General features: G+C 51.8%; 3 protein-coding genes across 6 annotated transcripts in view; 1 reads left to right on the top strand and 2 right to left on the bottom strand.

The window, feature by feature from the left end:
* SBNO2 (strawberry notch homolog 2) overlaps positions 1-1,380 on the bottom strand; it is a 119,725-nt gene extending 118,345 nt beyond the window's left edge. For both annotated transcript variants that reach the window (XM_034755084.1, XM_034755085.1), the window contains exon 1: positions 1,234-1,380. The gene's annotated coding sequence lies outside the window, so the exon portion shown is untranslated. The remainder of the gene's footprint in view (positions 1-1,233) is intronic.
* A 16,722-nt stretch (positions 1,381-18,102) lies between these two features.
* Positions 18,103-90,701, top strand: STK11 (serine/threonine kinase 11). Its single transcript, XM_034755152.1, has 10 exons — positions 18,103-19,906; positions 41,128-41,211; positions 47,429-47,518; positions 49,491-49,623; positions 50,421-50,557; positions 51,060-51,187; positions 63,583-63,640; positions 74,332-74,525; positions 86,363-86,597; positions 90,269-90,701. The coding sequence occupies exons 1-9, from the start codon at positions 19,617-19,619 to the stop codon at positions 86,569-86,571; spliced, it is 1,323 nt and encodes a 440-aa protein (XP_034611043.1). The 5' UTR covers positions 18,103-19,616; the 3' UTR covers positions 86,572-86,597; positions 90,269-90,701.
* A 2,569-nt stretch (positions 90,702-93,270) lies between these two features.
* On the bottom strand, positions 93,271-118,782 carry CBARP (CACN subunit beta associated regulatory protein). 3 transcript variants are annotated; one of them, XR_004643771.1, is made up of 11 exons: positions 109,524-109,663; positions 109,004-109,076; positions 104,428-104,573; positions 102,506-102,567; positions 101,649-101,814; positions 100,572-100,746; positions 100,116-100,268; positions 98,786-98,993; positions 97,948-98,131; positions 94,863-96,396; positions 93,271-94,815 (listed from the first exon to the last, which is right to left on the bottom strand). XR_004643771.1 is itself a non-coding variant. In XM_034755562.1 (10 exons), exons 2-10 carry the CDS (start codon positions 109,049-109,051, stop codon positions 95,268-95,270), a joined length of 2,271 nt encoding a protein of 756 aa, XP_034611453.1. In that variant the 5' UTR covers positions 109,052-109,076; positions 118,677-118,782; the 3' UTR covers positions 93,271-95,267. The 3 variants fall into 3 exon arrangements, 2 of the variants coding, with proteins under 2 accessions (XP_034611453.1, XP_034611452.1); XM_034755562.1 differs by lacking the exon at positions 109,524-109,663 and adding an exon at positions 118,677-118,782 and having other exon boundaries at positions 93,271-96,396; XM_034755561.1 differs by having other exon boundaries at positions 93,271-96,396.
* Positions 118,783-127,279: the final 8,497 nt, after the last annotated feature.

Raw genomic sequence — 127,279 nt, 5'->3', positions numbered from 1 at the left:
CCCCCTTCCCTAGTGCCCCCTGCCCTGCATCCTGCTGCCACCCCCACCCCCCTTCCCTAGTGCCCCCCGCCTCGCCTCGCCTCCTACTGCCCCTGCCACCCCCCACCCCTCCACTCCTACTGCCACTGCCAACCCCCTACTACCTCCCTTCTGCCACCCCCACTGCCCTTCCCCGCATCCTGCTGCCACCCCCTACTACCTCCCTCCCTCCTGCCACCACTACCCACCCCCCTTCCCTCATGCCCCCCCGCCTTGCCTCCTACTGCCCCTGCTGCCCCCCATCCCTAGTGCCCCGCCTCCTGCTGCCACCGCCTGCCCCTAGTGCCCCCGCCCCATCTCTGCTACCTACCACCCCCTACTACCTCCCTCCTGCCACCCCACTGTCCTTCCCTACTGTCACCCTGCTACCAACCCCCACCTCCACTCTCTGCCCTCACCCCTGCTACCTATCACCCCTGCACTGCTTACTGACACCCCCTTTTTAAATTAAACTAATGGAGATAGCCTATCTCCTAGAGCTGGAAGGGACCTTGAAAGGTCATTGAGTCCAGCCCCTGCCTTCACTAGCAGGACCAAGTACTGATTTTGTGCTAGATCCCTAAGTGGCCCCCTCAAGAATTGAACTCACAACCCTGGGTTTAGCAGGCCAGTGCTCAAACCACTGAGCTATCCCTCCCCCTGCCACCACCCAACTCCCTGCTCCTACTGCCATCCCCTGCACCCTGTCCTCTGCTGCCTACTGCCACCCCCTGCTACTTACCACCCCTAGTGCCACCCCCTGCTCCCCACGGCTACCCCCTGGACTGTGCTGCCTGCTGGAGTGCCACAAGTGTCACCTGTGGTATTTGGGGCTGACATTGCAGAGAGCTACCAGGGCTGTAGGAATAGTGGGGGACGGTCTCCTGCTCTTTTTTTCCCTGACGATGTGGTGTGGGTAAGAACAAAGGAGACGAGACAGGACTGCTGGGTTCTATTCCTAGCTCTGACACCTCAAGCAATTTGCTTGCCAGTCGCAGAGCCCGGGTCTGTGGAGACGTTCGAGTTCGGGCTCTGAAGTGAGGGAGCCGGGAGGATTTCAGGGCCCAAGCTCCAGCCATCCAAACAGCTGCACTACAATTTTCGGTGCCATCGCATGAGCCCGAGTCTGTTGGCTGGGCTGTGAGACTCGCTGCGGGGATGCACCCACTGTGCCTCGGTTTTCCAACTCGCAAAATGGGGCTGGCAATAACCTACCTCACGAGGTAGCTTAGCACTGTTCGAACTGGACTGGATTTCCAGGGACGTCACAGCGGCAGAGCTACGGGTGCTTCTGTCCCACACCGACCCAGTGTTCTCATTCTGTGGATTGACAACAGATCTGCTGAGTCACTGAATTGAAGTGAAAGAAACTCTTCATTCTGGACACGAACCCAGCTATCTTTCCAATGGTCTTCTTCTTTTGGTTTCCTTCCTGTCCCTTGTGTTGGATCTTTGCCACTTTTAATTCCCTGGACACCTAGACAAAAATAAACCCCGATGGGCTCATGCAAAAAGTGCATTCCACAGGGGTCTATTTTTATGTTGGCATTAACTGTTCTAATCCAAGCACAACAATGCAGATATCCCACTTTTGCTCCATCTCTTCAGCTTGAAACTACCGACAGCCCAGAACTACTGCCATCCGCTTGGCCTTTACCATATCAACGTCCAGTGTGATAAGCTAGTGAGAAGAAGGGCTGCGAGTATGAATAAAACAGACAGTGTAAAACAAGGAGCCTCTATGTTTGTTGTGGGGTCAGGTGTTGGTTTACTTGCTGTTGTGGTGAATGAAAAGACTTTCATGCCTGGCAGCGCCAATGTGTGCTGGTTGTTGCGTTCATGCTACTTCTCTCTCATGTGGAAAGCCCTCCTTTCCCCTCTGCTCGCAGCCTGTTCTTGCCCAGTGTTCACTGGCCACAGCCAGTAAAAAGCCCACCTGGCTCCGCCCCAAGGCCCCCTCCTGCTGCTTGCGGCTAGTTGCCCCAGCCCTGTCAGGCTGCCTCCTCTTCTGGGAAGCCTGCTGGGTGGAGCTGGGGCAAGGGCGGCTATCCTATGGCCTGGACTTGGGGTTGCTGGGGCTGCCCAGCGCTGGGGGGCCCCGGAGCGGGAGCTGCACTGCCTGCCGCTCCAGGGCTGGAGGCGCTTGGGTGGCCTGGAGGTTGGGGGGGCAGGCTGGGGTGGGGAGGACTCAGGTAGGATTGGGCCAGGCCAGGGACTAGCCTCCCCCTGCCCATGCTTCACCCACCGTCCATAGTGTTGGAGCAGCAGTGATCTGTATGCTCTGTATAACCTGTGTGCGCAAAAGGTCTGTTACACTCTCCCCCCCCGCCCCCGTTTGAATACCTGTGAAGTGGCTTTCCCCCACCCCTCCCTCCTGGAATGCTTGCGGGATGAGGGGGCTGCTTAAACAGCTGGAAGATCAGAAGAGCTCCTAGATAGACAAGATGTCTGGGACTCTAATTAGACAGCGCTCACACGCACCCAATGCATGGACACTGGCTGAGGTGGAATGTGACCAACCAGACGCAGCCAAGTCATCTCTCGTCGCAGGCCATGAGGAGCAGGTCCTTAAAAGGGGAAGGGGCCACATGCTCAGGAGTGCACTCACAAGCTTGTCCCTCCCGTGAAGGCCCTTCGCCCGGACTGCCTGGCCAGTGATTCGCCGCATTGCAGTCCGTCATACCTCAGGAAGACTTACCTTCATCACCCCATCCATCGCTGCGCTGTGGGACACTTACCTTAAAGGATCCTGACATCTCCAGTGCTGTGCCTGTCCTGGGAGCGTGTGTATGTGAGTGTGAATGTGACACACACACCCCTTTTTGAGCTTAGCTATCAATATAATAAACGGGCTGCTTTCTGCCAAACTCTGGTGGGTCATTAGTCCTCCCTAAGCTTACTAGCTGACCCAATTTTGGGTAACACATGACACAGAGAGAGCCTAAGTAGATGGGTTCATCCATTTGCAGTGTTTCCCCGTGAAACTCACCAGTGACTGTATCTTGCAGGTCCCCCCTCTATGTCCAATAGAGGATTTGAGTCTGTTACAGAGCCACCTACAGGGCTTGGCTCTTTAGTTCAAGTGGTAGCAGCTCACGCTTTTAGTTCTGGAGGGCCTCAGTAACAGCCATCACACCTCCTAACAGGGATAGCTGATCACAAATAGGAGCCACTGAACTCCACAATTGTGAAACCCCAACTTCAGCAGCTAAAATGGGGCCCAGCTTCCTAGAACCTGGGGTCACAGACATACGGGTCCCCTCCCCGAAGTCATAACAATGATTGAAGGGATTCTATATAAAGTTTTAGGGTTTTCTGGATCATCAGCTCACATGTTAAGCAGCTGGGTCACCAGGAATTCCTCCAAATAGGTTCAAGGACTCTAAAAAAGATACTGGAAGCCCTATATATATGCCATCGTGTGCCAGCAATGCCCCTCTGCCATGTACATTGGCCAAACCGGACAGTCTCTACGCAAAAGAATTAATGGACACAAATCTGACATTGGGAATCATAATACTCAAAAACCAGTGGGACAACACTTTAACCTGTCTGGCCATTCAATGACAGACCTGCGGGTAGCTATATTACAACAGAAAAACTTCAAAAACAGACTCCAACGAGAGACTGCTGAGCTGGAATTGATATGCAAACTAGACACAATCAACTCAGGATTGAATAAGGACTGGGAATGGCTGAGCCATTACAAACATTGAATCTATCTCCCCTTGTAAGTATTCTCACACTTCTTATCAAACTGTCTGTACTGGGCTAGCTTGATTATCACTTCAAAAAAAAATTTTCTCTTACTTAATTGGCCTCTCAGAGTTGGTAAGACAACTCCCACCTGTTCATGCTCTCTGTATGTGTGTGTATATATCTCCTCAATATATGTTCCACTCTATATGCATCCAAAGAAGTGGGCTGTAGTCCACGAAAGCTTATGCTCTAATAAATTTGTTAGTCTCTAAGGTGCCACAAGTCCTCCTGTTCTTTTTGCGGAAGCCCTACTGAAATTCTCAAACCCACACACATGGGCGATGCTGAAACAGGAGGGGTACTGCGCAGGATCAGTTTAAGTGGGAACCCCAACAGGAATAACATCCCCATTGTAAAGTTCTGTTTAGCCACCACCAAACACCATCTAAGAGCCACTCTATCGCTATCAAAAGAAATTAACTTCAAAGGAGGTAAAGAGAACAAAAGGATTTTTGATCATAACAGCCTTTGAGGAAGCCAGCCTGCCTCCCACTCATCGTCCTGAGTGTGCATTTAATTAAACATGCTCAGCTGTCTATCTGTGCAATTTCCTTGACATCTGTTTCCATTCCATATCTTCAGGGGTTATGCGCCCAGATTTTATTGATTTTATCCAGAGTTAAGAACAACAAAACGTAACAGAACCTCCCAACTTCCTTGTCTCTCCCCCACTAGGTCAGCCTCTACCTCCTCCATACAGCCCTTGTTTTAACTCCAAGCCCGTTCTTCCACCAGCCCCGGAAAGCGTGTGGGAGCCTGGGCTTGGAGCCTATCAGCTCTGCTCCCTCACCAGCCACTGCTGAGTGACACAAAGCCCCCTCTCCTATTCCAGAAGCAGAGCATGCCACCTGCAGAGCATTCTCCATCCCTGCCGGCCCAGAGGGAGAGACAGGGCCAGAGGGATCAATTCACCTGCAGCAGGCACAGCCAGATCAGAAACTGTGCAATCTGCCCACACACACAATCCCTTGGCAATATACCCCCACCCCATCTTGATATGATCACGCCCAAGAATACCCAGCTTTTCAGTGCTAATTAAAGTGTACAGCAGATAATAGCTGGCTAGAGTCTTGCGTAATGTAGCCAGTTGTTGCAGAATTCTCTGCCCCGACACTATCCCATTGCAGCTCTCCACACTGGGGAAGTTATTCTGGCTACACTCTGCTTGTGACAAGACACACATGAGTCTAGATCCCCAGAGGGAAAAGGCTTTGAAACTGACCAGTTCACATTTTAATTGGACGTTGAAAAACAGTAAGTGAAACACTCAGAAACTGAGCATGGTGTTGCAAAATGGTCCTGGCACCCCCAATCCACCTCTCCACGTTCTCCTGCTGGGATCAGTTCAGGAATTGGACTTTACACTCCTCCCTTTAAACTATCAGCGTCAAGAGAAGATTTGTTTACTTATCTCTCTTTCTAATAACACCTAGGAGGATTTGCTTATTTTTCACCAACAGTTGCCATGAGCAAAGTGCAAGAAGTAATCCAGATGGTGACTTTCCCTTTCTGTTTCTATGTGTATTTATGAAAGGCTCAAGACGTTGGTATCTTCAGGGCACTTTCACTTTCTGCGTCTCAGACCCAGGCACAGAGTTTGTTGGGCTAGGGATTCTAACGCTGCTGGCGAATGTTTATAGCCAATAACTTGGTTCATTTGTGTGTGATTTCATCAAAATAATGTCAAGGCAGCTTCTGGCTTTGTAAAATCTTTTCTTTCCAGGACCAAACATGGGGGCTTTGACTGTTAGACCATATCCCTTGAATGTGAGATTCTTTTCTGGTCCTTATGCCACACCCGGTGCTCGTGCTGGGATATTTGAGCACCTTGGAAATGTGTTACAGTACATGCTTCCTTGCTAGACGGCAGATCTCTCCCCACTGGTAGCTAGGACAGGCAGTGAATACATTGCCTGCTTCTGCTTTAAGAATGCCAGCTGTGTCCCTTGAGAATGATTGCTGGAGTCTGTTTGTTCCAAGATGTATTTTTAAGAGTTTAAAAAGTCCCAGAGCTCTTTTGTTTAATGTAATATAGAGATGAATAAATACACATACTGGAAGCACAAATATTAGCGTCTACTCTGCAATTAAACGGTCTCCTCCCATAATTGACAATCTCTAGGCAGCTGGTGTGCTGTGACCGCTACTTATGACATTCAACATAATCACCTCCCTGTTACCTTGGGTTCCCCCGCCCCCCGGCTGTTTGCTGTATGGGTCTGATGTCTCATCTTATACTTGATTGTGAGGCCCTTTGGGCAGAGGCCATCCTTTGTTCTGTGTGTATGTGCAGCACCTAGCGCTGATCCCCGGGGCCTGATCCCCGGTTTGGCCTCTAGGTGTTACTGCTGGGCGAATAATAATGAATAAGAAACTGCAGTGGTTAAAGAGTTAGACTCTGAAAGATAAAATCCGTGCCGTCTCCCCCATGAGGAGTGGAAGAATCCGGGACCCCACCTCCCACAGCCCTCCCCCCAGCACAGGAGATCTGATGTACTTCATGCATCTTCACATTTGCAGCCATCCATCACAAGAAGAAAACTCAAGCCCAGGCCACCTCACCGGCCTCTCCTCTGTTGCTGGGAGGGTCAGAGATGTGCTCCGGATCCCAGCAGCTGTGAGGAACTGCACATTCCACTGAATAGTCATTTCATCTTCATCGCAAGGCGGTTCGCTAGAAGTTCATCTTCTCCCTTGTGGGGAGGGCGTATGTTACAGCTTCCTCTCCTGACTCCCACCCCTTTCTCACTGTACCCACCTTTTCAGGAATTCAGCCCCCCCCCAGCTGGTTTGCTCCCCCAGCACTCAACACCTAGCCAAGTTCATAGGCACTGACTTCCTTTCTCTCCAGCCCTAGCCCCTTTGTGCTTCCTTGCTCACCTATGTCTCTGCAACCATCTATTTCTCCTCCTGAGATGAAGGATGGAGGGAGTCTTCAGGCAAGGATGAAATTAAAACCTCTCCCCCAATTGTCCCTGTTAATCACAATGGGCAGATTAGGAGGTGCTCCTTTCAGGAATGTTAATGAGCACCATTGGCAGCAAGTACATCATTCCCCAAGGGCTGGACATATAAATCAGCGAGTGAGTTGGGACAGAAAGGCACTGGAGTCCAGGAGGTGTTTCTAAGATCTTCAGCCTCGCCTTTTTGGAGATCAAGATGAGACCAATGAGGAGGGCAGATTATTGTTCACCAGTCTACTGTGGGATTTTTACCCTTTCCTTTCTCTGTAGCATCTGTCAGAGACAGGATATTGGATTAGCTGGACCTGGGGTCTGATTCTGCCTGACAATTCCTACGTGCTAGAAATTCACTGCTCAGTGGCTTTTTGGTTTTGCCTTCAAGAGAGCTGCTGTATTTTCTGTTCTATTCTGTGCCTAGGTCTGCTCCCACTGGGGTATCTGGAGTGGGGAGCCGCCAGGGAGAACCTCCTTTCTCTTTGCCTTGACAGAAGGGACCCTGTCCCTCAGGCAAAGATCAGTTCTCAAAATGGGCTATTTCATGAACACCCAAAATCTCTGGACTGTGAAATGGCCTGTCAGGAATCTGTGATCCTAGGAAATCTGGGGAAAACTCCTGAGGAAGACGATCATCTTTTCTGCATGACTTCACAGCTCTTTGTCAGATCTATACAGAGAGGCTCAGAGAAACAAACCAACCAGAGGGTGTCATTAGGAGCACTGGGGTGAAATGGTGGCATTGTGGATTTTTTTACGATTATTGGGAAACGCTTCCTTACGGGAAGAGCCCGTGGGTGGTGGTGAAAGCTTCCACATGGGCGTGATGGAAGGAGCCCCGTTGCTTGCGACATCTGAAACTGGACTGGGGCCAAGCACGGGAATGTGCTGTAAGGGACCATCATGTGCTGGCCAAGAAGAAATGGGCTAGGTGGGACCACAGAATATCTTTCAGCTCTAACTCCTCTGCTTCTCTCATGCAGAGGGGAGAGAAACCTGTGAAATAGACAAAGGCCTCTGGCATGGGGGTAGGTTTAACATGTGACTGGCTTCAGCAGCACCTTCAAGGGTCATGCCCGCTATCAGGGAGGTAAGGATGCTTGTCCTGTGTAGTCCCGATCCTGCAGTCCTTACTCCAGCGAGTCGTTCGCTTGTAAGGTCAGGCCCTGAGACCCGCTGTGTCAGGGTGAGGCCTGACCTCTGTCACACAAAGCCAGTTCCTGTTTTTTCCACAGCCTGGAAATCCCCTGACTTTCCATCTGGGTGAGGAGCAGTAGACCCAGCTGGCTTTGCTCCTCCCCTACCCTCCTCCTGGCTGTGGGAATGAGGCATCTGCAGAGAGATACCAAGGGGTGGCCCCAATCCAGACCTGCAGTTAAGCTGGGTTCTTGTTTCAGGAAGGTGGGTGGGGAGAATCCTGCTCAGAAGGACCCACAGAGACCTGGCTGCCTTCTCAGATTGCACTGGACGGTGTGTGAGAGACTTCAGTTGCTCTTTGATCCCTGGGCTGGGGGAGGGAGATCTCCCGCTGCGCAGTGTGAGATGCGGGAAGGTAACGCCAAACCAGCCCAGCAGGTTCCTCTCCAAACATGTATCGTAAAATCTGTTTAAAGCTTTCAGCAAAGGGTTTCAAAAGCTAGTGGGAGAACTCCATCTGTGGCCATCCCCCAGCAAAGGCGCTTTCAAGGAGATCTGTCACTGTCCATTCCACAGATGGTGGAAGAGAGACCATCACTTCTTAGACCATGAGAGACTGCGGGGTCCTACCCTGGGCTAACCATTCCCTACTGGCTTGGAAATGTTGGCTTTGCTGCTGTTCTGTGATGTGCATTGCCAATAAAACAAATGGAGGGGGAATGAACAGCGCAGGGCATGGGGACAGTTCACTGCCCAAGTCATCGGTGACTGAACATTGTTCCCATTGGATGGCTGTTTGGTGCCTTGTGTGACATGAGTTTGCGGGGTTTTGTTCCAGTTCCCAGGTGTCCAACTCAGTCATTGGTCCTCTTGTTGGTGATTTAGTTGGGGATTGGTCCTGCTTTGAGCAGGGGGTTGGACTAGATGACCTCCTGAGGTCCCTTCCAACCCTGATATTCTATGAGCCAAAACCCGTTGAAGTCAGTGGATCCAGCCCTACGGCACCGGGGTGAGGGATGGTGTATGGGAGACTCTAATGCTGTCCTGACATTGCTCTTTGGATAACTGGAGGCCTCCACTCTCTATGGCTTTAAGGCAGCTCCGTTCACTTCTGGGATTTCCGGCAGTTAGTGCTGGATATTTTCCTGTAAGTGTGTAGCATGCACCCTCTTGGGAAAATCCCCTAGCAAGAATACCAGCAATCGGGACAGCTGCATGACAGGCTACGCTGGGAGCCTGATACCCCACTATCTGATGGGGAGAGGGACAGGCGGGATGGTCTGGCATGGCTTCATTGGGGGTGGGAGGAAGGCTTGTTTCCTGCCAGCTGGCAGAGGGGAGAAGACAGACAGGGAGTAGAATGCAGCTGATGCAACCCAGATAGGGAAGCTCTATGGAACTGGAGCCAGAGCCATCGGGGAGCTACCCCAGTCCCGCCTCCCTGCTCGGGTTTCTTTGCCATGGATTGTTTTCAATTCCTGCTTCTGGGAACCCACCCCTCTCTCTGGGGAAGGGAATCACGGCACTCACCCAAACTGGGGTGATCGCTTTCCAACGCTTTAGAACTGGTGCCAAATAAGGAGACAATCACACATGGCTTTGTATGGTCACGAGGATATCCTGTAGGCAGCAGCCGGGGAGCTCTGGGCAAATGGGAGCTGTGGGCTGTTCAGCGGGTGACTCTGTTCATAACGATGGCCCTCTGCATTCCCTGCCAGCTAAGGATCTCCAAATCTATCCAGACAGTCATTAATCCTCACGTCCTCCCTGTCTCAGGCATCCTTACCCCAGCATTCACAGATCAGGAAACTGAGGCACAGAGAAGGGAAAGATCTTGGCCTTAATCATGTGGCAAGTCAGCAACAGGCCTGGGGGTAGAACCCAGGAGTCCTGGTGCTCTTCTTCTAACCACTAGACCAGGGATCGGCAACCTCTGGCACGCAGCCATCAGGGAAATCCACTGACCGGCCAGGACGGTTTGTGTCTGCAGGTTCGGCCGATCACAGCTCCCACTGGCCGTGGTTTGCCGTTCCAGGCCAATGGGGGCTGTGGGAAGCGGCGGCCAGCACATCCCTCAGACTGTGCCACTTCCCGCAGCCCCCATTGGCCTGGAACGGCGAACCGCAGCCACTGAGAGCTGCGATTGGCTGAACCTGCGGATGCTGCAGGTAAACAAACTGTCCTGGCCCGTCAGCGGATTTCCCCCACGAGCTGCGTGCCAAAGGTTGCCAATCCCTGCACTAGACACACTGCCTCCTTTCCCAAGGGTACTGCTTTCGGTAAGACTTGGGCCTGGTCTACACTACAAAATGAGGTCAACCCAGTTATATCACTGTGGGGTGTGAAAAATCCACTCTCCTGAGCATGGAGTTAAGCCAACCTAAGTCCCGTAGACACCACTAGCGCGATGGAAGAATTTTTCCGTCCACCTAGCTACTACCTCTTGGGGAGGTGGATTACCTATGCTGATGGGACGGGTTCTCTCACTGGCGTAGGTAGCGTCTACACTGCAGCTGTGCCACTGTAGCTTTCCATTGTAGACAAGCCCTGAACTAGTGGTTCCATTAAAAACCTCAAGACGGGTTTAGCTCTGGCCCCTTTCCTTCCTGAATTAACAGGAATACCTCTGTGAAGCCGGGACTCTGCCTGGGTCCATCTCCCATCACTGCAGGCCTCCTTTTGCAGCTGATTCTTTATTGCAACACGATCTTGTGCTGGAGGTGATGCTCATTGACGACATTTGCCCATAGAGATTTTGGCTGCTGTGTGTCCGCACGGGGGCTGGGATGTACAATGTCTAGCTGCAGCCCCAGGGACACTGCTGCAACCAGCCATCCCCTCAGCTGATAAGGAAAAAAAACCTGGCCTGCTGAGAGGTCATGGCACAGAAGTGTGCGGTAGGATTGCCTATTACTGTAATCTGGACTGAAATTCATCCATATCGTTCGTAAGGCCATATGGCCTCATTCCTGCTCTAGGAATATTTTTGGGGCAGTTCTATGGCTTGTGTTAGGTCAGACTTAAATGATCACAATGGTCTATTCCGGCCTTAGAATCTATGGTCAGATCTGGGTGACTGCACCCCTTAAATGGCAGTAGGGTGACCAGGGCCAGCTCCAAGTTTTTTTTGCCGCCCCAAGCAACCCCCCCCCCCCAACCCCCCCCCCCCCCCCCCCCCCCGGCGCACTCCACTTCCCCTCCTACCCCTCCATTCCAGGCTTGCCTGGGAGGGAGCGGGGAGAAGCGGAGTAGCGGTGCGCTCAGGGGAGGAGGCGGTGGTGAGCTGGGGGGGGGGGGGGGGTGGTTCCTCTGCCCCGCCCAGGGTTACTTCCTGCGGCCCTCCCCGCGCCCCCCTCCGCCGCAGCTCACCTTCGCTCTGCCTGCTCCCCTGAGCGCGCCGCCGCCGCTCCGCTTCTCCCCCATCCCTCCCAGGCTTGCCGCAAAACAGCTGATTCACGGGGCAAGCCTGGGAGGGAGGGGGGAGAAGCGGAGCAGTGGCAGCGCGCTCAGGGGAGCAGGCGGAGCGGAGGTGAGCTGCGGCGGTGGGAGACGGTTCCTCTGTTCCCCCCTCCTCCTCCCAGGTTACTTTCTGCGGCTCTCCCCGCGCCTCCCACGGCTGCAGCTCACCTCTGCTCAGGGCCGGCTCCCGGCTTTTTGCACCCCAAGCAAAACAAAAAAAACCCCAAAAGGAGCCGGAGTGCCGCCCCTTGGAAAGTGCCACCCCAAGCACATGCTTGGAGCACTGGTGCCTAGAGCCGACCCTGAGGGTGACTCTGCCTCTCATGTTGACTTTTAACCTATACCCAGAGATGACATGACCGTTACCACCAGATTTTTGGGTGGTCAATTTCAGACATACATATACTTAGGGCCTGGCATTCAGAAGCAGTGAGCCCCCATGACTCCACTTGAAAGCAATGGGAGCTCTTGCTGCTTGGCCCTTTCTGAAAATTAGCCTAGGGAATCTCAGGCTGGGCACCCAAAAAGTCAGGCCCTCAAATCAGTAGCCATTTCTGAAAATGTTGGCCATGTGGACCCACCAGCATGGTGCCCTGTTCATGTGCCTGCACTGCCACCTAGTGGAAGAATGTTAACACTACTGGGAGCAGGGCTACAGGCTGTCAGCAGATAAGGGGAATGAAGGGTTGCTGATCACCTGTCCTTCCTCAGTCCCAAGGGGAAATTCTTGACACAACATGTGCTGAAGGAGATGAAATTGCTGCAGGAGATTGCAGAGACCACTGAGTAAATATGCCGGGGATCGGGTGGGCACAGCAGCTGCAGAGCAAACTATTTAAATTAATAACAGGGTTACTGAAATACCCCTCCTCAACGAAATCCCTGATCAAGCTGGGGGAGATAGAGGGGAAACGAACTTCCAGTCTCCTCACAGCGATACCTGCCAGGAAGGTAAGGACTGCCACCTTAAGGCATTTCATTGTCTATAACACACTCTACGGGCTAGATCCTGGGCTAGGAAATCATCGTGGCTCCACTGACGGCACTGGTGCTACATCGATGGACACCAGCCGAGGATCCAGCCCTCTATCATCCGGAACTACAAAACAGCGGCCAAACCTCAGCAACACACAGTCACATGACTTGTCACATGACTTGTGACTCACACTCCAGTCTCTGCCACAGCCTTGGTCCCTGGAGATTCTGAAATCCTCAGTTTCTTATCAACTTCAGGGGGAGTTGCGGGCACTCGGCACCTCACAGCTCTGGGCCCACAGAGTACTTGTACTGGGTTGTAAAGTGTTTTCCCACTCCTATAGTGCTTTAAGGATAATAGTAACTACAGGTGGTAATACCCTGGTCTGCTAGCCAGCCTCTGGCAGTAGCCAGGGTTGGATGCTTCAGCAGGGAGTCAAAACCTAGCCTAAGAAGGCTGGCCCTGGGGCTGAGGGACTGGCCTAGTACTCAGGAGAGCTGGGTTCAGGTCTCAGTGGTTTGTGCATTGGCCTGCTAAACCCAGGGTTGTGAGTTAAATCCTTGAGGGGGCCATTTAGGGAACTGGGGTAAAAATCTGTCTGGGGATTGGCCCTGCTTTGAGCAGGGGGTTGGATTAGATGACCTCCTGAGGTCTCTTCCAACCCTGATAGTCTATGATTCTGGCTCTGCCACAGACTCTCTGTGTGACCTTGGGCAAGTCACAGAATCTCTCTGGGCCAGATCCACAGAGGTATTTAGGCTCAGAGAAAGTTGGGAGCCTAAATACCTTTTGTGGGTCTGGGCCTCAATTCCCCAGATGTAAAATGGAGATTATAATCCTCCCTTTCTCCGACCCTTTGTCTATTGAGATTACAAACTCTCTGGGGGAGGGACTGTCTCTCACTGTGAGTCTATACAGTGCCTAGCACAATGGGGCCCCGATCTCAGATGGGTCATCTGGTACGATCATAATACAAACAGTTATCATTACAAAGGTATTATTAGCCCTATTTCACATGTAGGGAAACTGAGGTGCAAAGAGGGGAAGTGACATGCTGAAGGACACACAGTGAGTCAACAAAGACAGCCCAGGTCTCCTGACTCCCAGCCATGATCTTGATCCACCCCACAGTTGTGAGACAAGGGGGAGGAATTTCTTCCTGACCCTTGCTAACAACCACATTACACCACGAAGCATGAGGATTTAGGAACACTTTGTATCCTCACACATGTCATGGCAGATGCTGTTCTTGATCATCGAAGCAGCCGATTCTTTTTGAAATCTTGGTAAGCGACTTTCCTTAATGCACTGCAACAGATTCCTCTTTCCTCAGATCTCCAGATTAGTAAGTAATTAGCATGTAACTGCATAGGGATCCTTATCACTGTTTTTGAGATCATTCATGCAGCTGTTTGAACTCATCACTTGCGTCCTCCCTGATATAATATAGGTAGTAGTGTCACTCCCCCCGGGGGGAGCCTTTTGAACGCTATAATGTCTGCCCAACTAACCCCTAAGTCTCACTACACTCAGGACATGCTATGAAATGCTTCAGGCAACCAAATCATTAGATTGGCTTAAAAATCGTGAGGTTTTTTTTTTAATTACATTTTATTTACTTCTGTTTTTATAACGTTTTCAAGCTTTTCTCTGCAAGCACAAAGGCTAGAAACCTACAATGAAAGCTGAGATTCTCATGTAGCCACATGACTCCCAGAGCTGGGACTTTAAAAATAATATCAAATAATCTGAGGCTCATGATAAAATAATGAAAGTTGGCAAGGCTGTATCACCCTATGTATCTATCTAGCTACCGATATCCATCCACCCATCCCTATTCATATCCTTCTAGCTATCTAATCTGAGCGCATAGAGTAAATACAAGCCAATCTTGCTTATATGATCAAAAGCAAACCCAATGTGAAATCTACATGGGGATTTTAGAACTGGCTCTTAAAAGCCTAAAATAGTTTTTCACTTCGTCAAATGAAACTATTGTGCTTGTCAAAGTAGGGAAGACTTCAACATTTTTTTCTTGCGTTTTGTAAACCACTGACCAGAAGCAAATGATAGCATCTGGAAAGAATGTGGAATAAGCAACACATCCTTAAAAGAACCACATAAGCTACATTCATCCCTGGTGTAACTCCACTAAAGAGTTACACTATGGAAGAATTTGTCCCTGATGATATTTATTCTATACCCCTCTTTGAACGAATGTTCTTCCTGGGTGCAAATCCCCCCATTAAAATATAAGCAGAAGGGGCCAGATTTGTAAAGATTGATTTCTCTGGGAGTCAGGCACGCAGATGCTTTTGTAAACCCCACTAAGTGCCCAACTGCATAAATATCTTTAAAAATCTGGCCCTGTATCACGTAGGTGTTTATGAAAATTTTACCCCTATTCTAACGCGGTTAGCTGTCAGCAATACGGTAGTAAGCAAGCTACACAAGAACATAAGAACAACCATACTGGATCAGACCAAAAGTCCATCTAGCCCTGTCTTCTGACAGTGGCCAAAACCAGGTGCCCCAGAGGGAATGAACAGAACAAGTAATCATCAAGTGATCCATCCCCTGTCGCCCATTGCCAGCTTCTGGCAAACAAAGGCTAGGGACCATCCAATTCCCATACAAACACTCTCTCTTCCTGAGCTTGACTTCACCAGCACCCAAATTCATGGGATACAGTCCACTTAGGCTCCAGTTGAAGGGAAGTGGGCCAGGCGATACCCCAGCTCTGAGAAGTACCAACTGGTGCTGAACAAGGAAACTGCCACATCAGGACACGCTAACAGTCCTTCTAGCTGGGACTCGTGTGGTGTGGCTGATGCCAACTGCTCCTGAGCAGAGACATGCGACGTCTGCCAGGAGAGGGTATTTTTGTGTGCGTCATACTGTCAATGACCACAGGCAAAGAAAAGAGAGGGGCAGGGGTGCCTTGGGGTGGGCAGAGTTAGGATGGTTTTGGCTGTTGGAGCGGGGAGGAGGGAGGTGAGCTCCCTCTTCACCAGGGAGGGGGTCAAAGAGCAGTCAGAAGAGCGGAGGTCCCTAGGTTGTCCATGGAGGGGTTCTGGTCTACAGCGCCAGTCTATTATTTTAATTACATGTGCCTCTATAAATCAGGCACATGATAAAGGACAAAAATCCCAGCAGCACCGTGCATTTTATTGGCTGAATCCTAAGGGTCTGATTCCCCTGTCATGCCAATGTAATTCTACTGACTTCACTGGAGTTACTCCTAACCTACAGCAGCGTGAGAGCAGAATCAGGCCTTCAGTCCTTACTTAAACAAAGCTCTCCCTGAGTCGAAGGCCACAAGGCCTGAGAGTACCAACACTGACTGTGCTACTGAAAGACTTGCTGGCTGGCTGGTCGGCCATCCTATTTACATACTGTACCTTGATGTCATCACATTGGTCCCAAAGACATTTTAGGATGTTTATAGGACAACATATTAAAAAGAAAGTGCGTTCCATTGTGCACCTATGTTCATATGCATAATTACTGCAACAGCATATGGGGTGTTTCAGATGGTGAGATCTGCAGAGGAGAAGGCTCTCACGCCAACAGTGGCCAGATTGTTTGGAGGAACAGATGAGTTCAATCTTAGCCAGCCAGCAGGAAAAGGGGAGGAAATATAGAGAGACAACCTTCGTAAGGTTGGCTGGAGCAACTCCGTGGAGGGTTTTAAAAACAAGTAAGGCACTAAGTGCTGCAGTGATCCCAGTAGAGTTGGCTTGAGTTTGGGGATGATGGAATTATTGTTTTTGGTGCATCTAAGAAGGTAAGATGTAGCATCCTGCATAGCCTGGGAAGCTAGGACTCAGGGAGACCATAGAGGATGGAGTCACAGGAGAGTAGTCGGGATAAGAAGAGAACCATGTTCATCTATAGCATGGAGGCAATGCACATCCCAGCAGGAAGGGCTATATCTTCAGTATTGCAATCCCAAGTGTTAAAAAATCATCAGCTAGGCCTGAAAAATAGAGATCTTGTAAATTAACAATTGTGGGGTTCTTGTTATTTTTCTTCTGGTGTCGTAGCCTTTAGAGGTCATGTTGTCAGGCTTTTTCTGGCTACAAACTTACTTTAAAAAAATGAAAGCTGAGATTCTCATGTAATCATAGGACTCCTGGAGCAGGGGCTTTGAGAAAAGCACCCAAATGCCAAGAGTTGGTAACTCTGTATCTTGTTCTGTGCAGATGCTACATTTCACGCTGGGACCTGTTGTCCCCGCTGTATCAAAGTTGAGGTTGGCTACTGACACGTTATTTAACGGGGATTAAGGTGTGGGTTCCAGACTCCTGCCAAATCACCTAAATGGATGTACATATCCAAGTGCCTTACGCAGTCCACAGGAATGCCCTTAGACAGGCTATCTAGTCTACATAGGTTCTCATACCACCTTCATCACCATAGTACCTGAGCACTTTTTAGTCATGCATTAAGCGGTACGACTAATATCTGACGTGCGAGTTGTTCTTGCTTTCTTCTCAGTGAGACAACTGTGTGTGCAATCCAGGGTTTTGTTTTGGTAGGGTTTTGATTTTTTTTAACATACGCACTGCTCTGGGTTTATGTTCAAGAAGGCAGGTTGGAAAAGTGCACTTTGCCCTTGGAACAGAAGGTGGTGATGTTTGGGATGATTATTAATTCCTGGTGGAATTTGTTCTACAATTTAGTCTTGGATTGGGCCCTGAGAAAGCTCTGTCTCCTGCACAGACATGCTTTACCCTTATTGTGGAAAGTTCGATTGTGCCACAGGAGCGGAGGTGTTACCACGGTTTTCACTCCAGAGCTTTAGGCCCTTTTAACAACCCTGTGCCCAGACCATGGAGTGCCTTGAAGCTCACTTGATATTCTATAAGAAACCAGCATAGAAAGCAGAGAACAAGTCTGATGTGCTTGCAGTACCCCATGTTGGTCAGATGTGCTGCAGTGTTTTGCATTAACCAGCAGTTCCTAAGGGCTGATAGCTTCATGCCAAGTGTTGTATTGCTATAGTCCAGAGCCAGACAGAGGTAGACGGGATACCAAAGGCCTGGTCATCATCCACCAGGCTGGGACAGACCCTCCGAGCCGACTAAAGATGGTAGAAAGTGTTATGTGCAGATGCTGCTACGCGACAGGACAGCGGAGAATCCAGCAGCGCGCCTCGCCCAGGTGCTGAGTTTCCCAACCGAGGGTGTGCCTCTTCAGAGGCCGCCAATGCTTCCAAGGGCTTCCCTCTGCCCGCCAGCGTCACCTCGGCCCTGCTCAGGTTCCGTCCCCGCACGCAGAGCCGACCAGGCGAGCTGGCTGGAGGTGGGGCAGGCCTGTGCGCGGCAGGATGGGGAGAGCCAGCAGCCCAGGGTCAGGGCTCTAGCAAAGCCCAGCCCAGAGGCCTACAGGGCAGCCCACCTAGTTAGGGCCACCTGTCTCTCTAGATAATACCCCAATCCTTCTCCCCTTTGCCCTCTGCCCTTTGCCCTCTGACCCTTGCCCTCTGCGCTCTGTTATTTCACCTCCCCCCGCCCCACAGGTCCACCGCGCGAGCCCCACCCTACGCGTATGACTGAAGGCCGCTCCCAGCCTATTAAAACCCTCCGCTGCAGCCGGAGGCGGAGTGGGGAGCGAACGCTAAATGAAACGATCCAATCGGAAGCAAGGAAACCCGGTCGACCCGCACTGGCCAATCAGAGGAGGAGAGGGCGGAGGCGGGGCTGAGGCCGTAGCCAAAGGGCGGGCACGTCGGTCGCTAGGGAGGCGTGAGGCCCCGGAGTGGGGAGGGGAGGCCGCGGGACGGGAGCTAGAGGGGGGGGAGGGAGGTAAACAAAATGGCGGCGGCGTGTTAGCTGCGGCGGCTGGAGGAGGCGGGGGCGAGGCGGCCCGGAGCGCTCGGAAGTGAGGCGGGAGTGGGGAGAGCGGGGCCCCTCCGCAGGGACAGGGCGGCTGCGGGGTGCCCCCTGAGGGGGGTCCCCTTGGGCCGTGTAGGGGGATCGCCCCCCCCCCCCGGCAGAGCTCCGGCTTGGGTAGGGGGAGCGGGGCCCCCGTTCAGGGGAGGCCGCTGAGGGAGAGAACAAGTGACCGCAGCTTCTCTCCGACCTCTCGGTGAGGGTAGGGCCAGCTCCCCCTTTAACTGATCTCCTGCCGGGGCGGGGGAGTCCTGCAGGGGGGGACGGTGCGCTCCCCCCCGACTGATCCCCTGTTAAAGGGGGGGGGCTGGGTGCGTTTGGGAGGGATAAGGGCCACCTTCCTCTTGGGGTTGGCTGGGGGAGGTCAGCTCCCTTGGACTCTGTTGGGTGGGGTATACTGGGGGAGTTCATTTTTTGCCCCTTTTGGGGGGCGTTTGCTGTGTGGTGACAGTGTGGGGGGGGGGAAGAAATTAGCTGGATCAGTTCTTCCTGATTAACACCTGTGGGGCGGCTTGGGGGGTTGTAAATGGGAAGAAAAGCCTCCGCAGCATTAGCATTTCCTGAGTGACCCCTCTCTAAGGGTGTGTTTTGGGGTCTTGTAAGGGGGAAAGAGCCCGCTCCTCCAATCACGCTTTAAGGAGGGGAGGACAGGCTGGGTGAAGTTTTAGTAGGATTTGTGTTGTCTGCCTACCTGACACCTGGACCAGTGGTGGTGACACATCATGTGTCAGGCACAATCCAAGTGGTTGAAGGATGCCCCTGGGAGATATTGATAGGCGCACAAGGCCTCAAACTTTCATAGGGGGGGGAAGAGAAGAAATTAGAATAGGTGTTGAAATCACCTTCCAAGAAACTTCGTTCCAGCTACCCAACGGCTGAGAAAATTATCCGAGCTCATACCTGGGAGGTGAGGGTGGCAGGGGAGAGTAAATGACCCTGCAATTCGCAGTTTGGAATTGGGAACCATTATCTGTTAGTAATGGAAAGTCATGAAAAAGACTTGACCATGTTTTTGTTTATCTGTGGTTCTGAAGCCCTAGAGGATGACCTAGCACTTACGAACCAATTTGCAACCCAGTAGAAGGTCAAGCGAGAGCAAGCTGACCTGAAAGAACCCAAGTGGTGGGATCAGGTCAATAGTAAAACAAATCCCAAACTGAGAAAGTACCTGGTGAGACTTTTTTGTTTTTATTAACGAGACATTGAGTTGTTGGAACCAGGCACTGGAATTTGTAGGACCCTCCTTGGCTGGAAGCCGCTCATAGTGGGGTTTTTTTTTTTTTAAATTAACGTTCGTACAATCTTCTGGAAAACTTTTATTTCAAGAAGGAGTAAAAGGGAGCGTTGGAAATTAAAGAACTGGATTAAAACCTTGAGCACTTAAGGAAAACAGGTTAAGGAACTTAATCCAGGATGGATGTGCAGGAGCCGCAGGAGTTGAGTATGTTTGCAGAGAGTGAACTGATGTCTGTGGGGATGGACACGTTCATCCATCGCATTGACTCCACGGAAGTAATCTACCAGCCACGGCGCAAAAGGGCCAAGCTCATTGGCAAATACCTAATGGGGGACTTACTTGGAGAAGGGTCTTATGGCAAAGTCAAGGAGATGTTGGACTCTGAAACCCTCTGTAGGAGAGCTGTCAAAATCCTGAAGAAGAAGAAACTCCGCAGGATCCCCAATGGGGAGGCAAATGTTAAAAAGTGAGTATGAGATTCCTATAGGTAATAATCAAAAGGTTAACTTTGGTCAGTATTTTCCAGCTGGCATTCTGTATTTTGTACAACACTGTGTATAGTCTTGCGTTTTGAAAGACATTTTCGAACTATATACATGCAAGAGTTGCTTCCCCTTGAAATGCAACCAACTCTGGGATAAAGAGTGCTCTCAAATACCACACAACAGTGGGGAACAGGGAAAGAAAACTTCATCTCAGAGGCATGGTGAAGCAAATGTTTCTACTTGTGTAAAACTTGGCATGTTACGGGTTCCCTAATGTCACAGAGCAGAAAGAACCTCAGTTTCTAAAGTCTTGTACAAAAGAGGCACATGGCTAATTGCATTGTGCTCACTTGGTCTAACCAAGGTTGTATAATTAAAACAAACTCTGCAAAGTCATGTACATATGCAGTATTATCAGTGTGTGTTGCACTTAATAGCCCGTGCCCTAGGGACTGTGCATTCTAGGTACCTGTTATATAGGTGGCAGCTTGGTCCAGTGCATTTGCACCTAGTGTGCATCAGGGGACATGGGGGTCTAGTCCTGGATCTGGTATTGATAAGTATGACTTTGGGAAGTCACTTATCTCTGTCTCAGTCAGTTTCTCCATCTGTAAAATGGGGATGATACTTGCCCACCATTTTTTTTTTTAAATGTCACTCAAGATTTATGGTTAAAGCACTTTAAGCAAGAGCGAAGTTATGTGTTGATAGATGTTTGTGCACAAACAGCTCAGTCCAGCAAAGTAGTTAAAGTACGTTGTAGGGATAAACCCGTTCTGTTTCATTAGCAAGCATTGTTCATTTTTCTTACCATTTCTTGATGTTACACTTAAAGTGCAATGACCCTTCAGAGACCACTGCATTTTCTGCAACAAACTGCTCAGTATAGCCATGCAAGATATGATTGTTTATCTGGAGTGACCAGGACTCTTCTGCTGCCAAAAAGAATTAATTCATTGCAACAGCTTATCTTGAAGCAGGAGGAACACTTGCAAGATGTTTTAGAAGTCTCTTGTGATGTTTCTGGTGTTACGTCTGCATGCTGTGTGTCGAGCCCTGACCTAGTGAACTCTTCATGTTTTGGTTTGGAGGGGTGTGTGTTTTGTGTTGTGTTTTTTAAGATTAGCTGGATGATACTTCATGGTGTATTAGGCCTTCTGTCAATTAGCTCTCCAGGTTTACCTTCTAACCTTGAGAGTACAGAGTGAACCGGCTCAGCTACAGCATAATAATGAAATCAAACAGGGGACTTTGCTGTGTTGGCTCCAGTTCATTATAAAAGTAAACTGCTGGTTAATGTGTAATAAAATGTTTCCTGCAGTGTGTTTCTTCTCTCCCCCCCCCCCCTTTGTCCCCTTCTCTCCCCCCCCACCAAGTTCTCCAGTTACATCAAGAACATCTCCAAAAAACCAGACAGGCTGCCTTCTCCTTAATTAAAACTTATTTTAAAAGCTCCTCCCTCCAAGTTCATAAAAATTCCTTGAATTAACCTATCAGCTTAATGGGGTGTGGGGGGGAGGGGGGACTGTGGAAGAGGTTTTGTTCTGAAAGGAACTTCGATGTAGAAATCTCCTGTGTTCTGTTTATTGTTTTTAGCTTCTCTGTGGATGTTTTTGTTCAGTTTCATCTAGCTGGTTTAGTTACCAGAGCAGTCTAGCCAGAAGATATTTTAATTTCTGAGACCAGCATGTGCTGTCCATTCAGTTGCAGCTGGCTATTACTAGCCATAGTTCCAAAGCACTCTATCGGAGTCAGGCTTTCACTTCAGTCTTCTAGCCAGGGTCTCTTTTAGCTCTATAACTGTACTAAAATGGCCTGTTTTTATCACCTTTTCTTCCCTCCCCCACTCGTTTATTTCATCGGCTTGTTGCATCTTGTCTTTTAGATCAAACTTTGAGTCGGTGGCATGGCTTTCCATGGGGCCCTGCCCTAGTGGAAGCTTCTAGGCACTACTGCAATATAAGTGATAAGTCTCCACCTATTTAACCGTTGTGCTCAAGGCTTGTTGTGGCAGCCTATTGAGATATGGGGTGGTCTGGCTGGGCAGCATGGGTGGGGACCAAATCCCAGTAGTGACCTAACCCCGGATAGCACTGCATCTGAACACTGTTCTAATGTGGCTTGGTTCCAGTCGTGCTGTCCAACCAAACGCCATTAAAACTTCAATCTGCTGCAGTCAGATTTGAGCAGCCTTACTTAAATGTGATTTAAACTCATTACCCCAGTGAGCTGTTCACATGCTATAGAAAATGGACTACTACCCGTTCTGAACTAAAACTAACTTCTGACATGACCTGACAAGATTCCACTTCCTTACTCCAAGATTATCAGAATGAATGAGTCTGCTGTCTATAGTCTGAGCTGTAACTTTAAATATATTGGGGCCTACTAATCCTGCACGGTTTACTTCAGTGGGAACACAATTGGCACAGTGTTGTTGGCACACTTGCAGTTGTTTGCTCTGCAGACCCTTTGTGATTCGGCCCATAGTCAGGCTTCCCCCTTATTGCTCTGAGTTGAGGAGTAATTGTCCCTTTGGATATGTGCCAACAATGCTTAAAAAGGACTGAGTCGCTCTGAGCAGTTAGCCTAGGATACAGAGCCTCTAACCTCCTGATTAACAGTTTGCATGTGGTTCAGTTTGGTATGTCCTGAAACTTGCTGCTGCCTGATTGCTGCTCAGTGGCCGATTTGACCTAAGTTTGGTCTTGGCCTAATTCCCATTAGGCAGGCGTCCACATTACAAAAGTCACGTCTGTGACTAGCATTAGCTGATCTCCTTGGCCTCACCAGAGAGGCCCAAGATTGAATGGGCTACAGGGACTGAGCTCCCTTCTCCCTAGAGATATGGCGCCCTCCAGATGAGGTTGAGGCACATAACTGGGGGGGTGGAGGAGGGAGGCTTGGTGTACTTTCTCTTGTATTTTACCGGTTGTGGGGAAAAATGTTGATCTAACACCATTCACCAGCACAACAGTCATTAAAAAGTTAATACTTAAAATTCCTTACAACTTTTTTTGTAATCAACCGATCCCAGTGGAGATCACTGCCTCTCTCTGCATAGTGGATCAGATTCCCAAAATGTCAAAGGATATCAGAAATAGTCCTTCAACATCTGTTGTCAAAGGTGGCTGTAGTGTGTGACCCCATAAGATCAAGGAGATTGTGATTTGTTAATCCTGGGGAGGTCTAAAATTAACTTGCCTTGAGATTTCTCGTGTGTTCGTCATAATGAGAGACATGCGGTGTTCATAGAGCGCAGGGATTGTATTTCCAACCTCACCCCTACATCACTGGTTTCTATTTTGGGGAGGAGGGGTCAAAGGGTTGTGAGTGGCTCGCAGATTTTATTGCGAATGTACATGGTGAGGTTCCTGATTTGTCTCTTTAACCATAGGGCAGTCTGCTGCTGGGCAAAAGTTTGATCTGGCTGTGACTTTAGTTATCTAACCTTAAAGCAGCCCGGTTTTTAGCTAATGCCATTCGAGAGCAAAATCTCTCTTTCTCTGCCATCAGGACCAGACCACCACACACTACTCTCTCCCTTTCCATTCCCCCAGTGGTGCATGCAGACAGAGGGCTCCTCCAAGCAAGATAGGGGTTGACATGGATGCATTACATTTAGCAGATAAGATGGCCCTTTGCAACTGGACTTTCAAATTCAAGCATAGCTGAGTTTGGATGACAAAGTAACAGCTGAGTGACACAAGCAGTAAGCTGGAGATTTGGAACTGTAGAAACCTTGCAGACATTCTTGTGTTTACTGGAGGTGAAGTGTCAATGAGCGTAGTGCTCCCAGTTGACTCTCTGCTGGGTGTTTATCCCCAGCACAGAATCGCTGCATGATGGCACAGTTATTGGTCTTTGCTCCAGCTAGAACAAGGGCTCTAAATGTCTGATGTTGCGAGTGAGGGTGAAAGTGCCTTGGCATGGTGTCTGGGGACCTGGGGATCCTTTACAGAACACTCCTGCAGTACGGTTGACTTGTCAGCGCTAAGAGACCCTCACTTGCTTGAGTCTTAAGGGCCCATCTGTCCTACGTATTCTGTCTGGGCACCAAGTGGCAATATAGGCACCATCCTCACAGTGAAGAGTAAGCCAACCATGCTCCAGCCCTGATTTCTTGCTACCCATAGCTCTGTCCTCTAATATGATTGGAGCCATGATACTCCTAATCAAACCATGTTAGTATAGTTGGGCACAATTATATTGTAACCTGGTGCCCTAGCATGGCTGCAGTTGCGGTGAAGTTAGAGCCATTTCTGAAATCCCATCATAAAACAATGATGCAGGGGGACCTGGTTACAACATGCGAGTCCCTGACTGTTAACACACAGTTTAATCCTGTCTACACCCTGTTCTGTTTTTTTTTCTTGGTTCCTGGCTAACGTCCAAGGCTGTAGCATGGTTAATACATGTTCCTGATTCATTTACGTGGCAAGAATAACTCTTTTAATTTTGTCTCCTACCACAGGAGCTTCATGGGCCCAGAAGTTGTGACCTCAGATGTTGATTTGAGTCTTTTGAGCGATTTGCCCTCCCCCTGCTCTTGTTCATCATTCTGCTCATGGCAAATGATCTTTTAAGGTTCCTATAGATCCTGGTGGGGATCTTGAGGGTCTAAACTCCTCGGTGTGTAATGATTGTCTCTCTGGGTAATAGTGGGCATCCCATTTTGTGTGGGGAAAGGTTTGGTGTGGCCTCTTCTGCCAGACAGTGTTGTGGTTAGCTGCTACCCCAGCTAATACAAAAGGTGAGCTTAGGAGGGATGCTAAAATAGGTGAAAGAAAACCAGATGCTTACTTGTCTCCAGCAGCACAAGTTTAATAAAACTAAATGTTAATAGTCTCTCACTTAATTAAGTGCTTGGGACTTTCTGTTGATATCCCAGGCGTCCTGTACGGTACTTACCATTCTCAGCAATCACATTCTGGTTTGAATACCTTGCTCGTTACAAACCCCTCGGGGTTTGAAATGGGTAGGTCAGCAAGCAATGTGACCACTTGCTGCTTTGATTGACAAATCAAGAGCCTGTCAACCCTGTCTTGTGGGCAGCGGCCTATAATGGGGCTGGGCACCTGTTAGCGTCCTGCAGTAGGTCATGCATTTTGCGCTTAGTGGCTGTCTAAAGCTGGCTTGTAATGCACCGTCAAATTGCAAGTTTCGTTCTTTAGGTAAGTCAGAAAAGGCTTTGGTGCCTGGCCTGCATGTGTTACTCTGTCAACCTGTGTGAAGCCAGATGCCTGGATTCAGCTGTGAAGTAGTGGGAACCTTTGGCTAGTGTGTCTATAGAAGAACTCATGGGGGTGGTTGCTCCATGAGCATGTGTCTGTAACATCAGACACTTGACACTGACAGAGGGTGTGGGGTGTGTCAGTGCCTGCAGCTAGTAAGGAAAAAAAATCCCACTGTCTTAACCTTTCTCTAGGATTCCTCCCAGAGATGCGCACGCAAGTTAGAGCTGGGAGAAATCTGTGGAGCTCTGAAGAGCTGATCTGTTTGTGCAGGCTTATGTGCTAGTGCGTTTCTGGTGCTTTAAACTTCTGGGAAGATGAGAGCTGTCGGGATCAGATCGCTGTGTTTAGCAGTGGCTGTCAGAACACTTCGTACCTGTACTTCAGTGTTATCCCCTCAGAGGCCTCCAAATACAGCTCAGTACAGAGGCACAGAAACAGCCTTGGGTATTTCTTGATATCCCAGTTGAGGGTGGAGATGGTGGCAATGGTGCTATACTAACAACATGGCCTGGGCTGCTGGGGGAGAGGGAGCATGCGAGGGACTAAAGCTTGGGAAGAGGATATTGACTGTGCAATACAAAACAGTATCCCCCTGTGCTAAATCTGTTCATATTAATAGAGCCTGGCCTATCCCCTCTCTCTCATGAGAACCTGTGTGATAAGGGCTTCCCTCTCCAAAAGGGGGCTAATCAGTCAAACCTATTCAACCAGAGCAAAGTTTTTTAGGTCAGTGGCCTTGTTCCTGAGCTGCCTCTTCTATTCTTGCCTCCTCCCAAAATGAATCCGCAGTTGTACTGCAGTGTGGCCTGGGGCCTAGAAGGCCGATTGCAGCTTCAAACTGGTCATCGAGCAGGCGCTGATGTGCACTTCCTGAAGGATGAGGGCTTCTGTTTCTGCAGGGCTCTGAGCCCCCGCTGTGACAGGCAGTAATATTCCTGCAGTTGTCCCAAAGCTTGGGCTCCTTGTATACTGAACTATCATGCCTTTAGATGGGTCCTATCCAAATGTTAGAAGCATAAAAAATGGGCAGAAAAACAATAAAGCAAAGGGTGGTGAGCTGCAGTGATGAATTGGGGGGTTGGAAAAAAAGTCTCAAGGCTTCCTGCATTAACCACATCTGCAGCAGCCAAAAAGGGGGGCTAATGCCAACCTCTGCAAGGCTTAGCTTTTCTCAGTGTGAGGCTTTCACTGGGGACAGGTAAAAGCAGTTTGCCGCAGAAGCACTTTGTTAAGGTTGGAGGGGAAATCCTTCATGGTGTAACTGATTGTGTATGATGGTAACTGGTTTTTTTTAAAAAAAACCAGCTTTTGTGAAGTGACTGATCCTGCTCTGCTGATGGTGTGCAGCCTGGTTAGTCACATTGAATCTTATCTGGAAGCTCCTGTAACAGGAGGGGAAATGTGTTCTTTTTTGTATTTATGATGTAAACACTTGCCAAATGGCTGTCTAGAAAGCAAACGTCCCATGTCTCATGAACTATCTCCACAATTGTCATTAATTGTCCCCTCCACTCCTCTTGTTAGTGATTTTTTTTTTTTTTGGGAGAAGCCAAGGATTAATGAGTCTGAACTCTCCTCTCATTCACAGGCTCACCTTGAGATCAGGTTGAGGCATGCAGCTGGCAGTGTGAGAAAGTTTGCACTGCCCCCGTCAAGCTGTATTTCTTCCTCGGATAAATGGAGAATTCGAGTTTCTGAGGCTGACATGTTTTTCTATCACTCCACTCACATGCAAAGCTATTCTAAATCTAGTGGAAATGTGTTCTTTGGACCTGTCTAGATTACAAAAGTTGTATTGCATTCAAAAACATTTCTTTCTGATCGAGAGAGAATGCGATGCTGAACATGATTTGTTCTGGTCTAAGCTGACCACTAGCTGGATTGTCCACAATCGTATTCAAACACGATAAAATTTTAGAATGTAGATAGACCCTCAGTCTACCAAGCTCTGCAGTGTGCAGCTCTGCTGTGACCCTTCAGTATTGCTTGACTAAGATCAAGTGAAGTATCTGAATACATACCTTATCAGGATTTGACCTGCATTTTCAGGAATATGGATTTAGAGATCAGAAGTCCCTTGCATCTCTAACATGTATGATCCTCCACTCATCTTCTGCATAAGATTGTTCATGATTGCTAAAAGTCCATTTCTTACTCAGCTGACAAGAAAAACTTAATAGTAGCCAGAAAAAATATAAAGGTCGATCTGTAAAGGAAAATGGAGAATAGATTAGAAATTTAGTTTTGGTTCTTTACTTGTATTCATCTTTAATTTAAGAAATTATTCCTATATGTTTACATCTAGACACTCCTGGTTTAGTGCGGTCTGTCTTTTTTCCTGATTCTGAGGATGGTTTTGCAACTTTATGGAGCAATTCACTCTTTAGTCCTCTAGGACATGGCAATGCTCAGTAATGCTTATGGGGGCTGACCCAAGCTCCATTGACTTCAATGGACTTTGGCTCGGGGGGCTAGTCTAAACTGTGGCTGCAAGGATGTTTCATATATTTGATTACCGTGTTTTAGCAGGTGTATGTTCATTCCAAGGATAATACTGAAATAAAACTTCAAAGAGGAGGTCAAAAGAACCTTGAATCGTAACAATTATCAGCTTACGTCAGAATCTTTTCCTGTACTCGGAAAACTCAATATTGATAGTACATATATTTGGGAGGGGAAAAATGAAGCTTTGCACATTTGTAAATGTTCCACTCCCATGTTTGCTGGCTGAAAGCTATAGCACTAGACTAGTGCATGAAAATTGAAAATTGACTTTTGTTTTTAATCATATTAACACTGACCAGTCTATTATTGTCTCAACTGAGTGAAATGTTAAAATATATAATAGATTTTTAAAACCACAGCAAGATCTTTTTTTACAAATTGATTTTAGTTAACTTTTGGGTTAGTTGCCAATAAACTTTAGTTCGTTTTGCCAAGAGGAAAAAGAAAAGTTAACTTGTACTTCAAAGCAGAATCTTCTGGGACCTCATTGGCTCACAAAAGCCATGTGGATAAATACCATCTGTAGCTGTGCACTCGTGAAAAAAACAAATGTATGATTCATCATTCTCCATCAATACTGGCAACCCCTTACAACAAAATCCTAACAAGCTTAAACCTAACGGAAAAACCTTGTGGACCAGATAGCGGAAAGGCGTAATTTGCCTCTCTCCTGCTTTCTGTTATATCTGAAGGCAATTCTTGCCTGTAGCTCCAGCTTGATAAGCTAGTGTTAAACTGAGCAGTAGTGGCCTCCCACCTCTCTAGGGGCAAGCGAAAGAAGATAGTTGTCCGCTAGCAGCAGTCAGTCTCTATGTGGGCTCATTATCGCTTATTATGAATGATGTAGTATTGCAGTGTGCTCTGTGTTGGGGTGCCCCTGAAGATCACCTAGAAATTGACCAAGTCCAGCAGATAGTGCTAAGTGGTGGAGTACATCACACTGATATGCCACACTCTCTGTGTGCTTCCCCATCCAACAGGTCCATTTCAGGGTCCTGCCCCTTACCTTTAAAACCCTATATTGGGTAGGACCTAGTTATCTGGAAAACAGCACCTGTCCCTGTGTTCAGGGATGCCCAACAGAACTCATTAAGGGCAAGGCATCCTCAGTGGAAGGTCCTCATCTGTGGAATTTCATTACTTGGAGGTTAAGTTAAATTATACCCTAGAAGGTAGCAGGATTTGAATTCAAGACTTTCTGCAAACTTCTTCCTAAGAAGGTGGAATGGCCCTGGTTGCATTGGTAAACATTCCACCTAGATTGGTGTCTGCCTAGGACCTTGTCTATGCTGGGAAAATGTCATGTTTTTAAAGTGTTAAGTGTGATTTTTGCTCTTGGTGTGGTCAGGGATATTAGGGTTTAAAAACACATTAGCTGCTTGTGATTAACTGTAGAGTGGACCTTAACATCTCATGCTGTTCACTAGCATGGGGTCAGGAAGGAATTTGCCCTTCCCACCACCTTCTTGCCCCTTCCCCTCCCACTATGTACACTAGACAATTAGCTAGCTGCATTACAGGGTTTTTCCCTTTTTCTGAAGTATCAAATACTTGCTACAGCTGGAAGCAAGATACTGGACAGATGGGTCAGTGTTCTTATCCATTTGGGCAAGTCTAATAAGTCTGGGGATAGCATAAACCTTCCCTTTAGAAGAGACAGTGTCTTTTCCCTTCCCTGGTTATATTTTGGCATGAACCCATATTCTTGCAGTCTGCCTTGTCATGGTGACAGTAAGCAGAGGTTACCCCCACATGAACTTGCTAGGTATAAGGATATTGCATGTGTAACTTCTTCAAAAACAAAGCAAATTCACAGCTTGAGGGACCTATTTCAAATCTACGGGTTTCAGGAAATCTGACACTAAAGAGGAAATTCCGTGACATAAACCACTGTTCCCAGGCAGTAGTGATAAATAGGATGCGTACAGAAGGGACTTCTGTATTACGATTTGAACATAGCCCAGCCCCATTGATTGGTGTCTGGGGATGGAGGAAAAGGGGTGTGTAAATTCTTCTTAAGATGGTCTGGTTATATCCTCATGCCTTTTTTTTTTTTTTTTTTTTTTTTTTTTTTTTAAATATGCCACTGGTTCAATCCAAAAGCAAAAATTCACCCTCTCTCTTCTTCATAAGCCTGGGACAGATTGGCCTAGTTAGTATCCATAGAGGAGGGGAATCCCTCCCCACATGCACATACTTCAGATAACATTGGTGGTGGTCTCTGGCCTCAACTTAAAACTTATGTGATGCATTTAAATTGCATGTTAAAATATTTTTTTAATGGTAGCAAGTGAGGGAGACATGGAGCCAGAGCAACTGAAAGGGAAGCTTGGAAACTTTAAAACTAATGTAAAAGCACAAGGAGATCCTAGAGTAGGGAACTCTGCTGCCCTGGCTGAGGGGCAGGACAGAATGAGCTCGGCCCATCCTGTCGGTGGGAGTTCCAGGTACAGAGATCTTGCAGTTCCCTAAAGTTCTTTCCCATTGCCATTAACCGTTTCTCTGAAGTGTGCAAGCATTGCTAGGATGGATCAAATGCCTTACCGACATTTCTCCCATGTGAAGTTTGGAAACAGAAGTGTATTTGGAGGGGATCAGAGTCTGGCAATTGTCTCTTCTTACTACTTTGGATCACACCACTAGCTAAATTTAAGAATAACTATTCCTCTGGGAAGTGGCCTGTTTGATTGGTCTCCACTCCAGAGATGGCTGCATTTCAGTACCTTTTAAAGAAAATAGCTGCATAGACATTGCTGCTTGGGCTGGAACATAGGTTCTCAAGTCCCCCCCCTTCTCTCTCTCTCCCTCCCCACGTCCCTTCCTGAACCACAGTGTCTCCACAGTTATTTTTAGAGCACTAGCTTGAGCCCGTCCAATACAAGTCTGTGGACCCAAGCGAGAAGAGACTCTCCCAGATGCAGTATAGACATGCCCTTATTGTGCAGTTCATGGAGTGCTTCAGGCTGCAAGGCACTGTAGGAATGTACCATATTTATTAATCTGATCAAGGCAGACTTATTTAATACTTGTAGCAGTACTTGAAAGTATGAGAGAGTGAATCGCATGGGTCAGGCATTTAAGAGCCTCTTCAATATTGATAGTTTTCTCTAACCTTCCCAGCAAGCAGTCTTTTAAATGTGGCTTCGCTCCCTCTTCTCCACTTGTTTATTCTAAGCTCTCAACCTGTCTCCCTTCATTATGAAGAACCTTGTTAGACCTACACTAATGCTGACTGCAGTTTCCATGCTAATTTAATCTACTTCAGCCTTTTGGTCATGACTATAATTAGAGCTGCTAAATCGCTTTGCAAATCTATCTACATGTAAACTAAACAGACTCTTCTGAGCTTCACCTGGTTATCTTGCGGTCATGGGTTAGTTGTTCGGATTGTGTTTTTTTAAAGTAGTGGTGGTAAAAGACAGAGGGCCCAGATGGAATTCCCAGAACTGCCCTGGAATTGCAGGGAAATGTCTCGGTTAATGACATGATTTTGAGAAGAAGCACTGCTTAAGCAGAGCTGACTGCACTTCTGATTCTTAGGGGTTTTTGGAAAGATCTGTTAGGGGCAGTTATTGGTGTACCTTCATAGAATCTGAGTCATTAATAGGTCTAAGTGGTTCGTTTGCACTGTAGATGGGTCGTTGCTATTACTAGCTGGCTAATTGCAAATAAGGAGTGAGTTCTTGGTGAGTTATGTATTTTAGTGCAGGTGTAGCATTCAGGCAGAAGATTATGGCTTTTGAGGTTGGTTGCTTGGGTACTTTACAATGCTGATCCTCAGAATCATAACACTTGAAATATAAGGACATTTTTAACAGTTCCAGGTGGCTGGTGATGGGGAGAAACAGACGACAGTTTGGTAGAGGCTACAGAAGGTATTTTGTATAGCTTTCCACAACAATCTCAAACTCTTTCCTGCCTTTGAATGACTTCTGTCAGAGGAGATCTGTGCTTTGCAAGCATTAACCAGACACCACCTCTCCGTGAGAAGGAGGAAAATGGGGGAACTGAGGAGAAACTGAAAGTTCACTAGGGCCTTGGCTGTTGCTTCTGATTTTTTGATTTTTTTTTTTATGTGGAAAATGCTCCCACACTACAGTGCTGGACAGCAGAATAAACCGTAAGATCGAAGCAAAAATGTGAAATCACTGTCGCAAGTAAGGGTGCATCATCACTGGGGACAGGGATGATGGTATGGGGGGTTATTTTTCCTCATGCTAGCGAATGCATGATAACTAACGTGAGGTAAAAACCTAGTGAAGCCAAGGCAGTTTGTAGTTTTTACAAGTCTTACCTTGTGTTTTTTAAATCAACCTAAGAACAGACCTTTTCTCCCATTGAAGACGTGCCCTATGATACTTGACCTTGGTTTGCTCTTGGCAGTGCACACAATTTAAAAAAGTAGGTTACTGGATATTCTGTTTTAGCAAAGCTAAATCTCAGAGCAACTGGAGTTGGGACGTGGCCTACAGCTCTGATCAACTCAAGCCTGGCCTAGACACTGCCCAGATAACAAAACCAGGGCTCTTTCTCATATCCAACCCCAAAAGTTGAAGTGTAAGGCTAGCTTGTTCCCACTTCTCAGCGAGTAGTACTGATGCACCTTTGTGTTCTTCATTGGAGTCTACCTAAGACTTATACAGGCAAATTCTGACACTGGAAAATGATTAGGAAACCAGTGCAACATTTTGATTTTTACAAATTACTCACTTTTCTAGTTTCAACAAAGCTACAGTACACAATGTTGTTCTGAAGATGCCTTTTCTCTGTAGCTGGCTTTGTAGCAAGCAGTAGTCTGTTTGTGTCCCAAAACCAGGACCCATTTACTGTAACCATGCACAGAAGTTTGGAAGGTGAGAGAGGATAAAATCTTAGGGTTTTTCTGCATGGGGAAATTGACTGATGTCACTGTAGCTGAATAACTATTGCACTGTAATTATTCCAGTATAATTCCCCCCTGTGAACACTATTTTGGAATAAAAGTGACTTATTTCAAAATATTCTGTTTGCAAGGTTCCTTGGTGTCTATTTTTTTTAAGACACAAACCACTCTTTAACCTGTGTTGCATGTTAGCCCGAGGTTAATGACTCGTAACTGAGGGGGTTGGTATAGTGGATGAAGTAACTACTGGCTACCAGTGCCCTCGCTTGTCCTTCTTGTGTTCTTGCTTAACACATCACTAGTAATCAACCCGAACGGAATGTGACTCCCAAGGTTTGCACTGCGATTACTTTATCGTGCTGAAGGACATCCAGGACAAGTCTCCTCCATTGTTGCACTGCTTGTCTGCATGGCAGCAGCATGGGCCCCAAGATATGATCCTCCACTGTGCAGTTGTGCTTTTGGGGGGAGGGCGGGTGAGCCACTGCTAGACTCCTTTCGGGTATTGTGCGGTTGGGGTTTAAATTTGAGCAAAGAAAGTCTGCCCCCCCAGCTGTTGAAACTGCCTTGGCAATATCTCTCTCTTCATGCCTCCTTGGTGCTTTGTCTGGATCAGTGCAGCCATCTGAAGCAGAGTTCAAGTCTTCAGTGCTATTACCTGTCTTATCTGCTGGAAGAAGAATAATTTTTTTCTTATTGGCTTTTGATCTCAGTGAGCAATCCCTAGGTGGCTGGAATGTAAAAAATGCAGCTGGCTCTGACGTTATGCATTGCTCTCTGCATGCTTGCATCAGTCGGGCATCTTGCAATGTTTACATATTTTCCTGAAAGAGAGAATCTGAGGTCTGCTAGGCACTGTGTGCTATAACCCTTTCAAGGTAAAAAACTGTCTTCCCTTTCTTAGCACCTTCCACTTGAGGATCTCCATGCACGTCATGCAACTCTGTTCTTGTGAACCCTTGAGGGAGTTTCAGGATTGTTCTGGGACATTAGCATTGAGATTTTTATCTCTGGATAGAAGTAGGGAGGGGAAAGGGGTACTTTTAGGTTTCCTTTCTAAGGGCTTGTCTACACTGGCACTTTACAGCGCTGCAACTTTCTTGCTCAGGGATGTGAAAAAACATCCCCCTGAGCGCAGCAAGTTTCAGCGCTGTAAAGCACCAGTGTAGACAGTGCACCAGCGCTGGGAGCCACGCCCCTCATGGACGTGGTTTAATGATGCCAGTATAGACTAGCCCTAAAGCCTGTCAGTTGCAGGTAGCATACATTGGATTACTAGATTTTTTTTTTATGGAATATTAGTAGCTACTAGTCTTGTCTTGACTTTAAGCATTAATACATTGACTGCTTAGTGACTGATAACCTGATTCTTTATCATCTTTATTATTATGTGGCTGTAGCTTTATATAAGTTAGGCAGTCTTTTGGCCATTGTACAGTATAAAGAAATAAAACTAGATGATAAACATGGCAAGTTAATGGATGCTGTAGAAAATAAAGGTTTGCAATTAACTTGCTAAGTCACTCAAAAGACTTGCTGTGGAGAACTTAATAGGGAGATCCGGAAGGCACTTCGCCCCCTGTTCCTGGAACTGTCCTGTCTGTCTTTTCAGATGCTGAGCCCAGGAAATGAGGCGCAAGATCAGAAACCTACTGTGAACTCTAGAAGGGAGGGAAGCTACATAAATCAGGAAGACTTGTACTAATCTGAACCTGGCTTAAATGCACCCTGACAAAACATTTTGATTAAACTTGTGTTAGGGGTCTGCGCTGCCAGCTTCCAAAGTTGTGGCAAATGTCATAAAAAGAATATAAGAATGAATAAATAAAAAATAGGTATATCTCCATATATTTATTTATCTCATAGAACTGGAAGGGACCCCGAAAGGTCATCGAGTCCAGCCCCCTGTCTTCACTAGCAGGACCAAGTACCAATTTTTGCCCCAGATTCCCTAAGTGGCCCCCTCAAGGATTGAACTCACAACCCTGAGTTTAGCAGGCCAATGCTCAAACCACTGAGCTATCCCACCCACTAAATAGCCGTACTGGGTCAGACCAAAGGTCCAACCAGCCCAGTATCCTGTCTGCCGACAGTGGCCAATGCCAGGTGCCCCAGAGGGAGTGAACCGAACAGGGAATGATCAAGTGATCTCTCTCCTGCCGTCCATCACCACCCCCTGACAAACAGAGGCTAGGGACACCATTCCTTACCCATCCAGGAATGCTGGAGAGTGGAGGGTGCGGGGACCCCCACTTGCTCTGGCCCACGGGCCCCACAAAACCCTAATCCATCCCTGGGTGTTGAGTGCTAGTTACCATTGAAAACAAGGCCACTTGTTTAGGCTCCCAGATTTTGATTTGGGTGCCTAACTTTGGACATGAGGGCCTGCAGATTTTTGGTTGGCATATCTCTAAGCAGCATGGAGTCCCTTCCCACCTGATGCACACTCCCAGACCACCAGGCCAGGGTACTTCAGTGCTATTAAGCACCTCCCGCAAATCCCTGTTTGTTCTTTGTTCTTGTTTATCCTCATCCAAATATTGATCTAGTCTTGCTTCACTTGGGACATTTGGCAGGGTCAAAGCACAGGGTGATTTAGCTATAGGCCATGTTAATGGACAGATTGGGAATACTAGTATTGGAGTGGGGTGAAAGAGCTTGACTCTTAAATGAGGGAAGGAGGTGGTTGAGTTATAATTTCTAAATCATTGCATGATGAAGACTTTTTAAATGTCTATTGACTCTACCCAATATCCCCTACAGCAAGTGAAATTAAATGTCCAGAGAACCCTTAACTTGCTGATTTCCAAACTTTTAATAGGACTAAGGGCGATCTCATTTTACCATTACCATGTATAGACTTGGAAAGGTTAATGCAGACTACTTAAAGAAAATCCCCTGGATTGTTAACTTCTGTCTGCAGCTTGAGGGCCATATTGTCTCCGTGACTTAGTTGGAGCTATCCAAGCAACTTGTCTAATGCATGGGAGGATAATGTCATCTTTGTCAGTTCCAATTTATTGCAGATTTGCTTTTCTTTTTAGAATTTGTGGCATATTGTGGGCCTTTGTGCAGGGTCATCAGAAATGTTCACTCTCACAGTGCAGCGGAATATCCAAAAATGGAAAAACTTATTTTCTTCTAGAGAAGACAAACATCATTTTGCAGAATTCTGTCATCCAATTTGGGTGGAAAAACACAAATCAACTGCCCATGCTGTAGATTATTTGGAGCTTGAATTGTTACATTTAACTCATTGGCTTCGTTGGATCACTCCAGAAGAGGCTCATTGACCTTAGCTATACAGGTAGTTTGGGTGGAACTTGTGGTACTTCTGTTCAGCTGGTAGTTCACCTCAACCGTAAGTGGCCAAACTAAAACTTGCCCATTTAAAATAAGAGGCCATGGAAACCTTTGATATGGCTATGGAGGTGTGGTCTGCAGTGCCATATCCCAGCATGCAATGCTGCGCTTGGCCAGAGTGGCGTTCCATTCTCTACTCCTCTCAGGATGCACCTCTTTCCAGGGTGACCGAGGCTGCAAACTGTCACACTACAGCTTGGATCTGGCTCTCTGCTTCCTAGCAAGTTGCCTGTGGAGCCCTTAGTCCAACTTTGGGTGTCCCCTTTGTAGTCCAGTGAAAACACCAGAAAGAAGTGGGCTGCTCTTCTTCTCAAAGTATTGGGTCTAGTTTAAATGGCATTTCTTGAATGGCACATCTGTGCTGAAAACAGGTTCAGTGTACAAATCCACATTGTGAACTGTAATAGCCCATGCACAGTGGAGACATGGGTGGCTGGCTCCCCCTGCCAGAGAAGATGCTCCATGAACCTGGGGAATGTGGAATAGAATAATAGCTTTAGTTCTACTTGTTAGCAAAACAAATGTTCTTTCCAGAAGGAGTCCAGGCTAACCTTGAGGCCCTTTAGATAGGCTTCACTGTTCACTTTTTTCCCCTACTTTCCATATGTCTGTTTCGCTTGTAACACCTTTTTTTCTGGGCCTGGGGCTGTTGTACCTTTTCAAAGCTCTGTTAAAGCCTCAGCTAATTTGCCAGCAGGTGTTGCTACTGAGTGATTGGAGGTTAAACCTTTTGCACGGGCAAGCTGCCTGCATAAAGCCCCCTCCCCCCTGCTGGTTTTAGGGAGCAAAAGACAGAACAGGGCTAGAAATGGGTGGAGGGGGGTCATTGAGGCCGTCTCAGGATTCCATCTCTAAGTAGTATCCACTTGATAAGAGGGCAGGGGGAGGCCCCCGAGGTTATTTTGCTGGTGCTACTGCTGTGGAGAGGGGGTGGATTACCTCCCACTTCTAAGAAATGTCTAGCCGTCCTCTGCAGATAGTTATGCAGTTCTGGAGCACCCAAAGCCTGTGGCTGTCGAGCATTTGCTATCTTAGCATATTGCTTGTAATAAGAACTCTGCACATACTATAACTCTACAGCATAAAAGAAAAGAAACCCAAGGACTTGCAGTTGTATTTGCCTTCCCGGTTATGTTGACGACTTTATTTATTTGTTTGTTTTAACTGTGTGCTTGACGTACAAAAGCCCAGCCACATGGATTATGTTCTAACGTGGGGGGAAATATTTGAATTGGAAGGGAGTGTCAGATTCTGCCTGAGGCTAAAAGTTCGACTTCCTGTCTAACCCTGTAGCTTGTGAAAACTGAATTTGAATGCACTCTTCTTGCTCTGTGTATTTTTTTTAGACTTCTAAAAAAAATTCCCACATATTGACACACAAAAAATCGTACATATCTTCTGTTGTGCTTCGCTTGCTGTGGCTACTGAAAATAGGCCAGTCAGATTCACTCTGTTTCTAGTTGGTTTCACTTTTCAGGCCCTCCTGTGTTAACACAATAGTTTCCTTGTGTGGGCTGCAAATGCTACCGGGGGGAGGAATATGTCTGAATGGAAACAAACCTACTTTTTAAAAAAAAGAACTTAGCCATTTTATGGTTTTGTAAAAAATCTTTGTCTTCAGAAACTAAAATTAGGGCTTGAGATACCAGTGTCCTATTAAAATGCAATATTTTTTGCAAACACTTTAAACCCATCTGAATGTTTGACATTAATTTGGAACAAATCGGAACTTCAGCCAAGGGCACTATGGAGCTGCCCAGATAGTTTTCTGTTGCATAAGAGGAATTTAGATTTTTATTCAGCACGATCCACCTGTACCTAATTCTTGAATCTGCAGTTTTAGTATATACAGGTGAAGGATGTGATTCCAGTCCAGTGGAGACCTCTGGAACAACCTGAACACTAAAGAACTCTTGCTGGCTGTTGCAATGCTGTTGGGATTCACCACTCCCCTGGCAGTCTGAGATGTCTGTCTTCCCTTTTATGGCTATGGATCCAATGCGCGGTGTGAGATGTAATGCACTTGGACAGTGACGATGTTGCTCAGTCTCAAGGCACCTTTGATAGCGAACTCTCCTGTGTTAAAGCAAGGGGGGAGATGGGGAATGAATTATGGTAGATTTCCTTCATAGGCGCAGCCTTGATTACTTGTGTATCTCCTTGAATAACCACTCCAGGAAGAGTGGTAGCATGTGTAAGCTTTCTCTTTGCATAATTAACCTTCCTTGGTTAATTCTCATATGGAATAGTAACCAAGAAAAGCTTGAGTTGAAGTAACAAGTCCTTGTCCCTTCCCCATCCCCACGTATTCAGTGCATGTGGATACCCATTGGCAGTGACTGAGAAGGGTGTTGTGGAGGTGCTGACACCTTGCTCTGAAGTATAGAATGTTTAATTGCAAACCGATTAACCTCATGTTGCACTCTTTACTGTTTAACTGTCTAATGGAGTATTCTTGTTTTGTCAGGACACCTTATGGGAGACTCGGTAGTCATCCTTGCATTTTGAAATTTTGTTTTATTTACTATTACAGTGATTTTAGCTGTTATCTATCTCTCTCTCAGATTAGAGGGGGAAATATCTTACTCCAGTTTGATCTTGTGTTAGATAGGAGGTCAGGCTAGATGATCTAATTGGTCCTTTCTGGTCTTAAATTTTATGAGACTGAATTTCTTTAGTTGATTTTTGGCATCTGCCTAAAATCATGCAGTCAGTTGATTAGTTGTGGAAGCCTTGTGTGAATGATGAACAAGGAAAGAGTAGTCCTAAAAGTGACTATAAAACAGCAATTGACCATAGGAATTAAGGTAAGGTGTAGTACTTAGCATTGGTTTTTTAACTCCTTTTGGAAAACACTAGATTTCAAGTTGATGCTCCCTTAAATGAGGAACATAAGAATTGTCCCCCTGAAACAGAATGATGGTCCATCTAGCCTATTATCCTGTTTGTTACAGTGCTTGATGTAGACTGCATCAAAAGGAGTAAGGCGCCTAATTATGCCTTGTTGCCCTATGCTGTGACACAGCACAGTTCTATTTCTTGCTTCTCTTGCTGCTGATAAATGCATTGATAGCCCTAGCAATTTTATCCTAGCTCATGTAACCACAGATGATGGTGTTCATACATTCAGAATCATGAAGGGCAGAGAAAAAGGGTTTCTTAGAACTGGGCATCCAAACAGTTTGGTAGATGTTATGTACAATTCATGGTCCATCTCTAGAGGCTCAGATGCAGAGGCCAGCCGTGAATTCTAGCCTTCTAGCGTCTCTAGCAAGAGTGCTTGATCTGGGAAAAACTCATGAATCTGCTTCCTGCATATTGTAAAATTCAGGGTAGTTTTGTGACTTCTGCCCTGAACTATTGACTGGAAAGGATGCAGAGTCCATCTGTAGTCACTTGCTGGAGAAAGACATATCCTGTAAAGGCAAGCAGTCTGCAGGGCATGGATGTCCCTGTGCACTGTCTTCCTTTGCTAGCAAGCAGTGTTCTATCTGGATGACATGCCAGTGGAACCCTCTGGTCAGCTTCCTATGTGGGGTGACATAGCATTAGATTGCTCTTCCTGTTATTGAGTTTGCAGTTGCTCAGCTGTTCCTTACTAGACAAATGGGGAGGGGACCCTCCCCCCCAGTGTTCCTCTATAAAACATTGAGTGAAATAAGCCTAGCCAAACTTGATGGATACCCTGGCTACCAGATGTACCCTGGAAAGAAAATTGCAATGAAAAACAAGCCTTTAGGTTGACAGATGCTGCAGTTCATCCCAACGCTGTGTGCCAGCACAACTGGATCTTGTGAACAATTCCACCGTTTCCTTACTCTCAATTAAACATCCTCTTGCTGTGTTGGGAGCCAAACACAACAGCATTGGACTAATGCATGTGATGCAAGAGAAACTGCCTAGAAACAATGCACGTACTTAGAGTTCTCTGTGTGTAAAACGCCGTCTGTAAATATTAAAGCACTCTATAAAGTATTATCTTTGTTTTTCAGAAGGGGGGCAGGAATAACTGAGGCCCAAACAGGTGGAGTGTCTTGCCCTCAGTCATGCCGATCTCCATCCTGGCGCATGATCCTGCCTAAGCGAGTTAACTTTTTTGCACTTTGCTGTCGCTTTACAGCGTGCAGGAGTTACCTAGACCAAATTCTGGACTTTGTGTGTGGAAATTGAACGTTAATACACAACAATAGATGGTGAAAGTAAATGAGATTAAAAAAAAAATCATCTGTTTTAATGAACTCTGGTGTTTAGTACCACAAGCTTATTTTAAACCTAGGATTTATCTTGATAGTGCCCCTCCTCAGCTCAGAATTCCCTCCCTAGAAGCACCTGATTTATCTATTGTAAGACCTAGTAGCAGGTGAAGTTGCGTGACTAGAGTTTTCTTTTACATCTGCAAAGAAAGCTAGATGTCTATCAGAATTGAATCAATCTTTGACTTGTAACTGAAAGTTTTGGACTATGTAGGTACTGGGCAGGGTCAGCTCTTCAACGTATTACTTGTGTTGTTTCCCCAGGCTTTGTTTTAATTCCTCTCCAACGTTTGTGGAGGAGGTGTGGGACTATGGGTGGTCAGGTGTATGTAATGTGGCTCTTTTTGCATGGGATGGGCGATGGGATGCAACATTTCTGGTGGTGGTGGGGAGTATCTATATTTTGAAAAACAGCCAAAGGTGGGGCTAGAACCTGGGTTCCCAGCTTCTAACGAGCGACTGTGCTATCTAAATGTAGACGAAAGCAGCATATATCTGCAACTGACTGTTTTTTCTATAGCATTTACAGCTAAACAGGATTCTGTTATTGGTGTTTTAATGCCACGCCAGGTCCAGCCACTACACTAGGCCTTGGAGCTTGCACTCCTGTGGAGTTTCTGGATTTTGGTTCACCAGGGCAGCTGCAATTGTTCCTTGGGAATAGTTCTGCCTTTGTGCACTGGTGAACTAGAATGCCCGTACCAGGAGTATTGAGTGGCCAGGCAGCCGTAACTGAAAAGGACGCCTGCCTTTGATTCTAGTCAACGAACACACACATTTTAAGGTTCTAACCCTGGGTTAACAAACCCAAAAAACAAGCTCAAAGCTCTCTGTCAAACAGAATTTATTGCTAATCTGGAGTGAAGCAGCTGGGATTAGCGTGGTCTAAAACTATTTTAGAAAAATATCATTTTCACTCAATAGTAGGGAAATACACTTACTTATTTTTCTTTCTTCCCCAGGGAAATTCAGCTCCTGCGACGATTACGACACAAAAATGTCATCCAGCTGGTAGACGTGTTATATAATGAAGAGAAGCAGAAAATATATCCTTTTGATTTTCACTCAGGTGTTGATATGAAGGTTTTAATGCTTGTTACTTAGAGTGTGACAGTTCTAAATCCTCATAGCTTTGATGTTCTGTGTCTCTAAAGGATTCTGCTTTAGTTGGTTAACACCCATTTGAGTATTTCCTGGGCTTGAAATTATTCTCTAGTGTTAACAAACATTCTGCATCTCGGTAGCACTTTCCATCCAACCACATTTCCTCAAGTTCTCCACATTTCCTGTTAAGTAGAAGTATTGTCTAAAGATGGGGTACAAAGACTGGAACTTGTTGACGGTCACAAAGTAAATCAGAGCTGGAAATAGAACCTAGTTCCCAACCTCCTGCCCTTACTACTAGCTAATAGTGCCTTCCTCTTTGAAAACAGATCCCTCACTGTGTGTGCAGCAAAATGGAGTAATTCCTTTTTGTAATGCTGTTCCCTCATGGCCTCAGGTGTGGTGTTCTTTCCTTTTTTAAAACCATCCAGTTCTCTAGATGCCTGCCAGCACTTCTACCTTCCTTGTGCAGGAGTGCGTACTACTGAATTCTGGAGTCCTTCTCTAGAGGCAGTTTGCTGCTGCTCGTTCTTAACAGGTCAGAACTAGCTCCCAGACTGATTAAAACCACCTTGTATTTTTTGCAGATCCCTTCAGCGTCCTTTGACACGGCTATGTCTGTGCACTGCACTTTTGTCGGTCAGGAGTGTGGGGAAAAAAAAACCCCACTGACCAACAAAAGTTTTACCGGCAAAAAGCACCAGTGTGAACATTGCTTTGTCAGTGGGAGGCGCTCTCCCGCCAACAAAGCTACCGCGCCTCGTTGGAGATGGTTTTATTTTGTCGGCAGGACAGCTCTCCCCGACAAAGAGCAGCTACACTGCGTACCTTACAGTGGCATGGCTGGAGCTGCACAGCTGTGCCGCTGTAAGGTGCGCAGTGTAGACATGGCTTTAAACAGACTAAACCTGATGATAGACACGAGAGATGGGAAGCGTACCACTCCCACGGAATTTGCAACCTGACTTTTCAAGACCAAACCATTCTGGTTTTGAAACCGAGCCTTGGGTTGTGATTTCTGAAGAGAAACACCAAGACATCAAAATAATATTTGACACTTCTATTGCCTGCTGCATTCTCAAAGCACTGCACAAACGTTAACTAATTAATTAAATACACTGTTCTTTTACTTTGAAAAGGAGACCAAAACCAAGTGAACAGCCAGACAGTTCCTAATGAGGCTGCTACACTCCAACAAAGTGCCTTTTGGCTTAAACCAATTTGACCTTATTGAGTTGAACCATTGTTGTCTTCCATGTTAAATGGTTGCTTTTATTTTCAACAATGGCTTCTGCATACGGAGTGCTCCCTTTACAGTACATCAGTGGCCAGCTAATTTAATCCTGCACTTAATTAGATCGAAGCCTTTGCAACCAAGTCATTAGTATTAAAAACTGCATCACAACTTTTGCCCTAATTTTTATCTCTTTGGTCAGTTACTATTGGATAATTCAATTACTGTCCATAGAAAGCTGCCATTTAATTTAATAAGAAGCTGAAATTCCGAATGAGAAGGGAAAAAGAGCCCAAGGGGGACCTCGTGTGTTTGTAAAAGGTGTTGACAACTCATAGCTGTCATTCAGAAATGCTTGTGTCAATAAGCAAAGGCAGAGAGAGTGATTTTTTTTTTTCCCCCTTTGCTTTCCTTCTTCTCTGTACCCTAATAATCTTTGAAGACTTCTCTCCACCAGCACTATGCTCTTGGGTAACACTGGAATTGACTGTTTAATTTTCAGTCCACTGGATTTGCTTTTCTCCCATTTCTAAATTCCTGTGAGGCTTCTGAGTTTATTCCCATGCCTGCTTACTCTCCATGTGTAGACCGCTACATTGAGAGACTAAGCAAGGGCAGCCATTGGGCCAAGTTTTACGTTGCAGAAAGGGTCTTTACACTGGAGAAGTTATGTCTCCACTGACAAAGGCATGTGTTTATCACGGGGTAATTAACATGGGTTAGCTATCCCACTGTGAAAACAGTGGAGAGAAAGCACTTTCATTTTACTGGGGCATAAGCTAAGCAAGGTCAGCCATGGCTGGGGTATAGTGCTAACCTCTCCTAGATACCTTGCAGTAAACAGTACATGTGCCTTATCTCTACTTAGGATTTTACTGTGAACTAACCAGATAAGTAGCTGAACTAATTTTAAAACCAGTTAGAAAATTTCCCCAGTGTAGACAGCCTCCAAAGGTCCACGTTATAGCAAGACCTACTAAGGCCCTGTCCACAAGGGAATTAGCATCGTGACAGGTATGCTAGAACTGCTTTACAAATGCTGTAGTGGCGTAGCTGCACGATACAGTGCAGATGTTTCCTACACTGGTGGGAGGGTTTTTTCTGTCGATGTAGTTAATCCATATCTCCAAGAGACAGTAGCTAGGTCAGTGGAAGAATTCTTTTATTGACTTAGCTGTGTCTACATCGGGGGGTTCGGTTGACCTAACTCATGTGGTCCGAGAGCAAAGTTTTTCACAGTCCTGAGCGACCTAGCTAGGCTGATCTAATTTTTAAGTGTAGAGCAGGTCATAGTCAGATTTTATCCATGGCTGTTGCCAGCAGGGTTCTAGCATGGCTCTCTGACTGCAGTCAGATGGGGGAATCTCTCAGGTCAAGGAAATTGTTGTTCTAGCACAAACTGTCTGAACATGGCGGTGGCGAAGCTCATGTAAACAAAGCCTCATCATGGATTTGCAGGTTTTGGGGAACTGGATTGAAGGGAGGGGAATGATTTAAGTTAGATGTGATGCCTACAAACATTATCCATCCGAATCATCCTTTTTAGTGTAGAATTTGAGCAACTCTTGGTGTCTCTTCCCTCCTTCCTCCCTCTCCCCCCCCCATTATAAAAGACCATCTTTGTCTCTTGAAGCGAAAGCTTTCGCTATTGAAAAGTGACTTTCCAGAAGAGCAGCAGAGACCTATTTTGAACCTGTGCTCCACCATGGCTTTGCCAGTGTCACCCACCTTTGAGGTCACTAAGGTGGTAGAAGTGAAATGTGCGCTTTAGCCATGCTTAAGCTTGGCAATGCACCGTTTAACAGGTTGCTTGGCTGGTCACAGGCTTCATCGATTTTTGGTACCGGGAAAGCTATGATGAATGGATTAAAAAAAGACTTTGGCATTTAACAGGCCATTGAGCAGATCTGCTGTTGATGGGAAGGCAGCACTGGAGATGAGTGGAGGGCCTCATTCAAGCAGAAAATAAACCCAATTTAATAAGCAAACTCCTGGCTGGCACCCTCTCCTGATGGCTTCTATTATCAATAAATGCAACTGTGCGTGGGAGGAGAGCCCTACTGAGTGGAAGAAATGAGAGCTTCAGCCTTTTCATGGTTGCCTGTAATAGATCTACTCAGTAAAACCTTCCAGCCTGAATTATGTCTGGGTTCTAATCTAGTTAGTCAGCCAGAGAAGGATCAGCTCCAGGTAAGGGGGAAGCAGGGAAAAGAAGGCACAGTCTGGCAGCTAGTTGAACTGGGAGTAGGTTGTCCTTTCTAAAAAGGAACCATAGCTGGAGTTCACTCTGGGAGACTCCCAGGAAGTGAGAGCTAGCTTTAGCATTGCTCGTTTGAAGGTGGGAAAGTTGCTGTCTTCCCACTTATTCCCTTCTTTGATGCAACCAGCCCGGTTGCTTCCTCAGTGGTTAGAACAAGAGAGTGAAACTTGAGAGATCTGGTTTCTCTTCCCACTTCTGCCACTGACTTGCCGTGCGGGGTCAATCACATATCTTCTTTACTTCAGTTTCGCTCTCTGGAAAAAAGCCCTGAATGAGAGATGTAGTATTGCTGATTTCATAGGCTTGCAAAGTGCTTTGAGATCCCAGGATGGAAAGTGCTACAGAAGTGCAACTTCTTCCTAAGGATCCCATTTAAAACAAGCAGTCTCTCCTGTGGCCGTCAGTAGCCCCAGAACAATTGTCGTGGCATCTGTGGCGATCAGCAACTTGTTTTTTGGCCTAGGCCAAAAAGCATCTGCCAGGAGTGATTAAAATGGGGAAACTAATGCTCTGCACTCCTAGAGCCCCTGTTCCCAGAGTTATGTTGCTTCCTTGTCTGCATCTCAAAGATGCTATGCCCTTGCATAGCCACCCGATGTCTCAGGCTACCTGTGGGTTTAATGCAAGCACCTATAGGGTTTTCTGTTTGCCTCTGAGAGTCCAGTGGGAGGAGAAAAGAAAAGGTGACTGTTGCTTTTGGCAGCCAAATTGCTTCAGTTGGTTATCCTCTAGGTAACTCACAAATGCAAAGCTCGTGCTGGAGAGAGGAACAAATGTCAAAGCGTCTGTGTGGCAAAAGCCACTTACAATGCCTGATGTTTTAGTATATAGAGGTTCCCAAAGCAGCTTTCTCCCACCCTGGAAATGCTACGACCTTTGTGGTAATAAGCTGCCGCTTTTAAACAGCACATGGCAGCACCCTGTGCATTTGGGGCAGGAAATGAAGAATACCACGCTTCGTTGCACAGCTGATTTTTATACACTGCTATTTCAAGAGGGACTATTGTCCAGGGCATTGGGAATAACCACTCCTAGACCTGTGAAAGGTGTCCTGGGATCTCTAACTTCTTCAGCATAGTGAAGCCCACAGTGTTTGCATTGGGACTTCAGCCTGCTGGCAGATTTTTAGACCTGTCATTCACTGCTTTAGGGATACACACCTTCAGGTGAAGACCTACCAGTTTTGTTCTGCCTCTGCAGCTGCAGACAGGGTGGACAGACCTCTTCACTGCAGAGCACCCTGGTGTGTGGTTCAAAACCGTTTCTAAACCAACACCTACAATGTGAAATTTCTAGTGTATTTTGGGTTTTAATTAGCTGGATCTTTGACACCCGTTGGCTGGCTTTTGGGGCTGAGCCACTTGAATCTTGGCTTTTTTCCTCATGAGCGCTGCAGTGGCACGTGTCCTGCTTGACCCTAGCACGGCTAGTAGGCTGGTAGAGAGAACGTGTGCGTCCTGCAGCTCGTGCTCGAGAGTGAGATCTGCCCAGCACAAGAATAGACAGCCAAGGCCCCCCTTTCCTGGGCCGGGGAAAGCTGAGCTAGCCAGATAGTGCCCTTCTCCCCGTACGGTGGGGAGCATGTCAAGCAGTGGTGTGTGGGCAATTCCTCTCTAAGGCCATCCCCAGGCTCATTTCATTTAGCACCCAAAAGCCCCCAAGCTTTTATGCCCCATTGAAAAGGGGCCAGGACCGTTGCTTCTCTCTGAGGACTTCCTACTAGCCGTTCCTGTCCATCAGGCCTAGGGTATTTGTGGGGTACTAGGTGGTGGAGACTGGTTCTCTCATGGCAGCCCCTCTCCCTCTTACTAGCTAACCACAGTTCTCATTGATTCCCTGGGATTTGCCATTCTGGGCAGAAATTGCTGAAGAGGAACCCTGGCCCATATTACCCTCATCTCCCCCAGCCCTGGCCTGTGAGTGCCCGGACCTGGAGATCAAAGGAGCAGTGGGACAAATGAAAGGAAAGATCATCCCACGGAAACCCAGACCTTGACTCTGGAAAAAATTCCTCAGCCCCATTTCTGATACCCCTGTCTCTGTTGGGTTTGCACAAAAGCCATAAGGTGAAAGCAAAGATGCTTGATTTCTTCCTAAAACAATACCACCCCACCCCAAATTCCGTGTCTCTTAATCTGAGTCCAGCTATCTTTCAGCATGGCAAAGGTGCTCTAGGAATCATGGGGCCCCATCAAAAGTGCTGGTATCAAAAGAGAGAGGCAAAAATCAGACATAGCCAACAATATTAGGGCTAGATGATGACACCTCCTCTTCCCTAGGATCAGAACTGGAGGGAGAGGATGAGGGAAATGGAGAGGCCATTTCTTTGGGAATGCCTCAAGACCTAACTAAGGAACGTTACTGCTGCATGGAGCCGCCTCCACTGTGAGCCTGCCCTTTAAACAGGCAAGCAGCAAAAGGAGGAAATACTTTCCCCAGCTTCAAAATTGGACCCTGGCATCCTTTTAAACGCTCTCCTAATAAAGGCAGAATGGGAGGACCCAACAAAACGTGGGCTTTGTGGTACAATGAACTGTGCACGTACCATGCAAGGGTACCGCCTGTACTGCTGCTCTCCAGTAGCACAGAATCGGAACTGTGGTTGTAACACAGTGCTTGCTTGGGTGAGCATTTAACCTCGGTGCTTCCTTAACTCTGCCTTCACGTATATGGTGATGGAATACTGTGTGTGTGGGATGCAGGAGATGCTTGACAGTGTCCCAGAAAAAAGGTTTCCAGTCTTTCAGGCTCACGGGTAAGTGCAGCTTCAGTTCTTAACCCACGTTGTGTCCATCAATCTCTCCCACCCTTGCTATGGCTCTTGAATTCAAGTGGATGTTCTTCTGCTCTGTCACTTAAGCTGCTGGCTGCACTTTAAAGCAAAACTTGTTATGAGCAAAGAGTACATCAGGTCAGGTACCATCCATGGAGAAAATTAAAAGCTGATGGGTGGGGGGGAGGTTCTGGGAAGCAAAAGCTCTTTTTCTATTGTGGGGTTTTGGTGCCTTAGCAGCCTGAGATGCCTCCTTAATCCCTTTTCTGAAGCTCTGCCTAGCGTGCGCCTTAGCAGCTACAAAGAGACGGTTGAGGCCGTGCTGGGTGCTGTCGAGCTGCACGTAGTGGAAGTCCCTGTTGCATTAGTAAAATGCCCCAATTTCCCTCGTCCTTGGCTGAATGGCTCCAAAGGTCTTTCCTTTTTGTTTACCATACTTGGCAGAGCAGCCTGAGAAGAAAGGATTTCACTTAGGTTCCAAATGCCCCACTCAGTCGTGCAGGGCAGGATATTAGGAGTCACACTGCTGCTGCTCTCCATTTTCTGTCGTACTCCCGTAACATGCCCCCCCAATAAAACAAAATCACCATGAAACAGCAGGAGGATACATTTTACCTGCTGCAAAATCTGGATCTAACTTATCAGCAAGTTTTATGTTTAGTTCTGTGCCAATTGATTAGCGATGGGACTTTTATTTCCCTTCTCCAAATTGGAATCTCATTTTCAGAGGAAAACTTGATCACACCAGAAAGTGTTCTGAAGGAATCGACCTCTGTCAGGCCACCAAAATGCAACAGAGACTTCCACTAGGTGCAGCTCGACAGCCGAGGACGCGAAGTAAGTGATTCTAAGTCGATCTAAGATCTGTCGACTTCAGCTACGCTATTCTCGTAGCTGAAGTTGCGTATCTTGGATCAACCACCCCCACCCCCCCAGTGTAGACCAGGTCTAAGACTCCCTTGAAGCTCACAGCTAAGGAAACTTTAATATTTAATGGGTATTTAGTGCTTGTCTGCAGCTTGCCAGGTGCTGCTGCACCGTTAGCTATGGGGCGAAGTAGGGGTTGAAAAGAGGCGCAATTCAGTTGCCCTAAACTCTCCTAAGGGCTCTCTCCTAACAGTCAATCGTATACTTCCCTTTCTTTCTCGTTCTGCTTCTGCCAAACCTTGTAGCTTCCAGTGAGTAATTCTGCCCCGTACCTTGACTTTAAACAAATTAGCGATGTGTTGAGAGAAGCCACCTCAGGTTTGTGCTTAGATGCAGAAGTGGACTGCCTTGGTGCAGCACTTACCGGTCAGAGTTCCTGCGGAGGTTGGATGTGCATTTTCCCCAGTGCACCCCAGCAGCAAAGGTGAATAGGCTTTGTCACTTCATATACTTTAAAAAGAGTTGACATCTGTGGATGTCAAATCAAAGGACACCTGCTTGTGTGCCCTGCTTTGGATAACCCACTGCATGAAAGTGCAAGGAATGCAATTCTGTGTCTCATTTTGAGACCCCATGAGGTGCAACCTGTAATGTTTACAGGGCGCTATTTGCTAAGAGTGATTGTAAGGAAGGTAGGAGTCCAGCACGGCTCGCACCATGTGGAACTGTGCCTATTTAAACACCTGTTGAGCTGCCTCAAAGCAAAAAAAATTCTTGGCAACTGTACTATGCTGCCAATCAAGTGAACTTGCAGCAATATACAGAATGGGAAGAGAGCTTTGCTCTAGAGCAGTGTGTGTGTGGGGGGGTGCCCTGATGCCTAAGTGCAGCAGGTAGTCACTTCTGTGCTAAACATACAATGGACCTAAATCTCTAGTTTTCCAGCAGAAAAGACTAATGTAGGCCCAGCCTATGTGGTCTTGGAGCACTGCTCTTCTTCCTCACTATGCATATTGGCAATAGCGCATATGGACCTTTAGTCACTGGAATCACTTACAGTATCTTTCTCCCCGCTGACTTTTTCTAGGTACTTTTGCCAGCTCATAGATGGCTTAGAATACTTGCACAGCCAAGGGATTGTCCACAAGGATATAAAACCGGGGAACCTCCTGCTAACAACCAATGGGACACTAAAAATATCCGATTTAGGAGTGGCAGAGGTATGTGAGAGTGCCTTGTGAACCCCATTCCCGTCTCCCTCTGTAGCGTACCAGCTGTAGACGTACACACTGGAGACTTGGAGGGACACAAGCGTGTGTGTGTGTCCAAAAAAGGTACATCAGAAGAACTTTATGGTTGCAAAAGTCAAGCACTCAAAAGTTAGGAAATTCCAGAATTGAGGTTGCCTGTGCCACTTTAGTTCAACCCCTTGTGCTATGCATTATTAGTTCACCTATAGTTACAATAGACTTTCATTACATGATTGCATACTACTTTTCCCACATTAGACCAGGTGAAAACTGGGATTTTCAGAGTTGGATAATTGGCCTGAGTTTAGATGACTTTTCACAGGGACAGCAAAAGGCACATCCAAGAATCTAGGTACTAGAGTTTCTCAACAAAAGAGTTGTAAGAACATTTTTAACATGGGCAAAACAATTTCATTCTCTGAAATGGTTGAACTGTTTTACCTGAAACTTAAAAAAATCAGACTGGGATAAACACACAGCATAGAAAACTTTGTTCCAAACGGTTAGTCGGGCAAGGTTATAAGCAACTGAAAATGGGCTCTTTAGACTAGGAAGTGTTAGCCTATCTTAACTATAGGTGACCCTACCAGCTCTGGTTCTAATATATACTACTATTTGTGGTATATTGTAGTCAGACCCACAAGATGGACAAAGACTCGCCTGGAGTCTCACAAGGGTAAAGGTTTTATCGTGGATATAATCCTTTATCTCTGAAGAGTTTGTGATAGTAGCGTGAGAGTCACTAAAATGTCTGTCTCTTGCCACAGGCATTGCATCCGTTTGCAGAGGACGATACGTGCAGAACGAGCCAAGGGTCGCCAGCATTCCAGCCGCCGGAAATTGCCAATGGCCTGGATACCTTTTCAGGCTTTAAAGTGGACATCTGGTCAGCAGGGGTCACGTTGTAAGTACCTGCACAGGAACCCTGGGTGACTTGCTTCGGGCACAATGTTGTTCTGGGACCTGCAGCTGGGGGTGCTGTGTGAGCATTTGGGGCTACCACTCCCTTTCGAATGGTGGGTAGATCCAGGAGCAAATGCCCAGAGTGCTGGAGAAATTGAGCAAGTCTCTCTGCTTGTAGTTCCATACCAGCCATTTCTCAATCCCTGTCTGTCCAGGTGTGTTTGGGGCTCCTGTTGTTGCAGTATCTGAGCACCTCCCAAGTATTTGCTTAAAAAAGTCTTTTCCTTTCCAGCTTGTAGGAAAAGTAGCTTGGTAAGTTTCTGGTTCCCGTATATGTGTGTGAAGCTACGGAAAGAAAGCTGTCTTAAGAGAGAAGTTAGGAATGCATTCGGGTCAGCATCTGTCATCCAGCTTCTCTTGTTTTCCTGATTTATCTGCTTGTTGAAGAACTAGAACTTTTGTTCCATATATTCATCCTCACGCTGTTCTTTCTGCATTTACAGATACAACATTACAACGGGTCTTTATCCCTTTGAGGGGGATAATATCTATAAGTTATTTGAAAACATCGGGAAAGGGGACTACACGATTCCAGATGATTGTGGTCCTCCGCTCTCAGACCTACTTAGAGGTGAGCATCTCTTTCAAATGACCTGAAGGAAAAGGGGTAAAACTGTGGATGCCACGAATACCCGGCAGACATAGTACCGATGGAGAAGTGCCCCACTCAAAGCATTCTGTGAATGTAGAGAAGTCTGTTTATCAGCCTTTGCCCCTTTCAGAGTTTAAGAGAAGGTTTTGAATGTTCTGCCGTGCTATAGACTAATCCAGTGAAATGAGCTGCAAGCATCTCCTTTATAGCAGCAAGTCCTATACTATGACTCCCATTTCATATGCTTTAGAGAGATTTTTAAAACCTTGAGAGCAAACCCACCAAAGGGTGGATTTAAAGCAGCATCAGCGCTTTAATGCTAGTCGCTCTGAAGCAAGCTTAGTCAGTTAAGATCCTTGCCCAAGCCTTATAAAGCAGGACATAAGCATAATGGTGCCCGTTGAGGACACAGCTTCTGCTCTCGCTTTCTTTTCAGCGTCTGCTCTGAACTTCCTCCCTTGGAGCCTGAGACAGGGTGTTAATGATACTGTCTTTTGTGGCTTGCCATATGAAATGCTTCACTTGGTATTAAGTGTACTAATTCTGAGGAGCTGCCTCCTGCTGTGCTCCTGACAGAGGGACACTCCTCTCGGGTCTGCTTGGTGCTCAACATACAGGCCTGAAGAGTGAGTCTGCTCTTCCTTCTGCAGCTCAGTTTTTTTTTTTGGAAGAACTTTGTGAGCAGTATAGTCATCCACTGAGCTTCCCGTGGTAGAGACCAGGGAGAGGTAGCACTGTTCAATGTATAGGAGACTTGATTGGGACGTAGGAGACCAGGGTTCCATTCCCAGCTCTGACACTGACCTGCTGGTTGACCTTGAGAAAGATATTTGCCTTCTGTGAGCTTCTGTTTCCCTTCCCACCCTTTGTCATCTGTTTAGACAGTAAGCTTTGTGGTCACAGATGGTCTCTTATTGTGTGTCCAGCGTCTTGCACAATGGGGCCCTGACCTCGTTTGGGGGTTCTGGCGCTAATGTAGAATAAAGTAACGGGGATCAACTTTAAACAGTAGTTGTGTGTGCAGGCTTCAGATCCACTGACTTGTGGGATATTCCTGCTCTTAAAGCACAGCTTCTATGTAAAATAAATTCTGAGATTAATACTTTGACCTTCTGTTGTGGCGAGTATCTCTGCTTTGTGCAAAGCTTTTTCATCTTCTCACTTCTGCCACTGACTAGCTGTGTGAAGGTGAGCAAGTCCCTTTGCCTCTCTGGGCCTGTTTCCCCTTCAGGAAACAGGAGTAATGGTGGGGAAGCTGAGGCAAAACAACATGTCCATACTCACTGCAAATCAGTGGAAGAACTAGGAGCAGAACTCGGGAGTCCTAGTCTCACTGCTCCAGCCATTTGATGCAAGAATGTTGTTCTTCGAGTAGTGCCCCTATGGGTGCCCCACTTCAGGTGCGTATGTGCCTCTTAAGCCCTTGATCGGAGATTTTCGGTAGCAGTGTCTGTTCGGCCTGCACATGAGCTCTGTGCAAACTAGTGCCACACACCAAGGCTATGTAGAGCTCTTCACTCTCCGCCTTCTTGAATTACCATGTGTTCTTCAAATCCAACAGGTATTAATTAGCTCTGTTAGGATTAATCTGGCTGTGATACTAGCATTTCATTCCCCACTAGAAGGGTTTTCAATATTTGCTCACTCTGTCCTCTAGACTTATTAAGGGTTTAGGGAACCTCCACTTCTGGGACCTCCATTTGAATCTATAGCTCCATTTATCTGTGAAGATGGCCTTTCAAATGCCTATCACGTTGGCTTGCAGGGTTGGGGAGATCAGAGCCTGGATGGCACCCCAATTTGCTGTATTTTTCAAGGACAGGGTCTCCTTACAGCCTCAGCTAAAATTCTTAGCTCAAGTGCTGTCGAATTTTCATCTTAACCAGCCCATTCATCTACCAATATTTATCTCCAAACTGCATCAATCTCAGCGTGAGACCGCCTTTCGTACATTAAATGTATCACGGTCATTGGCCTTTTCCCTAGATAGGACTGAGCAATTTTGGAAATTGACTAGACTGTTTGTCTCCATCGTAGAGAGATCCCCGTCGTCCACGATCTCTACTCGGAGACTTCTGAGTTGGAGCTCTGGGTGTATCATCGCTTGCTATGATGCAGCTGGTGCTCCGCTCCCCCAAAAGGATAATAGCGCTCTACCAGATCACAGGCAGCTGCCACAGCTCTAGTCAAGAACATTCCAGTGTCTGAGATATGCAAAGATACTATGTGGGTCTCTGCATATACTTTTTCTAGACACTATGCCTCAGTCCATGCCATCAGATCTGATGCAGCACTTGGTGCTGCTGTTACTGTCTTCAGTCTTAGACTCCGTTCCAAAGCTTCCCCCTCCCGGTGGGGGATATTGCTTGGGAGTCAGCTGAAGTGGAGCACCCATAGGGACTCATAGAAGAGGTCAGTAACTGTGGCTCTTTGAGATGTGTCCCCCTCTAGGTGTTCCACTACCTACCTCCCATCCCCCCTGCCTTGGACTGTTCTTTGTTGGACATTTGGATAGAGAAGGAACTGAGGGCAGTGTGCCCATGCAGGTCAATAGCCCCTTGACGTGTTCCACAAGGTTGTATCGAGCGCACCCGCAGGCCCAACAGACGCTGCTAAGAGAAAATCTCTGATCAGGAGCAAATGTGCACCTGAAATGGGGCACCCATCGGGGGGACATATTTTGAAGAACCACAGTTACTGCACAGGGCAAGTGTAATCTCTTCTTTTGAGGGTTGGGATGATCATTGATATTTTTGCTCCTGCATAAAATAGGATGCCAACATGGAGAGCAGTTGCATGTTAATATAGCAGCTGAATCAGTGGTGTCTGCTTAGGAGCAGCGTGGCCTGTGCCTAGTGCTACCACGATACAATGAGCAACGTCTCAGGACACCACTCACTCCATAGGATGGGCTTATTGTCGTCTCCTCTGTCTTACCGTACAAAAGACACTGATAGTAGTCAGTGACGGGAAAGATGCAGAATAACAGTGATCAAACTTCAGACACGACTCTGATCACACTTGAACATCTGCTCTCCTCTGCCGCAAGCCCCAGAAGTAGCCTAGAAGGAAAGCATGGGTGGGTTAGTGGTTGAGCACTGCAAGCCTGCCCATGCTACAAATACAGCACTGGGTTACAATACTGTTTCTCCTCTGGCCTGGTTCCAACACTGTTGCAATTTGTAGTTCAATGGACTCTTAGCTGCCTTCTGAAGCATTTCATAATTGTGGTCATCAATGCTACAAATTGTAACCTGTCATGGGGGCCCCACTGTGTTGTAACCAGTTTCCCAGACTTGGTTGTGTCTGTGGTGTGGATAGGTCGTCTGCTGCAAGCGACAACTACAAAACAAACTTGAATCTCTTACATGATGGAGCATTCACCTTTCACGGGGCCTGAAAGTTCTAGTTCCAAACTCCCAAATAATCTTGTTGACATTTTTAGCGACCTAAGCGTACGGTTCTCAGCTGCATTTCCGTAGTAGTGCAGTAGGTGGTGCTATCTGTATAGGTTGTAGCTTTTAATGCATTTTGAGGAGATGCTTTTCCCCGTTGTTTCGAACAGCCCCTATTTATCTTCCTTTCTAGGATGTTGCTGACCCCCCACCATCTAAGTAATCTGGAGACTATTTTAACTTCTCTGGCTCCATACTGATTGCAAAATGCAGGGAAATAAAACTTATTTCACAAAGCGTTAATCAGCTGTAATAGCTTCAGAAACAGTTATGTAAGGCATAGCTAGAGATTGCTCTCGGCGCAGCTGGCATCTTGGCTATGCTGCCGAGACTAATGTGGCGACTGTGTAAGGCTTGCAGCTAGTGACAGACGCATGTCTCGTGTCATGCTCACATGTGCTGGTGAGTGATGTCCAGATCTATACGTGGCATTTTGGTCAGCAAATGCTAACTCAGAAAAGCAGCCCCTCTCATAGGAGCATGAAAATTGACCAACTGGAGCAAACCCACTGGCCCATCTAGACTGGTGTCCGGTCTGATACCGGCTGGATCTCCAGTAACTGCTGGATGCTTCTGAGGTAGGCAATAAGCCTCTCTAGTGCCCTTGATATTGAACTCCAGTGTGGTGGGTGTGGCATTTTCTTCCAGAGTCTAGGTGCAGTCGCTTGTGCTCTGAAGCATGTGGCTTGAATAACTGCTAAACCTTTGTCCTAGCTGAGTTGCCTTTTCCTTGTAATGATCGGTTCTGTCATTGCTCTTGGAGATCTCCTGCCTTTCTTTATGCTACTTTTAAACAGCAAAGGAATCTTCATCCCTGAGGTCCCATGACCTCAAAAGATTTGGTTTAGGTTGGCAGCCTGTTTTCTTTGCTCCCTTTGTCCTAGCTGATGTCTCTCCTGCTGCCTTCTGTTTTCAGTTACTGGCAACTATACGCTACCTAATGGGCAACTGCTAAAGCAGATAAGCTTTCTGTGCAGGAGATGGCCCTGCCTGTCTGCACCAAGCATTCTTCCTCTGTCCCCTTGATGAAGTCCTGGGGAGCTCTTCAATTTTCTTCCACCTCTCCCACTCCACATGCTTACTCCCTGCAGCAATAGGCTCACTTCAGAGCTGGCTAGAGCCTCTCAACCTTGCTTTTGAGTTACTCTGAGCCCCTTCCCTTTCCATAGGGATCAATGTACCAAATAGATATGAGGTGATTTTCACTCTGTGGTGTCCTTTCCCACTTTTGCTGTGGGGATACCGTGGGCATCACAAACCGCAGTAGTAAGGCATGAAGTGTAACCCAGCTTGCGGGAATCCAAGCGTTCAGCATTGCCACGTCCCCTCGTGGGTAGCACTGGTGACAAAGGCAGAGGATTTTTGCCACGGGCCCTTATTTTTCTATGCAGTACATCCCCATTTCCTGCTATGCTCCTGCATCTTCTGCAGCTGGTGAAATTGAACTCAAGTGTGCTCTGTTTGCAGGCTTGCCAGTGCATGTCTGATAGCTTTTGGAATGAGCAGCAGATACCCATAGCTTGGCGCACTCCCCCTTCCATTGCCTCAAGAGGACTCTTCTAGCACATAGCAGAGCCACGAGCACTCATCCTGCTTTCATCGTAAAGAAGGCTACAGTATGTTGCAAAGTGTTTGTTTCCCCTCTGGCTGGAAGTGCTGCATTGAGCAGGGTGCCAGCTTGGTTGGGAAGCAGATTCAAGAAGATGCTTTTTAAAGCTTTGTTTTTCTGTTGACTACTTTTTTGCAGCTGCTCAAGCTGTTGGGTGGTTTTTCCCCTCACCCCTTGAGCTTGTCTTTACAGCCTTTACCTTTCCAGAGAGGAAGCAAGATTGCTGTAGGCCAGGAGTTTCAGGGACTGCTAGCCCCTTCACTGGCCTGTTTCAAACTCCTAGCAAGAGCAGTACTGTAGTATTTTAGTACAGGTTAGTTGGGATGCTGCTTTTCAAGAGGGGAATGAATCTGTCGTACTTGCACTGATGGAAATTAGAGCGCTAGTAGGCCCCCATTGTCTGTGGGGGTAGCTCGTCAAGGTGTAAGCCTCCCCAAGTGACCTTAAGCTCTGACATCACCATTGCATAACTTATGTGTCCCAATAAGATTCATTTCTGGGCAAGAAAAATGAGGTTTTAAAAATCTTCTGTGTGCCAAATCCTCTTTTGAAATATGCTTCTACAGCCAGGCTCCAAAGAAAGGTCGGCCCAGTGGTTAGGGAACTGGCCTGGCACTTGGAAGACGTGGGTTCAATTCCTAGGTCAGCCATTGACTGGCTGTGTGATCTTGGGGTGAGTTTCTTTGTGCCTCAATTCCCCCCCTGTAAAAAGGACATGATCTTAACAAGGGTGATGAGAGGTTGAGGTGCTTGAATACTATAGAAATGTGGGCTATAAGAGTCCACAGTTGACCTACTGGTGTCTAGAAACTAGTCCAGTGTCACTTTTTGTGTTAGATCCCTGCGTCTGTCATTTGAGAGAGACTGCTGGCCTCACAGCGTGCAGGAGGGGCGATTCTAGAGGTGTTCCCAGGAGATGGAGGGAGCAGAGCTCTTCTCTTCATGCTCCCTCACAAAAAGGGCCTTTAAGCATTAATGGGTTAATACTTTTGCATGTACTGCAGAGGGCACCCTTTCAACCAGAATTGCATGTGTATTAACCCTTGCAATACCTTTGAGAGAGATACTATTGTTCCCATTTTACAGACGGAGGAATTGATGAGGGCGATGACTCATCCAGGGTGTGGCACTGAGTCAGTGGCACTCCCGGCTAGAACCTAGGAGTCCTGAATTACAGCCGTTGCCTCCTTTGCCCATTAACATGGACCTGAAGAGGCTCCTGGCTGTCAGAAGTTACTCAACCATATCCTCCTGTGTCTTTGTGCTTGTCCAGGACTATATAAAGGTGCACTGGTGGTTGTCAGTGGCAAGGAGGCAGGACAGATTTAAGGTCTTATGTGCTCTGGTTGTCCTTGGCATTACTGGAAAGGGGATTCATGCTACCTGTATTTTGTGCTGGGCATAGGATCAGAAGTGACTTGGGTATGGGCACGCTTAACCCATCTGAAATGCTGTGGGAGCAGAGGTCTGAGAGCTGGGCGTCCATCCGAAGAATCTCACTGCTCCAGTGTTTCATCTCTCCCCCCAAATAAATGGAAATCTTTACCGTAAATGGTAGAGAATATCTGTGTGGTTATTGTGGGCAGACACTTTTAGATGATTTGACTGGTGAATAGTACATGATGTTTTGCCTTTATGGAGTCTCTCTCCGGTGCTGGGCTTTAGCCACACAACTGCTATATATGAGTACAGATTAATCCATGAGTTTTAATTTCCACTGATTTGATTTTCTTCTTCTAGCATTGCCCAAAATACAGTCCTTTCCCTTTAGTTAAAGGCTTTTGGGCTCAAGTTACCTTCATTGCTCCTTTAATTTCTGTACCCTGTCTGAGAACAATGTATTGCGCCACAGCTGCTTGTAACGAGTGCTATTATTCCCCCTTTTTATAACCTATTTTAGACACTTACTTCCTCTTTTGCCTGCCCACATCCTCTCCTGTACCTGTTCCATCTAGTAAATGCTGTAAATCTCTTGGCAATTTCCAAGCAGTCTTTGAGTTGATGCTTGTGCATTATTCAGATCTGAGCAGGCTGGAATTGAAGATGCTTCCTCCCAAAAGCCACAGCACCCCAGCAAAATAGTCTCAGACCCGTAGCTGCTCTGAAAAAGCACCGCAGCTTTGAGACAATCCCGCTGTCTCTGGGATCTTTGATGTGCTGTCCTGTGCAGTTTTGCATGGTTTGGCTTGCAGAAAATTCTGCTGAAATTGATGACAGACAGGTCTCCAGAAATGCCCTCCTGAAATGTGGTGGTCTCCTTTTTTTTAAAAAAGTCTCCACGATAGAGTCTTACCTGACCGTATCCCCTTCTGACTTAGGGTGACCAGACAGCAAATGTGAAAAATCGGGACGGGAGGTGGGGGGGTACAAGGAGCCTATATAAGAAAAAGACCCAAAAATCGGGACTGTCCCTATAAAATCGGGACATCTGGTCATCTGTTCTGACTGCATTAAAAAAAATAAGCCAGCCAGTATCAGATTTCAGTGTCTCTGGTCCTCATGTACAATCTGCCTTCATCCCAATCATCATCTCTTTTTTTTTTTTTTTAATAAAACAGCATGGGCAGTTCAGCTGTGAAGTGATCATCTAATAATCTTTCTTAGGTGTGGGGTTTTTTAACCGCTTTTCCAATTACTACTTTTGTAAGATGAATAGGGAGGGAGAAAGCTGCTGGGCTGTAACATATGCATGTCTGATTATAGAAGAAAGGGGAAATACCCACCCAAAGAAGCTCTGGTTTGGCAAAAGAGTCCCCTGATCAAGTCTGTATCCAATATTGAGCTGATAACAGGTTTGACGGTAGCTAAGAAGCTGGAATTGTCTTCACATCATGGGGGAGCTGTTCTCTAGGAACAACAGTGATGAGATGAAACAAGTGACCTGGTGACTTCCTGAGACGCTCCTTCTCAAGGCACAGAAAGCCTGTGAATCTCTGGCACTGCCCCACGACAGCTTTAAAATGATCATGGAAAGTGACACAACTTAAAGATGTCAGCCCCAGGATATGGATTTATGGCTTATTACAAAATCTATAACCCACCAACAACCACCCCAGCTGCTTTCCCTCCATGACTGGAGGGGTGTTAATGGGCCGCTTCACCTTGAATGGTCCCTTGAAATATCTGTTAACTACTTGTGCTAAACAATCTGCTCCACCTTGGGTTTAGGTGTGACGCTCTGAGGGTTAGTCTACACTAGTATCGCGATAGCGGTGCAGCTGTATCGATGTAGCTGCGCCGATATATCACTTGCTAGTGCAGACACTCTATGCCAACAGGACAGAGCTCTCCCATCAGAATAATTACTCCACCTCCCTGCTGACATAGCGCTGTCCACACCGGCGCTTCAGTCGGTGTAACTTGTGTTGCTCGGGGTGGCTTTTTCACACCCCCAAGCAACTTAAGTTATACCAAAATAAGTGCTAGTGTGTACAAGCCCTCAGTATGTTTCCCAGACTTGAAGAGGAGCTCTGTGGAGCTCGAAAGCTCGTCTCTTCACCCACAGCAGTCGGTCCGATAATAGATATTACCTCACCCTCCCTGTCTCTCTAATAATTTAACCATAGCTAATATCCCAATGGAGAAGGGAGGGGTAGGCATCATTAAGACTCTGGCTCTAATTAGGCAGCTATTAATTGTGTCTGAGCCTAGTCAGACCCTCTAGGCCTGGAGAGGGAGAGCATCACTACGCTAGTGCCCTAAGTGCATGAGCCAAACTCCTCCGTGGTTTAGTGCCATTACACAAGGGATGAACCTAACTCAGTGAGGCTAAAAAGCCCATTGGACTGGTTCTGAATGGATTTTTCATCTTTGCCAGTAAAACCTACTTCTTTGCACGTACCACCGAAAGAAGGAATTGGTTACATTTCCAGGGACTCTTCTGGAGAGGGGCAGAAATAATAGGCTAATGGAGCTTTGAAGGTATCGCCAAATTGAACAAGGTGAGCCCTTCTCCTCAAAATGCGCTTGGGATCGGGGCGTGGCTTCAGCCTGTTTCTGACGGAAAATACCAGCTCTTAGGCCGGGGGTTCTCAGGACAGATTATTTGGTGGCCTCAGAGTGTGGCCACCAACTCCTTGCTGGTGACCGCTCTCTCACTTTTTTTCTAAAATACTTAATTACCTTTAGGAAAAACAAATAAATATGCACAACTATACATCCAAATCACTGTAACTTATTTATTGCTAGCTAATAAGTCTGCTGTGAAAAGTGATATTAACAAACGTACAAGTATCACTTTTCACAGCAGACTTACTCAGCCCTAGCAAGTCTGGGGACCAGTTAAGCCCTGGACAGGGGATCGGGGGAGGCAGCAGGGGGTTTGTATAGGGAGGCAGTGGGGGGACAGAACCCAGAGCCTGGGGCTGGAGCCCAAAGCCCTGCAGCCAAAGCCTGCCGTCCATGCCACCCCTGGGCTGATGCCCAAAGCCTGAGCCGCACCACCCCTGGGAAGGTGGGGAACTCACCAGCTGTCTGCTCCTCCAGCATTGTTCCCCAGGTGTCTCCAGAGCGGGGCAGGGCCCAACTGGAAACCCCAGCAGCCAACACCAAGGCTGTGCATCTAGGATCACCAGGGAGTGGGATGGGCCACTGCCCGCCCCCGGAGCCGCCCCCACCCCCACACACACACACACATCACAGCCCAGGAGGCTGCCACTGCAAGAAAAGTCCCAGGTGGCCACATGTGACCACGGTGGCTGCATTTGAGAAACTCTGTCTTAGGCTGACACCTGCCCAGTAGAAACTGATCTGAGGTATCCATTCCAAGGGTGCATGCCCACATGCCGGGGGGCGATTAGCATAGCTTCCCCTCAGCCCTGCTCTACTGAATGTAGGGGAGCCTACTACTGATCAGTGTATTGTCTCAGCAGAGCAAATGAAAAATACTCATTCCGCTCCATCTAGAGCCTTGAACCCTGATGGCATTAGCTGTAATTCATGATTGTGTTGGGTGTTTTGTTTTTTTTTTGTTTGTTTTTTTGGTGAAGGAGGGGAAGTGGAGGAGGTGGCGCATAGGAGCACTTTTAATTATAGGGATCTCCCCCCATCTTTTTGGAATAAACTTTATGGCCGCATGGCTCTGGCACAATGGTCACCCAATGCTACCTTGCAATTTCTGAGGGGAAATCTAGGATCTCCCCCGCCCACCCACTAGCTTGTCCTCTCTGCATAAAGTGCCCTTCTTGCTCAGAGAACCCGTTAGGCCTAGCAAAAACTGTAATGGGATTGGCCACCGTGTATACCTTGTTTAAAAATCTCATTGGCTGTGAAGCAGTGGGTTAAGTTTTCATTGCATACTTTGCTAACCTTTCTCAGTGTTTCTAGAGGTAGGTGTTTTTGGGGGGTGGGGGCGGCTCCTGGGGCATTGATTCTTTTCAGACTCAGAACAGTGATACCTCTTTCTTCTTTAAAGGCAAAGTGCAAATGTGTGTATCTCATGGCTGGACATTCTGTGGTTTCAAGTGCCTCTTCTAGGTGACCTTTGGTCTGGTTGCTGGAAAAAATCTCTCTTCTTGGGTTAAGCCTCGCAAAAAAATGATTTCTACACACAGGACGCATCTTATTTCTTTAAAAAAGTTTGTGTGTGTGTGAGAAGGGGAATCAACTGACATGCAAGTGACGGCTGAAGGCAGTTGTTGTGTCCCTTACTTGATACAACAGAATATCCCTTGTCTGTTGTTGCCGACAACCAAACCGTTCTCCCTGTTATCTAACCTGGCAGTAAAATCTGTCATTCGGGGCCCTCTCATTCTATGCTACGTGTACATGCTGTTGCTCAGTCCTGTGTCTTGTCCTCCGTACCTCAAAAATCCATTCCTTTGTCCACCTGTACCACAGAAACACGTTTTCTAATCTAGGCCCTGGCAACCTCTTCTCTGGACTTCAGCAGCCTCTTCTCTGGCTTGCCCAACTCCCCTGTAGTCAGCCCAGCAGTCTACTGCCAGAAGTGCTTTCTCTGCTGTTATTTTGACTATGTCCCTCCACTCTGACTCTCCCTTGCCTTCTGCATCAAGTCTGTACCCTTTGTCCTGACCTTGGAGAGAAGACCAGAGCAGAACTTTCAGTCTCCTCTTACCTTTTCTGCTCTGCTTGTCTAACTCCCATCACTTCTTCCACTCTCATTTCAGAGCCTTCTCCCACCCTTTCCTTAATGCTTGAAGTCACTGCCCTCTGCAGTCCTTTCCTCCTTTCGAAATCCCTCCTCCCTGCCCTACTGCTGCAAGGTTCTCGGTGTTAACCCTCTGCTCTTTGAACTGTTACGATTCATTTGAAAACAGAACTGCTTGGAATTCCTCACTCCAAAAAAGCACAGTGCGGCAGCAGCTGCATCCCCCACCATATGGTGCCTGGAACCCTATTTATAGTTCCCTTGGCTTCTGTTCCTAGACTATCATGTCCCTGTATTGTAATCTATGTACAGCACCAAGCATGTTGTTGGTGTTCAGAGGATTAGTAACTTAGTGGTGGTTTCCATGGGGAATGCCTGTATCTTGCATGCAGCTAATGGAGGTGCGGGGCACTGGACTGGTTAATGCCTCATTGGCCAGTTTCCGGGGAGTGGTGTGAGAACTTTTTATTTCTCTTCCCCTTGAACTGTGACTCTTTTTAAAGAGTTTGAAGGGCAGAGGTTGCAATAAATGAGTCTCTGGGGATGGGGGGGCAACCTGTGTCTGAAGGGAATCTATCCCCCTCTCTGCTGGATGGTCTGGGTGCGAGAGAATATATTGGCCAGCTCCTTTTCCCATGCCCACATCTCCTATAAGTGATAGCAGACTACAGGAGGTCTGGCGAGCAGGGAAGAGCATTGTTGAAGAGTCCCCACTTAGAGGGGCTTCAGGGAGATCTGTGCCTAGAATGCAGCCTCTGGCTTGTTGCGTAGTTGTGTATGCACCACTCCAAAGCCGTTGGCTCCTCTTGGGTAAAGTTTGCCCAACGTTGTTGATCTGTGAAATTAGAGCCCCTAACCCTTCACTGGCTGGGGATGGGAGAGAGAACTTGACCTCCGTCTTCACACTGCAAAGGAGGAAAGGGTTAGCCCCACGTTGAAGGTGGGGCACAGCCTTGCTCAGATCCGCACAGCAGTGGAGTTGGGGGTTAAACACTGACTTTCCTGACCCTCTCTCCATCCCATGCTGCTGTCTCTCATTTAAAGAGGAAGGCCTCACTCAACTCCCGTGGCCAGGGGGACTGGAAACCATGGGTGCTGTTATGGGGGGAAAGGGAGGGGTGGGGCTTTGTGCTTCCTTCCTCTAAATTGGCTGAGAGCGCCTGTGAATCACACCTGGATTTTTTTTTTCCCTCCTTTTCAGGGATGCTTGAATATGACCCAGCCAAGAGATTTTCAATACAGCAGATAAGGCAGCACAAGTGAGTGTTCAGTTCTTCCTATTAGTCATTCTCTTTCTGCTTCTTATGCTAATGTACCTGTGCTATCGCTGTGAACTTATTTTTTCTTTTGACAGCGCACATGGAAGTCACTAGATATCCTTCCCCCAACTCTGCTGGAGCTCTGGCAACTTGCATGTAAATCTAGTTGGCGTTCTTTTTTTCTTTAAGCGTCTTGCTGGAGCATTTCAGTTGTTAACTGGTAAATAATGAAGGTGTTTAAAATGTGTTTCTAGCACGAATAATGAGTTTCACGGGCCAGATAGTAGCAGCGTGGGCAGGGGAGGTGGGCTCGGGGGGATCCTTGAAGCTGAGGATATTGAAGTAGGGATTTGGATTGTTTTCCCGTCTCTTTACGTCCAGGAGACGGAACAACTGGATTTCAGCGTAGTGGCAGAAGTGACCCTGAGTGGTGGTTGCTCAATATGGAATCCAGAGATTGAGGAAGGATTCCAGGACAGGGAATCTTTTGTCTGCCCTTTTTAACAAATTGTTCAAACGTGCTGCCTCTGAGCAGAGATTTCCTGGCTGGATAAAAGTACAAGAACAAAAAGTGCTCTAAGGATGCTTCAGCGAGGAGGCAGTGAGAGCTTGTCTCCTGTTTGACTAGGAAGTGCTCCTGAGGGCTACGATGCCGCTGCTCAGCAGAGCTCTTGCATATGAGCTTGCCCAAGAACACTTTTGGGAACCTTGTAAAGACCAGGATCTGATCCTGCAAGGCGCTAGGCGTGGTCTGCTCCTATTGACTGTGGCCAGAAGCATGTGTCCCCTAGTCTTTCCTATGGAAAAGCCAAAGCTGTAGCTCAGGTGCTGTCATTCGATCCCCTGGTGAATGTCATGAGGGAGTGCAGAGCAGGGGGCTTGCAGAAACCTTGGCTCAGAACCAGAGAGGGATTTGAACTTGTATTCTGTACAGCTACATCAACCTAATGCCTAGAAAGAGCAAAAGTCTGAAGAGCAGCTGCCTTTAAGAGACAGCTGCCTGGTCAGTTAAATTAACAGGCACACTGACCCTTTACTAGCAGGGTAGACCGTCCCCTTTTTGAGACATGCGCATGCTGGTTGTCTGACTGGGCCTGAGAGAGGAATGTGCACTTGCAGTGGAGGAGACTCGGGTTAGTCCTGGGCCATGGAGGGGACTGTTTTGGGGGTGACGGTTTGAACTCTGCATGAGCAGGAAGCATCTGACTTTATGGCACCATGACTCTCGGGTCAGTGCCTCCTGCAAGTCCATGCTAGTTTCTTTTTGCTGCACCCTAATATTGCCACCAGCCACTCGGTTCCCCTGTCCACCATTGACTCCTCCAGTGTTTCACCATTGACTCCTTTTGCTGTTCCCTTCTCAGGACCCCTCCCGTTCTACTCTCTTGCTAGTTCATCACTGCTGGTGCTAGGCTCCTGCAGTCAGACGAGCGCCTTGTCAGTGAGTGCTGCATTGAAGCATGTCTTGGCCTGTCTGTGAAATGGGCTAATAGAGGTTGAAGAGGATTAATGCACTGCTTGCCATTGTCCCTGCTACTTTGTACTGCAGGATTGTGGGGCCCTTCAAACGTGGGGCTGGGCCTCTGGCTCCCACGTGTTGCTAGCTGCCAGGTATTTGAGCTGCTTAGCCGACTCTCTGTACACTTGATTCCCTGGTGGCAAAGAGCTTTTGAGTCTGCCTCGCTAGGCTGTGAGCGAAGAGAGAGTTCCTCTAGAGACCCTGCAGATAGTCAGAGCAAGCAGGAGAGAGGAGAAAGTAGAGCAAGCTCTGGGCGCAAAGGGCCGTGGCAAACCTCACATGCTCGAAATGCAGTCATCTCATCTAACTGGGCACAACTGCTGCTCTTGAGGCTTTTAACCCTTCCAGGACAGAGAGGAAGGGTAAAGAGCCTCTCTTCCTGCAAATACAGTAGCTGGTATTTCCAAGGATTAGTCTTAGTTTTCTGTTGGCTTAGCCAGTACCTCTTAACAGGCTTCCCAACACCTCTCCCCTCCCCATTAGTAAATGCCTCCCTGCTCCTGTTGTGAATCCCAATAATTACAACAGGCACCGCAAACTGACACCCTTGGGCCCAGGGCGGGTCTGTCCATCGCCCTCTTGCGAATGCTGGCATGGCACAAAGCGTGTGCTTGGAGAAGAATTCACGCCTCCTGGCTTTGTTTTAACAAATTAAATGGAAGGACTTAGTCCCAACTTCTAAATAAGCTGCAATCAAGTTAAATGCAATTGACCATAGCCAGTGGCGAGTCTGTGGGCTTTCATCTATATATTGATTGGCAGACAGCTTTTCTTCAAGTGCATTCCTAAAATAATCTGTTTTAATCCCCAGGGGCAGGGCTGGCCCTCTGTCTTCTCAGACCTTTAGAATAACACTTTGCCCTCTCCAACACCTTCCGTCACAATCAGTAACGGCTTGATATTTACACCTCCTCTCTCCGGCCCCTGGCCCACCAAGTTGATATTTATCCCCATGTTACACGTGGGAAACTTCGGCATCGAGCAATTGAAGTGACTTCCCGAAAGCCCCACAGCTGAGCTGGGAATAGATCCCAACTCAAGCCTGAGCTAGCTGGCGTCTCTCCTTATCCCTGGTACGCTGTTTCTAGAAGTTTGATCCTTTGGTTGAGATGCTGAACTGATGTCACTGGTGATTGCCCATGCAGAAGGTAAAGGTCCTTGAGCATTCCAACATTCTGCAGGAATAGCCTCTGGCGTCCAGGCCAGTGTTTTCTCCAGCTTGGAATTGGGCGGGTGTGAGCTAGAACCAGGCTCCCATCCGTGCGTGAGAGTGGAGAAATGTTCCCTGAGTCATCCTTGTCCTCATTCTGTTCTGTGCTCTGTGGTGCGGGAAGCTGCATGCTGTTAAGGGAACTAGCAATCTGGTTGAAACAGTCTTGGGAATTGGGAGACCTGGGATCTGTTCCCAGTTCTTCAGCAGATATGCTGTTACTTTGGACAAGCCAATTCTCCTCTCTGGGACTGTTTCCCCAGCTACAAAATGGCAGTTACTTGCCCCCTGGGTGCGGGCGGAGATATGAGAACCAACGATGGATCGAATGAAGCGCTGTGGAAGTGCCTGGTATTATTCTCTTAACACGGCAGAGCCCATGGAGGTAGAAAGGGCCTGGTAACACTTGGTGCAGACTTATTGTCCACCCTCTCAGCCACTGCCATTCCTCCACACTTTCTTCCCAAGGCTATTGCTTCCCCCCTTAACATGGCAGCTTCCTCACACCACATGACCTGGAGAGGGTGAGTAGAGGCCTATGACATCTGTGAATGGGAACAGAGCCTGCCGTAGACTCTCTGGTTTCTGCCAGACGCCTTCCCCTCGTTCCCCCGAACTAAATTAATTCTCTTGCATTACATTTGTATTTACAGTGTTGGGGTTTGTTTCGTCTGTAGTTCAACAGGGACGTGCTAACCTTTCCCAGCCCTTTCCGCACTCCAGCAGCTCTCTCAAAACTAGCCGCTCTCCGTTGCAGTTTCATGAACTGGAATGAATTAAAATTCTCCTAGCCCACCAGCCAGGGCAAATTATTCAGTCTGAGCTGACAATAGTCGACCCACGAGTAATAACGACAGAGCCTTGGAGCCTGCTGCCTCCAGGGCAGTGCTGGTTGGGGAAAACCAGCCTGGTAGTGCATCTTTATGAATTTTTTTTAAAACAGCCTTTGTTGTGAGCTTCTCAGACAAGTGCTGGTGTAGAAACATGGCCCAGTGCAGACACGTTGCCCAGAGCCAGGGAGGCAGAGCCTCTGGTTCCCTGTGGATCGCTAACCCTCTGCCCTGCGCTGTTACTGAAGGGCTTAATGCTCATAAACTGCATTTGGTAACTTTAATTCAATGACCCTGCAGCAGCACTTACAAAGAAAATCGAAAGTGATGAAGTGGCTGCAGAATCCTATCTCTGCCCCTGGTTTCCAAGGCAACCATCTTGCCTTCTTCCCCAGAAGCGTCACGCTTAATTTGTTCAGCCATAGATATGATTGCAACGGTTCATAGCAAGCGAGAGGGAGCACTTGGCTCTTTACTGGTGGAAGTGGAAGCTGGCCTTTTACGCTAGTGCAGGGGCCTGTGACCTCGCAGAGGCTAGTGGGCCACCTCTTCTCTCACTCACCAAAAAGTCCTCAGCAGCAGATGCAAAGGGGGTCTGTGGAAAGGCGTTCCTTGCTGCTCAGATGCATGGACTAAAAGCCTAAGGAATCTGTTCTCATATTGTCACAGTACTGCCCTTCAAAGGCTCTGAGCATACTTGATAATGCATGTGCCTATATTGGAGGTATCCTATGGGGCTATCCAGCGCTCACTGGGCCATGGGCTTGAGGTCTAATAGGCCTTTCCCATCTGTGGTGGTGTGGGAGGATGCAAACCCCAAATTCTCCCCTGGATGCAAGGTACTGATGGGAAAGCACCTGCTCCTCTTCTCCTGCTCAGCCCTCTGGGTCTCGCTTATTTCTCAGTGTGTGGCGCAGAGGTGGGAATTTTTAATTCTTCTACCCACGCTCTGCAAATGAGTCTCTTAACGCGAGCGTGTTAAAGGCATTAACGCCTCCATCTGTGCTCTGAGCACCGTTCTTCCTCCTGCACGTCTCTTGTGTTGGAGTCTGAAGTACAACCTCTGTGTCCAGTATCAGCTAGGGAAACGGCTCCCCTCTTCTTTTCTACTTACTTCCAGGGTTCACTGAACTGAGGCTGGAGAAACCAGGGTTTGCCCCCTACATCTTCTGGCTGTTAAGTAGGAGTAGCTAGTGCCCCCCCATCAGAATACACATCTGATTAGCCTGCCATTCCTAGCAGAGAACTATTTTATGACTTCCTTCTCCAGCCAGCTCCTGCATAATATCTGTGGGATGAAATCAGAATGCTGCTAGTAGCTCTGTGCAATGGTGCTGACCTTCTCGTAACCCAGTTTGTGTTCATGGCCCATATGACTAGAGGGTAGGGAAATGCAAGTAACCTACCCTTTTGATAAGGGTTGAATAGCCTGCAGCTAGGCATCTGGTTGTCAGAGTCTCTTCCCTATCATAAATAAGCAAGTTTAAAATATTTGTGACCCAGAAGAAGGGTATTAGCCAGGAAGCACTTTCAGAGCTCCAGCCATGCCTAGCAAGTCTGGGTGCAAGCAAAGAGAAAATGTGACTTGAAAGGAGCAGGGAATCATGAGTCGGCTAAGAACGAGGCTTGGTTTAGAGCTCCGATTGCGAGCCAGGCATGCTCATTAAACACCAGTCTGCCTTCAGAGCCTTAGTTTTCATTCCAGCCTTGGTTCTCTGTCCTCAAGTTTTGCCCTCTTTAGCTCCCTGTAGATTACAGCAGCCCTGCTGAACGTCATTCCGCATAACCGGCTTCTTTGTCACTAATGCTCCTCCCCCAGCAGGTTTGTGCTTCATGTATTCCCCCCCCCCGCCCCCGCCCACAAAATGGCCAGAAAGGGTCTCTTCCCCTTCCTGCTGCTGCACTTGGTTGCAAATTGTTGGAGGTGGGGAAGAGAAGCAACAGGTGAATCTGCCTCTCCCAGAGACTCTGCTTTCTGTGAGTGGTGCTTTTGAGACCTACAAAAGCTTTTCTCCTCCCCACCCGCATAACCGGGAAGCAAGAAGGGAGGACGTGACTGTCACTGAAGCATCAGCCTCTTAGCACTGAGTGAATTCATGCTTTTGTGTCCTGGTGCAGTCCCCCGACAAAGCAGCAGTAAAATGGTGGTTGGGATTAGGCAGTGAGATAAAGCCTGTTTCTCTTCTCAAAAGCTTTCGAATCCAGTCTCACACTTCAGGGTGTCAGCTGATCAATGCAGGGTCAGGCAGGGATTTTTACCCCGCCTAGATTAACACAGAATGAGTGGTTGCCTCGCGACAAAGCCGTGGCCAATAACTTCTCAAGCCAGGCTCAAACTCGATGGAGCAGTAGCCTGACCCACAATAGAAAACCCTTTGCCCGCTACCAATATACTGAGATATGCGGAAAATGCAGAGTGACAGGCGGAACCTCGAGCCATGTCAGAGAATTGTCTCTGCCCAGTCTGAGGCTTGACAGGAAATACTGTCTGTTTCTTCATGTCAAATTACTTGAGGGGCTCTTTCCAACAGGTCTTTGGTTTCCTTTTGTTCTTCATTGAATCTCTCCTCTCACTTTACATTCCGATTAGCATAGATACATATGTAAATGTTTGAATTCATCTCCCAGAGGATGGAATCAGCATGACTACAGTACAGTGATTCAGGTTTCAGTTGTTAATAAAACCTATTTTTACTCTCCTGGAAAGTAGGACAGGAGGCAGGAAAGAGGCAGAGCTGAAATACAGCAAAACAAACATCACTAGCTGCTAGAAATTTCTAGCCCTTCTTTCAGAATTCCTTCGTTATTGGCAAACTTGAGCATCTTTCCACTTTCTCACTTCTGTCCCCTGTTCTCCATTCTCCTGAAGTGGCTAGTATTTATATCTTGGCTCCCTCCAGCCCCAATGCCCATGGCAAAAATCAATGGCTCTGCAGTAGCTCTGCTAGATGACCCTCACATATCAGCCCAGAGTGAAGTTGTATCTGTACAGTCGCTTCCTTGAGGAGAGCAGTCTCCCACGGAAAGACAGTCCAGCAACCAAGTCAGTACAGGGTTTTGTGTACCATGTACGTTTGAAGAGACCCCATACCCAGAGCTAGGCATAACTGCTGACTAAAACGCAATTGGGGTGGACCTGCCCACTTCTGCTTTGGTGGCCCAGTACCCCGAAAGTCTCGTTGTTCATTTTAGCAGTGTTACAACCATTTGGCCCACCAAACGTAATTGACAAACCAAAGTGGCGTTCGAATCCCTCCTTTTCCACCAAGCCTGCCACTCTTGTTCCACCTAAGGTAGAAGTACCTGTAGACCTGCATCAATACAAAATGGGAACACTTAATCTTCCAGTCATCCAGGGCAGTTTGTGTCTGTATTGTGTGGCCTCTTCCACTCAGATAGCCAGCTTTGAGGGCAGGAATCCTATACCTTGCATAGCCCCGAACAAGTCAACGCTCAACAAAAATAAGTCTGCCTGCAACACTTCAGGGAACAGGAAAGAGCCAGTGAATTTAAGTATCTTCTATTATTGGTGATGCGATTCTTCTTTGGGGGAGTGAGAGACTGATCTTAAACCTAAGAGTTCCACGCAGATAATGGGCAATATATTGAAGGAGTGTTTGCATTCCAGCTTCCCATATAACATTGGAAATCTGGAAACAATCTTCCTACTGTGCAAGAGGTCTGAAGGTTCACAAGAAGTGTGGATTTCCCAGGCCGTTGTGAGATCTTGGAGCCTTTACTTCCGATACATGAGCATCTCTTCCACATTCCTCTCTAGTTTAGTCAGTATCTAGAATTCCAGAATGATGAAACCTGGGCTTTTCCCATCTGCGATCACCCAAGAATTCTCCTTCAGCCTCTTTGGCGGCATTTGGTACTCCTATCTCATCTTTCCCACAATGCAGCGGCAGCATAGGCTGCTACTTAACTTTTCCAAGCAGCCAGTGCTGGTCTCCCATCCCCCTCAAGGTGCGGTTGGTTCAGAACTGCATGGAGCCCACACGTGAAGCGCTGCTGGGAGGTCATGGAGCTGGTACTTCCTGCAGCAGAGCGCTGCTCACTTCGTTGCCCATCCGTGAAACCCCACATCTGCCATTGCTCCTCTGAGAACCATCTTCAAACTCTTGGCATGAAAAGCTGCCAGTGCAAATTACTTAAAATGCTGAACCAGTGCACCAGACACTTCAAAGAGGCAATTTCCACGGTCTCCGGTATAACTGCTTGTCTGCCTTGTCCACCCGCGCCCCAAAAAACAGGACTAGGAAATGATTCTACCATTGGATAAGAAGCGGTGGTACATACATTTAAAATGACAGCAGTCTTAGGAGCGAAAAGATCAAACCCCTTTTTCATGGGGAGGGGGGAGAATCGTTCTAGACAGATCATATTGAATCCATTTCCCCTTCAGGCTGCTTCATAACTTTATTTTCAACCATGTTCACAAAGCTGGGTTTTGAACAAGGTTTGCTCCTCCCTTGAATACCGATTGGTCCGTCCCGGTAGAACGAGAGACGTGTGTGAAAATGTAATTAACTGCTTGTTTTCACTGGACAGGTTTGCTAAAACGTCACATTTTTTAGGTTTACTCTCTAACCAGCTTAAGTCTTTAACACAATCATGATTGCATTTGTGTTGTGGAGGAGATCTATGTTCCAACTTAATTCCAGGTCGGGGCGGTGGGGGGGATTTAAAACAAAACAGGATGGCATACGTTTCCAAGAGCCCATTCTGGAGCTCTCCCGTTCCCTTTGACCAGTTCAGATCTGTCCCAGGTTGGTAGTAGCCAAAATCTGTTTCTAATGTCTACATATGTGACCAAGTAGCTAAGAATTCATATTGCACCTGGTACTACTTGGGGCGGCTCCAGGCACCAGCGCACCAAGCGCGCACCTGGGGCGGCTCCAGGCACGGGGGGCAGCCTGCCGGTCGCTGTGAGGGCGGCAGGCAGACTGCCTTCAGCGGCATGCCTGCGGGAGGTCCGCCGGTCCCGCGGCAATTCAGCGGCAGGTATGCTGAAGCCGTGGGACCGGCGGACGTCCCGCAGGTAACGCGGATTCGGCGGCATGCCAGCGGACCTCCCGCAGGCGCACTGCCAAAAGCCGCCTGACTGCCGTGCTTGGGGCGGCAGAAAACATAGAGCCGCCCCTGGCAGCAGCCTCAGAAAAAGACCAGAGCACTGAATGGGAGATGAAGGCAGAACTCATGGACCCTCCACATCAGGACTGAGGCACGTTGGTGGAAAATGGGGTGTAGCGTGGAGGTGGGGGGGCTCGTGCTGCCCATTCTATACCCGTTCTGTGGGTAGAGAACATAGTCTCTGACTTAAAGCAGCACCTTTCATGAGCCCTAAAGAGACGCTAATAGGCTGGAGGAGAAATCGTATAGTTTCATTAGACCAGATCCGCTTACGATGACAAATTGATCAAAGCGTCCTTTCACAGCAAGTGAGGGGCACCTCCCTGCTATTCACAGGCAGCCCCTGATAAACAGCACAGTTGTCTTTACCAAGCTAGTGCTGGGAAGGATTGGCTTTCATGGATTAATTACCATTCAGCTGATGGCACAAAAGCAGGGGTTTAATATTTAATGCTGGGATAGCAGCCCATCAGGGGACCCAGCTGCTCTACACCCGACACTCCTTGGGTGAGAATGCTTTGAACTCCCCTATCACTTCCTGTGTGTGGGATCACCCTCCTGGGCAAAGCCCACAGAACTGCCTGTTGAAACGGGGAGGACGTGCTGCTCTGCATGCCAGATTTGAAGCCGCCCAGCAGCATGATTCACACAGGATGTGGGAAGAAGCAATTGGATGACCAAAGCCTGACCTTCTGAATGTTTAATCCATAGGCATTGATCCTTCAGGCTGGTGGGGTCATCAGGGTGCATGATTGGGGGAACAGGCACTTGTTACAGAGAGCTGAATGTGTGAAGGCTTGGGAAGGCATGTCAGAGAAACCTGCACGCTGAAGACTCCATGAATTGTTCTAGGCAAATGGTATTTGGAATGTAGTCGAGAACCCAAGTGCATTGGATTACTCTGTGCTGTAGATGAGGTGTACAGGGACTCCAATGGTACTTCTAGGAAACGTTTTTTTAACTCGGCTGCACAGCCCTGAGAGCTGTACAGGAGTACGTCTGTTATAGGGCAGTGAAAAATGGGAAAGGCCACCCATCTGGCTCCTGAGATATTGACGTAATGCAAGACCGTTAGACTCTTGATCTGATTAATAATGGCATTTGGCGCTGCGATTCTTCTCTGGGCAGATGGCAAGTTAGAACAGCACTATGGGTGATGGATGAAATGGTGGTAGAATTCCAACAAGACAGGGGTGAGGTGGAAGGATAAAATATGAAGGGACTTTGCCATGATCCCACTGACTATTGCCATGAAGGGGGAGATTGGGGTTAAGATCCATAGCCCTTAAACTCATAGGCTGCAAGTTCCCTTTTCTTCCTGTTATGCTGTTTTATGACTCTCTAAAGCTGGGAGAAAGTGCTTGATTCTTAGCACTAAAGACAAAAATCTGTCTGTCCACAGATCAGGTACAGCTCAGAGAGCAGCAGTGAGTGCTGGCTTCCCTCACACTGCTCAGTGCCACCCCTGCTGTTGAGAAGCCCCCTGTATATATGCAGTGGCGGTAATTCATTCTCTATGTTCATTCAGGCCAGGTTGGAATCGGTGAGCGAGAGGTGAAAGGCTTTGTATCCTATTTCTGGTCCCCTGAGCCATCCTATTGTGGGGATTTGTCATGGTCATGTGTATCTAGCGGTGTATAGCCATTGCTGCAATAACGCAAGAGATGGCTTTGTAGATCCATCAGAGGTTCTCCTTAGCTCAACGGCAGTCAGTGGCCTGGATGCCCTCAGGAGTGGCGCGCTCACCTCGTATTTTATTTCCTGCCGCAGAGCCGCGGAGACAAGAGGCCCCAGGATTCACCTTTTTTTGCCACTGGCCTCCCCAGACTATGCCCTATGGTGAAGCCTATGAGGGGAAAAAAACAGTGCAAGATGTTTTCAATTAATTAAAAAAACCCACATAGCTCTGATATGATTGGTAGGGGGCACCTCAGATTCTTGGGACTTCCTGTCGAAAGGGAGACCATTGAAACTCTGTGCCTTGGACTCTTTGCAGCTGGTTTCGTAAGAAACATACTCAGGCAGAGGCTCTGGTCCCCATACCTCCTAGCCCAGAGACCAAGGATAGGTGGAGGAGTATGACGGTGGTGCCTTATCTGGAAGATCTCCATGGCTACAACGAGGAAGAGGATGATGACTTGTATGACATTGAAGATGATATCATCTACACTCAGGACTTCACAGTACCAGGTAAGCAAGAGGAAGGTGATGGGATGGGGAAGGGGGAGATAACGTTTCAGGCCAATTTTAAAACCTTCTGGAGAGAAAACATGGTTTGAATGGCCAAACGCTTTCAGTAGCTGAGAAGCCTGTTGATTATTAAATGATGCACGATCTTTGAGCCAGCCATAGTGATCCGGATGCATCGGTCCTTGATTTCTTAAATAGGATACCCTTTCCAATTTCCTTCATTGCATCCAGTAATAGCCGCTACCCGCTGGATTTTATTGTTCAGCAGGCTTCATTCCACAGCCAATTTTACAAGACCATCTCAAAGTTATTCTGAAGCCCGGTATAATGACGCCGTATTCATAGCAGATGGCGTACTGGTGGGTGGGGGAGGGGACACTGAGAGAGTTATGCTTAACTTTCAGCTTTGTTGCAGCTTATTTTCCCCTGCCCCCGTCTCTGAAACTGTCTAGTTACGGAATTGCCTTACAGGAAAAAAATCTCAAATTCTAAAAATCGGTAAAGAGCTTGAGATCTTCAGAACCAGATAGTCAATTTAACCATGCAACTCCCGCTGATCAGTGGGAATTGTGTAGCTGAATACCCCAGTTGGCTTTGGAAATGTCAATGACTGGGTGCATATAAATCCTGGAACTTGGTTGGAGAGAGAGAAAGGAAGGCTATGTTGAGAGCCGGCAGGCCAAGGCACTGGGAGGGCACAGTACAAAGACTTGGCTTGATCACTTTCTTTCTTAACACCAGCAGCGATCAAATTAGTTGCTCAACCTCCTTGCTCCTATTTTACCTGCTTAATAAATTACAAACTATGTACGATAAATGTCTGTCAGTTGCCCCCTTGTCTTCATTCTGCTTCATCCAGGTATGGATGGTCTGATAGTGACTTTACAAGGAGAGGGTACAGGAGATGACTTCCTCTACAACAAGGTGATCCTACGTGTCTGAGGATAGGTCATCTCTGCTCTTGGGAAGACTTCCAGCTCCTGGGGTGTAGGATTGCCAGACTGAGCCAAATTCTCATGGACTTCAGTAGGGTCAGAGATGACCTGTGCCTGCCGATAGTGGGGAGACAGAGGGAGGGCAGCTGGCTTCAGCAGTCTTACTGAGTATGCTCAGTACAAGCCAAGCAGCAAACCGGGGGGCACATGACCCCACATGCGCCCCCTCCCACGTCTCCTCTGAGTAGGGTATGAATAAAGGTGAGATCAGTGTCCTCAAAGCAGAAGCTAGACCTTAGGACAAACTGTGCCTCGGCTCCTTGATCAGATTGTGGGTCCTTCCTGACTGCGTGTGATCCGGGAACTCATCCCTGGGAGCTCAGAGTGCCATGAAGGCAACCCTGGCAACTTTTAGCTTTGAGTGGCCTATGCATTTAAAGGCGTGGGGTAATAACCCAGCCCTAGGTTGACCTCTCTGGCAGCTACGTAACCAAGATTTTCCTTTGTTTGCTGCTGCCTTGGCAAGTGATCAAAGTGAGCTAAGCCGGCAGTGTCTTAGCTCCTTGTAAAATCCCCCCCAGAGGAGTGTCCATGCGAACGTCCAGTCAAGTGGACGTGTACTTGGGCAGGGTGGAGCCTGGCTTTCCAAGACTAAGGGAGTTTCATCAGAGTGAAATTTTTCAAGTGCTGGTTCCCCTGTGACAATCGGTCATTCCTAATAACTAGGCTTTCTAATAAGGACTTGTGTACCAGTACCAGCTGGGCAAACCGCAGAGCTCTCAACACCTTGAGAAGTTCTGATTAGTCTGAAGGCTGCATTCTCTCCCATTGTCCTCACGCTCCACCAGTACCATTGACCAATATTTGGGGTCTAGAAAGGTGACCATTCACTAAGCCAGGGCTTCCTTGGGTATCTTTATGGAGGCTCTTTCAGTTCCATGTAAAAACTTGGTAGGCTCCTGAAACTGCCTCCTCTCTAGAGCCTTTCTAACAGCAGGCGTGGTGGGGAGGAGAGAAGAGAATTTGCCAGAATATTTCCTGTACTGTCTGGGACCTGGAACAGGGATTCTGCTGACGCCTCCTCTGTTCCTTTGAGGGTCCTTATGAGGCTGCAGTCAGTGCTTTCAAACCTGGAAGTCTAAAGCTGGGTCCCTATAGCCATATTTAGATACCTACACGAGGGACCTGATTTTTGAGACACACCCAGCAGCTCCAACAGGAGCCTGACTTGAGGCAGCCAGGTTTGAAATTCTTGGCCAATATTTTCTTCCCCCTAACTCCTGCCTGTGTCTGATGGGGCCACATGCTCCTGTGGCAGCCCTTGGAGGACTAGAGCAGTGAATGGTGGGAATCGGAGCCCCCACTTTCCCCTCTTCCCACCCAGCTCTCTTCCTCCTCGGCAGAGAAGTTGAATCGTGTGAATTTAGTCCCTAAATTAGCGTTTCTTCTCCCTGATGGATCTGTTGTACTTCACACCAGCCGAGCGAAGGGCCCACCATGCCGAGCTCCTTGGGTCATCACTGCCCAGGGTCCAGTGTAGAGAATAAGCGTCTCTTTCTAACCACGGTCTGTTGCTTTCCTGTGCATTCCCCAGGTTCAGAGGAGGCAGCTGAGGCAGGGCTTAGAGAGGCCAGAGCAGAGCAGATGAGGGAACTTGCCGAGCCAGTTGGAGAGGAAGCTGAGCTGCCGGCGGACGGGAACGTTGAAGAGGAATTCGGAGTTTAGCCTAGTTTGCTACAGCTACCGGAGAGAACAGATAGTTGCGTTTATGCTTGAACTATAGTGTTGGCTTGGAATCTCCTAACTTCTCCGCGCCTCAGCAGGATCTTTCCTGCCACTAACAGGGCACCATTACTTTAAAAAAGCCACACATCTGTTCCAGGAGGGAGTCTGCTCCGTTTGTTAAACAAAGATTAGCCATAAGGTTCCAGAGTGCAGGTGACCTGAGAGAGAACCAGCATTGAAGGTCCCAATGGCACTTGTTGTGACTACTGCATACCCTAACCAGCCTTGCGCCCTCTTAGTTCTGTCGATAGGTTGCTACAGTGAAACGCTGTAGTTGGCTATTTTGAGTCTTATTTTTAATACAGAAGCTTTTTTTAAAACAAAGTTTATCGGGAGTCGAGTGCTGAAAGGTTTGTTTAATCCGGGTATCTGTTGCCACCGCGGGAGACCAAGCCCCTCGCTGACTGGCAGCTCCATCTTGTGCTGCTTTGATTGCTTTCTGTACAGCCCCCACGCCACCTGGGCCCCCTGGCTCACTAATTCTTACTGCCTAACCCTGAAGTATTTCTGGGTTCCCCTCCCTGTTGTCACCCCAGCTGAGATACTGAAGAATTTCTCGTTCCTTTACAGTTCAGTGCTGTGAAAGGTACAGCTCTGCGTACGTGTGTGGCTGTAGAGAGCAATCCCACGTTAACATGTTCACAGGGATGGCCCGTGCTCCGGTTCCGGTCACGCGCAAGTCTGCAGAACCTCCCTGAGCCAGGCTGGAGGGCTGAGTTCCTTTTCTGTACGGAGGCAAGAGAGGTCATGGCCCTGTGGTTCCTTCTGTGGCGCACAGCAGGGCACATAAGGTTGCCTCTGTTCAGTGCAAGTAAAGCCAAGCACTAGGCGTAGGCTCTGCACTGAGCGGTGATAAGCCTCAAGCCCCCAAGTCTAGAATATGTCTGAGGAGACGCGGTCTTAAGTGCAGCCCCCCCTGCTAATGTGCCTCTTAGGGCACAGCCGAGCTCCATCCTCTTTGGAACCCCTAGGTGTTTGCACAGGTAGCCCCAGCGTCCGCCTGGCCACTGCGGCTGCACTTTTAGCATGCTAGGTCGATCGGATCTAGGGTGCAGACATCAAGCTGGAGGTGTGCGTTCCATCTCTGGTAGACGTGTAGATGTACACTCAGTGGCTGCGCAGCAGGGACTCAGGTCTGCGGTCCCCGTGCTCCGCACTCTTTACCTTGCATGTGCAGCACCTAGCGCTGGGCAGGGCTGCGCCTCCATCAGCGCTATCCTGACAGCAGCGTTCCTCCGCTCATCTCAGCGGATGTTATGCCCTCGGCAGGCAGGTGCTTTGTAACAAGGGACGATTGTAGCTGGAGCAGCCATCTCTGCTATTATGTGCTTCTGATGCAAACAGCATTTAAACCCAAATAAGAGCTGTCACTCACCAAGCTGACATGCAAATTACTGAAAGATGTTTGGAGTTCTCTTGCATGCTTTGTACGTCTTCAGAGGGATAGAGTACTCTGGTTAATAGCAGCTGCACGGAGCAGCACTCACTGCAATTACCTGGGTGTGGTAACACATCTTCTGTTGTATTAAGACTTGGGTGTTGATGTTCCTAGAACCTCAGTTACCTAAAGAACAGTTGTACAGGGGTGATCAGATTGCTGGCGCAGGAAAGCGCCGTGTGAGCGTCTGCCTGAAACGCCCCATCCCTGACTGCTCAGCTGTTGGAGAGATGCCTCTGCTGAAATGAAGGGCACAGTTCCTTCCTGATTAATATGTTACAGACCCTTCTCAAGTCAAACAAATGAGCTATGGCTTGGCTCCTCCTGTGTGTGTGACCTACAAAGGTTGGAAGGCAAAGTACATACAGACCGCCGCCGTGTGCCTGCCAGAAACTGGTTTGATCCAAGTTTGGGTACATGACTAGAGAGACCTGCTTCCCACTGTATCCCGTGGCTTCTGATCAGTCCCTCCGAGGGATGGTCAGTCCACAGGGCTCCCTAATAGCCATCCCTATTTGAAGGGTCTTAAGGCAATTATAATGGTACCAGTGAACTGGGATACGGTGAAACTGCATGTACAGGGAAGCCACTTTAAAGGGTTGGATATTTGGGGTACGTTTTTAACAATGAATAATTAACCATTGGAACAGTTCACCAGGGTCTCCATCACTGAGAATTTTTAAATCAAGATTGGGTGTTTTTTTTTTTTTTTTTCTAAATGATCTGCCCTAGGACTTATTTGGGGAAGTTCTGTGGCCTTTGTCAGACACAGGAGGTCAGACTAGATGATCACATTGGTCCCTTCCGGCCGTGGCATCTGTGAACTTGTAACATGCAGATTGCAGTTCCGGTGAGTGAAACCTTCCCTAGGAATGGATGTTTGGGGAGCAGGAGGGAGAGGACAAGCTGGACTGTGTGTGTGTGTGTGTGTGTGTGTGTGTGCCCGAAATCAAGGGACAGCTTGCAAAGAGAACAGATTATCTTCCCTTCCCAGCCTCATGAACTCCGCTCTGCTTTGCCAGCCTTCACTTTTTAAGAGCGAAATTCCATTAAAATAGAAAACTTGCAAATGACTCTGATCAATTGAGCTGTGGTTCCATCGGGCAGCAGAGCGAGCGAACAAGTGACTCATAGGCGGGGGTGGGAGCTCTGTTGGGGGAGGAGGGAGGGAGCCTCATTAAACCTTACATTGATCAGAGGAAGAAGGGGCTTTAACAATGTGCTGTATTTTTGAAGGGTTCTTTAAAGATTTATGCTGCTCTGCAAAGAGCTTTAAACATGGTGTCCCTTGCTCAATATCTGTTAAACGTCTCCTCGGAGGAAATTGCTGGAGAGAGCATGTTATGGTGTCTGGCACATCACAAACCATCACTTCCAGAGGTGTCCGCCTTTTTCAACTCCAGGGGCGACATTAAGTGAGGTTAGGGATCCTGCTTGCTGGCTTTGTCTCAAAACTTCAGGTTAAAAGGGATGCGCCCTACGTCCTCCATCCGCCATTGTTAACCCTCTTCAGTCTGAACTGCAATCTGTGGTTCATGCAGAGACAAATGGCCGCTGTGTGTGTGTGTTTGTTTGTTTGTTTTCACGCCCTGACATCCAGGAAGGGGCTGGAAAATGAAGCCGAGACTAGAGTCTAAAAATAAGTGTCAAGTGTTTGCAAAAGTATATTTCTATCCTTTGTGTACATGCGCACAGCCGGTTCGAAAGTACTTTGCGAAAGAGGCGTTTTCATTTGAAACCGCTCTTGTGTCTGTGAGCTGGACCGAATGATTGGCAAGCCCGAAAGGTGGCAAGGACAAACACGCACGCTCTCCGTGGCTGTCGTCTCTCTTTTTGTACCGCCGCTTTGCTGATAATGGGAAGGCAGAATAATGCTTGTTCTAACAGCTGCAGCACAGTGGGTCACAGGCTTCCGTGTGGGCGGAAAGATGTTGAACTCCATCAAGTGTTAAATTTTTAGTTTCATTGAGAGCTGCTGACACTCAATTATTGAGGAAAGAGATAAAATTAGCTTTGGGGGATGTTCATGTGTGTCCCACCCCCCAAAATCCAGAGACTCTTTCTGGAATCCTTTGCGGGGCAGGGAGCCGTTGCACAAAAGACAGATGAACGAGTCAGATTTTTTTTCCAGTTGGAAGCGTTAATTGATTTGGCTCGAGTTCAGATGAACAGGGAAGGGGGGGAGCTTTAAATGCTCAGCTCTGCTTTGAGGTGCTGCAGCCACATCATTGGGGTTTGGGGAGAAGTGAGTTAAAATCCTGAATTCTCTCCGTGGGGAGGTGCGGCTGTGATACGCTGTCTGTCAGGGTGGGCCAAGCCTTCTGATTTTTTGGGGGTCCCACCGTGACACATTTGCCAGAGGGGGGTGGTGCCCAGCACTTTCTGTTGTGTGTCAGGCTGGGCCTCCCAGAATCACACGCTGCTTTTGGCACAAACCGTGACCTGGGACAGCTGGGTTTCACTGTCTTCCCTGTGTGCTCCTATGCAAAGCGCTTAAACCAATGTGATCCAAAATTGGCCTCTCGGGTTGGGTGCTCACCCTGAACCTCTGGGGGCTTGATTGTCACGGAGTGCTGAGCTGGTAGCTAGAGTCCCAGCGCTGGGCCCTAATGGCTGTCAAGTTGGGCACCCAAAAGTAGTGAATTATCCCTGAAAATGTCAACATGGGCCTGAAACCGGACTCCCACAGCCTGCCCAGAATCGGAATGCAAAACAAAACCAACTTCCTGGGATGTTCTCCAGCAGGTAAGGCGGGGCATTGGGACAATGGCCTTGGATGTGAAACTGGTGCAGGAAGGACCCCTTCAGACAGGCAGTGGGCAAATGCTTGTCCAGAAATCACCCCGAGGTTAGGAGATCTCCCCCCACAGCACCAATCTTCAGTCTTAAATGGGCTGCTGTAGAGAAGTGGGTCTCAATCTCTTCCAGAGCAGGACACCTGTGCCCCCCAAATCATATGTAGCCAAAATCTAGCCGGGAGCCTCCACCCCATTGGACGATATGAGGAAAAGGGAGTGTGTTGGCAACCTCCTGACTGGCCCTGCTCTAGGGTATTTGTCTTGCTAATGAACTGCAGCAGGAGGAAGAGCAAAAACCATTTTGCTCTGAATGGTGTTACCCACTCTGTGCTCCCTCCGCAGAGAAAACAAAAGGGCTAGTCCATGCTAGTGTGACTGGGGCCCTCCCTGCTTTACGTCCCTTCTAGAGCCACGGGCCGTGGTTTCCACATCACTCTCTCTGGCAACTGCTATTGTGGCTGTGATAGCAAGGAGCTAAACCTGCTTCTGACAGCCGTCGATTGGTAAGGCCATGATGCTGTTCTAGTCTGATCTCCGGCGAACGGAGCCCGGGGACCTTCATTCGGTCATTCCTGCCTCAGGCCCATATCCTGGGGTTGGGCTCAAAGCGTCTCTCTTAGAAAGAAACGTCCAATCTTGATTTAAGGCTTCAAGGGATGGCGAATCCGCCACGTTCCCAGGTCAGATGTTCCAGTGGGTAAGACCCCTCACTGTTAACACACACCTAATTCTAGCCTGGATTTGGCTAGCTTGTGCTTCCAGCTCTTGGATCATGGCATGCTTTTGTATGCTATCACATTCCCTCTTCTGTGTCAGAGCCTCTGCGTGGGTTCTGCCATCCCTTGCCGTGTGGGCACCTCCCCTCCATGCCGTGCCATGTGAAAGGCAAATGCTGGGGTTGGGGGAAGGCAGGCTGGATGCATTCCCTGCATGGCAGTGAGAGCGATACAGGGCAATGTGCAGGCCCGTGGCCGTTTCACTAGACGAATCTGCATGCACGTTCAAGGGAAAGAAAAGGTGTGTGTGTGTGTGTCGGAGCACAGCGTCCCCTCCCGCGCTTCATGGCTTATTGCTACCAATGAATGCTCTGAGATCATAGAATCATAGAAGACTAGGGCAGAAAGAGACCTCAGGAGGTCATCTAGTCCAACCCCCTGCTCAAAGCAGGACCAACCCCAACTAAATCATCCCAGCCAGGGCTTTGTCAAGCCTGATCTTAAAAACCCCTAAGGATGAAGATTTCACCACCTCCCTAGGGAACCCATTCCAGTGCTTCACCACCCTCCTAGTGAAATAGTGTTTCCTAATATCTAACCTAGACCTCCCTCACTGCAACTTGAGACCATTGCTCCTTGTTCTGTCATCTGCCACCATTGAAAACAGCCGAGCTCCATCCTCTTTGGAACCCCCCTTCAGGTAGTTGAAAGCTGCTATCAAATCCCCCCTCATTCTTCTCTTCTGCAGACTAAATAACCCCAGTTCCCTCAGCCTCTCCTTGTAAGTCATGTGCCACGGCCCCCTAATCATTTTCATTGCCCTCCACTGGACTCTCCAATTTATCCACATCCTTTCTATAGTGGGGGGCCCAAAACTGGACGCAATACTCCAGATGTGGCCTCACCAATGCCGAATAGAGGGGGGAAATCACTTCCCTCGATCTGCTGGCCATGCTCCTACTAATGCAGACTAATATGCCGTTAGCCTTTTTGGCGACAAGGGCACACTGCTGACTCGTATCCAGCATCTCGTCCACTGTAATCCCCAAGTCCTTTACTACAGAATTGCTGCTTCATCAGTCAGTCCCCAGCCTGTAGCAGTGGATGGGATTTTTCCGTCCTAAGTGCAGGACTCTGCACTTGTCCTTGTTGAACCTCATCAGATATCTTTTAGCCCAATCCTCCAATTGGTTTGGTCACTCTGGACCCTATCCCTACCTTCCAGCATATCTACCTCTCCTCCCCAGTTTAGTGTCATCCGTGAACTTGCTGAGGGTGCAATCCATCCCATCATCCAGATCTTAAATGAGGATATTGAACAAAACCACCCCCAGGACCGAACCCTGGAGCACTCTGCTTGATACCGGCTGCCAACTAGACATCAAGCCCTTGATCACTACCCGTTGAGCCCGACAATCTAGCCAGCTTTCTATCCACCTTATAGTCCATTCATCCAATCCATACTTCTTTAACTTGCTGGCAAGAATATCATAGGAGACCGTATCAAAAGCTTTGCTAAAATCAAGTTACATCACATCCATCGCTTTCCCCATATCCACAGAGCCAGTTATCTCATCACAGAAGGCAATCAGGTTGGTCAGGCATGACTTGCCCTTGGTGAATCCATGTTGACTGTTCCTGATCACTTTCCTCTCCTCCAAGTGCTTCAAAATGGATTCCTTGAGGACCTGCTCCATGATTTTTCCAGGGCCTGAGGTGAGGTTGACTGGTCTGTAGTTCCCCAGATTCTCCTTCTTCCCTTTTCTAAGGATGGGTGCTATATTTGCCTTTTTCCAGTTGCTATGAGTTTTCAAAGATAATGGCCAGCGGCTCTACAACCACATCAGCCAACTCCCTCAGCACCCTCGGATGCATTAGATCCGTCTCCATGGACTTGTGCATGTCCAGCTTTTCTAAATGACTTTTTTCCACCTGCCAGGAGGATTTGAAATGCCTAGCACTGGAATACATGTTAAAGCCTGTGCAGTAGTGGGGGGCAGGCAGGGGAGATCAGAGCGAAGTCAAGGGGGATGGGGGGGATTTGCAGACCTGTTGGGGAGAGAGGGAACCTGCTCACAGGCTTATGAGGTAATACGCTGCCCTGTGGGAAATTTGGGGTTGGCACAGGCTGGACACATGCCCGGGTGTGGCAGAATGCAGTGTGCTGCCCTTGGGCAACCCTTCTCTCTGGGGCTTGGACGCTTTGGTGGGTGTCCTATGCCTGGCGTAGTAAAATCCCTGAGCTGTCCAGCCTGCCCCAGTGCGTGGACATGCAGCCTCGAACAGAGCTATAGCCAGGTGAGGACAGGGCCACCCCTTCTGGGAGGGATGTGCGTTGCAGCGCCCCCTGTTGGAGAGTCTAAGCCATTCCAGATGAACCCTTTGAGATTCCTCTCTCCCCCCCCCCGCCCCCATGGAAACTACAACTCCTCCCTCCTCCCCCATCTGTCACTCCCCTCCTTACCGGGGGGCTCGGCAGAGGTGGGGTGATGGTTGGCGCAAGCATAGTGCTGACGTGACACGGCCTTGGCGGGGAAAGGATCTGCGCATCCTTTTAAAGAAAATTACACATAATCACCTCCCAGGCTTCGCTTCCACTCAACCCTCTGAGTCATAACTGAAGGGCCCTGGAGCGTGACGTTCCTGCGAGATGGAAATTACCTTGGATGGGGCTGGTGGCGAGGCAGGGAGGGGGGAGAGACGAGCTATCTGACAACTCCTCTCCTCCCGAGCTCTGCATCCAATGGGGGTAGCGTGAGCAGCGTGGCAGGTTAAGCCGGCGGGCATTGTACGCGTCTCAGCGCCCTGGGCCCCGCTGAGCTGGGTGGGTGTTTGCCGTTCTCGTTTAATGTCACCCCCCCAGTTCCCCACCAAACACCCGTTACCTGAGCCGGAATGGGGCCAGGCTGTGAAATTGATTCCACTGGAAACAGTTTCTCTGCAGCGCTGAGTCACTCCTCTGAGCTGCTGCTGGGTCGCTCGGCCCTGGGGGAGGTGATCCACGGTCGGGGTTCTGTAAGGCATCTGGGGTGCAGTTCACGGCCGTGCAGAGGGGCCAGCATAAGCCCCGCCTGCCCACCCTTGGGTCATAAGTGGCACAGAGTTCCTCTGCGTGGGGGAGAATTGCATCCTCACTGAAGTCGCTCCTGCTTCGAGTTCGTGCTGCCTCTCCTGTTACTGGCCTTAAACTGGTTCCCCCCTGCGACCCTCTCCTGATTTGGGTTGCTCAGCCCCTTTTCCAGATGGGGAGCCAGCAGCTTCCCTCCCCGTGTCCCAGATGTCATGTTAGTGGCGCTCACTTTAGATGACAGAACCTGCTGCGAGAGCTGTTAGTGCATCAACCTGTCTGTCCCCTGCAGCAAGGTAGGGCTGCCTGGTTGTGCCTCGTACGCTTCCGGGATGTGGGGTTCGGCTCCTCTCAGACCCACCAGGGGGGACACAGTGAAGGGAGCGTTCCTAGCTCCGAAATGCTGCTTCCAAAGGGAGCCGCTGCAGGATGTGTGAAAGCTGGTGAGGGCAGGGCATGGGGGTAACCCAGGTTCAGCGGCCACAGGAGATCACCATGAGCCGACCAGACTGCGGGGAACCCCTCCAGCTGGTAACAGCCTGAGCCTTGCTGTACATGCGCATTTCTCTCTTGGGCACCTTGGTTTAGCTTGTGCCGACCTGGAGTTACAAACGTTACTCAGGGGAAAGTTTGTCATGTTCCTGCCCCAAGGGGGCAGTGGGGACCTGGACAGGGCTCAAAGAAATCCCACGTGGATCACTTGATTACCTGTTCGTTCCCTTTGGGGCATTGGTCACTGTCAGAAGACAGGATGCTGGGCTAGGTGGACCTTTGGGCTGACCCAGTACGGCTGCTCTTAGGAGGGTTAGAGGCACCAGCTGAGCTCCAGGTGTGTGCAAAAAAAAAACACAATGTGAGTTTTGCAAACATCTGTGTCTTGGGAATCCCTTGCTCTAATGACCCCAGGCTTGGGCCACTACCCCTACCCTATGCCCCTGTGAGGAACAGCAGATGTCGAGAGAATCCCAGGAAGCGTGTGGATCTTAGCGCAACTCCCATCCTGAACTAGAGCAGAGCTGGCGTTCAGCTAAGCACGCCACCTCCCCGCCTCTGGCCCCTCTCCCACCTGCCTGACCCTGGTTCCTGCTTCCCTTCCAGGACAGGTGCCTGATGAGGAGGCCGCGCCAAACGGGCAGAACCGCGGCAAAGGGCTGCCCAAGCCGGTGTGCATGAACGGGACGGAGCCGGGACAGCTGAGCACCAAATCGAAAGCGGAGCGGCGGGCGAGCGCCTCGTCCAACCCTTCGCGCAAGGCCTGCTCTGCCAGCAGCAAGATCCGCAAGCTCTCCACCTGCAAGCAGCAGTGAGCCCGACGCGTGCGCGCTCTTCACAGGTACGCGGCCTGCGCCGCCCGTAGGCAATGGGGGGTGACTGGCAAACCCCCCTCGTCGGGGAGGGAGGAGCCGTCTGAGTACGGCCAAGCCTGCTGGGGGTTACGAGCAGTGCAGCTCCTGGGGGGAGGAGGGAGCTGGCTGATTTACTTCCTCCCCCAATGATGTGGGGGGGCCCTTCCATGCGGGTGTCTCCATCTGCCATGGCCAAGCTCCCGGGAAGAGCACCCCGGGCAGGGACACCCCAGCCCCGCCATTGCAGCTGTGTCCCGGCGGCCCAGGGCGCTGGGGGCTCTGCCCTTCGCAGGGCTGGTCGCAGCTGTTGGAAGCCAAAGGGAGGGGCAGCGTCCATTGCCCTTGGGGTGTGGGGGGCAGGGATGGTACCACTCCGCTCTCACTGTCGGCACCCGGGTCCCACAGTGATGGAACCGGGCCGAGAACCTGCCTCCGTTTGCACCAGCCTGCCTGTCCTGCTGGCTCCTGGGCTAGGAGCAGTGGGTCAGACTCAAGCAAAACACCCTCTCAGGTTCCCGTGACCTGAATCCCAACCACGCGCACACCCCCAGCTGCCACCCCCCCTTGCTTCCTGAGGAAGTGGCCAGTTCAGCTAGCTGTGATTAGCAGGCCCAGGGTGAATGGGACTCAACAAGGCAACTGCAGAGCGGCGCTGCCCGAGGTGCACAGGAAACCCTGGGGGACAGTGGAAGGCCCATCGTATTCACCCCTGGAGAACCTCCACTGTCCCCACACCCTGTGTAGCCCTGGCATATGGGCAGTGCCCTCAGGATGCCCGAAGAATGGGCTGAGTCTGCCTGTTGCCTCCAGGACATTCCCCTTCCAAGAAGGGGTTAAGTCAGTCCCCCTCCCTGTGGCTGGTGTAGCAAGGGGGCCCCACTGAGTCCTCCTGGCCTAGGGCTCCATTCCCCAGCTGCTCCTCTGCTCAGGCAAGGTGGGTGATGGATCCCCTGCTTTCTGCAGCCCCACCACCTGCTGCAGAAGGGGACAGGGGCAGAATGCCAAAGAGACACGTGGTCCCCAACTTCCCTTGGCTTTCCGTGGGTCTTGAGCACCGAGCTGCCCTCTGGAAACCGTGCCAAATGCACACGTCCCCGGCAGCGTCTGGCTGAGCCGAGAGGGGGTGTGGCTGTGGGGAGGGAGTGGGCGTTGCCCTGACCCTCAGCCCTCACCCCCATGGCCTTGCCTCTGTTCCGCAGGGCCGCTTCAGCAGAGCTGGTGCGTCAGAAGAAGCCTTGCCCTACGGCTGAGACGCCAGGCCAGAGCCGCTGGCATAAGCACAGAATTTGCCCCATGCCTCCCCCTGGGCTCAGGTTAAGGTCCCACCATGCTAAACCCCTATCCCCACCCCAAGGCCAGCTCCCATTACCACATGCTCACAAGTTCCCATGTCGCTGCCTCTCCTGAATAGGATTTGAGGCAGTTCGAAGGGGTCAGGGGCCGAGTGGAGCAGGACTTGCTTGAGCAAGGGGAGCTGGTGCTCCCCTGAAACGGCCGGGGCATGATGCCTCCGGGAAAGCGGCTTTAGCACCGGGGTTTGTATCTCTAATCCCAGGCGGTGGGCGCATGGGCCGGCGGCCGTGCCATCCCACTGCCCGTCTCAGCCGGCTGATGCTTCCTGGCTGTGGTCCTCGCAGAGCTGCGGAGCCCTGCCTGCCCTCCACCCACTCCGGCAGCTCCAATACACAAGCGTAGGCAGCGCTGATTCGCTCTCGTCACACGCGCTCCATGGGGCCGGGCTGCTGGTATCTGCCTCCTGACCAGCTTTGGGGGGTGAAAAAAGCCAGGAATAAAGGCCCGTTCCTCCCCCTGCAGCTGGCAGGCCCACGTACCAGGCCCATGTGGCGACTTTAATGTTTAATTCATGGCTGGGAGTGAGTCACCTGGCGGGGAACTAGCACTGTGGGGAGAAATCTCGCTGGCTTTCCTCTCCCTCCTGCCCAGCGTCCTAGTGCTGGAGCCTTTCCCTCCCTCCACCCCCGTGCTGGAGATTGACCCTCCAGCCTGGCTAGCTCCTTGCAGTCAGATCTCAAAGCATAATTCCCCAGGGTTAATCAAAGGGGCTCGGGCAGGTTACAATCAGATTGGCGGCCACTGTCCTTCCCCTTCGGTTAACACCTGGAAACATTTAAAAACGAAACAAACCAACTCATCTGTTCCTTGCCCTTAATGGAGCTTTTTGAACTCGTTTTCCTGCTACTCATGTTGGAGAAGGAGACTAGAGCAGTGAGTTGGATCAGTGTGATTGGGGAGGGGCCTAGTGCCCCCTCTGGGATGGGGGCTCCTGGCGTGCCAGGCATTGCCCCTTCCCTGCCTATAATCTCCATAGACAAGGCAGCTAATGAGAGGAAGGAAGGTTGGTTATCCCCATTGTGCAGCTAAGGCCAGGGAGGTGCCTGTGGTCACAGGGAGAGTTGGTGGCAGAATCGAACCGAGGGCTCATTAACCACGTGGTCAGGCTCCTACCCTGCCTTGCTCTGGTTCTCCTGCAGGCTGGCGCTGCCGGGGGCGGGTCGTGGCTGGCGCTGCCGGGGGCGGGTGGAAGAGTGTCTTCTGCTGGTGGTTTGAACAGGGACATTTCTCATCACTGGGGGGTTCATAGAGTCTTTTTTTTTTTTTTTTTTTTTTAACAAAATCTAATTGTGTCATAATTAGACCCGACCCTCCCCCATCTGATTTAACCCCCTAGCTGTGAGGCAGAAAACCCCGCTAGCCCTGTTTTACAGAACAGGCACAGAGCCCGTGCTCACGCCACGGAGTCAGGGTGCCTGGGTGCTAGTCCCAACTCTGCCACTGGCCTGCTGGGCGACCCTGGGCATGTCACTTCTCCTTTCTGTGCCTCAGTGTCCCCACCTTGACCACCTTGAAGTGCTGGGAGAGACTGACAGCTGAAAGGTGTGATGGACGCACAGGATATTTTATAGGGCTGGGGGAAGGGGCTCCTGCCCTGGCCTGGAGGGGGCTGCCCTAGCTGTGGTCCCCAGATCACCCACCCACCCACCCGTCCCTGGGGCTCTGTGTGGGGCTCACCCTCGGCACTGCGGGGGCGTCTTAGTGAGAGCCGGCCTCTGGAAGGAGTGTCTAGGGGTACCTCTGCACTGCACACCGAATCTGGCTGGGTTAAACCCAGCAGTATAGGCAGTGGGACGCTCAGATCCAGGCCTCTCACCGGCTTTCAGCCCAGACAGCTACACGGCGTGAGCCAGAGACCCCAGCGCCACCGTTTTTTCTTTGCTGTGTCCGCGTTCCTTTGAAGGCTCAGTGGTGCCTGTGTGTTAACAGCTGGGCTTTGCCTATGCCAAGACGTGCTGGACAAGTGGGGGCTGCAGGGGCTGGTGTAGGATGGGAGGCTGCTGCTGTTGGGAATTCCCACCCAAGACCCTTCCTCCCTCTCTCGCCTGGGTGATGGGAGAGCGTTAGGTTGAAGCCCGGGCCTCGGGGTGGCTGCTGACTTAGCCTGGCACTTTACCCCTGTGTGTGTAACCCACACCATGCTCCCCGCTGTAGTCAGCTGGAGCCCCCAGTCACCAGCAGTGCCATTCCCCCTGGGCTTGGAACCAGGCCAGAGCCGCTCTGGGGGAAAATCAGACATGGGCCACCCGCCTGCTGCCCATGTACCATCCAGCTCTAACATTGTCGTCTCTCCTCTCTTCCCCAGAGTCTGTCTTGGAGCCTGGGCCAGCCTACGCCCCGTCCTCCTCGCCCCAGCTCCGTCTCTCCTGGGAGCGGACTATGCTTGCAATCCAAAAAGAGAAACCCTGGAGGAAAACAGAACCGCCCGCCCCTCCCCCTCCCAAACCCTCTCTCAGCGGCGCCAGGCCCCCCGAAGCTGGCAGGAGCCCTCGACCGCCCCCCATCTCTCCCCCCAGCTACGCCCATGCTGGCCCCTCCTCTGCATCAACTCTTTGCCAATCAAGACACCACCTCTGTTTTAATTTGGGATCTGGAGGGTGAGGTGGGTGGGGGAGGGCCTGGGTGGAGGTCTCCCCCCTGCCCACCCTCGCTGAGTAGAAATGTGTAAAGCCATGGCTGTGCACTTTATGTTTTAGACTACTGTTCTAGAGATACATATATATATATTTTCCTCTTTGTTTTTTTTTTTGTTTTGTTTATATTTGCGGTATATTTAGAGATTCCTACACATCGTGATGTGTTTAAAATAAACCGGACGAGGAAAAAAACCAGGTAGTGAGACCATCCAAGAACTGCATGCTGCCCAGGGCTTGGGAGGGGGACTGACTGCGCTCGGCGGCGGCTTTTCTTTTAGTAGGAGTAGTTTGGTTTATTTTCTTTTTTTTAAAAAAAAATCTTGCGAGGTGGCTCTCCTGGTCGTCCAGCTGCGGGCAGCAGACCCAGCTGTCCTACCTGCATCGGCTGGGGTGGCCACTGCTCGCTGGTCTATCTCCGGGGGGGAGGAGTGGGGGTCTCCTGAATTCTCTTCCCAGTGCTGGGAAGGCTGGGGGCCTGAGGGGCTAGCACAGGGAGAGCTTGGGAGCTCTGGGGTTTCCTCGGGTAGGGAAGGCATTTCTCAGTGGCACAACCCCCCCACCCCCGTTCCTGCCTTCGGCATGAGGGGGTTGTACCGCTGTCTTCCCTCTCGGGCCTGGGCTCCCTCCCCCAGCCCATAGTGGTGCCATTCTGGGCTGGGCTCCTTCTCCCACTACAGCAGCCGCGCCCAGTTTGCTGCCACCAGAGCTGAGCAAAGGGGCCGAGGGGAGAGATGGATGGGATTTGAGTGGCATGGGCAGAGTCTCAGGAGGTGGAGCATTGACTTCTCCCTAAGCTCTGGCATTGCCCTTGTTTGGTCCCCAAATGCACATGGTGTGTCTAGCACCGCACCGCTCGGGCGCTCTCTGCTTCCTGCCAGGCCCGAGAGAGTCCAGGCCTGAGCCGGAGTAGAGACGAATCTCTCCTCTCTGGCTTCCTCCTTCATGGAAAAGCCTGCAGCACAAGGCTGGGGTGGCTGTGGCAGGGGAGCCCCCCCAGCTCAGCCCGAGCTCCTCAAGCAGAACACCCCTGGACACTTGGAGACAAAGGGCACATCCTGCGGCTGTTCTTGATGCCAAAGCTGCCCTGAGCCAGCCGTAGGGGGCAGGGGCCAGTGCTGCTGCTGAATCCTTGAGGGCCTAGGGCTGTCCCCATGTAAGGGATGGGGTAGCAGGGCAGCTGGTCCCTGCAATCAGCCTTTGCCGCAGAAGCTGGGCCTGGCCTTCCCTGTACTTGCTCTTCGCAGGAATGCTGCTCATCTATCCCGCGCCTTGCCAGCTGCCGGGTCTAACGCAGCCCTTCTCAAAGGGGGGGGGGTCACAACCCCGTTTTCAGGGGGTCGCCAGGGCTGGCTTTTAGACCTACTGGGGCTGACGCCCGAGCTCCACCCCCTGCGTGGCGTCAGCCCCAGGCTTTGGCATTCGTGCGCCCCCCTGCCTGGGGCAGCCTTTGGCCCTCTCACCGGGACTTGGGTGGGCTCAGGCTCCACTCGCCGTGCCTGGGGTCATGCAGTAATTTTTGTTGTAAGAAGGGGGTTGTGATGCAATGACCTTTTGAGAACCCCTGGTCTAGCGAACTGTAAATAGTCGTCATTCGCCCCCCTTCACGCCCCCCCCCAATTCTCTGTAGGTTCTGGCTGCCTGTGTCGTCCTCCATCCTCCTGGAGGAGGAGATCTCTCCATGCATTGGATGAATTTTGGCTTCCGGTGCCTTTTGCTGAGTCCTGGCCCTACCCTCCAGCTTCCCTCCGCGGCTGCACTCCTAGGGCCGGGGGGCCCTGCCCATCTGTCTCCTCCGGTGGTGCTCACCAGTTGCCAGCTTCTTGGAGAGGGCAGCCCCTTCCCCAGCCCCGGGGAGCTGGGCCCAACCCCTCCTAGGCCCACCGGGGAGTGCCCAGCGTTCACCGCCAGCCCTGGAAGGAGCTGTCAGCCCCTGAGCCTCACTGGGCTCCGTTCCAGCAGTCAGAACGGGCTCTGCTAGGATGGGTCGTCCGTAGAAAGGCAGGTTCAGCCCAGGCCGAGGCCTTGTGCTCCCGGGCCCCCATTGCAGGAGCGGAAGCTGCTACCTGCCTGCAGGAATTGCTTCCAATGCTGGTGTTTTCTGCTCTGGAAGGGGTCGCAGGGGAGAGGGGACGTGCACGTCCTAGTTTCTGCCGGCTGAAAGGGTCTGGGGTGCTCATCCACTCTGAACCCCAGAGCATAGGCCAGAGTCCTGCTTCTGGGCCAGGAATTTGGGGCTGGACTAAAATGGGTCTTTCGGAAGGCATCCTCCCCTTGGGTTTAGGGCTAGAGTTGCTGTGCCATCATTCACCCCAGGGCACTGGGGGATGCCCAGAGCAGAACAGCCCCCCGCCCCCCTTGGTAGTGGGGTAAATGACAACAAGAGCAAATGGATCCTCCAGGCTGGAAAGTTCCAGGGGCCCCAGTCCTGGGGACATTGCCCCAGGCAAGACTCACCCTCCTTGCTGTCAAAACTTGGCACTTTAGTCCTAGCTAGAATTCCTCTGCCCTGGGAGCCCGTCTGGTGCCCCTCGCGCTGCCCTGGAGGCCACGTCATTTACAATAAACTCTGGAAAAACCAATCCCACCCCTGGCCCAACGAGGGGCTGGCCCTGGCCACGTCTGGGGGGCTGAAGGAAGGCGCTTAGACAATAACAGAGCGCGGCAAACTCTCGACACTTGGTCTTTCTTTATAGGTTTAAAAAGGCTGAGTTGTGGTTTCATGTTAGTGCTTTGGACAGACTCTGCAGAGGAACGACCCGGCCTCTTTGATCGCATGCAAAGGTCGAAGCGCAGCCGGGAACGGGGGTGACGAGAGCACCAAGGTGGGGGGGATACACATGTGGCTGGCATCTCCCCGCCCCTGCGCTGACCGAGTCTTATGGATAATAAAGCTTTTTGCTTCTCATCCTTTGAAACATGAACAAAACCCAATAAAAAGCTGAACCCGCCCCCCCGTGGAGCAGCAAATCCATCCAGTTCTATAAAAATCAATAAATAATAAATAAAGCCCATCGCTTTGCTCCCTGGGGGAGATTGGGGGGAGCCAGTTGGGGGCAGGGAGCAGTTCAAGGAGGAGCGGGGGCCTTGGCTTTCCAGGTATAAGGTTGTTGGGGGGAGAAGGGGAGTTAGGAGATCTGACTCCCCCTTTGCCCCATCTTACCACCACTTCCTTCCCTCCTGCACCGAGGCATGCTCGATCCAGGCCCCTCTCCCATTTGGGCCCAGTAATTTAGGGAGGGAGAAAGGGGGAGCTGGTTAGTTTTGGGGGGAATGGGGAGCAAGCATTCCCCCCTCCCCCAGGAAGCAGACACATCTGGGATAGGCTCTAGTTCCTGCCCCCCCCCGCCCCCCATGGCACTGTGTGGGTATCCGGCCCGCCCTCAATTTGGCACCTGGAGAACGAGATATTTCTAGCAGCAGTTGCTGAAGGGCCTGTCCCATTGGAAGCCTCAGCTTCACTCCCCCTTTCCTCCCCTATGGACCATCACCTCCTGGGCCCCTCTCCAGCTCCATGTGCCCCCTTTCCTGTGGGTCCTAGCACCAGAGCGTCCAGCTTAGAGCCCACGAGCCCTGCCCTGGCTCGAGGTTACCCCAGGGTGGGAGGAGGGAGGTGACTGGCACAAGGGGGGCACCAGCTTTCCCAGCCCTCAAACTCCCCCCGCCCCCCATGCTTTGCTGCCCCGAGCGACTCCTCCCTCCAGGAACAATTTTGGAGCTGCCCTCCCCCTCCTTCAGTGTGGACAAAATCAAAAGGAGGGGGAGGCCGCCAGCCCAGGGGTGGCTCTGTTGCCAGCTCGGGGGGGGCTTGGCCCATCTCCCCTCCCCCTCCACTCCCAGCACCGCGGATCCCAGCCCCGGTCCCTTCTGTGCGAGGACGATTCCGGACAGAGACGTTATTGCTTGTAAAAAATCAGAGAGAGAGAGAGGAGGGTGGGGGGGCATGGGGTGTGCAGGGGAGGGGGCCGTGCCCCAGGATTGGGGGGGGTGTCGTATGTGCTACACAGCTCTACGGCGTGAGGTAAGAGTTTGGGGGGGTTATTAATACAGGTGCCTTGAAAAGAGTCGCCTGCTTTGGCAAACATTCCTCCCCTCCGTAACAACCCCTTCCGGCTGCCAGGCCTGCCCGGGGGTAGGGGCTGCTTCACCGGGGATCCCCCCCTGGACCCCACCCATGGGGCAGGTGTGTCTGGGTGGATCTGTGTCCCCTGGAACCCACCTACATTGCAGGTGTGTCTGGGTGGATCTGTGTCCCCTGGAACCCACCCACATTGCAGGTGTGTCTGGGTGGATCTGTGCCCCCCAGGACCCTGGGGTGGGTACGTCTGGGTGGATCTGTGCCCCCCTGGACCCCGCCCACGTGGCGGGTACCTCTGTACAGATCTGCGCCCCTCAAAGCCCTTGAATGCAGTGGGTACATCCAAGTGGACCCCCCATTCCAGACAAACAGGGCGGGCTGAGTCTGCCCCCCGCCCTGGACCGTTCCAAGGTGACGGGAACGTCCGGGCAGAGCCCGATCCCCTCGAACGGGGCACGTCTGTCCAGGCAGATCCGCACCCCCCTGCCACCCTTCGAACGCCCTGAACGTGGTGGCAGTGCCAGCTGTGGAAGGGGTTGAAGCCCTGAAGCCTGACTCAGTGGATGAGCGAGCTCGGTCTGCTCCCCTGCCCCCTAGACGGGGCTGTGGTCGGGAGAGGCCACGGCCACCAGACACTCCGGACTCTCTCTCGATTTTCTCAAGTGCCCGTACAGCCTGTCCTCGAACCCCCCCATGATCTTGTCCATCAGCTCAGACCCTAGGGGCTGGGGGCCGCAGCCCGGGCCCTGGCCATTGCCAGGGCAGTCTTCGTCATACGGATCGGAAGCCAGCTTGGGGTCCCCAGCCAGTTCGGACGGCTCCTCCTCTATCACCTGGATCTTGGCGTCGGCGTCAGCCACGGCGGAGCCGTCCCCGACCTCGCCCGCCTCCTCGGTGCTGACGATGCGAGGCAGAGTGCCGTGGTAGCGGCTGTCGGGTGGGTAGTTGAGGCTGTCTCCCCGGCGCAGCGGGGTCCGGTGGCGCTCCAGGGCGGGTGGGTAGCGCACGCCGGGGTCGCTGTACTGCTTGGAGCGCTGCCACTGTTTGCGCAAGTGAGTGCGGGAGCGGTGCTTGGCGCGCAGGGGCGAGTCATCAAACTGCGGGTCGTGACGGACGAAGGCGTTGAAGAGGGCGTCCGTCTTCTCGTCGATGCTGTAGTCCCGCCGGGGCAGCGCGTCCCGAGCTGGGAACATCTGCCCATAGGGGGACCAGGCCAGGGGGCTGTGGGGCAGTGGCCCCCCCACCGCCCCCTCTTCCTCCTCCTCTTCCTCGGGCTCATGCCCCTCAAAGCTCTCGAAGATGGTGCCCTTGCGCCCAGCGCTGGTGAAGCAGATGCGCTTCTCTGAGGCCGTCTGGTCCTTGGGGCGCCCGTCCTCACCCGCCCGGCTTGGCGCCTCGATGGAGGCGTAGCCGCTGTCCATCTGCAGCAGCTTGCGTGTGCCCGGCTCTGCTTCCGCACTCTCCTGCCTGGGCCGGCCCCACGGCCGCTCGTCCAGGCCCTCAGTTTCCTCCAGGGAAGAAGGGAAGCCGGGGATGCCGCCCCCGGCCGAGCAGACGCTGTCACCCCCGTCGCTGCGCACGGAGTCCCGGTCGTTGCTCTGCTCGGACGAGGCATACAGCTCCAGGGAGGCCCGCAGGCTCCAGATGTCGTGGTAGATGGTCTGCTGCTCCGTGCTGGGCGCCTCGGGGACGCTGCCCCCGCCCGCCTCTGCTGGCTCTAACCTGGGGGCAAAACCCACTAATGTTATAGCACGGGCAGGGCAGAGGGGCTGCCCTGGGAAGCAGCAGGCAGGCGTTGGATCAGCATTGGGCTGGCACCAGCCTGGCACGTTACAGGGACATTTTCATTTCTTACAATCCAACTGCATGTCCTTGCAACCAGAAATTCCCACGCCTTTTGTTCCCCACACACCCAGCCCCCATCTCCCCCACCCCGCCTTCCCCCCTCAGCATCCCCTCCCTCTCTGACCCTGCTGCCCCGTCCAGGCCTAGGCAGAGGATAAAGGTTGCCCTGGGTATCTCTCCAGCTGACCCTGGGGTTTAGGTATAGCAGGAGACAGCCCCAATCCCACGCCTGGGGCAGGACTGACTCTCCGCTACGCAGCTCCATGTGCCAACATTTACAGCCGGGCAAAGGGAATGACCATCTCTGCCCTGCGTGGCCCTGATGGCACTAAGAGCACCAGGGGGCAGTCACCCCGGAGGGAGGGTGGGTGTCCGGCGCCAGCGTCCCTTTCCTTGCCAAGCCCGTTCCCCTGCCCTGCACCCAGCATGACACCTCCCACGCAGCTGCTGCCCCAGAGCTGTTGAGGAAGAATTCCAGGTCTCCCTGGGTGGACTGGGGGCCTCACCCCAGACCTATGGGGGGGCCTGTCATGGGGCGACTCTGGCCCTTGAAGAAATAAGAGGCCAGTGCACCAGGTGGGCCTTGCAAAGGGAGAGACCCAGAGGCAGGCATGGGCAGATGGGAGGAGCACAGCAAAGGGGGAGGTGTCCAGCAGAGGGGCTGGCCTGCTGCAGGATCAGAGCCAGGGGGCTGGCAAGGAGTCATGAGATTGGTCACTCTGAGGGTGATGGGCTGCAGGGAGCTCTGGAACAAGGGCAGAGAGGAACCAGGCACCGAGCGCTGGGGGACTCCCAGGTGGGGGAACCTGGAAGTGATGGCCCTGGAGAGGGTGTGTGGAAAATCATAGAATATTAGGGTTGGAAGGGACCTCAGGAGGTATCTAGTCCAACCCCCTGCTCAAAGCAGGACCAATTCCCAGACAGATTTTTACCCCAGTTCCCTAAATGGCCCCCTCAAGGATTGAACTCACAACCCTGGGTTTAGCAGGCCAATGCTCAAACCACTGAGCTATCCTTCCCTCCCTTTTTGCAGTGTCTTCCTCTGCTTTACTGTGGAAACTGGGAGAGTGGTTTCACTGTGAGCACTCTCTGGACGATTGTACGTGCCTGTCAATAAAATACGCCCAGGGGTGCAACTTTGCATGGGACATTGAGAGACTGCGTGCTTGGTACAGCTGAAATGAGGGGAAATGGAGGCAGGCGCTCCTGTCATGCCAGAGGGTGCCTGAAGTGGGGGGGGGGCAGGAGCGCCCTATGAGAGGGCCCTTCCAAAGGGAAGTGTGAATGGGGGCTGAAATCTCTCTCCGCCTATGACCTGGTTTTCCGGGGGTGGACGTTGACATCTGGGAATGAGACCATCCATCCCACCCCCTGAGCTAGTGTCCCCTGCCCCAGCCATCCCTATCCCCTCTATCTACTGAAAAATACCTGCCGAGAGAGGGTGGGGGGCTGGAGGGGGATGGCAGGAAGGGCCCAGCCATGGGGCGGAAGGCTATGTCATCTGTCCGGGCAATGTACTGGATGATGCCTGTCTGATGGGCGTCTCTGTCCTCCTGCTCCATGCTCTCGCTCGCCGCCCGCTGCCTCTGGAACTGACGCCGCTTGGGTGAGCCTGAAAGGCAGGCAAAGGCAAGTGGGGGTTTTAGGGGGGAGCACCAGGAGAGGGGAGGGGCTGGGGGGGTGGAGGCAGAAGCAGGGGGGACGTAATTACAAGGCAAAATGGGCTCTGGGTCATTTTTGCTGCGTTCGTTGGCCATTTCCAGGGATCACCTCACTGCTCTAATCCTACAGCCGCCACCCCGAGCACCTCCCGTGGCAAATATGGGGTTCGCGCCCTGGGCATGCTGGGTAACGGACCCCGCCCAGGCTAACCCCTCTGACCCCTCTGGACAGGGCTGATCTCCTGCGGCTTGTTCACTCGCCTTCAGTCATGTGCCAGGGACCCGGCTGGGCTGTGGGATCCACTTTTGACAGTGGAGGTGGCCTTAGACAGAACCACCTGGCCAGTGACCGGGAGCCGTTCCCAGGGGGTGCCAGGGGATGGGAGCTGGGCAGACGGGCGCATGAGGCACAGAAACGAGCACCCCTGACACTGGGACTGCCGGCCCCTGTGGCTGGCAGCCGCCGGGGAGAAGCCAAAGGCTCATCAGGGCCCCTGAGTGGCCACTGAGTTTGGATTCAACTGGGTAGGGGGATGGGTGGCCCCTACCACCGGGGTCCAGGACTGACCCTCACTCCCGCGAGGATTGGGGGTGGGGGCACCTACCTCTGGTGTCCAGGCTGGACGCCCGCTGGTTGCTCTCAATCTTCCACTTCTTGATCTTGAAGTAGGGGCTGGCGCCCTCGAGGCTGGCGTGACGCCGCAGGCGGGTGAAGAACTGCAGCACGGTGCCCTGGGGAGGGGGTGGTGGGGGCTCCCCGGGTCCGGCGCCGCCCGCTCCGGTGCCTTTCGCACTCCTGGCAGCCCCTTCAAACTGGGAGCGGGGGAAGGGGAGGGACAGAGTGAGGGGGGAGGAGTGACTCCTGGTGGTGGGCGCCGCAGAGAGCGATTGGAGGCGACGGGGCGGCAGGGAGCCGTGCACGGCACAGCGGACACGCACAATGCCAGGGCCACCTGGGCAGCCAGCCGTGAACAATGCCCTCAGAGCTCCCGCCTGCCCCGGCCCGCTCCCGGAGTGCGTGAGTGCCGGAGTCTCCAACCCCCCACGGGCCTACAAAGGGGAGTGGGAGGCAGAGCCCACTCTGGTCTATTCCCAGCTCCCCTCGGCACCAGCAAAGGGGTCTTAGCTCACCCTGCTGCAGAGCGAGGGTCCCCCAGTGCGTGTGAGGGGGTCCATACAGGGCCGGCTCCAGGCACCAGCCTGGCAAGCAGGTGCTTGGGGCGGCCACTCTGGAGGGGGCGGCACATCCAGCTATTCGGCAGCAATTCAGCGGATGGTCCCTCACTCCTGCTCGGAGCGAAGGACCTCCTGCCGAATTGCCACTGCAGATCGCAATCGCGATTGCCGCTTTTTTTTTTTTTTTTGGCTGCTTGGGGCGGCCAAAACCCTGGAGCCAGCCCTGGGTCCATACACTGCGATAAAGACTGGGACGGTCCCACAACCTTCAGGTTGCGGGGGGAGGTCGCTACCCCAACTAAAGCCCCTGCCTCCCAAAGACCATCAAAACGCTTAACTCTGTACATAACTCTAGAAATGCAGCCACCTCTGGGGAGGGAGGGGGCCAGGCAGTGCCCAGCACAACAGGCAGGGGGAGCGGGGAGCTGGCCAAGGGCTCCCCCTCACGGTTCCAGAGGGGCGTTGGCTTTTCCTGGGCTGATTCCGCAGTCGCCCCCTTCCCTGGTCTCCAGCTGGGACAGGGAAGAGCTAAGCCGGCCCTGCCTGGGATCCCCAGCCGAGGGGGCGGCACCCAATGCTTGGCCTGCTAAGTCATCCCTCCAGGGCACGCTGAGTCTGTGTGGGGTGCAAAGAGGCTGAGAGAGTCCCCACCCCCACCACTTCCACCCTCCTGCCCCCACTCCCCCAGCTCCCCCAGCACCCACGGGTGCTGAGATCTCTCTCCCAGTCTGCGGGGGGGGGGGAAGAGGGGGCACTCACCAAAGGGCTCTCTCCAGAGGAGGAGGAGATAGATGGGCTGGCTTCGGCGAAGCTGGTGTCCACGGTGGAGTTGTAGGTGTCGCCAGGCAGGGCGGAACTGGGGCACATGGCGTGGGCGGTCAGGGCTGTCTGGGGCAGGGTGCCCCCTGGGGGCTGTGGGACGGAGACACAGAGAAACCACTGGGGGGTCAGAGGACAGAAGCTGGGGTGGGATTGGGCTGTCTTTTCCTCCAAGGTGCTTCCTACCCCATGCCGGCAGAGACCATCTCTGCCCCTAGAGCCCCCCTCTCCTGCCCCCCGGGAGGGGCCCTCACTGCCCCCAGAGTCCCCCACTGGGAGGGGCCCTCACTGCCCCTAGAGCCCCCCTCTCCTGCCCCCCAGGAGGGGCCCTCACTGTCCCCAGAGCCCCCCTCTCCTGCCCCCCGGGGGCGGGTGCTTGCCCCAGCCCTGGCTCACCTGGAAGATGGCGAGGCCGGGCTTGGGCGGGGGCAGGCGGGGCGACATGGCCAGGCTGTTCTCGCTCGACTCACACTCGTGGATGGTGATGATTCTGAGAGCAGGCGGCGGGACGTGGAGGTGGGTCAGCCGGGCGTTCTTGAGATGGTGGAAATCCCCCTCGGTCAGCGTGTACCTGCCACGGGCACTGGGTGACGGGGAGTCGCCGGAGCCGGCCCCCTGCTCCCAACGCTCCCCTCAGCCCCGGTGCCACACATGCCAGGATGGGCCCAACCCGAGGCGCTCGCCCAGCCTAGTCCCTCGTTGGCCCAGCTCCTCAGCCTGCCCCTCAGAGCGCGTTGTCCCCACGGAGCCGGGGCACAGGCTGGGCCATCCGGCTGGGCGATAGACTGAACCCCACCTTGCAGGGGGCACCGGCTCAGTGCCCACCTGGGGAACCTGCACTTCCTCCCCTGCCCTGTACCTCCCCCACACCCTTCCCTCACCCCACCCCTGACCCATTGTCCCCCACCCCCTCACCCCAACCCTGACCATATCCCACCCCTTCCACTCTTCCCCTCCCATCCCCCACATACCCTTCCCTCACCCCAACCCTGACCCATACCCCCACACCCTTACCCCAAACCTCACCCATATCCCACCCTTCCACTCCTCCCCTCCCTATCCCATGCCTCACACCCTTCCCTCACCCCAACCCTGACCCATAGTCCCCCACCCCCTTACCCCAAACCTCACCCATATCCCACCCTTCCACTCCACTCCTCCCCTCCCCATCCCATCCCCTCACACCCTTCCCTCACCCCAATCCTGACACATTCCTCACACCCCTTCCCCCATGCCCATACCCCCACACCCCCTTACCCCAAACCTCACCCATATCCCACACCTTCCACTCCTCCCCATCCCATCCCCCACACCCTTCCCTCACCCCAACCCTGACCCATACCCCCACACCCCCTTCCCCCAAACCTGACCCACCCCTTCCACTCCTCCCCTCCCCACAGCCTTTACCCCCTCCCTCTCCCCGCTGCACCCCTCTTCCCTCCCCCAGCCTCTCCCCGCCTTCCCCGCCCATACCTCCTCCCCTTCTCTTGGGTCTTCTTGCTCTGCTCGAAGAGCGCGGCCTCGTTGAAGGAGACGCGGCGCCCGGTGGAGGAGCTGGACGAGAGGAAACGCTCCGTCTCCACATCCCGGTAGCTGGAGGCCGACAGGCAGTCTGGGTCGTCCACCTTGATGGTGATCTCTGTGGAGACGGGGGAGGGGAGGTTCAGACCCCACTCACCGGGCAGGGGGGTGGCGGGGGAACCCCCTCTGGTGGGCACAGGGGCCGGCTGACTTAGTAGCCTCGGGAGGAGGCCAGGCTGGCGGCCCCACGGCTGAGGGGCAGCGAGATGTGGAGAGAGGAGGGGGTGAAGCAGAAGCAGCACAAGCTAGTGCCAACAGTTGTGGGACACCTGGGCTGAGATTCGGCAAACTCGCTCCACCCAGGGGAGCTCAAGCAGCCCATGGCAGCACACTCAGGTTCCCGCCAGCAGCGCTTGGGCAGGGGGTGTCGGCAGGGGATATATGTGCCCGGTCCGGCCCCTCCCAGCAGAAGGCAGTGCTCCCCCATGGCGGGTATTTAGTGATAGCTCTAGGCAGCTGACTAGGGTGAACAGCCCCCGTGGCTTGGCCTTGGCGTCTGGGCTGCAGGGGGGAGGCACGGAGGGCCCCAGTGACTTTAGGATGGCAGCTCCTGGGACTCCCCACACCCCTGTCCTTCAGTGCCATGGGGGCAGCCAAAGCCTCCTCTCCCCCCTCCCCGCAGTGAACAGCAGGTATATTTGCACGTGATGGGGGTTGAGATGTAGGGAAACGGTTTCCATGACAACACAAAGCCAGCCCTAGCGACCCCATGGGCAGGGCTGGGGCTGGCCGGGCTGGGGGGCGCTCACCTTGCGGAGGCTGAGAGTCATCCAGGTACGTGGTATTGGTTTTCTCAGGGTCATCACTGGCTCTGCAAAGGAAGGGGGAGAGACAGACGCATGGGGAGAGACAGCGGGAGCAGGGCCCAGAGAGGGGAGGGGGCAAAGGATGGACAGAAAAGAGAGGAGATGGGTTATTCACAGTGTCCCCCACCCCACAAGCCAATGGTGCAAGGGGCTGCTCTAGTCATCACTGCCCCCCCTCACATGCACACACAGGCAGGGAGCCAGACACCGGGCCACGGGCCCCATTGGCAGGGGAGTCAGTGCGGTGCAGCACTCGGGCTGGCTTTGCACATTCACAGACTGGTGCACTCAGTACAGCTCCCATGCCAGTCTCTAGGGCACATCCATGCTCCCACACCCATGCCAGTCCATACAGGGCACACCCCAACACCTCTCCTAGTCCATACCATGTGCAAAAACACCACCAGTCTGCACGGTGCACACATACCCCACTGCCAGTCTACACAGCACCCCCAAACTGGTCCACACCAGGCCGTACAGTGTGCTGGTCCGTGCATTGCACACACATTCCGGTCTATATGGCACACACCCCCACACCAGCCCATATGGCACACACATGCACACCATGCTCCGGTCTATACAGTACACACACATTACGTACACATCTCCATGCACAGGGTCTTAGGACTGGATTCTGGAGTCCAGCTGTCCCTGGGAGGGGAGGGGGAAGCTATTCTGGGGCATCTCACTTTGGCAGCCCTGGGGGTCTCTCATCCCAGGAGACAGTGGGAGATTTCGGGCCTTTGCTCAGGGATTTAATCTGAATTAGGAAAACCCGCTTGTCTCTAGGATGGCTGTGGTCCATGGGACCTGGGCTGGCACAGGGCTCGGTGCAGAGCTGCGGGCAGGGACTGGGACACGAGGCTCAGGTTGGATGTAGGGAACTGGGGTGCTGGGCTGGGTACAGGGTGCATGCCTGGGGTGCTAGGTCAGGTACAGAGCAGGTTGGGGTGCAGAGCAGAAACGCTGGGGCACCTGGGTTGGGGACTAGATGCAGTGCAGGGGCACGGGTCCCGGACGCCAGGCTGGGCGGACGCGGTGCAGGGGCACGGGGCACGGATGCCAGGCTGGGCGGACGCGGTGCAGGGGCATGGGTCCCGGATGCCAGGCTGGGCGGACGCGGTGCGGGGGCACGGGTCCCGGATGCCAGGCTGGGCGGACGCGGTGGGGGGCACTGGTCCCGGATGCCAGGCTGGACGGATGCGGTGCAGGGGCACGGGTCCCGGATGCCAGGCTGGGCGGATGCGGTGCAGGGGCACGGGTCCCGGATGCCAGGCTGGGCGGACGCTGGGGGGGGCACTGGTCCCGGATGCCAGGCTGGACGGATGCGGTGCAGGGGCACGGGGCACGGATGCTAGGCTGGGTGTAGGGGATGAGGGTTGGGGTCAGTGCAGGGGCACAAGGGTGCCAGCTTGGGTGCAGGGATAGGCCCCGGGCTCGATGGACGGCTCAGCCTGGGCTTGGCTTCAAGCCGTTGGCAGCTGGGAGAGGTGCTTTCCCCGTCTCTCCAGCTCAGAAGCCAGGGCTGTTTGTCACCGGGCGAAACGGAACTGCTAATCAAGGGAATTAAATTCTTCTGCTCCACTGGCCTCTCCGCAGCCATGATGGATCCTGATCAGAAGCCCCTTCGTTCGCACTGTTTTATGGTAATGCGGTTGCTGAACTCAGATGTTTGGTGCTGGACCAGTCACTATAGAGAAAATGGGACCCCAGCTACCGAGCTCCCAGCTACGCGAGTCCCAGCCTCTCCCACCAGGGGGCACTGTAGGGACCGAGGCAGAAGCTCTGGCCACTCTGACCCAAGCAGACGGGCTCCGGGGGTTGTGGGTGGTGCAGTGCATGGCAGAGGCCCCCCCGCCCCTTACCTGGAGTGCCTGCGGTCCGTCTGGCAGCACCGGCGGCAGATAATCAGGATCCCGGACAGCAGGACCAGGGTCCCTCCGATGAAGATGGAGAGCAGCACGAGGAGCAGCACATACCCATCTTGCGTGTTCACCTCGCCGGGCACTGTCTGTGGGCAGAGCAGACTGAGCACGGGGCCGGCGCACTCCCACCGGCGGTGCAGGGGCTTTCCCTTGGGCTCAGGCAGGTGCCTCCCCAGTGGCTGCATGGTAAAGGCATTCACGGGCCTGGGGCACGCGAGGGTAGCAGGGCCCACGCTCTGACAGTTCCTCGCCCCCCCCTCCCAGCTGGGCGGCAGTGGGTCCTCGTGAAACACGCCTGTGGCACGAGCAGATGGCCGTGTGCAAGTGTGTGTGGAAGAGGCTCACGGGGGCAGCTGGGAAGGCAGAGCAGAGGCCCATCTCTGACAGCGTCCAGTCCTTGCTGGCCGTGCATGGGCCATTCTGCATTGAGCTGCTCACTGGAGGCGTCTCTTCTTCCCCCAGGGGCTTAGAGGTTTATCCCCCCCACACTCGGAAAGCTGATGCTCCTGCATTGGGAGAACCCCAGTTTGCTCCACCACCTTCCCCCCAGACCCTGGCATGTTTGCTCCATAGAGCGATGGCTGCTATTTCCCAGGGGGCTCATCCACTGATCCCTGCTCCCAGGTGCCAGTGTCTCCCCCTGGCTGCAGCTAGGACACTCCTAGGGAACAGTGACTCCTGCCTGGCCGAAGTCTCACCCCAGCCACTATCCTGGGAGCATTCACTTGACCTGACTTCACCCCAATGATCTCTACTGACCTCCCTTCACCCCTTGGTCCCCATGTGCCCTCCTGGGAACAGAGTCTGGCTGGGATGAGATTCCCTCCCATATCCTCTGGCCCTAGCCAAGGACATGCATGCACTGAGGGCAGGCAGCATGCAGTGGGGTGGGGAGGGGCACGGTGGGTGGAAAGGCTAGAACTCAGCTGTCCCGACTCCCAGCCCCCTGCTGTAACCACTAGATCACACTCTCCCTGCAGAGCCAGAGCGGGGAATAGAACCCAGGAGTCCTGCATCCCAGACCGAGGCCATTAACCCTTAATCCAAACCCAGGGGGCAGGGGGACACTGGGGCTTCCCCCTTTGGACTTCCCCCAGTTTAGCCCATCCCTGCTGCGTGGATCAGTTGGGGCTTCTCTCACCGGACGGAAGTGACAGCTGAGGTGTGGGGGGGTGGGAAAAGGGGGAGCACTGGGGCTGTCAGGGGAGGTGAGGCCGAGGGGGCGGGAGAGAGGAACGTAACATTAAATTGGTCAGGTGACAGGGGAGCCTTTGCCATGGCAACGCATCGTGATGTCAGGAGGAAACCAAAGTCACGTGACTATTTTTTAATTCAGCTGGAAAATGGGATGATAACCAGCCACAGAGCGAGCCCGAGCCGCATGCCCCCGGGAGCCACTCCTCTGGGCCGAGGGGCGGCCGGGGGGGACCGGTAGCTGAATCCCAGTGCTCTCAGCCACAGACTGCAGTGCAGCTGAGGGTGACCCTGGCTAATCCTGTTCTGTTTCCTACCCTCACATTTGAGGGTTTCGCTGCTGCCCGGGGGGGCTCTGAGCAAGCTGGGCCAGGCGTAGCTAGAAATCAGCTGCCCTGGTGCAAGGGAGAATCTTGGGGGTACCAGGAATCACACATGGTATGGGGGAGGGGACCCCGGCCTCCTGCCCAGCCAGTCTGATGCTCCAGCCCCTGCCCTGGCAGAGACGGACAAAGGCATGATGGGATATTCATCCCATCTATCCATCCACCCCACCCTTCCCTCACACACCCATCTGTGTATCTATCCATCCCTCCCCACACACCCATCTGTGTATCCATGCACCACTCCCTCCTGCCACACACCCATCGATCCATCCATCCATCCATCCATCCATCCCCACACATACCTACCCCTCCCTCTGTCCGTTCCTCCCCCCCACATACCCATTCCTCCTTCCCTCGGTCTATCCTCCCACATACCCATTCCTCCTTCCCTCGGTCTGTCCTCCCACATACCCACCCCTCCCTCCCTCGGTCCGTCCCTCCCCCACATACCCATCTGTGTATCCATTCACCCCTTCTTTCCCCAACACACCCATCTGTATATCCATCCCTCTACCTCCACACACACTCATCTGTGTATCCATCCATCTCCCCCAACATACCCACCCGTCGCGATACACCCGCCTCTATCTAGCTAAGCTCTAGGAACCCATCTGGGCCCAGCCCTCCTCCGTGGCTCCTGCAGAGTCATCTCCCCAGGGCCCAGCATGAAGGTGGATGACTCACGGACTTTGCTTGTGAGCTCTTAAACTCCCTACTGCAGTCACTGAGCAGATGTCCACTGCGGAGTGGGTGGCCGCTGCTGCGGCTCCCCTTGTGTCTTACGGCCTCCGGCTCCCTCTCCCACTCGCCTGGCCCTGGGTATCTTCACCCCCATCATCTCTCTCTCCTCTGCCTTGGCTCCACTGTCTTTCACTCCTCCCCCTGAGTCTCTCTGTCACTGGCAGAGTCTGGCCTCTCCTCCCTCTCTCCCAGGACAGCCAGTGACCCCAGTACCATGCGCCACCCGCCTCCCAATCTGGCTACACGAATTCTTCCTGCCCTGGAAATACCCGCTCGCAGGTGGCACTCTGTGCTGGGCGGGAGCTGCTGTGTGACATGACACAGGCAGCCAACTGGCTTTCTCGGGCTTGCTCTGATGTCATGGCAGGGGAGTGCCCAATACCCTGGGGGGTGGGCTAGCCCTGGGGAGGGAGGGGTGGAAAAACCCCAGGGGCTCCGGCTGGATACAGAACATTGAAGCCGCCCCCAAGATCTGAGCAGTGGCCGGATTCCAGCATAAGCTGGAATAGCCCCCTCATCTGGAGACCCCTGGCTGCTCCCTCGACTAACACTCACGGAAGACAGGCTCTGCTCTCAGCTACGTCAGGGTGACTCCGGAGTCACCCCACTAAAATCATCAGAGCCAAACTGGATTTACTTTGGTCAAAGACCAGGATCTGGTCCCTGTGAGCACAGACCGATTATTAGCAGCAGAGCAGGTGTAGAATGCCTGATGTGAGGTGTTTCCATTCGCGGCGTGACTTTATAACCCAGAAGAGCTGACAAAACCATGCACAGAATCAATCCCTCCCTTGATCCCAGCCTCAGGGGTCTGTAAAACATCGGGGTGGCATGCCCGGTCCTTCATCAGAGCGATGACCGACGTAGCCCAGGATGGAAGGTAGAAGGCCCAGCCCTGCAGTCCTTTCACCAGCAATGTCCCCTGGGTGAGGTACTGCGGGGAGGGGTGGGGGGCTTTAAGCTTATTTTCCTCTTTACCTAAGCACCAGGTCATGGTGCAAGTGAGACTAACAGCAGGTACCAGAAGCAGGTATAGATTGCCCCAGCTTGGTGCCATCTTCATACAGGGTAGGAAGGATGATGTCTCTAGCCTCTGTTTGTCAGAAGCTGGGAATGAGCGACAGCGGGTGGATCACTTGATGATTCCCTGTTCTGTTCATTCCCTCTGGGGCACCTGGCATCGGCCACTGACAGAAGACAGGATACTGGGCTAGATGGACCTTTGGTCTGACCCAATATGGCCATTCTTATGAGGCCAAATCCGGGCCTTGGTATAGTTGGGGGAGTTCTGCTATTAGGTTCTATGGATAGAGGGACATGGGAACTGCACCTGGCTAGCCAGATGGACAGAATCCCACCTCTTGGCCACTTCCATCTGGTAGGACAGTACCCAGGGCATCACAGAAAGGCCCTCACTTCCCATAATGCACTAGGCCTATTGTGACAATGTTGCATGTGGAGGGGTTAAAGGGATTCCTGACCCCTGTGGTCAAATGCCCATCCAAGGCCCTGGAGCATGAACTTTGATGGTCATTCGGTGGCTTAGCTGCTGATGTCCGTATCCATCACCAAGTGACCTGCCGGAGTGTGTGACTCACTGACCCCCAGAGGAAGGACTGTGTCTATCATGGATGGGGAAGCTTTGTTAAATGACCTGTCCCTTTCCCCCCACCCCACCCCCAAAGAATAATATCGACAGGTACCAAAGCTCCCAGCCTGCTGCTTCCCCTGGCCTTTTCCCTCCCACTGCTCTCAGACCCACACCCTGAGCAGCCGGCCCCACATCCCGCCGGCCAGAACAGCAAGGGAGTGATTCTGAGCAGCAGGTGCAGCTCATGGGAGACAGGTGCTGCGGGATAATCTCCTGGGATGCCCACGGGAAGATCTGTCTCCCCCTATTCCCGAGAACATGGGGAAGATCCCCTCCAGCTTCCCGAGCAGAACAGCTTCCCAGGAGGTGCTGGGGAGGGGAAGACTTAGCTAAGCCAGGGGCTCTGGCCGTCCTGCCCCCCAGGTATGGCATGGATCTCAAACAGCCTCAAACCTGGGTCTCCTGCCTGGAAAGGAGGCAGGTGCAAAGCCTCACCTGGGGACCCCAGTGCAAGGGGGGACAAGGGGCCCGAGGGCAAGGGGCCAGGAGTGATGTGGGGAATCCAGCTCCCCCCCACCCCACCCCACCCCCTTGGGGCACGTACCGTTGTGCTCTCGGTCGTGTTGTCCCAGGCAGTCAAGTCATTGCTCATGGTCTGTCCCAGCTGGAAAATCCTCCTGGGAGTCGGGAAGAGCAAGAGGCAAAAATGACACCCCGGGAACAAAAGAATGAAAATCCCGCACGTGGAGGCGAGAAGTGAAGGGGACGCGCTGGGGCTGGGCTGGGCGCCTCGCTCCGGATCTGATCCCGGTTCGCCGCCCCCCGTTCACACGGGCTGGGGCGGCAGCACCAATCGCGGGTGGGCTCGGATGCTGCCTGTGTCCAGCCCCCGCCCCATCGCACACACCGTCTCCTCCCTTCCCTGCACTTCCTCTCGGCTAATGCCTGCCCAGGTAAATCGAATTAGAAAAGGGAGGCAGAATCGGATCCAAGGCGGATCGTCCGGAGGCTGGTAGGAGTCAGGGGGCTCCTAACACTGGGGTGTGATGGGGTCGGTTCCCCCCCACCCCGTCCCCTTTCTCGCTCTGGTTCCCTGCCCCCCCCAACCCCCCAGTTCCTCTTGCCTGCTCCAGTCCGCCGGGGGCTTCGCTCATCCTCTGCCCGGCAGGGAAGCCGCCAGCCCCTGTGCTCTGAAGGCTGCTGCGGCGCAGACACCGGCTCCCCCTCGCCGTCCCCTCCCCACGCGGCTCCATGAGCTCACCCGCCCACCCAGCCGCTGCACGCCGAGAGCCCCGACTCGAGCCCACGCGTGAAAGTGACTCGGGGCGGCGGCTGCTCCCAGCTCAGATCGCTGGCCAGGGCGTGTGGCACCCGCCCCGGGGCTCGTGGGGAGGGGTTAACCCCGGCCCTAGGGCAAGGCCGGGGGGGCTGGGCTGGCACGGTGCTGGGTTAGAGAGGGGGAGTGTCTGGGCTGGGGGGCGGCTACAGGGACAGCTTGATGGGGTCAAGCCAGAGAGAGATGGGGGTGGATGAGTAGAGGGAGGGAGGAATGGATGGTGTATAGATGGGGATGGGGATGAGTGGGTGGGGGGCATATGGGGATGAATGGATCTGGGGAAAGCGGCCCCCACTGACCCATTCACTGCCTCCCACTCTGCCCCGGCTCCTCCCCGGGAGCAATCCGCCCTGTGGAGGGAGAGGAGCTGCAGCATCTCACGGGTGAGGCCCCAGGACACCTCAGCAGTTCCTTTAGCCACTCTCACTCACTGGTCCTGGGGCCACCTTTTCCCTGTTGGGATGGGAGCTAGACGTGCCATGGATAGCAGGTGGGTGGGGCCACACGCCCCTCCCAGGGCGGGAGTAGAACCCAGGAGTCCTGACACAGCCCCCTGCGCTAACCACTAGACCCCATGGCCTCCTCTCCTTTGTATGGGGCATACCAAGTTTCCCGGTTCTCTTTCACGCTCCATCCTCACATTGTCCCTGCTCCACGCACACAAACAGCAGCCTCCACACCCCAGGCGTGGATTAAGGTTAAGATGAGTCACATGGCGATAGGGTGACCAGACAGCAAATGTGAAAAATCAGGACAGGGGGTGGGGAGTAATAGGAGCCTATATAAGAAAAAGACCCAAAAATCCAGACTGTCCCTATAAAATCAGGACATCTGGTCATCCTACATGGTGAGGTCACCTCCATATGCACACACAGCAACACACGCCAACACAAACTCCCTCTCCGACCTTGTCCGCACTTGGCTTTTTGCTCCCCAATCAGCCTCCATTCCAGTTGCGACGGCACCAGCCTTGGGAGGAGCCCTCCAGTAGACAAGGTGCCAGCATTTGAAACACCCCGGCCTGGTGCATGAAGCCCCACCAGCTGCCCCCAGAGCCCTCTCTTCAGTAGGGGTCCCCCCAATGCTACCACGAGCAAAGCTGAAACGGCGGGTGATTGTAGAACCACTCCGGCCATCGTCAGCGGCTCAGAAAGGAAAGAAATGGATGGCTCAGGGTATTGGTGATGGTCCATGGAGATTTCATTCTCAGGCGTCCTGGTTTACAGCCATCCCGGCTCAGCAAGGGTGGCAGTGTAAGGGAAAGGCATTCAGGGGGCCCAGCTAGGAGAGGAAAACTGTCCGTGTGCTTCAGGTACTGGCTTGGAACTTAGGCGGGACTGGGTTTGATTCCCACCGGTTCTGCGTGATCGTGGGAGAGTCACTGAATCTCTCTGGGCCTTAGCTGCCCTCCTGTAAAATGAGCCCTTTGTCTAGACGCTATGTGTGTGTACAGCACCTAACACAATTGGGTCTCCTTGCTTTCACTGCCCTAGCTGTCACCGCGGGGAGGTTCACAGGCAGTGTTTTAGCCACCACCCCACCGGCCTCTCCCGAGCCTGCATCCAACCTTAAGGAAGAACATTGCAGCTAATTGCTGGGGGGTGACTTCTGAAGAGAACCAGACAGCATTTCAGAAGGGAGAGGGGCACTGTAGCTTTCACGGCTGCCACCTGACTGTGATCTTGTCAGTTCTCATAAGCTAAGTAGAATCAGGCCTGTTCAGATCTGGAAGAGGAGACCTGTAGAGGAGAAACGCAGTAGCCTCTTCTCCTGCTGTAGCTTGTAATTGTCAGTGGATGTTGCTTGTATCCTAGAGCGGAGCAAAGGAAGGGAGTGGTGGGAGTGACTCAGTGCCAATAAGCGGTGCCCTTCTTTGAGTCAATGGGATATTGGTGCCCTCTTTAGGATCAGATTGGAAACTAAGATGTCCTGATTGCTCAGGGTCATTAAAGACTTGTGGGTGCTTTCCACAAGCACAGGGGTGAGAGAACCTGGCTCCGTGGTTGCAATTACATTCTGCTTCCTTAGTTCCTTGAAAGCGGATGTATAGTGTTGCTGTGTGCTGTTAACGTTCTACCCCAGAGCGGGCTGCATTTCAGTGCACAAGCGGAGCCTGGCCCTGTTAAACTCCTGAGCATGCTGCAAAGTTAATTTTATCTCTGGGATATTTGGCAGGTATGGTGGGGGTGGGACTTGAGGGGGGTATTTAGATGCTTGATGGGAGGCAGGGATTGAATTGGATTTTGAGTGTTAAAATACAGAAGTCTGTACCTGAGCCTTCCTCCCTAGAGAGAACTGTCTTCTAACAATCAGCGCAGGCTTGGAACTCCCTCTCCCTGGGGCCACGGGTCTGTTTCATCAGCCACGTGGCCTGTTGCCAGGCACAGGAGCTTTCAAACCACGGGGAGTTCTCCCCCCATCTCTGCTCTCCTCTGGTGACGGTTGGGGCTATTTGAAAATCCATTTGAAATCAGATCAGGAATAAAATATTCATCGAGCAGCTGGTACTGTTTCCCCTCACATCTTTCGTGTGTCCTGTCTGCCGGGACGGACTCTCTCTGAATGTCTGTGAAGCACCTGGGACAACAGGGTTCCCCTCTTGGATGGGTCTCCATGTGCTACTGTCATACAAATAGTAACAGTTAAAGAGACAGATCTCTGATTTCAGGTAGAGTCAGATTGGGATTCTCAGCCACAGAGGCCTTTACCTCCCCTAGGATGACTCCATCATTGTACAGATGTTTAGGAACAGCTGGGCCAGCTAGGCTGTGGTGATGTCCCAGGGACAATCCTGGATATTTCAGAAGGAGTTATGCACCTATTTGTGTACCACTATGAGCAACATGGGGGGAAAGGCCTCCCCAACCCAATGTCAGTATCTGTCTCTGCTACTTATCTGGTCTTTACTACTATCACACCTGTGCATTTTCCCCATCTCTAATGTACCTTCCCAACCCCTCACGAGGTAGGGCGGTGTTATTATCCTCATTGTACAGATGGGGAAACTGAGGCAAAAAGAGGCTATGAGACTTGTCCAGGGTCACGCGCGGCGTCTGTGACAGAGCCAAGAATTGAACTGGGCTTCCCACTGCTCTAGCCACTGGACCAACCTTTCTTCCACCAGCTGCTCAGGGGGTGGGGTGAGAGAAGGGGCTGGGTCTTTCCCATCTGCCTCCCTCCCCCCTCCCCCCATGCGTGGATGAGACCACTCAGCCTGGAAGGGGGAGCATGCAGGAGGGGTGCCCATAAAGGTGGCAGCAGCTTAGCGAGTTAAACAGCACCACTCTCTTAGCCAAGTGGTGCCACCAGCCAGGCACTGACTAGCCAGCGATGGGCCATCCTGGGGGGTGGCTGCTGTGCACCTCTGAGCCTCTTGAGTCCAGCCCCAGTGCAGGAGGCCCCAGATCAGGGAGCTGCTCCTTCTGCCCCATCCCTGCCTGGAGATGCACCCTGAGCCTAGCCAAGCAAGGTCCTCCCCTGCCCCAGGAGGGAGATCCCAGCTGCCTCCCACTCCCAGCTCTGAAAGCTGCTTCGAACTGCCCGGATCATCATCCTGGTCAGTGCCAGGAGCTTCCAAGGGCCGGGTGGAGGGCTTGTGCCAGTGGGAGCATCCGCTCACTGTGCCCCTTTGGCCATACTCCCTTGGCGCCCCCAGCACAGGGCTCTAGATTCTTGGGGGAGGGGCTGGCTGCCCTCCCATGCAAACCTGGGCTCCAGTCAACTTAGTATTGCGCGGGGTCAGAGAGATTTGGGCTTTCAGGCTGTGCTGGAGAATAAGATTCCCACCCACCCCCTGACTCCCCAAAACCCTGGGGTCCCCAGCGAAAGAGGAAAGAGAAGGGGCTGGAAAGAAAGGAAGAGAGCAGAATGGAGGGAGAGGGCAGGCTGAGGTGGAGACAGCAATGCCAGCCCTGTGGAGCATGCTAGGACCGGGCCTCCCTGCCTCAACTGGCCTGAGGTCACCCATGCCCAGGGCATCTTGAGCTGGTGCCAAACTCCCACCCCAATCCTAGTGGCAGCTGGGTCTGGGCTGGCCTGTCCCCCGCTCCTCCTTGCAAGGGGGCAGCTGGGGAAGGGCCTGGGGGCTGTGGTGACCAGGGAGCTGAAGGCAGATGGGAAGAATGTCAGGCCTGTTTCCCCCCATCATGGAGGAATTTTGTCTCCATGGTGACAGAAAGGGGGAACAAGGCCGCCATTGTCTTGGCCCGGACGCTGTAAGGAGACAGGTTCCTGGGCTGGCGCCGCCCGGGAGATGTTTGGCCCCAGATGAAAGGGGCCCGGGCGGGGGGCGTGGCAAGAGGCCGCTTCACACTTGGTGGAAACCCAGGCTTCAGTCGACGCCGCCTGCTGCAGGGGCCGGGGGAGAAAGGACGAGCTGGTGGGGCAAGAAGGGCGGAGCCTGGGGCTGGGCTGGGCCCACCATGCCTTAGTGAGCGAATGGCTGCTGCCCCCCTACAAGCTGGGCTCTGGGGAACCCCAGGTGGGCGGGGATCCTCAGAGACACTCCAGCGTGCGGTATGGCTGGACCCCAGTGCCATGTGGATGATACATAAAACAGGCTCTGGCCATCTCCTTCTCACTGTATGTGTTTAACAAGCACATCACCAGGGTATTGGGGCATCAAAGCGACTTTCTCCCCCTCCCCCCCAACACACAGATTGCTGTGGCTGCATGGACAGCCCTCAGCCTGAAGCAGGTTGCCAAGACTGGCTGCAAGGTGGGGCAGGGGATACGTTGCCTGTCTGGAAGCCCTGGGGCTGAGCAAACCCCAAGTCCCTCCAGCATATCCCCTCTCCGTGGGGAGGGCTAGATGGAGCTGCAGGAATGTGAGGAGGAGGAGGGGATAGGAGGAATGAAGGAATCTGGGAATGATAAGCAAGGAGCCCTGGTGCTTACTGACTGGAAGGGTTCTTGGTTTCCTGTGGCTGGCAAGGTTGGGGTATATTTGGCGCCAGGCTCGCTCTGCAAACTGCCATCAGCTCTGAGCTTCCATGAAGACGGCACCAGTGGCCAGCACCCCTCTTTCAAAGGGGGCCTTGCCCCAAGGCTCTGGCCACTCGTGGTAACTAAATATCCCTGCCCATGCTTCTTGAGCGTTAACGACAGCACCCTGCTTAAATCCTACTCCTCTCAGTCCCGCTCTGGGCAGACCCAGTATCCTTCGGATAGAGGATCTTCCAGTTCCTGACCCAAACTGCTGTGGAGTCACATTGGCCATTAACGCCCAGCTTGAATCTGGCTGTCTAGAACTCCAGCCAAGGATCCAGTGGCTCTTATCTGGCAGTGGCTCTCAAAGCGCTTTACGAAGGTCGTCAGTATCGCTACGCCCATTTTACAGGTGGGGAAACTGAGGCACGGAGCGGGCCTGTGACTTGCCCAAGGTTACCCAACTGGCCAGTGGCAGAGCCCATGACTCCAGCCTTTTGGTTGTTCCTATAGAGCTGAGGTCAGCTGCTGAGAGATGGGGCGGATTGAGCACGGAGAGAAAGTTGTGGCTCCGGTGCTGGACTAAGACTCTGGAGATGTGGGCTCAGTTCCTACCCTGTACACTTGTGGGAAAGTCACTTACTGGCTCCATGCCTCAGTTTCCCCACCTATGAAATGGGGATAATTCTGTCTAGTCTATTGAGCTTGTCAGTTCTTAAGGGCAGGGACTGTCTCAAAACATTGTCTGTACAGCACCTAGCCACAGTTAGAGGCTACCATCGTGCAGATGATAATAATCCCACACTGGGGCCTTCATACACACCCACCATCTCTCTCCAAGGCCAGCCCAGGTTTTGATAAACAGAAGTAAACATGCCATGGTGGGCTGCATCTGCCGTGGGAGCATCCTGCCAGCCAGGCAGCCGGCGCCGTTTGATTCCCTACAATCCGCCCCCGCCAGCACCTTGGACGGCTTCCTCTGCCGGCCTACAAAAACCTGTTACGTGCACAAAGCGCCGTGTATGCAGAAAACCAGCTGCCAGCTCAGTTGGGCTCTCTGGGGACTGCATGGCATCTGGGGTCCGGTTTCCAAGAGGCCATGGGTGGCGCAAACCGAACTCCCCATCATCTTCAGGGGAGCATCAGTGCTGCGTGTATGAGACTGGTCTCCAGACCCAGGCCAATCCCCAGCAACGGGGCTTCAGAGGAGAGATGCAAGGCCAGTGAGTTTGGGGTCTGCTTGTCATGGGTGGATCTATCCACCTACCTACTCCTGTAGTCTGGACAGCTCAGTGCTCATGCACCCCGTACCTCCATTGTAATGGGATCAAAAGGGGCCACAACTCATATCCCGAAGCTCCCCATGTCTGGCAGCAGGGGGGGCACTTCATAGCCTGCCCTCCTTCAGCAATGGGGCCAGAAGGGAGGCCTGTACCAGCCTCAGGGAACTAACACCCCCTATGAGGTGGATGTGGGGAGCCAGAGACTGGTTCACCTGTCCAGTCTGCCTCTGAGACAGTGCTGGTGAGGGTGGAAGATTCCTCACTTCCTGTCCAGAGGCATCACACGCTCGCGGGGGTGTGAAATAACCTCAACCATGGACAGATCAAAGGGAGGAGCAAAGTCACAGACATGCAAATGCGCACACACTCATACCCACGCACACACCTTCATGCTAGGAGGCTGGTCCTGCCAGCTCTGAGCCACTATGTGCCACCAGCCATGTTGCAACCGGGGTTGCTTGGTCTGGTAGGATTGCTGTGTGCAAGGGGTTCCCAGCAGAGCAGTTCAGGGCTTAAGAGGAGCAAAATTCCTTCCTGAGAACGTGAGCATGGATGTAGGCAGAGGAGGGGTGTGTAAAGGAGGAGTGTGTGTGCGCCTGTGGACACGTGTGTGTGGTGTGAGTGACAGGCAGTAAAGGGACATAACATGCATGCGTGTCTGTGTGGAAGCATGTGTATGGTGTGTCTATAATGCAGGCAGATCTGTGTGTGTCCCTCTGGGTGTATTGTGTTAATGTGTGTAACATGAATGCGGAACTGTGTCCGTGGCCTTCAGCGCGTACTGTGAGATTGTGTGTGTCATATGCATGCAGACCTGTGTGTGTGTGTAGTGACTCTGCGTATTGTGTGTGATACACATGCAAATCTGTGTGTGTGTGTAGTGACTCTGCGTATTGTGTGTGATACACATGCAGATCTGAGTGTGTGTGTAGTGACTCTGCGTATTGTGTGTGATACACATGCAGATCTGTGTGCATATGTCCCTCTGTGTCTGCACCTGAGTATGTGTTCCTCTGTGTGCGGGTTTCTCTCTGTGTTAGCAAATGAATCCAACACATACAAATCTGTGTTCGGTTTTTTTTTTTTAACATTCTGATTCCTGATAGGTTTTTACTTGACATTTCGTTTTTCTCTCCAGCTGGGAGAGAAAGAATCGAGGTCAGCTGACAGGGTGAATATAGGCGAAGACGTATTTGCCGGGTTTTTTTTTTGTTTGAACCAGACCAAAATAACCGATTACGCTAATAAGGAAAGGGGTGGACAGACTCCGGTCACAGACCATTACAAATAATATGCTATTAGCGTCATGGCCAAAAAAGAAAGCGATCTCTCCTCCCTGGGGAGAGGGTTCAGAAATAGCATCTCGCTCAGAGTGGGGAAGGGGGGCTGAGAGCCATTGAACCAAACTGAAAACCCTGGATAGGATGGAAACCACGTCAAGCCGGGGGGGGGCAGCCCCCCTAGTTCCAGCACCTACGTTCAGCCGACTCCCTGCTCCGCGGCATCCTCTGTACTCATGATTTCAGCGGATAGTTAAACATCCTCTCGCCAGATGTCAAAAATCAATCGCGAGATGCTGGGGCGGGGGGGCTGCCTTCTCGCTGCACATACTCCCGTTCCTTTCAAAGAGGGAATTTTTGAAAGCCAGGCAGCTTCCCACTCCCACCCCTCCCGGCTCGCCCCAGCCCCAGCAGGACCCCTGGTGGGTTTTTCTCCCCCCCCCCACACACAAAAGCGATCGACTCCCATCTCTCTCTCTCACCCACACACACGGAAGTGACTGCATCACCCACGCAGAGGACCAGTAGTAATACAATCAGCTGATCAGAATCTTAATCCATTAATTCTGCCAGCCATGCGCTATCTTTTCACTGGGGCTTGGAGGGGGTTTTTTCTTTTCTTTTAATGTATTAGTATAAGGGATGTCTCGCCAGCTGCCTGTGAGGATGATGAAGATGAAGATGATGATGATGGCGGGTCGGTCGTGGTGTCACTAAACACTTCTGCATCTGGGTCTGGTCCCTCGGGCCGAGGGGTGAAACCCCCCCAGCAGCATGCAGACCAAACAGACACAGCCGGGTCTCCGCGGCACCTTCGCCCCCGGCTGCTCTGTCTCGCCCCCTCTTTAAGCTGTCACAAGCCGCGTTGCTCCCTGTCCACCCCGGCTCCCTCGGGATCTTTTCCCATCGCGGTCACCCGGGATCTTCCCAAACTGCTCTGCCTGGCGGTGGGCGAGAAAGCCCGGCCTGCGCGTTGTGAGTCAGTTTCACCTGCTCGCGTTCCCTAGTGTGCACGGAAATCGGGTTCATGCGCTGAGTCCGGTCAGCATCGCTCGGACGGGGGCGAGCCAGCCCCCTCCCCCCTTTTAGCGAGTCCAATCAAGCTTTTAAAAACAACGCGATCGCCAGAAGGAATGGCATGCAGCCCCCCCTCACCCCCCCCCCCCACACACCCTCTGTAAACAACATTTCTGCCTGGTTACTCCCCCCACCCCCCGCACAAGAAGGCATGCAATTCCTCAGCCAGACACCTGATCCGTGCAAGAGAGGACCCTGCTGCCTTCCCATTTGTTTAAACTCTGTTTCGTCCACGGAAAGCGCCCGATGGTTGAAAGAGAGAGAGAGAAAAAATCACAGTCTTGAGGCATCGCTGTTTGCAAAGAGGCAACAACCACCTCAGCTTTGACCGCGGGTCGGAATCACGGCTGGGGGACGGGGTAGGGAGGCACTCACCTAATTGCAATTCATGGGCTCCATATACGGGGAAAACCAATGAGCTCCCAACGATCCCCAGCACCTTAATTTTGATTTAAAAGCCAGAGGATTTATGAATGAAACGGGTTCCACCCACCTCTGAGCAGGGGAGGGGGGGGAGTCACGTGATGGAACGCTCATACAACAGCAGCGGGAGGGTGAAGGAGGGGGGATGCTGAAAGCATTGCACATCATGGGGGATGTAGGAGAAAATTATATAAAAGACGCCCCCCCTCCAATATGTAGCGCAACCGTTTTGCAAAAGAACCTGCCTAGAATAATGGATGTTCTGCCTCTCCCCTCACAATCCAGGTGTATAAACCATGGTCCTCCTCTCTCCCTCACCCCAGCATGACTCCACTCCAAGGGAGGCCCAGGGTACGTCTACACTACAAAAAACCACCCCATGATAGCGACTCTCAGAGCCGGGGGCATCTGACTCTGGCTTGTGGGGATGGGGATTCCCACTGGAGCCCCCCTTCCCCACCCCCTTGCTGGGTTTTAGAGTGCAAGCAGGACCATCTACACCGCTATTCTTAGTCCTGTCGTGCCAGCCAGAGTCAGGAGACCCGGCTCGGAGACGCCCTCAGCCCCCGTGGGCCCTGTTCTCGGCTGCATGCCATTCTCTCAGCACCAAGAGGCCTTGCGAGTGGAAAGGCCCTCTGAGGCCCATTCTGCCCATGGGGGCATCCCCAGCTGGTGCAAAGGCTCTGCTCTGGGCCTGGGCCCAGTGACCAGAGTGCATTGCACTGGGATAGTTCTCTGCAGTGCCCACAGGGAGCCAGGGCAGCCCCGAAGCCAGGAGGGGCTCTGCATGGCCCCTGAATATAGAGTGCACAGGTGGCTTCAAGGCACCCCCTCACCCCTGTGCCGAGTGCAGGACGCGGTAACCGAGAATCAGGCTCCGTGTTCCCAGCGTGACGTAACCCTTTAGGTGAGATGTGCTTCGGGTTTCCGTTCCGCGCTGGCTAGTCTGGGGCCATAGGCCGCCAGGGTTTCATTGGAATCTTTGCTGACTCTGGTTCCTCTATTGCAAAATAAGCAGCGACAAGTTGCTGATGCTGGGCTGGGGCTGCCAGCTGCCAGGGCTCTTCCTGGACGTCAGCAGCAGCCAAAGCTTTCAACTTCTCAGCCGCAAGAGAGCACGGCGGGAAGGATGCCTTTTGGGGGCCGCTTGCAAAAATAGAATCGCCCTTGCGAGGGGCCGTGACGGATGGCGTGACTCGCCGGCAGCGTGTGTCACGTCCCTAGTGGCTGGGTGCCTGCAGCTCATGGCTTTGTTCCCGTACAGGCCACCACTTGTAACACTAGTAGCAAGGATGGAACATGGGCCCTCTGGATCTAAGTGCATGAGCATTTGCTGCCTGAGGCTCATGCAGCAAAGCGCCATCTCTGTGGGCCAAGGCGGTAGCAGGCTGGTCAGCCTCTATACGCATCCCAGCCACCGCTAGAGATGCCGCACCGAGTGGGTGTGGTGGGCTACACAGAGGATAACAACCTTCTACTGCTCCTGGAGTTTGGCCTTTAACTCAAGTGATGGAGCCTTGCGCTACGGTGTTGAAGATTGCAGGTACCCAATAAATCAAAGGCAATGGCAGTGCTGGGGTAGTTGCTGCACTAGCTAGCGGGGGTGAAAATGCAACAGGGGCAAGGCAGTTTGGAAGCTGTTTCCCCTTGATTGCAAACTTCCTTGCCCAGACCATATCTCACCGGTTAGATGTCTATAACCTGCAGGGATCCCCTGAGCAAGGGGCTGAAGAAGACCCTCTCAGGAGGGCGACAATATTCTATAAGCACCTGTCACCCAGAAGGATCCCAAAGTGCTTCCTAATCTAGATGGAGCTCCAGCACCAGGGAAATGCGGCTGTCTCTAGGGAGGAGTGCAGCAGCCAACAGGCACACAGCATGTGCAGGGAGAGGACAGCAGGGCAAACCCTTACAGCGATCATTAATAACCAGGGATACAGACACGAAGTGGGGTTTTGGGGGCTGCAGTAAAGGAGGAGCGCTGGAACATTGTAGTATAAACTCTCACTGTGGAGACAGGAATGGCTTTTCAAGTGCTGTAGTAAATCCACCCCCTCGATGGAGGAATTCTTCAGTCACCCCAGTGGGGTCTATACCAGGGATTAGGTCAGCTTAATGATGGCTCTTACAGGTGTGAATTTTCACCCCCCTGAGCCACATTGCTACCTTGACCTACGTTTTAGGTGTAGACCAGGCTTGAAGTCACAAAAGGAACAGAGAGAGAGAGAGAGAGCTGGGAATGGGAAGTATAGAAACGGTTACATTTTTAAGCTATCACTTTAAGTGTCAGGGAGTTTCCTGGTCCTGCTGACAAGCTAGGGGCTCTGTAGGGAAGTGGGAGATCTGGGTCTCAACTAGCAGCAGTCAGTCTATAGACAGACAGCCTAGTGTAAGGTGGGGGTGCGTTGTGCTGCTCTGTTTTCGGGAGCAGCCTGTTTTCTCTCTCTCTGTTTTTAGGTTCTTCTGTATTATCATTCTGGATTCTACGAAATAAAGTTGTGTTACATCACAACCTTCCAACAAGAGGATTGTAGGGTTTTATTTAATTCTTCTATGTGGGTGCTGGAAATATAATGGCATGGGTTGCACATGTCTGGCTCCAGGAGGCACTGAGCCAACCCTCCCCTGGGACGCAGATCCTGGGATTGCCGGGGCATCAAGGAGAGTGAATGACATTGGCACAAACCTAGGCACAGCTCTGGCAACATATCCCAGCCTGGAATTGTGTAATGTGAACTGGCTGTTTTTCCCTTTGCCCCATCCCAGGGGTTAAGCTACAGCACAGGGACATTTGATTCCATCCTCAGGGGAGGTGTGTTGGCTGCTGGAAAACCAGCTTGTCTAGACTAGGAGAACTGGCTTTGGTGTGACCCCATCACTGTGCCTTCCCTACTACACCCCTCACATAGGCCCACTGTGTTGGTGCAAGCCCCATGTCACACCCGTGCAGCCCCATCTCACACCTGTGCAAGCCTGTCTATGCTGGGAGTTGGCACTGGGTGTCGCTACTTCAGTGCACAAAACACCCAGTGTAGACGGGGGCTCAGCTGAAGCAAAATCTCTTACCTTAGCTCAAGGTCTGGGAGGCCTGGGCTTTCAGGTCCAACAGCCCTCAGTTCTAGCCCCACTGGCAATCCCAGGCAGTCCGGACATGGCGATTACGGGCTGAACTGAGAGGAGCCTGGCCCGGGAGGAAGAGAATGACTCCCAGGGTGCCGTGCCCCAAGGTCACATTTCCTCCTACAAGTAACCAAACAGCCTGGAGAGGGGGCAGGGCTCCAGCATCCCCCTCAATGAGTGCATCATCCTCATCCACCCAGGCTCCCCTCCCTTTGCCAACTGGAAGTCCTGTGGCTAAATCCAATCACACGGATTGCATCACCTCCCTTCCCCAGGGAGCCCGGTGCAGCCCAGAGCCACTGGCTGCAGCTCTGCTCCCCAGCACGCCGCAAGGCTGCCAATCCTGCCCCAGAGGGAGCGTGAGACAGTGGGCAGGAAGCTGCTAGCAAGGCCCCTGCCCTGGGGAGGAAGAGACCTGCTTGGCCAGGGGCTTGCAGGAGCCATGCTTCAGGGAAGCACTATGCGCTGCCAGCCATCTGGAGCGGGCGCAGCCTTCCAGTCCCTGGGAGCCTCTTCCCCGCCCACCCTCAGCGTTCGGTGATGAGGGGCTCAGAAGGAAGGGGAGCCCATGGGAGCCGAGCCCGGGCACTCATTAGGGAACGCCTGCCCCCAGCACAGGGGCTGTGGAGCAACATTTAAAGTGGGGAGCCATAGATTTGGGCTCCCCCCCCCACCTGACCATCCTCTTCCTTTCACCGGTGCCCTCCACTAGCAGTCTCACCCCTATACCCGCCCCTTCCAAATCGGAGTGAGTGACATTGTTACCTGGCGCCCAGGGTCACAGTGCCATGCAGGCTTACCCCAGCCAAAAAGTGGTCCAGCCACTGACCGGGTGCTACCGCCGCCCGGCTCTGCAGCCTGTCCCCCACATCAAATAAATCAGCCCGGCTCAGAGCAGCAACAGCACCACCTGCTCCTCCTCCATTTGTCCCAGCCGGCTGGCCAGGGTGTCGGGCCTGGCTTGAGAGATAACAAGGGCTGGGCTGGATGGGAAAGTGAGGCACAGCGCTGGTTAAAGTGGCCCAGGTCATCCCTCCCACTGAGCCCCCCTGTCCCCGTGGGAGCTGGGACGAGAGCCCTTGACCTGCAGTTCCGAACTCAGGCGTCAGCTCCTTGAGCGAAGGGAGCTCTCCCTGCACCGGCAGTCGTAGTAGGTCCTTTACCGTCTCTGTGAGCTTGACCACTAGGTGGCGACATGCTCCTGAACGAAAGCAGCAGGTTCGAAGAGTGCTGGAGGCAGCATATAACTCAGTCATTGGAGCTGTCCTGCTGGGCCATGCCCCCTTCCCCAGTACAGGGCTCCCAGCTCCCAGTGCAGAGGGCATGTGTGCGTAGGGGTGTGGGGGGAGACAATCAACCCCCCCCAGCCCTTTGATAACAAACCAGGAGCCTAGCAGAGCAGGCTGAGTGTTTGTGCCCCCAAGTGGGGCTGGAGAGGGAAGGGGGGCCTTTGACTTCCTGGCTAAATGAAAAGGGGAGGGGGGGGTGGGAAGAAGGAGAGGAAGGAGAGCCGGGGGAGAGAGGGAAGGAGGTTTAATGGGAGGGGCGAGGGGAGAAGAGGAGGCTAATGGAGAGAGGAGGGGGTGGCAGGGGATGAATGGCAGGGGGAGGGGCTCGCTGGAAGGAGAGGATTAATGAGAGGGGGTGGGCAGGCCTGGCAGCCTGGCTCCCGCTCCCCCCCCCGGCTCCCGCTGACGTGCGGTGCCCACGCAGTGATGCCGACACCTCCAGATGCCTTTGGTGGAGGAGCTGGCGCTGAGGAGAATGTTAAGAGGCTGCCAGAGGCAGGAGGCCCAGGCGGGAGGCAAAGCACTGCCTGGGGGGGGGGGAATAAACTCCTCCTTGGGCTGAGCCGCCCCCTTCCCCAAGCCCCCTGGGGAGCCTGCTCAGCCCCCAGCCTCCCGCCCGCCCCGAGTGCAGTCTCTGGCAAAACTCTCATTGGCTTCAATGGATTTAGCCTCGGCCCTTAGAGCCCCCCTTCCCCCTAGCCTGCTGCCCTGGGAGGAATCAGCCAGGACTCGAGGGGTGGAGCAGAGCTGGCAGAAAGGGGGCAGAGACCCTCTCCCAGCAGACTCCGGGGTATCTTCTTTCCTTTCCCTTTGCTCAGCTCCATCTTCTCGCCCCTGCAGAGAGGCCCAGGCTACCACAGACCTAGAGGCCAGATACCCCGGTGATGGGCACCTCTAGGAATACCCTGCAATCAACAGGATGGGGCCTGGGAGACAGATCTGGGCTCTTGCCCGCTGGAGGCAGTGGTGGCAGGACAGGGCAGAGGCAGACACCAGCTGGGTGTCACCAGTGTAGCACCCAGCTGGTTCTAGGGACAACCCTGGAGGTTCTAGGGCTGGGATAGAAGTTGGTTCCCCCCACCCCATACACTCAGTTACATGTAGGGGGCGGGGGGTTAATCAAGGTTTGTTCCTCCGGATTGTAACTGGGTTAGGAATCCTCTACCTGGCACATGGGTCAGTCCTGCAAGGGGCTCAGCGCCGAGAACTCCCATCAGTTCCTGGGAGTCGAGGGCACTCAGCACTTTGCAGGATCGGGCCCTGACAGGCCAGTCCTGTTCAGACACCCTGAGGTCTCACTGCATGTTTGGCTGAGTCCCCTCTGATGCCCCAATTCCCCCCACCCCCAGCATGGTCTAAACATTTAACCAGGGCCGGCTCCAGCATTTCTGCCGCCCCAAGCAAAAAAAAAAAAAAAGCCGCGATCGGCAGCGGCAGGTCCTTCGCTCCTAGAGGGAGTGAGGGACCTGCCGCCCCCGAATTGCCGCAGGTGCCGCCCCTCTCCCTTGGCCGCCCCAAGCACCTGCTTGATAAGCTGGTGCCTGGAGCCGGCCCTGCACTTAACCCCCTGCAACCTTTACTCCTGTTGGTTCTGTTTGTCCCTCTTGATCCTCCTGTGTCCAACCCATGTCCTGGTACCACCCCAATGACTCCAACGGAGTCTCGCCAAAGACTGGGATCTGGGTTTGGACTGCCCTGATGCCTGGGGACGCCAGTGGCTGGCGCTAGGGCCTGGCTCGGTCCGTGTGGAAGAGTCAGGGTGTAGGGGGCTGGGGCCCAGGCAGGTTTCTCTGAATCTGGAGTTTGGGGATTACCTTTAAACATCCAGGGCCTGAGTCACTGATACTCTAGGGCACCTTTACAGCATAGGATGTCTAGAACCAGCCCTCTTAGGCAGGGTCCTCTCCAGCCAGTGTGGAATGGCCACAAGGGTTTTTCACTGTCCCTGCTCCCAGGCCCTGGCGTGGGGTGTATGTAGGGTGTGTGGCCAGAGCGCACTGCATTACAGCTGTTCTCTGCTTCCCAGGGACAAAGGGAAGCAGAGTACAAGTTACTTCCACTGGGGGCTGGGCAGGGCCTCAGAATGCAACAGAGCACCCCAAGTGCAGGATAGGAGTAACAGAGACTCAGGCCCACAGAATGCAACAGCAGGGGAAGAAAACTGTGAATCAGGCTAGGAAAACAGCTCTGCCTTCTGATGACACCGTAAGCTCTGGGGCTTTGGTTTATTGCCATGGTGTCAGCTAAACTCCCTTGATGGATCTGTAGCGCTCTCTATCTCTTCTCTGACTGGAAACACTGGGTCTATTTTCTTTGTATCTAACAAATACCAATAGAAACCCAGGCACTGACGGGTGCAGAGGGAGGGTGCTAAGGAGCTGGGTCTGAGGTTGGGAGCGGATGACAATTGATGAAGGCGTGGATGGGGTTTTCTGGGGTCAAGGATGGGCGGGCAGGAGGGAGCATGGGGGCCAGTTCTGAGGCTATGTCACGTATCTGAAATTCATATGAAATTCTCGAATCTAATCTGTACTCATACAAATCTGACCCAATGGCTGGGACTGTCCTGGGGACTCATCCCATCTAATCTGATCATCTGCCTGTCCTTGCAGCTAGCAAGGGATGTGAAGGGTAACAAGAAGGGTTTCTACAGGTATGTTAGCAACAAAAAGAAGGTCAGGGAAAGTATGGGAGGCAACCTAGTGACAGAGGATGTGGAAAAAGGTGAAGTACTCGAAGCTTTTTTTGCCTTGGTCTTCACAGACAAGGTCAGCTCCCAAAGTGCTGCGCTGGGGCAGCACAGTAGGGGGAGGAGGTGAGCAGCCCTCAGTGGTGAAAGAACAGGTTAAGGACTATTTAGAAAAGCTGGACATGCACGAGTCCACGGAGACGGATCTAATGCAGCCGAGGGTGCTGAAGGAGTTGGCGGATGTGATTGCAGAGCCATTGGCCATTATCTTTGAAAACTCGTGGCAATCGGGGGAGGGCCTGGACAACTGGAAAAGGCAACTATAGCGCCCATCTTTAAAAAAGGAAAGGAGGAGAATCCAGGGAAATACAGACCGGTCAGCATCACCTCAGTCCCTGGAAAACTCATGGAGCAGGTCCTCAAGGAATCCATTTTGAAGCACTTGGAGGAGAGGAAAGTGATCAGAAACAGTCAACATGGACTCACCAAGGGCAAGTCATGCCTGACCAACCTGATTGCCTTCTATGATGTCTCTGTGGATATGGGGAAAGTGGTGGACGGGATATACTCTGATTTTAGCAAAGCTTTTGATACGGTCTCCCACAGTATTCTTGCCAGCAAGTTACAGAAGTATGGGCTGGATGAATGGACTGTAAGGTGGATAGAAAGCTGGCTAGATCGTCGGGCTCAACGGGTAGCGATCAATGGCTCCATGTCTAGTTGGCAGCCGGTATCAAGCGGAGTGCCCCATGCTCAGTCCTGGGGCCGGTGTTGTCCAACATCTTCATTAAAGACCTGGCTGATGGGATGCAGGGCCGGCTTTGGGCCGATTCCCCGCGCCCTTGCCACCGCCAGTACGCCGTACCGGGGCAGCCCGGCTTCCCAGGGGGCAATTTAAACGGCCACCGGAGCCCCACTGCTGGAGCCCTGGGGTAGCGGGGGGGGGGGCTCCAGGGGCTATTGAAAGGCCCCTTGACACCAGCTGCCTCCACCGCCCTGGTCCTTTAAATAGCCGCCGGAGCCCCAGGCCCCCCCCAGGAGGGGGCACTTCCCGAACAGGCCGGGGCCGGCTCCGACCCCCTCAGCCAGGGCTGAGCTGGAGCCGCTTCGCACGAACCGGTTGCTACATTTGGAAGCGGTTTTAGAGCCGCTTGTTAACCGGCTTCCCTGCGAGGGGGGCGCTGCGGCCGGGCAGTGGGTGTAATTCCTCCTCCAGCCGCCGGGGGCGCTGCGCTGCGGGAGCCACGTGGGCCGCCGCCTGCCCTGGGGCTCCCGCTGCTGCCTGGTGGGTCCCCGGCTGCGTCCTGCGGCTCCAAGGCGCCTTCCCGGTGAGTCCGCGACCCCCTGCCCCTGCCGGACCCCCTGCCCGCAGCCCCGCACCCCCTGCCGCACCCCCTGCAGCCCCAGCCCCTGCCTTCGGCCCCGCACCCCCGCCCTGCCCGCAGCCCCACACCCCC

The sequence above is a fragment of the Trachemys scripta genome, chromosome 22, assembly GCF_013100865.1.
Source record: "Trachemys scripta elegans isolate TJP31775 chromosome 22, CAS_Tse_1.0, whole genome shotgun sequence".
NCBI lineage: Eukaryota > Metazoa > Chordata > Testudines > Emydidae > Trachemys > Trachemys scripta.
The sequence above is the reverse complement of the archived record's forward strand: the minus strand, read 5'-3'. Positions and strand labels throughout refer to the sequence as shown.

What these genes read in the sequence shown, in the direction of transcription:
- STK11 (XM_034755152.1), top strand. Translation starts at nt 19,617, where the DNA reads ATGGATGTGCAGGAGCCGCAGGAGTTGAGTATGTTTGCAGAGAGTGAA. An exon ending in AATGAAGAGAAGCAGAAAAT is followed by an intron (nt 41,212 to 47,428) that starts ATATCCTTTTGA and finishes CTCTGCCTTCAC; the next exon opens with GTATATGGTGATGGAATACT. An exon ending in CCGATTTAGGAGTGGCAGAG is followed by an intron (nt 49,624 to 50,420) that starts GTATGTGAGAGT and finishes CTCTTGCCACAG; the next exon opens with GCATTGCATCCGTTTGCAGA.
- CBARP (XM_034755562.1), bottom strand. Translation starts at nt 109,051, where the DNA reads ATGAGCAATGACTTGACTGCCTGGGACAACACGACCGAGAGCACAACG. An exon ending in ACACGACCGAGAGCACAACG is followed by an intron (nt 104,574 to 109,003) that starts GTACGTGCCCCA and finishes CTCTGCCCACAG; the next exon opens with ACAGTGCCCGGCGAGGTGAA. An exon ending in CCGGCCTCGCCATCTTCCAG is followed by an intron (nt 100,269 to 100,571) that starts GTGAGCCAGGGC and finishes TCCGTCCCACAG; the next exon opens with CCCCCAGGGGGCACCCTGCC.